This window comes from Acipenser ruthenus, chromosome 2 (assembly GCF_902713425.1).
Source record: "Acipenser ruthenus chromosome 2, fAciRut3.2 maternal haplotype, whole genome shotgun sequence".
NCBI classification, from domain to species: Eukaryota; Metazoa; Chordata; class Actinopteri; order Acipenseriformes; family Acipenseridae; genus Acipenser; species Acipenser ruthenus.
This window is the reverse complement of record NC_081190.1, coordinates 15,963,221-16,066,285: the sequence shown is the minus strand read 5'-3', so window position 1 is coordinate 16,066,285 and position 103,065 is coordinate 15,963,221. Positions and strand designations below refer to the sequence as shown.

The window sequence follows — 103,065 nt, the reverse complement described above, 5'->3', positions numbered from 1 at the left end:
TATTCCTATTCGTTCCTTGAGATCAGAGAATGCAGAACTCTTATTTATTTTAAAAAATCGTTTTAAGAGTTTTTTGCTGTTGTGCTCCTCGTTTGTTACGGTTGACTTTAGGCAGGTTGAAACATAGCTACAATAGTACTCCTAAAGGAGCAATAAATGAACATAGTGACAGAAATAAAATATTATTTATAACGACTTTGTAATGTGATAGATGTTAGCTTGTGTGGTTCAGGGGGCGTGGAGCTGGGGGCTTCTAATTTCCTGTTAATTAGTATCTATTTTCTATTTAAGCCCAGATCAATTGCACCTTTGCTGTCTAGTGTTTCGTTTTCCTCCTCCTCCCCTCCTCCACCTTTCATACATGCCATCGCATCGGTCGTCACTGGGGGGCAAGTGCGTCTCACTTCCCCGACCTCAGGGCTAGGCATCCGCCTCCCTTACCTTCAGGGGGGGTTCTCACCATGTGAGTCAGAGCGGACCTCCGGCCATACTCTGTCCTGTCGCAGTTCCTGCACTTATCTTACCTCACTCGAGGCTCTGTTCTATTCTGCCTTTCTTTCGGGACGTGGCCACTCGTGCTCGAGTCCCATACTAACCTCCATGCTTTGTCCTTATTTCAGGTCCCAGGCAGCCAATCAGGGGGTTTAACGAGCGCACCTTTACAGAAGTCTCAGATGCTGGGTACCTCTCTCTCTCTCAGCTCCTTTCGTGTCCCGGTCTTCCGGGACCGACTTCCTCTCGAGGGGCGGCTCCCCGAGTCATAACCCTCGTATGTGTTTTCGGTCGCTGGGTCCTTTGCCCCTGAGATGTGTCGGCATCGTCGCTCTCAGTCAGTGACCACATTCTATCCTACTAACTGCTTCTTCTGCCCTATCCTTACAGCCCCCAGCTCACGCCCCGTGAACCATCCATTAATAACTTATGGTGACCATATTACTCTGCATAACTGCAAATTATCAGATTATTAATATTTTATTTGAGTAGAATGGTGGATATAACAAAAACAATAGCTACAAACTAAAATAGAGTTAAAAAGTGCTTTTCATACCAAGGCATCAAAGTGTTGTACATCAGATATTACAGTATGTTCAGCCTACAGTAATACTTCATGGTGTTACAATGGGGTGTATTCTTCCCTACTGGTGGTGGTTCCATTGGGTTTACTAAAGGGCCTCTGTAATAACCTCCAAGGTGAAATACAGCTTCACAGTTGAGGGAGAAGTTGCACAGCTTCTTCAAAATGTAACATTGGCACAATGCTATTTTGAGATTATAAATGAAGGTGGCTTGACATCTTTAGCCAAAAATAGGAAAAGTTTAAATGATACAATGGGATAGGAACGCTTGGCTCCTTCGGGAAAGTGTAGGACAAAAAGAGAACCCAAACCAGAAATGACCTGGTAACGACTAATTACTTGGCTATTAAACAGGAAACGTGTCACATTTTAGTGAATCTGACAGAGGCAAATGAACTCTATTGGAGAGATCGTAACGAGAGAGATGTAGGAGTCCCTAGGAAGCTGTTCTGTAAAAAAAAAAAAAAAAAAAACTTGGCTTCTTCATGTAAACCTTGTCACTGGAAGATCTCTTGACAAATCCCCAATCATTTAGATCAGTTACATATGGCTGCTGTTTCATTCGTAACACCATTGTTATCCACCCATTTTACATGAAGGAAAACAGAAATCTCACAGTAAATTAAGCTGTTATTGTTAGTATAGGGCTGCTTTACTTTAAACATTATAGAATTCCAGAAACAGTATGGATTTTAAGCAATGTTCCCATTTCTCTCTCGGTTCATTCAAACTAGCATTCAGCCGTCTACAGTATTTATTTATTTTTCATTCATTATATTAGTTTTTTTTTGTTTGTTTTTTACAGAGTTGCTCATGCAAAACATATAGAATATACTTTAACTTAGATTCGGATCTCAGATGCTAGGCTGGGGTCAATAGGAGGCTATTGAAGGTGCTGTCTTTTGAATGCAACGTTAAACAGAGGTCTATTCTGTGGCTATAAAGAATCCGATGAATCTCCTTTGAAGATAAGAGGTGTTCGCCTTGATATCCTGGCTGAATTCCAAGTCAGGTCACAGTACCTGCCTGGCTAAACTCTCTACCCCCAGGCTAATTCTCAAACAAGACTTCAGGTCCCCAATCCCTGAAAGTAAGACAGTGGATCTATCTTTCTTCAAAAAATATATTTTTCCAATATGCACCCTTGAAATTGCATGCATGAATAAAAATTGATAAACATTTTTTATATTTAAAACATTTTTACTGTATGACACACTCATTTGATCTTTTAACAGATGCATTGTCTACTTCAACTGACAGCTGTGTATTTGTCAAATAAAAAAAAAACAGAGAATTGTGCATTCTTCAGAAATCTGAATTTGTCAATACAAACTCTGTTCTTTATGACGTGTGTTTGACTGTTTTATAAATTAATAACAGGATTTGGAACCCCATGAAAGCGAATGGCAGAGAGATTGCATGTATATTATTTATTTTCATTTTGTATATTTGTCTCTCAGACTTATGCATTATTTCCTTCTAATAAACACAGACCCTGGTTTCTCAGTCACAGCCCAGTGAACTGTTACCACTGCCTGCAGCAACTACAGACTACAGCGGGGAAGGTATCTGCAAGGAGTTTGGGGTGGGAGAACAAGTGCTCCACAGGGACCCAAAAGCAATAAATATAATGAAAACTAGTTGCCACAGAGTAATCAAGAATGTTCCTGGTGCACAGTGTTTCAACCTGCCTTTTCACCTTTGACTTTTCAGAGAGTAATTTTCAGAGCTAAGGGGAGGACATGACTGCAGCCTGGGGGTGTTCAGAGATACTCCTGCTGCAGGCTGTGCTGAATCTCCCTCCAACAAACCCTATGTGTCACAGGAATTCCTTTATTAACACTCTTTCACTTCAACAAACATTTTTTTAGTTTTCTTGTGCCCCCCCACATTCATGATGTGTCTTCTGAATGAGACTACAGTAATTACATAAAATTAGCTCATGCACTGCTTGTTTTTTTTTTTATATGTATGTGTGACAGTTACTCAGTCCAACAAATTGTCCTCAACCAACCAGTTGCACCGTGTATGTGAATCAACACGTGTCCACAACAGAATGGTGCTCAATTCATGGATGGGTCTGTTTGGAATAACTGCCTTTGGGAGTAAGACTATAAGATACTACGTCAAGTAATACCTTTGCTTTTTTCTTATCTAGACGTGGAAATTATTCTACCAGAGCAATAAGCAATTATACAAAGTAACAATACAAAACTTCACAAGCTACACAAAATAAAATACATATTAAAAAAAAGCACAGACACACACACGCACATACTATATGTCAAATTAAAGGTAATTGCCTGGTTTTTTTTTTTTAAAAAAAGGTTGTGTGCAATGAAATCCAGGTCAGGGATTTTTGCAGTGTTAATGCTGCAGCTTTGTCGGGTTGAATTACAGAGCTAAATGATGGGGTGAGCTGGAATGACAATAAGATAGATTATCTCGCTGCTGATTTTACACAAATGTTTAATACTTAGTTTTGGGATAAAATGAACATTGCATAATTAACAAGAATATAAACAACCCATTATCTGTCTCAGTACCAGGAATACATAGGTCTCCATGTGCTACACCCACAGCTCATAGAATAAGTCCATACAAATGATCATGTAAAGCTTCATCAAAACCAGACAAGTGGCTTCTATTATATACAGTAGCTTTCAATACCATAAAAAAATATGACGTACACTCACTGTATAGGCAACTACAGTTGTGCAGATATAACCTTCTTACGCTCAAACAATACCAGAACTCGAGAAAAAAGTTTGTCACTATGACCTAAATTATGGCACCCTAAAACCTTGTGGTCAAAGCAATGCACATACCAAGTTTCATTACTACTGAATGAGGTTCTCAGGATATAGCTAAGAATGCAAGACTGGTATTGGTTTGTACGTGTGCCTCATCGCCAAGGACACACAATATCATCATAGTGGAGAAGGGGCTATAACAGCTGTTCAATCGTTTTGTGTCTAACCTTTTGACCTTGTTTTTAAAGAGCCTCACAACTTACTATTAGTTTTAGGGATAATGTAATCAACGTTAGTGGTAAAACTGAGACAAAAGTAAAACCAGACACCCAGGTATTTTAAACTGGTTGCATTAGACAAAACAGAACCATTTGTATCTGTAATTTGAAGCTGAGCATTAGCAATCACTAGCCTTACTCCAGTGCCAAGTTGTGCAGATACTGTTTATTTAGAATTCATTGCTAAGGAGTTGGATATAAACCATTTCTGTAACCTATGAAAGTCTGCTTTTCAGGCAGTCTCCAGATCAGTTACACACTTGGAGCTGCTGTAAAGAACTGTGTCATCAGACTACTACGAGTGAACATTGTTGAGATTAGAGTTTAATAGTATTTTGTGTTTAGTAACTTTCAGCAACTAGCTTATAATTATTTTGTTAGTGGTTAGTTATTATACTGGAACCTATTAAAAAAAAGAAGAAGAATAGTATACTGTACAATCTGATATCACAAACAAAAGGACGGTAACATATTTAAAAAAAACAAAAAAACATGTTATTAGTTTTATAAAGAGGTAACTTTATACAAACTACCTATTAACAAAAATGAAAACCCGCGTTTGTAAACAGTTAACAAACAAAAGCAAGGGCTGTTAAAAAAAAAAAAAAAAACTCCCAACTAATAGCAATGCAGTGTTGTTGTCTAGCCCCATTGGAGGGCCATACCTAATGTCTTTACTGGAAGGATCCTTGATGTGATTCGCCTGTAGTAGTTTCAAACTGGTTGGCTGGACTACAATTCTCTTGTTAAAATTCTGTAATTTATACATTTTACAAAATCTGAAAGTAATCCAACTTTCTGTTAAGAGATCCAACGCTCTAAACAAAACGTGTGTGTATTCCAGGGTCGGAGTTTGTTATGAAGAGAAAGCTGAAATTCGCAGACGGCCGTATGTGTGTGAACTGGGGTTGGATACCGAAGAGTAAGCAAGTTGAAATCAGGTCAACTAAAACCTCTGTCTCGATCTCCTGGCTGTATCATGCAGTGAATACGCACACATGTCTCTACGCTGTTACAGCACCTGATACACAAGCATTCCCTTTACTTAGTCTTGGTTTGCCAGTACAGTTGCTGTATTTTTATCCAGATTTTATTTGAACTAAATATTATTTAAGATACATTAAAGGGATACTTTGTATCATTTCATTTGATTCTTTATTCATGTTTGTGCTTGGACCGTTATTTATCAGACTTTCTAACCTTAATTGTTAGTAACCCTGATTTTTTTTTTTTAAATCTAAACAATACAGAACGATAGAGAATACACACAGTAGTACATTAAACGGGTAGGAAATTAGAAATTAAGAAAATGTAAATTGTATAAATTATCCCTTTAATTTTACAGCAACCTGGTCTTTTATAAGAGTTTTTGCACCTCTCCGCTAACAGCTCAGCTTATAAGAAGACTCTTTCACCGTAAGAGATGCTCAGCCATAGATGTTAACACACTGTATATACAATGTATACAATTAGATGTGCGCTGACAGGGAGATAGATGCTTTATCTCTACTCTAGCAGATACCAGGTTTCCAAACTGAAGTATATAAGTGACCATGCCAAAGACCATTGGTAGGTTAAAAAACAACCGGGAAGATGGCCACGTATATTGACAAATCTACCCTGTAACCTTAAGAATGTGCAGACTGTTGACTGGGAAGATCAAAATCACTTCAGTGCTGTATATCATTCAATAACTGGCAGCTGGAAAATCACTTTAAAGGTCTAATATTAAGCAGGAGGAAGGGAAATGGGATGATCGATCAGTTAGTGTTGTCATCTCTGTTGTGTAGACTGCAGAGTAATAACATTGGCAAGGTGCCAGGGATGGGGAAGAAAGACTTGGCTAAGTGATAGAGTAGAAGTACATGAATTATTCTCTTGAAAGCTAATGATAGCTGCTGCGTGTTTTAACAGTTTGGTGGTTAACCTATTGGTACCACTTTCTTTAAGAAGAATGTGAAATGTGTTGATTTTCTATAACTAGGCAATCATAACCCAAATATTTTTTCATGCACTATAAGTATTTTTTTCTTATATTTGTATTACAATCAAATAAATGAACTGTAAAGACAGTTTCTCCCAGTACAGTTTTTAATACAGAAACCCAAAACAGAAAACATTTTCTTCATACCAAACTGTTTTACTCTGTTGACCAGGAAAAAATACTATCCCAACGTTAGAAACTTGAGTCAGGTTACAGCTAACCAACACTTTTGTTATAGCCTTACCGTAATGGATGAAAGCGGTACTGTATGTATCTCAATTAAGTCAGTTTGTCCACATTCATGTACTGGAAGAACACTGTTCAAACTAGTTTCTCAGTTATACTTCTATATGATTGATGTATGCTACATTCTTCCATAGGTAACCATTCTGTGCACCCAACAGAAACCAGACCTGGTTGGTTGGCTTTTCAGTTGTTGTTACATTCCCTGTAGATATACTCGAGACCCACAGCTCCCTTCTTCCCTCTTGAAAACCTCTCGGCTCACTGTGCAATCTATAGCCGTGCTCCTGATGCTATCTGCAGCAGCAAGATATTTTGTATTTCACCTTTATACAGGGAAAAAAAGGTTTTTGTTGTACTCTTTTACTGAGCAAAAAGTCCAGATACAGTTAACACCTTTCCAACAAGTCATCACTGAATGTGAATCGCTGTTATTGACATAGCAAGAACGATTTTGAGCCCTGACATTAAAAGTGTCTGTATCTCAGTATTGTTCCATATATGGAGTCATGAGCTAGATCATTCGTTTTAAAAGATCTCCAGGCTGAGCCACTTTACTGACATAAGATCAGATTGTGTCTCTGTGTTTATTTCCAAATCAAGTAGAAGTTTCTTTGCATTTAACATGTTTTCTTTAATTATCTTATATTAAGTGTACAGCTATGGCCCAAAGTTTTGTATTGCCTAGAATTTTAGGATTGAGACATCATTTAAAAAAAAAAAAAACTGTAAAATAACAAAAATCTTTTATTTAACATCATGTAATCAAAGAAGTAAGCCATAATAGTAGTACATTGTTTCATGTTAGATTTCGAAGTGTCACATTTTTCAATTTGTGTCAGTTTTTACATTAAGTATATGGAACTACAAAGCCGTATGTAATTCAATATGTTAACGTAACATTATTCAGCCAGTCTCAATTCGACTTTATGAAGCAAAATTAGTTAATCTGTAGGGTGATGCAGTTTTGGCCATATCTGTGGAGTTTCATTGCTTTTGTCTGTGACATATATATACAGTGTATATTATATATATATATATATATATATATATATATATATATATATATATATTTCTAACATGCTGTCAGTTGAAGGCAGCAGAGCTTTAGCCTTTTTTGTACTTACTGTATTACAATGCAGTGTGAATTCACATGAGCATCCTGCAAAAGGAATGATGGGGAGAGTTCTAGCAAAGGGCACTTATATGTGTGCCTTTGTACCACTGCATGTTCAATCTATGCCAGAAGTGAGTTTATCAATTGGATATTGTTATCAGCGATAGCAAGCTCCTCTGTGCTGTTATGAAGTCTACCACAATAATATAGATTGGTGTGGAGCCAATACTCCATACTAAGGATGGGATTCCATCAAGGTGTTATCAATGGAATTGATAGACAAAGCTGTGTCCTGTTTTATTTGTTATTATACATAGTACAGAATATTCAGACCCATTTTTTCACTTTAGTGTGGTAATGAAACAGTGTCAAATTGGTTTGTTAGATTAATATATTATTATTATTATTATTATTATTATTATTATTATTATTATTATTATTATTATTATTATTATTATTATTATTATTAAAATGTAGAAAAAGTGGAAATAATTTGTATGCTTTCTTGTAAATATTTTATTTTCTATTTCACTGATATTTTTCAAGTTTTTAAAATCTGAATTCACGAATGCAGTTGTGTAACCTTCAACATTTTACTAGAATTCTGTTTTTATGTATTACAGGACATAAAACTTACACCCTGGATATTCATTAAAAGACTGATAACATGGGAAATCTCTTTAGAAACGTACACCCCTGGATATTCATTAAAAGACTGATAACATGGGAAATCTCTTTAGAAACGTACACCCCTGGATATTCATTAAAAGACTGATAACATGGGAAATCTCTTTAGAAACGTACACCCCTGGATATTCATTAAAAGACTGATAACATGGGAAATCTCTTTAGAAACGTACACCCCTGGATATTCATTAAAAGACTGATAACATGGGAAATCTCTTTAGAAACGTACACCCCTGGATATTCATTAAAAGACTGATAACATGGGAAATCTCTTTAGAAACGTACACCCCTGGATATTCATTAAAAGACTGATAACATGGGAAATCTCTTTAGAAACATACACCCCTGGATATTCATTAAAAGACTGATAACATGGGAAATCTCTTTAGAAACGTACACCCCTGGATATTCATTAAAAGACTGATAACATGGGAAATCTCTTTAGAAACGTACACCCCTGGATATTCATTAAAAGACTGATAACATGGGAAATCTCTTTAGAAACATACACCCCTGGATATTCATTAAAAGACTGATAACATGGGAAATCTCTTTAGAAACGTACACCCCTGGATATTCATTAAAAGACTGATAACATGGGAAATCTCTTTAGAAACGTACACCCCTGGATATTCATTAAAAGACTGATAACATGGGAAATCTCTTTAGAAACGTACACCCCTGGATATTCATTAAAAGACTGATAACATGGGAAATCTCTTTAGAAACGTACACCCCTGGATATTCATTAAAAGACTGATAACATGGGAAATCTCTTTAGAAACGTACACCCCTGGATATTCATTAAAAGACTGATAACATGGGAAATCTCTTTAGAAACATACACCCCTGGATATTCATTAAAAGACTGATAACATGGGAAATCTCTTTAGAAACATACACCCCTGGATATTCATTAAAAGACTGATAACATGGGAAATCTCTTTAGAAGCTGTACTTTTATTGTTCTAATTTATCTATGTTAAAACAGGTTTGTGTCACGTGGGAGTTCACTGCATTAACTATTCTAAATTCCAATTGCAAGCAGTGAAATAAATGTACAAGTGTCAATGAAACATGGCAATAAATTAGCATATAATTTACAAATAAAAAAATTAGTAACAGTGTGTAACAACATTAATACTGCATATAAAATATAAGCAACTAATCACAATAATACAAGTAATTCTGTTCTGAAGTTAAAAGGATAGCTAAGTGACATTCACTTGATTAATTAAGTTTATAACTGGGAGTTCCACTTCTGGAAATCAGCACCCGAGGGGAAACCGTTTCGGACACAGGCCCCTTTTCTAGGCTCCGGGACAGAATGGTGATAACTCTGTAGTCCTTAGTCCATAGACTTCTCGTAGTATTAACCACACCGTATCCGTAGCATGTGGAGATGTGTGGCTCCTTAATAGCAGATGCACCAATTCATGTGCTTGATTATTATTTATGATACAATAATAGATTGTATAGGTGGCTACAATGTTGTAGCAGCAGCAACAAAGTACTGTAGAGATTACAAAATAAAAATAAAAGTTGTGGTCCATTGTCATTTTTCCTTAGTTTTAGGTCCCTTTTTTATTAATTAAACTTGTTTATGAATGTCTTCTTTTTTCATGTTCTGTGTGGTGTTCCCTTTAACAAAGTGATTCCAGGTTTCATTAAAGGGATCTTTGACAAGTTCCTGGTCTCCAAAAGCTGTTATGATGCAGCATTATAAAACATTTGACTTCTTAGTTATGTAGCACCACTTGAAAAGACAAAAGAAAAATGTATCTGTCGAAACAGTCTCTGCTACTCAATAGCCTATGTGAGGTAACTAAAGGTTGTTGCTTTTTTTTTCTTCTTTTTTTGAAAAAAAAAAGAAAAAAAAAGATTTTCCTTGATTATGAAACTTTAACATTTGCTGATAAAATACAACCAAGCCCTTTTGGAGTACTTGACCCCGATAGAAGGGCCCCGTTCTAGGTAAATATCATAGCAACACCATTCCCACATGGATAAACCCCCACCCCCCAATTCTCACCCTGCCTACAGGCCAGATAGCACCAAGGTATTTTAAGTTTTCTCTCTGGAGGAGCTTTACAAAGCTTTTCTATTCCAACCAGCCACCACATGAACCACCTTCAAGCTTTTTTAAAGATCTGCGTTTCCCATGGCTGTGTGGGTCCCCTGTGGGAGTAAGCAGTCAAACACACCGTCAAGAGGTAGAAGGTGACAGACAGGATTCACACGTTTTTGCACAACTCTTCCTGGAAAAATCTATCATTCTGCACTGAGGCCAACTGGCTCCAACACACAGGGGTTCAAATAACTGTCCCTTATGTCTCTGTGAAGTCCTGATGTACAGGTATGGTTAAAGGTGTTCTCACTAGTTAAGGTTTTAAATTACTGTCAAAAGCAAGCCAGGTGAAAAGGGAAGCTATAATAATCTAAACCTAGCAATCCTTTGTTTTTTGACATCTTACAGCACCATGTAAATGCAGTAATACTGTCAAAACCCATCATTATGAATTTCTTCAGGGGGTCAGGTTTAATCCAAAGACACACCAAAAAAAAAATAGGTGTCAAACCATTTGGTTAAAAAATGTTGTCGTGACAATTTGGAATTAGACAAAGTAAATACACCAAGCATTGTGAAGATCAATAGTTACAATAACAACTGGAGCTGAATAATTGATTTGGTACCACAAATTAATTCAATTCTTATTGTTTGCAAAGAATTGTAGCATTACATTATGAGAAACATATATGACTTCTCAAGACTATTTCTTTAAGTGGAATATTGCTCATTGAGACCCGGATGCCACTTTTTTTTTTTTTTTTTTTTTTTTAGCGAGGTTCTCATTCATTTCAGGCTGTTTCCACATTCATGCCTGGTACAGACATGAATTTAAATTTCTTCAATATTATAAACTTTTTCAACAAAAGCATGTGGGCAAATGTGCTTGGAGCAAATAAAAAAAACACACACAAAATAGAAAGGTCAATCCTTTTTTGTTCTCATTCTGACAAACTGAAAACAGTTTTTGCAAGCTTGGCAGTTTACCAGACATCAGTATTACAAAAATGTGTTTCACCTCTTTACCTCTTCAGTGTGTGGTAATTATTTCTATTCCTGTTACTTGTTTAGTTGTCCAAATTTGGTTTTAGACATAATCCCTCAGTCATTTCAACCCCTTTACATAAGACATAACTATTTGCGCAGAACAACGATATTCTCAGCCTTCTCTTAGTCCAGGATATATCACCCTCTCTTATTTACATTAGTTTTGTGTTGATAACACATTTGGTTTGTTATTACCACATTTTTTCCCCTCAGCAAATCACATGAAACATTCAATTCTGAAAACATCTGTCGTTTATCACACGTGCATACCACACAAGTACAATGGAACATATGTTTTAAAAGTGCCATTAAAATTATAATTTTGTACATATTGGTATTTATTTTTTTATACTATAGAATCATTGCACTAAAAACAAAAAGAGGCTCAGCTGGACAATGAATGCAAATTCATCAAGTACCTGCTGCAAACCAAAAAGATTTCAAGTACTACTACTTTATCTTAAAAGTATTTTTTTTGTTTAGTGTTTGTTTTTCAGGCTAGTAAGTTAGACTCTGCTTAGTGTCAAGTTCTGGAATTTGAATTGGTCTAAATTCTAAGAATACTAATGCTTGGTTTCTCAAATGTAAATGCACTTACAAGGTCATGCTTTCTGTAATTGAAGATCCACAATATGTGCACAGTTAACTTATCAGTGATACGTTTTTTTTTTAAGCTACCAATTTCCATCTCTATTTTTGGCACCTCTTTAGTGACACAGACAGAAACTCTGTGCACGCTTATTAAAACAGGTGTCTCCCCTGTCTAAGCACAGCAGCATCTGGAGCCCCTGTTTTATTTGTATTTTCCAAAGCTCACCTGAAAGGTGTGCCTCATAACAGCATGGAGAGTCTTTTCTAAAGCACCCTGTCTAGCACGGTGGTCTCTTACCAGAGAGCAGTACCTTTAAATGCCTGTGTGGTCGAGGTCACCCTGCGGCCTGTGACGTTAACACATGGGAGGCAGGGTGGTAGAACTGAAGCTTATGGAATCCTTTTATACTAGCACCACTAAAATGCCTCTGGAGGTGATCTCCACCCACTCTGCCTGGCTCCTGCATGAAGGTCAATCACTTTTTTTTTCACTCAGTGGAAAACCCTGTACCAACGACTGATGTTAAAGTCATTATATAGACATGATTTAGGTATTTGCGTCTAAGCACGTTGAATGGAATTGGCACTCTGATGAATATCCCAGTTTTTAAAACAGACTAGTTTCTTGCATTATGGCTCACAGTAGTGTAGCAACAAAACACATACATCCTATCTTGTCTTTTTATTTTTTTTAAACCCTAGTGGAATGTAATTTCAGAATCTCTTAACATTTGCATTAGATTTCCTTTATATACTCTCTGTCTCATATGTGTGTGTGTGTATATATATATATATATACACACACACACATACACAGCTATGGCCAAAAGTTTTGCATCACCCTATAGAATGAACTATTTTTGCTTCATAAAGTAAAATGAAACCTACTGAATAATGTTATGTTAACATTTTGAATTACATACCGCTTTGTAGTTTTCCATATTCCATGTTAAATAAAATATCTAAATTATGTTCATATAGTTTTTTTTCATTTTTTTTTTAATTCTAGGTTACGCAAAACTTCTGGCCATAGCCATAGCCATAGGCTATATTTTTTGACTGGAAGTAGTGGGATAGTAGAACAGGGAATGCTGATGTTAGTTATAGTTAGCTGACTGCTCGTAGGCTTATGGCTCGGACGTGGACACTCACCTGTTCTGTGCTGGAGAGAGCAACACGTTACTGCCTGCTGTAAGGTACTATGATTTTGCCATCCTGTCTGAGAATAAACATCAGTTCATCATTACAAGTACTATCTGTTTTCGTCTGGATGTATTTCACCCTCGCCTCAATTAAATAATAGCAAAAGCATATGCACAACAAATGGTGTTATCGCGGGATATTAAATGCACAGAAAACTAAAAAAACAAGTAAGTCAGAAGATGCTGTATTGACTCTTATTAAACCGCTGGAAAACTTTGTGACTATAATCTTGAAAACTGGACTTATTTTAAAAGTGTACGTGTTGCCTTTGTTACATGTGAGATCCACGTGGCTGTGTGGAGACCGTCTGTGAAAAATCCCTCGAGACTTGGCAGCCAGCCAACATCAATGTCATCAGTGCAGACTAAAAAATAAAAACATTTAAAGATTAAAAAAAAAGACGCTTCAGAGATTACTATTTGTTGTGTTACTAAAACGCTGCTGCTTCATAAAACAACTGCTCATCTACTAAAGAACAGCTGGCAAGTTAACAAATAAACAAATCTATCATGGATCAAGTGGAGCAAGGTGCATTTGGAGCCCCCCCCCCCGAGCCTGAGTAGCCCCCAGTCTGGTTGAAGACATTGAACCAGCAAACACAACCACTGCAACAGATTTTGGCTCCAGTTCTGCAGCGCTTAGATGCACAAAATATTTCTAGTGCTAGAGCACAAATCACAAACCCAGCACCACAGAAAGCTAGGTTCAGCCTTGGAAGTACCGAGCGCCCCGTCCGTCCTGCACAAGGTTTGGAGGCCAACCCCAGCACACCATCACCACCTCTGTCCTTTTATGGTAGTACACCCAGACAATTAAACACTTCAGCTGACGGTCAGTTGGCTGCAGAATTGGAAGTTATCTGTCGGAGGTCACGCAGCTCAGGTCCCCCTGGAGTTAACTGGAGTGATGATAGCCCTGCTCCTGATCCAGATGTGCGGCACCAAGGAACGGAGACAAGAACCAATCTCTACACTTCCACAGGGCCGACTGACCGCAACAGCACTGCCTCTCACAGCGGCACCGTGACCAGTTACCATTATGACTCAAATCGCTTGCATGCCTACGATAGTCCCAAAGTCAAGCTCGCAACTTATGATGGGAAAGAAGATTGGGAGTCCTTCCTACTTCCTTTTGAGTGCCAAGCACGCAAGTATGGATTGAATGGTGCCCAGAGTGTGGAGAAACTGCACTAGTGTCTCCAAGGGCCTGCCATTTGACATGTCTGCTCTCTTCCTGAACATATCAGAGAAGATTATTCACTTCTAAAACAGCAGCTGTTGCAGCGCTTCTGTCAAAAGGACCCCCCAACCACAGTCCGCAGGAAGCTAGGAGAACTGCGACAGACACCGGAGTCCTCAGCCAAGTTTGCTGAAGAGGTGTGTCGCCTTGTCACTCTCACCTATTCAGGAGATAAAACTACAAGACAAGCTTCCTACTGACGCATTCCTCAAGGGGCTAAAAAACCAGAAGACAGCAATCATGTAGCGGACCAGGGGAGGAGACAGCTGTGACAGTCACCATACCCCAGAACCATAGCCAGGCTGAAATCACCAAGCCCAAGCAGGACTGCTAAAGGTCTGTGTTATCGCTGTGGAGAGGAGGGACACTTCCGCCGTGAGTGTTCACAATCACCCAGACTGGCCCCTCTCTAGAAGCAGGGAACTTAACAGGGGTCAGGTCCCGTGCTCCAGACTCGACCTGCAGCACTAATGGCCATACCAGTGATAAATACAAGTCCCCCACCCTACTGGTTGGAAGAGCTGCCAGCAGAGGCCCCAGTTTGCAAATTGCCATAACTGTGAATGGCACGCCAGTCAATGCTGTCCAGCACCTCCAACTATTTCTGAATGGGCGTCCCCAGTAGTCTTAGTCCACAAGAAGGACGGCGGATTCTGCTGGTGTGTAGATTACCGGCTCCTCAACAGCCTGACAGTTAAGGTTGTGTTTAGGGATTTTAGTTTAAACGTTCCCTGACTTTCCACCTATTCAGTCCAAGAAGGGAGACAGAATGTGGAGCCTTGGCCAGAAGAGGAGCCTGGAGCCTCCAACTGCACCGGATTAGAAAAGTAAAGCTAGTACGTGCACTAGATCTTCCTGAACATCGTCAAGGCCTGTTTGCAGCTTCAAGTGAAACACTTAATGAAGACCAGCAAGAGCAGCTGATCACTTTACTCTTGCAATACTGACGTAAAGACATCTTTGAGCACCTTCATAGCTATGGCCCAAAGCTGAAACCATGGAAGTGTCAGTTGCTGAAGGAAGAGGTTCTTTTCCTAGGGCATGTTGTCAGCAGTGAAGGTATTAGAACTAACACGGCTCTAATAAAGAATGTGCAAGACTGGAGTTCCCCTCGCAAAGTCCAGGAATTACAAGCTTTCCTGGGCCTGTGCAATTATTATCTCAGGTTTTTTCTGGTATTGAGACCCGCGCTGAGACCCGCGATTTCAGCCAGAACCAGGCAGAGGAGAACCAAAAAACATGTCTACTGTTAACTGGATGCAGCCTCTCAATTAGCAACAATTAGCCAGGGAGCAACAGAAGGACCCTGATCTCTCAATCTTGCACCAGTGAAATAATATGGGGGCCCTACCTACCTCAGAGCAAGTGGCTCTGGAAAGCCGAGCATTGAGGAAGTTCTGGTTGTGTTGGCCTCAAATTTAACTGCACCTTGGGGTCCTTCACTACCAGTGGGAGGATGCCTCCAGCTCCGGCTCATCTTTATTACTGCTTGTTCCTTCATCACTACAGGAAGTCATGCAGGCTTACCATGACCCTTCTCAGTCCGGCCACCTAGGGGAAGGAAAGACTCTCCAACGTCTCCAACAACACTATCACTGGTACGGGATGGGAGGGGATTTTCACCTCTTTGTCAAGAGAAGATTGTGGAAATTGGGAGTTTTAAATCTGAAACAAATGCATGTATTAACTGGTGTCCCTCAGGGTTCTGTTTTGGGACCTCTCCTTTTCAGTATTTTACATTTTATCCCTTGGTCAGATAATTTGTTGTCATGGAATACATTTTCATTGTTATGCTGATGACACACAATTACATCTGCAGGCTAAACTTGGGGCAGGACTGGATGTTTCTGTTCTACATGACTGATTGTTGGAAATTAAAATATGGATGCAACAAAATTTCTTTCAGCTAAATTGTAATAAAACTGAGGGGATGTCAATTGGCTCCTCACAACAGCTTTGCAAAGCCAATAGCGTCAGTTTATTAATTGATGGTGTGGAAAAATAAATTCTACTGGTATCGCAAAAAATATTGGGTGTAATTTGACTCTGCATTGTCTTTTGAGTCTCATGTTAAAAACATCACGAAAATGTAATTCTTCCATTTGCATAATAGTGCACATTTAAGACCGTCTCTGTCCATCTCAGATGCAGAGAAGCTGGTTCACGCTTTTATTTCCATACGCATTGATTATTGTAATGGTCTGTTGGCTGGAGTGTCTGGCAGGGTTCTTCAGAGACTCCAGCTGGTACAGCAGCTTGGGTTTTAACTAGAACTACTGAATCTGAGCTTATAACCCCAGTCCTGGCATCACTCTATTGGCTGCCAGTGAGGTTCAGGGTTGATTTTAAGATTTTACTTCTTACCTACAGGGCACTTAATGATTTGGTTCCTAAATATCTAAAATACTTCTTGCATGTTTATGTCCCCTCTCGTGCCCTGCGATCAGCTGATCTGAATAATAGTGGTTTCTAAAGCTAGGCTGCAGTCGATGGGTGACCAGGCTTTTTCTTGTTTTGTCCCGCGCCTATGAAACTCTCTGCCACTTAATGTAAGGGAGACCCATTCTCTTGATGTTTTTAAATTTTGCCTGAATACTTTTATACTTTTATTTTTGTTTTGCTGGGTTTGTTGTATTGTTACTGTTGTACAGCACCTTAAGATCTCTTGAAAGGTGCTTTATAAATTCAATAAATTATTATTATAATTATTATTAGATGTCAACAGTGCAGTATAACATCCAGTCCTACAAACAAAGCTAAACAGCTAAATTACCAAGCACGCGCACCCATAGACCGCCTGCATACTGATGTTCTGGGCCCGTTCCCCACATCTGCTTCTGGAAATAAATATATTCTGGTTATAATTGATCAGGGTTGAAGCATTCCCTGTACTCGATCAAGCAGCCGAGACGAGAGCCAAGAAACTTGTGTATTACTTCATTATTGGTTTTGGGGCACTGCTGGAGCTACATACTGACCAAGGGTGTCATTTTGAGAGTCTCTTATTCAAATAAGTATGTCAGCTTTTACAAATAACAAAAACAAAAACAACGCTCTATCACCCGGCTTCTAATGAGCAAGCAGAGTGGTTCAACCTCACACTTCTGCAAATGATTCGCTGCTATGTTGACCAAAACAAAAGAACTGGGACGAACACCTGTCTCTGCTCTGCTCACAGCTGCATATCGCAGTAAACTTCATTCAAGTACTTCACACCAAACTGGCTGATGTTGGGGAGAGAAGTTCACCTACACCATGACCATGGTTGTGTGCTGCGGAGATGAATCGCGATGAAATGGACGACCCAGACTTCCTGCAAAATCTGAAGGAAGGTCTCAGGCAAGCTCATCATACAGTTCGACAGAACTTCCGTGCATGTCATGTACGGCAGAAGAAGACCTATGACTTGCGAGCCCGAGAAAAGGTCTACAATGTTGGTGATTTAGTCTACGTTAGAGACAGTAGTAAGAAGAAAGGTTTCAGCCTAAATCTTCAGGCACATGGAAGGGTCCATTTGTAATTTCTGTATGCTTTGGACCAGTACTCTATGAAGTCAGGGGTCAGCACATAGAGGGTTTGCAATCTCAGCACCATGACCGTCTACAAACATTTACCAGCAATGTGATCCCAGGATGCAGGAGGCGACTGATACCTCTTTTCCACTGTACAACCGAGCCGCGCCGGGGCCGTACCGAGCCCTCAAGGTGCAGTTAAGGAGAACCTGGGTTGTTTTTCCACTGTAGAGCTGAGCCGTGCTACTGACGTCACACGCAACGAAAGACAGTTGTTATTAATTATTTGTTATTAATTAACTCAGTTTGCTAAAAGATGTGCAAACAAATGGTGTTCAAAAATTAATAGACCAGCTGTATCTTGTATCACTATATTTTGTAAAGATATTCAGGAATGTCTTTATATTCCACAAATTTTACTGGCAATTATTTGCCAAAGATATCCCATTTAAGGAGCGCAACGAGAGCCATAGTTGTATGTATGGTACAGCTGTACAGTATTTTGTTTGAATATACTTTTGTAAATAAGTTTAGAATTATTTTCCACATTTTTTACATTCATATAATAAAGGTCAAGGATGAGAAATTTGGTAGAATTTTGTGGTTTTTAGTGTGTCAGGTAAGTGAACTGTACCCGCGGTTTATGCCCATTTGCTTCAAAGAAACATCCGCTGGCTGCTCATCGCCGTCGTAAGTCTTACATAATGAAGACCCTCCACGTCTGGCTCCTACAGCGACTCTGAGCCAATGAAGCAGGGCCCACTGCTGAAGAAAACCCACAGTGGATGGGTTGTTCATTTACCTGCCCGTTACAAAGACTTAAAATTGACTGATTTTCTTTGTTAGTATTCCTTTCAGTACTTAATTGCACTTCAGTATTAATTGCACATAAACGGTTAATGTTCATGTTAATACAGAGACCAATATTCTTATTCTTAGAGTCTTATTGGCAGAAGTGCCGAAGGGACTCTGCACTGCCAGAAGGGCTTGGCGTTACAAAGGGTTTGTTACTTGGGGGTTTGTTATTGTGTTGGAACCGGTACCGGTCCTTCCTGCCTGTTATGCAATCGCAGGGTTAGTTATTGACCGGAAACAGTGGGATAGTAGAACAGGGAATGCTGATGTTAGTTATAGTTAGCTGACTGCTCGTAGGCTTATGGCTCGGACGTGGACACTCACCCGTTCTGCGCTGGAGAGAGCAACACGTTACTGCCTGCTGTAAGGTACTATGATTTTGCCATCCTGTCTGAGAATAAACATCGGTTCATTATTGCAAGTACTATCTGTTTTCGTGTGGATGTATTTCACCCTCGCCTCAGCTAAATAGTGAAAGCATATGCATGTCTACATATATATATATATATATATATATATATATATATATATATATATATATATATATATATATATATATATATATCAAAAAGAAAAAGGTAATGTAGTTACATAATGTTAATAATTGATCAAAAAAATTATATCAGTTTCCAGCCGAAGTCCTTCTTCGGCTGGAAACGTCCTGATAATTTTTTTTCTCAACTATTAACATTTTTATGTACCTACATTATCTTATTCTTTTTGATTTTGCTTCTTTTGGTACACAGCAGTTTTCCTTTTTCAATTTTATATATATATATATATATATATGCCAAGTCATATTTGGGAGAAAGAAAACGCAAAAATATAAATACATTTGTACATTTTTTAACCTGAACTATTTTCTCAAGACTGTAACACAGGGTCTCCTCCAGTCACCAGGTGTTTGCATTTTGTTATGTTGATTTCTCCAGTTGGGTGTACCCTCTACGTGTGATGTGTCCAGCACTTTTGGATTTAACAAAAAAAAAAAAAAAAAAAAGAGCTCAAATTCCGACTTCACAGAAGTTAAAATCAAATAGAAATCCTGTCAGCATTGGCTGACCAGTGGTTATGTTTTCCACAGGGTAAAAGAGTGTGAGGAGATCCATTCCATTTCTCGGCGTGGCTCCTAGAATTGACAGACATTGTTTCCGTGGTAGAATAACAAAGCTTTCACTCTTCCTTTCTCTCTCTCTCTCTGTCTCACCCTCTATCTGTGGGTCAGTGTCCTTGGCAGGTCTTGCAACACATCTGCCTAAAGTACGCTCGGCTGCAAAACTTGAACTTCAACACCAGTGGGCAGTAAGCCACTTTGTTCACATCTTTGCATTCTGGAGGGGAAATAAAAAAAGAAAGTCAGAATGAGTACAGAGAAGAGGGAGAAAAATGAAAACACACCTCTATCCAAGTTCTACATGCCTCCACTGGAATTATCCACATTGCCCTACAGTCCTATAAAGATAAGCTTTGTTAACACTCTTGGCACTTCTTTCCCCGATGGGGCTCGTGTTTATTTGAAAGACTTCTATATTTTAACACTTTCAGAAGTGCATTCTTTTTGGGAGCTTAAAAATCAAGTGTGTCTGAAAATTAGGGAGAATTTTATGTCAATAGCCTGACAACCGTCCATCTCACCAATAGTAATATCCCTGTGCACCACCAGAAGAATACTTTAAAAAACAAAAAAACGTATTTTAAATACAATTTTTTTTAAAAAAAGCTAAATCTAAAGTGTAAATTTCCTTAGAGATACTAATGCTTTAATAACACATAGTACAGTCTTACTGTACTTGCTTAACAGGCAAATGAATGACATTCTCGCTACAGACAATAATGAGGGTTTTGATAACAGTCATGTAGTCCTCACTGCACACATCACCACGTATCTATACAGAACTGCTTTATGATTCAAATCATCAACTCAATACAGGCACAGCAACAGAGCTTTGCCAACTTTGGGCAAGAAAGGAGTGGGCTGGAATTATTTAACCATTGCAATGAAATTTTAGATAGTGAAACAGACCATTACAAACAATAATTTGTGCTGCTAATTGTAGTAGGTCTATACAGTATATGGTACATTTTGTCCAGGCCAATGAGATATCAACAATACAAAAATACAGAACATGCATCTCCTGCTGTTAAAACCATTTCACAATTAAAAAACAAACAGTACAGGATCAGCTGCAAGCAATTACTCTTACCACCTGTAGTGTACTGAAACTGAATTTCAGGATCTCACATTCGACTGCATTACCAGCTCCACCACATGAATACACCCCATTTTGGAATTAGTTAAGCCTGTTGCTTTTTTTAACATAGAAAATTAAAAGCAGGTTAGCATTTTATTAGGGAGACCCTGTTACTACGTGCCATGACTTGCATGGATTTACCTAAATTCCAACAACTAACAATATCCAGTTGTCTTCAGATACGTTTTCTTCACCAATAAACAGGATTTCCTAACAGTACATGATTAATTATTGGTAAAATAAGTTATTAAACATTCTGGAAAGTAATAAGCCATGCAGTGAGCTTGACTTCCCTTAAACATTTTTACCATTGCCCTCAGATAATAAATTAGAAAATGACAAAGTCCTTGCAGCTACTGTGAGCAGGAAATATGAGATGGCATGAAAGGCAGCCTATACTGCTTTTTGGGTTTCAGGTGACCCTTGGCAGTCTTGATCCAACAGCACCATACATTAGGAAAAGCTCTGACCTAATATTCCTTTTCTGTTAGAAAAGCTGTCTGGAATCTTGGATTCATGTTATATGCACTCTTTTCTTACAATGCAATACACTTTCATTGTAGACAAACTGCATAAGCTTTTCATTTAGGTTTTGCCCAAAGCTGGGTCTGAACTCATGACCTCTTAGCCCTGAGGCACATGAGCTGACTTCTGATCCACCAACACCCATACTTTGGACAACCACTTCTATATGTTACACATAGAACCACTGATAGGCTGTACCGAGGTTAGGTAACTTCATCATCTTTACTTGCACCTCTCATCTCACTAGGCTGATTGAATACGGGTAAGGGGGCTAACAAGGAGGAAAGAATAATGATATCACATTAAAAGCCACAACACATTTCAGTATTCAGCCCGACACAGCAGTTTACAATAGATCCACCAAACTGCCCTGCCATTGCAGCCAAAGTATCCTTATCAGCAAAAAATAAAATTAAAATAATTATAAATCTGGACAGTCATATTTCAGGGAACTGCCTTGGCGTTGTTCTTTTTCGTTGCTACTGCCTGTTTCTTGTCAATCCAGGACACAGTGTGCCCTGACCCGACTGGGGAGCATGAAGAAAAATCACTCTAAGGATCAGCTCAAAGTCAAACAAAACCCACTCTTGTTTTGGAACTGAAGAATGCCATCCGAATGAGGCAAACAGTGGGAAGTATTTGCTCAGCCCAACACAACGTCTGAAGAATGAATGGTGCTAAATCTTATTATTTAAACAGAAACTGGGCAATGTAGAGGGAACCCTCTGTCTTCTAATTCCATTGTAGCATTATTTACTGAAATCCTAAAGAAAAAAAAAAAAGCTTCCTCTTAACTTTAAACAAAAAAGAATGTGACCTGAAACACGTTGCTATTCATTGAGTCGCAGTAAAATCTGCGGGACAGTAAAGAAAATGGTTAAGTGATTCACTGTCTGAAGAATCAGCAGTATCCCCAAAGCTCTAAAGATTTAGGTCCGTATGTCATTACATTGAGCACAAGACTTGGCTGTTATCCTTTGCTAATCTATTTCAACAGCATCTAAAAGCCATTTAGGGAAGTACAAATCTTCTTTTATGCCTAGTTTTAGTTAACTAAATGCAACAATGAACAGCATTTATTTTAGCAAGGTGTTCTCCTAAAAGGTATACCAGGCTCCATGTGTGGGGAGCTGATCCTGTTCAAAGAAAAAAAACCTTTGTTGTTCTTCTCTTATATGGACCAGCACGGTTTATCCTCATTCTCCTGCCTGCTTCCCTTTGTTATTACTGTTAAGGGTTACAACATACCAATCAACCAGCTGCCGTGCACTGAAACAATGATCTCCGATACAGCAGGTCATCAAGCTGGTCTGTTTGGTGGTAAGGGGATTTATCAAAAATAGGAAGCATTAGCTGTCTATTTAAGCTACCATTATTATTTTCTTTGTCCACACATTAAAACTGCATTTTTTCATACTGTAAGCCGACTACTATAAACACAGTTGAAAAAAAAAAAAAAATCACATATTGAAAATGAGATAAAATACAGTATAAGTTTAACAGGCTAGACTGAGGAACACAGTTCCCAAAGTCTATAAGAATGTCCAAGGACACCCATTAGCGCTAGCGCAGCATTACAAAGTCAGTGTTATTTCCCCCAATGGGCTTCACTTGAATAATATACCCACCTTCTGTGTTGACGATGGGAGTGGCGTCACATTTGCTGTCGCACTGCTGCATGGTCGGCGGCCGAAGACTGTCTGGACAGTCATTGGATAGCTGGCCGGTATACGAGAGACACTGCACCGTCCGCATCTGTTGTCCCAAACCACACTGAGCAGAGCACTGTGGCAAAAACAAGCAAAGACATATTCTAAAGACAGCAAATTTGAGCTTTGTATTGTGATATTTTACACAGGACTGAGTAACTATAATGTTGTCCTCCATTCAGGATAATTTCTTATACTGGATTACAAAGTTCTATAACTGTCAGGCTGACTGAATATAAAGTTACACTGTGTAGAAATTAAACAGTGAAAATGACACTGTAGGCATAAATGGCCCTTGATAAGACCCTCTTTTTTAAACATACCTTGAAACATTAACCTGCTGTGCTTAACGTTTAAGCAACTTATTTGGATAAATCAAGATGACATGTACTTGATAGATAGACTCAAGAGCAACAATGCAATCCTTAGATAAAAAGGGCCACCAAAACTGTGCAACAATTTAGAGTTCAAGTCCCACCCAGAACAAAACAAGCATTGTGAGAATCCAAAGAGCGTTTATTTCATTACTCAAACAGAGTCGGTATATTCTCAGGGAGAAGTGCTGAGATTCCCACTGGGTGCACAGGGTTCTTAATCGTCCAGGAAGGAGACAGAATCTTAGCTTTACATGGCTTCCAAATAAAGTAACCATTAATAAATAGTACAGAGCTTCAGCACAGACAAATGGAGTATGTCCAGCGTTTGCCTTAAGCAGGATTTAAACTAGTGAACCTATGAACTAAAGGCGAGTATCCAACATGTGGAGCCACCGACAGTCTGCAACTGCCATCCTGCTTGAATTCTCAAATGTGAAATCTGAATTGGAAGTCATTCAACTGCAGTGCTTGAATTAGACTTCTGTTGGGTTTTTCTTTTTCTTTAGATTTACATCTACAATATTCAACTACTGCTGCCTGCCAATCAGTTATTTCAGAAAAAAAATGGAGGTAAACTTTGCCTAAACTTCAAAATCATGCTCATAAGCACCTCATTCAGTGCACTGATTCTGCCTCCCATTCAGTCTCTAATTAAAGGTCTGTACATGTTTCCAAAAAAAGTTTGACACTGAATGTAAATAATTTGCAGCAGGATATAATTATCCGAATGGCAAAATACCAAAACAAATTACTCTGATTAGTATTTTTTGTTGTTAAAATCCCTGGATATATTGTCCAAACTTAAAAGTAAAAAGCCACAGTTGAATCATTTATATCTTTAAATGCATTCCCTGTTTATCACTTTGAACGTCTCTTGGACTGTTGTTGGGTGGCCGATGTCTCTACTGCTGCACAGAAGTGGAAAAATAGGCCTTGAACATAAGAAAGAGCTACAAGCATCTCAGTAAGCATGACTCACCACCTCCCTGAATACAATGTCATACTCACAGAAAGTAACAACTCCTTACCGTGATAATATAAATTGAAACATTATTCTCCAGGTGAAGCTTAACCAAATGTTGTGAAAGTTTTAATACAGAGCATCATTGAGAAACCTTTCTTCTGAGAGGAGGTTCCAGCCTGATTGGAGCTGCGATGCTGGGGGACTTACCTGTCCCCATTCCCCGGTGATCCAGCGAGGAGGCGGGCAGCGGCCCAGACTGCAGCGGATTCTCACAGGCGGCTTGCTCACATCAGGACAGTGGGAGGGTGGGAAGGTCTTAGTCAGGTCGCTGCTCTTGCACAGGACGATGCGGTGTTTAAAGCCTGGACCACACTTCGGTGTGCACTTCAGGAAGAAAATAACAAATGCATACTGATGTACAGTATCTATGTGTCTCTCGCAAGCACTTACAGAGATGCTGGTTCCTGCTACCCCAATACTGAAAACTTCCATATTCAACACCCACAGCAATTGATCTCAGCCCTTATAAAAGTTTACCTCAGTATTTTAGGTTATATTTCTGCAGTTTTACCATGTTTTTCCTGTGGTTATACTATGTATTTACCATAATTTACCATTGTTTGCCATGTTGATTAATATGCTTTACCATACCTCGCTATTCTTTACAATGCTTACCTGTGCTTTAACTAAGCTTTATTACACTTTGCTATGCTTTTACTGTAGAAAACTTTTATAAGGGATCCCTGCGGCAACTTCAGAATTTGCCATGTTAATTTGGAATACAACTGTAATAACATTAAGAATTTGTGTTAATGCTCAAATCATGCCCATAACTGAGGGGAGGCAGGAGGTAATTCAAACATATGATAAGTAAAAGCCCTGTATGTATATAGGCCTTGGACATAGGAAATAGCTAGGGCTGATTGAATGATTTGTTGATTAGGATTGACAGGGCCACTGTCCCGATTAAAATTAATTGACAGGCCTATCTAGGGATCATATCGATTTCAAGATAGCTCAGTATACTTTATGATAGCAAGCATTTTGAACATGCACACAGGCCCCGTCCCTTTGCTACAACAGCTGTAGGCAATGTGTTTTACTTCTCCTTCAAAGGTAGGCACCTCTCTGAGTCTGCAGCATATTGGAGTACGTCCCGGTTTGCCTTGAGCAGGATTACACCGTGTGACCTTTTGATTAGCAGGCAAGCCTTCAAGCTACTGAGCCCGCGAAAAAGTATCCACAATTATAGAAGGAAATAAAGATGACCTTCTAATTAAGTTACACTGTAAGGTAGGTAGGTTGACATCAACAACACATTTTCTAATGTAAAAATGATATCAAGAAGTATTCCATTCATTTAAATCATGTGCCAAAAAAATGTGGTCATATAACAGTACTTGCTTATAGTTGTTGTTTTTAAATGATGGTACGAATTGAAAAACAAATATGATATTCGCGGAGTTATTGGTAAGACTCTGTGTAAATTTGAAAGTCAAATTAGGACACCAAGCACATTTTCCATTTGTTCTTTCATTCTGCAATGTCACTGACAGTTTTTTAAAATGGCTGATGATCTTTCCAAAAACATTTAGCCTCACCTTCCATGTTAAACAGATTCAACAACCTGTATAATAATTTCATTTACTGAAACAAAAACCAAAAAGCAGCAGCAATGTTGATGAAAACAGTTTAACCCAGCCCAGCTTTCAAGGTAACTCCAGGGTAGTATGTCAGATGCTCATAAAGCAAGGGTGTCTTTGAGTTAATATAAATCTGATCCCACTGCACTCCTAATGCAGGAAATGGGCCAATTAAAGTGGCCCTGGACATCACTAGAGTTACAGAATGGAACAGGATCAGCTAATCCCTTACAACAGCAAGAATTCAAGGCAGCTGCTCACCTCTGACCAATCCAGAGCCACCCACTGAGGCGGGCATGACTGGTTGTTGCAGGGCTCTTTCTCGATTGGTCGGTGTGTCAGGCAGTTGCTGTCGTCCAGGCTCTCCTCTTCCGAGGGCCCGATCTTTCTGATGCACAGCACAGTCCGAGTGCGCATTCCCCCGTCGCAGGTCTTACTGCACTCTGACCAGTCCCCGATAAACCACCTGTGCAATACAGCATTGACATGGTGTCAAAATCACTGCGTATTGATACTTCATCCATAACTGTAAACACTTAAAACAGAAGACACGTCTTAGTCTAGAAGACAGACGCTTCAGCAGCAGTGTCTTTTTCAATGTTCAGCTCAACACAAACACATGCAAGCCCATACATGTCCAGCTCTGACATACAAAATAAATGACCACTTATTGGTGTGTAAAAAATGAAACAGTTTATTTAACCCTTTCCATCGTATGAATTATGTTCTGAGACCAGGAATAGACAGCTTTCTGTGAATCTGTCCCGCATTACAGATTTGACCAGAACTATCCTGTTTCCTAATTACTGATAAATGGTAAACAGGTGTTATTTCTACAACTATTTACTGATGTATTTGGAACACCTGTCTGCAAACTATTTTTTTTATAGTAATAATGTTGGGTAGTCACGGTCTTGCTTCATTCATTCAAAACAATAGGAAAATAGGCAATTTCTTGACTGCTGCATGAGCAAATACTGCAGAACAGATGTATATCAAATTACAGTTTGTTTTGAATATTTTACTGTCTGCAGCACATTTCCATTTCAGACTTTATCAGCAATTCCTTCAATTCCTTTTTTTTACTCCATGTCCAAAGTTTTAAAAGTTCTATCTCCTAGTTTCTTTGTTTTGATAAATAGGGTGTCTCCAAGTTGTTATTACTTATTCGAGTGCATCAGCACAACCGCTTCTAACCAAAGGCCTCCTCTCCGATAACCCTGACCTTGGGAGTGAATGGAAAACTAATGATGCTCGGTAATTCACACAAACATGCTCTGGTTGTCAAACCCTGTGACTGATGTAACAGTGGAATAGCCACAATGGTTGATTCAGCACAAACACACACACACACACACACACACACACACACGCACATGCGCACACGCACACGTACACACACACACGCACACGCACACGCACACGCACACACCAGAAGACTTACTCAGGCGGACATGGCTCAGTGTTACAGGCACGTTGGTTTTCTGGTGGTTTGCTCTCTGGGTCACAGTAACTATTCTGCACAATGGAGTTATCGTCAAGCCTTTTACACACTACCTCTTGTTTCTGGGAACCTATATTAAGAGAACACACTGATTATGAAGCAATGGTACTTTCACTGCAAATTAACCAAAGTTATTTTTCATATCAGAAGAAATAAGCTGTATACCATGGTTATTGGTGCAAATGTACTGAAATGTAAGCTGGTTAGTGTATGGGCCCTTGTCTTCTATCCTAGACTTTACTGTATCGGCAGTCATTGACGTCACAAGACAAACCGAGAGATTAGTGTGTGAGCTCAGATGCTTTTAGAATGGGCAGCCGTGCGGTTACTCCCTGGTGAGGAAGATCAAGAGAATGAAGTCTGAGGCATGATGTCGGTTTGCCTGAAAGCCAGGGAAATCCTGCTTGGGTAAAAATAGTGAGTGCTTGCCACATGGTCCCATAGTATCTGTGGGTGGGCATCTCAAACAGCAAGACCCCTGAATCACTGCTCAAGAACCGCTATAGGCAGATACATTAGAAAAACTGACGGCTGGGATACAACCTTAAATCTCTGAATAACAATGAATACAGGTCTGTTTTTGTCAATGACGGCATCTGTATATCTTTAAAAAAAAAAAAAAAAAAAAACACACCAAAAAAAACATAACTTTAAGACTGTATCATAACAAACTGTCTGTACCACTGGACTAAGACGTTTTAGTTATAATCACATTTCAAAGAAAACACCCTGCACCATTCCTTATTAAAACACTTTGGAATCCATGGTTTACAGAGCAGATTGTGATCTCATCAGAAACTGCAGCAAAGGATATACAATGTTTACGTCTAAAACATTGAAATGTTATGTCAGAGTGAACAGAGATAAGTTAATCTTCACAAGCCGATTTCTTACGTTTAACCCTAGCAGTGCCCTGGGCTGATCTGATCAGTTTAATTTCCTGTCTGATGTTGCTTCGGTCAACTTAACTGGTCAGGTTCGTTATTTGAGTTTTTGGCTCAATAATCTTTCAGAGGAAGGCTTGGATTTCGAAAGGAAACAGCTATGGAACACTTCAGTACTGAAATTGTGTGAATTATTGTCTGAATAAAATGTTATGATTTAATGTGAATTATTGAAGCTCTAATAATGTTTGACTGCCTATGCAATTACGTTAACATCTAGAAAGATAATATAAAAGTTGTATCAATAGTTGTTTATATTACTTCAAGTATAAAATGTAATAAACCTAAATAAATACTAAATGAATAATACAATGGTATTGTACAGCAGTTCCATATTCATGAAGAAATTATGTTAACCAGCTTCATTTAAATGAGCCTTATAAAGGTGCTGATTATAAAAACACATAGCATTATAAAAACAGACGTGTCAGCATTGTCTTCAGTGCAGTTCTATTATATTTCTCAACCTTTTGAAGCTTGAAGTATTCAAATTCAAATTGCAATAGAGCACAGATGCTAGACTCATGAAAGTTATGACAAATTATTCTTAACAGGGGCTGAGCAATGCAGGGTTAAAGTAAGTTTCTCCCAGATGTATAGTTTTTAATTAAATACCTATAAAATGCCCACAAGATACATCCACACAACTTTTTTATGAAAAGCAATGTTTTTCATAAGGTTTAGTGACCATAATCCAAGTGCTGTTCTCCAAAAATTGAGTTTGCAAATACTTTACATGCTTTTAAATGACCAGCTATAAAAACTGCAAGGAACAGTCTTTGTTCTTTTATAAGATGCCTTAAGTTGCAGGCAAACAAAAATGGTTTAGTCATTTTTGTGACCGACCACATGAAACTGCTGTCTCGGAGTTAGAATATTTAATTACATAGGAACCAAACTGCAGGATATCTTCCATCTGTAAAACAGTTGTACTGGCTAACCGAAAAAAAAATACTTGTGAGCTCTCTCAGACAAATTACATGATAAACACGAAACAAATTTCAAATATGGAAAATATGCATTCTGATTTTCTAAGCAGTGCAGAGACCAACTAATCAAAAAAATAACAGTAATCTGTTATTTCACCCTTACGTGTCTTACAAAGAAAATCCTGCTACTGAATAATCTTCAGCACTGAGCAATTAGCTGTATTTTCTTTTTGAATCTGGAGGGAACTCTTCCAAATGAGGCTCAGACAGAAAGTACTGTGGTGAGATGAAAGGCCATTGGATGCAATCTCTTAGACATCAACGACATTTAATAAAATCTTGCCTTTGAAAAAATGTGAAATATAATACCTTACAACTCAACAGAACCTTACTTACACCTGTCTTAATATTCATTTTGTTCAGATGAAATTTGTTAATACCAGCATTGAACTACAAGGAACAATAAATAGTCCATACTGTATTCATAAAGCATTAAGATGGTATGTTAAATGTGACATATTACCTCCTGCACACGTGGCTGAACACTCTGACCAAGGCAGGTGATGCCATGCAAAACCAACTTCATTGTCCCCACTGCCAATGCGAGTAATTGGAACATTAAACTTGTACTTGATGCCCAGATTCTGTTCCTGAAGGAGAACCTAAAATGAAAACAACAATGACAAAAAAAAAGGATTCTTGAAACTTGATGCAAACCCACAGTGTGACCTACCCCTAAGCACAAGGCTGTGCGCCTGCCATTTTGCTGCCTTTAATTTGAGTTGGTGGTTAGCGGTCGTCCTTTGTGTGGGTAGTTCTTTTAAGAACTGTCTGCCTGGTCTATTCCTGTTCTGAGGTCTAATGTTTTGAGGTTTCGAGAATTAGGGCCCTATTCATAAAAGTACTTGCCGACTGACGTAATAAAACAAATTTTGTTTAAAACTAACGAAAGTCTTCCATATTGCTATTCATAAAATGATCTGAGCAAACAGGCGACTGTCGCAGAGCACTTTATCAATGGGTAAAAACTGCCTCTTTTTGATGACGTCATCAGCATTATTAATGTTCCCTGTGTGGCGTCGGTAGCTGTTGCAAAAAGAAAAAACGGAATCCACCGACAGTACTACCGAAACCTGAGTCTGCAGCTGCCAGTCACGACACTTTGCAAAAACTGTAATTATAATAACAATAATAATAATAATAATAATAATAATAATAATAATAATAATAATAATAATAATAATGATAATATTGAAAACTTAATGTTAATCTTACAAATGATCAATTATTATTATTATTAGTAGTAGTAGTAGTAGTCATAGTAGTAGCATTAATAATAATAAACCCCGCTTAAAGCAGGGAGTCAATCAGGGGCGATTTTATGTTTATGAATCGGTAAAAGTTTCACGCTGTACTGCACACTGTACACAAAATGGGTCATTTGTGGTGCGCGAAAAAAAAAGACTCCCCTTCGAACACTGATCTCGTAGTGTTTTTTGCAATACCAAGCAAGCCGCGGATCACGGCAAAGAAATAATAAAATAACTGGCTATTCTCAGTCTCTCACTTGCTCTCAATTCACAATGCTGTTTCAAAATGATTATGCCAGAGAATATGTTCTTGTGTGAGTATATATTTATATTAAACATTTTCCTTCATATATATTTTTTTTCCAAAATAGGCAATGTTAATCACGGGTATGTCAAACTGTATAACAGAGCAAGCGTAGTAATAAAATATGTCTTTAAAAAAATAGTCTGCCGAGGCTGTTGTTAGTTTAGACTCGTTCAATAAGGCCTAGTTATCGTTCACTCTTATGAATAGCAGGACCAATGAAAACTTTATGCTAATGAGGTAATCGTTAAGCTTTACTTCAATTCGTTTAAAACATGCCTTCATAGAAGAAAATCATTGGGGCTTAACAACGCATCTGAATTATCTCTTATGAATAGCAACTGCCATTAAACAGGTGGCTATGGACAAAATCAGGTACGATCATGTACTCCTGTTTTCTCATTTCGACAGGCGTTACCCCTTTATGAATAGAGCCCTTAGTGTCTAAATGTTTTCCCAAGGCCGTATTTCTAACAGATTCACCTAACCTCTGGCCAGACAGGCAGGTCACCCTAGATTAGTATTTCAACAGTAGCAGGCTTAACAACTGCATCGTTTGAGAGGTGAGAATTGATCAGTCACAAGTAATCCGGGGGCTGCTCTAGCTCTTTCACAGTCAGCCTGTAGAAGTCACTGTGTAGACATGCAAGGCTCACTCAGCACTGAAATAGGGCAGGGGTTGTTAACCAAGGGGTCGTGGTTGACGATATATAAAGTGGACGTAGTGATGTGATCTGTTCCTTGTGATGGTTACGCTAAGAACCGAAAGGACCTGTATTTGTGATTACAACCGTCTGCCTGTCTGTCTAAAATGCACTGTTTGTTTGTTTGTTTGTTAGACTAGACGGCTAACACGATCCTGAGCTGTCGCCCACGGCCAGCACTAAACCCGGAATAAACTGTACTTCACCTTGAGCACTACAGCACTCACTTTGGACTGGTGACCGTGTTTGTGTCTTGTGTGTATATGTACTGGACTGTTGTTTGTTATTATTCACGGGACTGTAACCCATCATTATCCACTGCGCAATACACATGCCCGTGTATTAACAGCCCTCCTATTGTTTACTGTTTGGTCATCAGACCGTCTGGATACAAATAAAAACAGAAACCATTTCACCCGTACTTTGTTGTCTGTCTTTTCTTATTGGATTACTGCAACTGCTCTTCACCTGCTCTACTAATTACCACTTTGCCACAACCCTTTACTTCACTTCAGCTGTATTTTGTAAAATGTATATTTAGAACCTTTGAAACTAAAACATGCACTGAAATGACCTGATTTTTCCAGTTCTGGTGAAGGGGACTTTCAAGTTAAAAAGGGGTACCGAGTGCTATGTAATTTCTTTATCTTATCTATACGCGGCTAAAGATTTTGGAAAATGTCGTTTGTATTGCTGATTGATTCCAATTCTACTGTTTAATTTTCCCCACTTGTATTTTTATTATTATTACTTACTTACTGAATTTTTTTTTTCCCTTTCACATACTACAAGGGATCCAGTCGGTCCTTTACAGGTTTGCAACATTTGTACCTGTACCTCATTCAGCACAAATGTATTCAATATTTGCCAAGCCACAGCTCACATTTGTGACAGCAGTTTGATTAACTAGTGACAGAGCACTGCAAGAACAATACATTTATGTCATTCAGAATAAAGCTGATGAACACAAGCCAAAGGCCACTGAGGTGTAATGTTACCATGACAACAAGGATTTCTGTGGTTCCACCCAGAGCTTCCAAAGACTCAGGCTCATCAGCAGGCCTCTTGTAATGAAAGGCTGTTCCAGCCACATCGAATTTACGAGGCCAGTCAATAGTCCAGGCACCATTGATGTAATAGTTATCGTCTTCAGATTTTAAGGCTGGAAAAAATAGATTACAAATACCATTACATTTTTGGCAAATGTAATGCAATGATAGAAACTAGGCAATATATGCTGAGGTGAGGTCATTTTACTAATTCATCATTATCATTTCTACATTGTCTTCATAGAGAAGACCAAAGAAACAGTTGATGATTTCACAAGACCTCTAAAAACGCTCTCCAGGTGAAAGTATTACATAATCAACTGATAGGAGATTAGAGAACATTCAATTCTAGTAGTCAAAACAAGTTTTGGTTACCAACCACAATATTTTTTTTAAATATGCTGTTTTCATAATGATTCATGCTCTGCACTCACTTCTCAGTAGAGGTTATCATGCAGGGTGGGATATCACCCGATACATAAACAAACACACATTTAAAATGAACAGTCTGGTAGTCATGAATCCTCCATTTTAATTTTCACAGTCATTTGTAACATTTTCTTTTTCATGGGAAACAGCTGGACTGGGATTCTTTACAAACATAATACAACTGTTTCATATCATTGCTGTCCAGTATTTAGTATGCTGCATTTTGAATCTTTGACCAGGCATACCTACACTATTAGGAATACCAGGGGGGAATGTATATTTCTCTCATACTTCAATTAGGGCTACTTATCACAGTGCAAATCACAAAAATTAATAAAACTAGATTTAGCACTAGTCTTGGACGACCATATCTACAGCAGAATCGGGTAGTCCAGGATTAGTGTTAGTGTTAATCTGGGTCTGTGAAATCAGCCATTCAAGTTTGGTTGTTGACACAGATATAGACATTTACTTTAGTACTTTATTAGCAGACTCTTATCAATAATGTATCTTGTGAGGAAAGCCACAACCGACTCTGGGCTCTTTTCTCTCAGTGGTAATGTCTTTCACTTGACGTTTATTTTTCATTAACCACTTACTGTAGTACCCTAATGTATCCTCTGTTTATGTTACTACTGTGTACAAAGGAACTGCTTACACACTATAAACTGATACGCAACTCTGTAAACATAAGGGGCAAGTCACTGCATTCATTCAGCTTGTACTTACAAAAAACATACCACTGCCATACAGCTCTTCATTGGGTGCGCTTTGAGGAAATGCTGTAGTGCCATGAACTATTGAAAACGTTTTGCAGTGCATTTTCGTACACCTGCTTAGGTTCAGTACCCTCTGATCAATATAAATGCTGTTCTCAGCTTTGAAACACCTCTGAAGGTATAGCAACACGGTACAGAAGCTGTCTCCTCCATTTGAGTCTCCTGTTATCTTTGTGCTGGATAGAATTTCTCAGGAAATATTTAACTCCTTCGCAGGGTGTTTCAGCATCGCAGGATGACACAAGTGTTATAACTGTCCATCAAAGAAATCATGGGAAACGCAAATGGGTGCAGACCAAAATATACACATAGGTCAGGGCTACTCTCCTGTGTACTTCCAAAGACTCTTCAAAGCGAGGATCTTTAGGGGAGAGCTGAAAACGGTACTAAAGCAATTCAATGATATGAAAATTGACTTTGATATATTTAGGTTTCAGATTTCTGTCTTTTCAGAATGCTAAATTCCAGATGGTTTCATACATTCTAGGTAGATTCAGAACTCAACCAAACATTCCAAAAACATTCTGAAGATGTTTATATAGAGAGGGTACAGCGAGGAGTGTTATGAACCACCACTTATGATTGAGGAACGACCAAACAAGGTCAGCTCTCGCTGAATAGTTCAATCCTCAAGAGCTGAATACATTTCCATGCTGCAGTAACATGTTTCAAACACAGGTTATTTTTCAAATATAATTATTTCAATTTTTATATAAAAAAACTCTTGCTCACGCACTTTGATTGAGAAATGGAATTTAACCCAGGAGAATATACCCACTGAAACAAACATATAAAGTAAACTATGAACTTGGACATGACATTAACTGGTGTATAACTGGTCAATTTAAAACAAGTGCTAAATCTATTTTTTTTTTTTTTTTTTATTGAAAATTCAACCATTATATTACCCATTATTCTGAACTTACCAATGTAGTTTTTTGACACGGCCAGTTCTTTAATTTCAATGTGCACTGAGCCTCTCGGAATCTGAATAACCTCCATGTAACCTAAAAGACAAAGATTTCAGTTGAAAATCTACATCAGGCTGAACTCCAGAATGTGGGTAGAGCTGTATGTAACACATAATTCAGGACAACAAGAAGCATGTCCTTTAAAGACCCCAGTTGGGTTTGACCCCTTCTCCACAATCAGACAAATTTGACCCACCCCCTTAGAAAAATATACTGAACTGGTGACCATTTCTCCTGGGATGTTATGGATCTGTCAAAGGAACATTCCCTTAAAAGGAACGTCCATATATTTGAAATGCAGCTTTACACAGACTTAAATTCAAATGTAACAGATTCTTACGGGTGGGAAAAACAGAGGTAACCACATAAGAGATTTAACACTTTTGTAAACAGTGTCACTAATTCACATTCACTGTCTTATACTGTTTCTTTTGTCTACAAGTCTCTTTATATAAATATATGCAATGCAACACTAAAACCAATGAAAAATGAAGCCCTGAAGTGCTTGGCAAGCACTGCAAACTGGCATATAATATGAACTGTTTAGCAAAAAAGTGTTGGAATTCTTTTGAGTTGCCTTTGGCAAGATAAGAGGATATCATCTGAAAAGCAATTAAAAACTTGTCCCAGTTGGCAACAAAAGCTACAGTGACGGCACTGCCTACCTCCCCTAGGAAGAGAGTCATTAAAGAGGCCTTCAATTGCTTCACAAGTGCTGCCGTCGCCCCCACAAATGCGACACCGGTCCTCCTTCGCATCCGAGCCCAGGATGTTATCACAGCCCACGTGCTGAGAAGAAGAGGAGAACAGTGAGTAAAGGTCATCATAAAGCAAAACATGGGTTAAAACAGAAGGGGGTTCTGCCCTGCCCTTGTTTTTTATCACCCTGCACCTTAAATGGTGTCCACCTATTGCTGTGGGAGATCTGTACTTATCCCTGGTCAGAATCTGTACTTATCCCTGGTCTATGACCAAACATTTAAATTGAATTAGACCTGTAGATTTAAAATACTTTTCTTCCAGGTTTACTTTTAACCTGCTGTGTTTTACAATGTAAAACAAATATTGAAGCTGACACCCTGGGATCCGTCAAGAAGCTGCTTGATGAGATTCTGGGATCAATAAGCTACTAACAACCAAATGAGCAAGATGGGACGAATGGCCTCCTCTCATTTGTAACCCTTCTTATGTTCTTATGTTCTTAAAAGAGAAGAAAAAAAAAACACCACTTACATCCTCAGATTTGGGCATTATCATAAGGTAAGGTATTGACTAGGCCTGTTTAAATGTGAAGAGAGGGTGGATTGTATGGAAACTGTTATAAAACCAATCAGTGTGGAAAGGTAGAAAAACAAAAGTTAATCTAATATTATTTTTTGTGAACATTTTTTTATTGTTTTTAGACAATGCACTACAATAGTATTCAATATAATAATAGTAATAGCAAACTATTTACAATGCTGGCTGGGACACAAAACCTATACAGAATTAAACCTATACAGAATTAAAGTAGGTCTCTCACAGCTGTGACAATTTCTGACCATGATGACACAGATTTGTGCTTAGCACCGTGCAGCTTGGCAAAAGTTAATCTAATATTATTGAACGCATTTCCTGCCCTTTTCTCCTTGGGTGGTTGTATTGAATGCAGTATTACCTTAAAATAGTCGCTGTTATCGCACCACTGATAACAGCACAGGATGTTCGGGCTACTATCTGTTTACGCTAGCAACACCTTGGTTAAATGTTTGCTGCATCTTGAGTCACCTCAAAAATAAAAGTCTGGCCATAATTCCTACATGGGCGCAGGGAGATTTCCAGATTACAAGCACAGCCTATGGCCTTGATTACATACTGTATCTGTTTTTGATACTGAGATCAAAGATATATCAGGAAACTGCCAATTACAATTACATTAACCACCCCTTAAGAAAGTCATGTAAAACAAAAGTATACCCTCTCTTTTAAGAAATACCAGCTGCGTGCTATTGCACAACAGCAAAGAGCAGTCGTAAGCCGCTTTTTCAGGGAGCTTGATAGGAGTCATCTGGAGATATGGAATTTCAGTATGATTCTTAGGTTGCTTGGCAACAGCTAAAAAAGTGTGGGAGGGGTGAGTACATACTGCGCAGTGAGCTGCAGCAATTTCATGGCCTTGCCTAAAACATCTCGGAACAACCCCTTTAAAGTGATTATGCAGTCTGTTTAAAAAATAAATAAACAAATAAATGAACAACTTATAACAGCACATGTGCCCACAAATCTTCAACATGATGACTGATGTCTTACATTGCGGACATCCTAGTAGTTAACGGATAGAATGTGTACATTTTAATCTGTGTGCCAAAGGACACTTAAACAATTAGTACCACTGGAACAATATCATTTAAGTTTTAAAGTGAAAAATCTTCGTTTCCAAAAAAAGGGCCTCAAACCTGAAATAAGCAATCTAAGTAAACACTTCAAGATAAACTGGAAAGACCCTAAATGTGTTCTGTATGTTAAAGTAACCCTACAACCCAAGATCAACCTATTAGGGAACAGCAAGCTAGCATGGAAGAGCCACCAAATCAGTAATGTCCACCATCAAACCAGGAGCGCCCCCAGAAATCTTTCACATGGTACGCACAACTGAACCACACCAACATCCCTTCTCATACCCATAACGACTTCAGCTTCAACCAATCAGAGTGCTGCATTTGTGTTCTTTCCTGAGTTTCACAGCACCTACACTGTCACATTAGAAAACTACAATCAAATTGCATCAAGACTTAAACTAGGGGAAAAACTAGCTCACACATCTTTTACGCTGGTTCCATTTCTAATCATTTTACTCTCACAATCACTAATCATTACTCATCCCCTAAGCATGGGGTATAAACATAAACTTTTTTATGTTACATGTGACAAAACAGGCAGTTAAAAAAATAAAACACCAATAACAATAATAATAATATTAGGAATAAACTCTCGTGGCAAGATAAATGATGACACCGAAGGCGGAGTATTCATGTCACCAGAAGCCTGAGATACAATTACAGCTTTTTATCTTTTTATTGCACACTTTGGAGTACTTTATTTGTTATAATTAGTTGTAGCCATTTACAATAGCTTGAAAAAGTAGCACACATGACCATTTCCCTTCCCTTGCTTTTTTAATGCTTTTGTTTTGCCTCTACACTTTGTATTGTTGTTGTGAAGTCTGTTTGGTTACTGTAGTACTGTCATATTTGTGTCTTGTTAAATACACGTCTTTGCTTCCCAGTATACTGTAATGTTGTCGAGTTGCTGTAAATTTGCTATACAATTTTCTTCCAGTTACGCTTTTAGTAAATTTATATCACTCAACTCATTCTTTCTTGTGGCAGCATTTTCCTGATTTTCAACGAACATGTCTCTGTTTTCATCAGTAACATTTTAAAATTTGTGTGTTGTGGTGAAGTCAGTTAAGATGCCCATGTGACCTGTACATAATAAACCATATAATCTTACAGCTGTACACAATAGATTGTAAACTTCTGGAGTTCTAATATAATCTATAGGGCTGTAAACAGCTACTACTGATTATAATAATAATAATAATAATAATAATAATAATAATAATAATAATAATAATAATAATAATAACACAACTTGTCAATTATGTGTAAATGAGTAGGAAAATGTATTATTCATTTTAATATAAGACACTGATAAAATTTAAATACAAATGCAACTTTAAAAGTGTACTTACTGTGCTCAATTCTGGAAGAGCAGCAGAATTCAGATCATGCACTTGTACTGTACTAACATTCAATGATGCCAGTGTATTTGGCAGAAACAGACGGTTCGGTGCTTCTACTGATTTTTTTCCCTCTGATATTCTGGATCATCAGAAGAGAGATTTTGCTCTTTTTGAAGCTTCAACCAAACGTATCTGCTTCCATTTGCTCATTACTACCACTAAATAAACACCATCATTCTATAAGCTTAAAATGTCTGTTTCGCTTCAACCGATCGCACAAGCAAGTCGAAATTTTGCAAACCAAAGGTACATACAGCGTGTAACGTGCATACAGCTGCGGGTGCTAATGCATCACACGGCAGAACGTACGGCTGCGGGTGCTAATGTATCACACTGCAGAGCGTACGGCTGCGAGTGCTAATGCATCACACTGCAGAACGTACGGCTGCGGGTGCTAATGCATCACACTGCAGAACGTACGGCTATGGGTGCTAATGCATCACACTGCAGAACGTACGGCTGCGAGTGCTAATGCATCACACTGCAGAGCGTACGGCTGCGAGTGCTAATGCATCACACTGCAGAGCGTACGGCTGCAGGTGCTGATGCATTACACTGCAGAACGTACTGCTGTGGGTGCTAATGCATTACACTGCAGAACGTACGGCTGCGGGTGCTAATGCATCACACTGCAGAACGTACTGCTGCGGGTGCTAATGCATCACACTGCAGAGCGTACGGCTGCGGGTGCTAATGCATCACACTGCAGAACGTACGGCTGCGGGTGCTAATGCATCACACTGCAGAACGTACTGCTGCGGGTGCTAATGCATCACACTGCAGAACGTACGGCTGCGGGTGCTAATGCATCACACTGCAGAACGTACTGCTGCGGGTGCTAATGCATCACACTGCAGAACGTACGGCTGCGGGTGCTAATGCATCACACTGCAGAACGTACGGCTGCGGGTGCTAATGCATCACACTGCAGAGCGTACGGCTGCAGGTGCTGATGCATCACACTGCAGAAACCCTGTCAGATTGATGCTTTCTAGGGAATGTGTTGAATTTCCTCAGAAAAGGCCAAAACTGGAGACATGGAAAAAGTCATTCCATGCAAACTCAGTGAAGTACGATTTACATCAATCATCCAAGCACCATTGTATGTAAATAATACATGCTGAAGTATAAACAAAGCGCTCTGAAAACTAAACAATCATCCTTTGAACATCACTTAAATGATCTGCTTTTAAACTTGACTCTGAAATTTGGAATTTCAAATTATGCAATGTCCTTAAGCTTGTTAAACCGTGTTACATTCTCCTAGCAGCTGTAACTATGGTGGTAATGCAAGGTGTCTTTTCCACACCACAAGAATTAGATTGTGTAGATTTTCATGTGGATGTGCAGCCAAACTTTACATTGATCACCCCAGAAGAATCAACGAAAGCGTGACATTTACTATGGAGATCGTTACATGAAGGGTTTAATAGAAATTCTTGTGGGGTGGACTACACCCAGCACGGTATGAGTTAACATGAATAAAATGTTATAAAAGTGTGAGACACAGATCAGCAGAACAACAGCAGCACAGCTCCGGTACCTTGCACTCTCCGTTAATGCAGATGTCCAGTGAGTCAGCATGGCAGCGTGTTCCATCAATGACAGCAGGGGCGCGTTCTGTGTAGAAATTATACCCTTCAGCTAAGCAGTTTAATGCGCAGGGTTTAACTCCACCTGTAGTTAGAACAGAAAAGAATGAGACAAAGAGACAGGATACGTGACACACCCCTTATCTCAGCTATGCATTGCATAGCATCAGTAACCAGAAAATAACTACTTTAAGCCAAATGGTTTATGTATTGAACAAAACAGACTACATTTGATTTCCAGCATGTGCAACTACGGAGCTGCCTTTCTATCATCGGAACATAAGAAAAGTTACGAATGAGAGGAGGTCCATCAATGCTCATTCGGTTCCTAGTAGCTGACTGATCCCAGAACTTGGATCCCAATGATTCAGCCACACGATACATGGAAAGTACATGAACAATTTGGCATGCTGTGTATAAGGTCTTAACCAGTTATTTGTCAGTTAATTGACTGTAAAACAAGTAAAGATTTGTCAGAGTTTTAAAGGGGCATCACAGTAAGTGCCTGACTTGCATCTGTATCCCAGACTGCAAATACGCGTAAAAGACAAGTGCTCATCAGTCTGCATGCAGTCGGAAGTGACTGATGTGACTGAACAGTTGCAGAGCTGTATTGCACAAGCAGTTACTAAGGATCTGGCCACTCCCTACTTAAAATAGAGTTTTTTCCTCATACATGAATCCATTCAATTAATTAAAATGAACTATAGACATTTTAATTGATTAATGTCCCTGACCACATTCCGGCGCCTCCTTAAGACTCACCTCTTCAAACAGCACCTGTAGAACTCCTCTGTTTGTATCCTGGGACACTATCACCCATCATTTAAATGTGCTTTATTTTGCTCTTATCTGCCCCCTATTTTACTGCATTTAATCCTGTACTTCAGAATACTGTAATCTGCCAAGTGTTTAACCTGTAGTATTTTGTATTTAATCATATCCTGATGTAACTATCACTATTATCTGCTGTATTATTGAATTGTGGTTTGTCACACTTGAACAAAAGTTATTGTATTTCTTGCTCTTATTGTATTACTTGTATTGTAACACTTGAAATGTATTTGCTTACGATTGTAAGTCGCCCTGGATAAGGGCGTCTGCTAAGAAATAAATAATAATAAAATAATAATAACTGATAGTTACTATCGATGGTTGAGGTGAGTACTGTTTAACTTCTGCTACAGAAACCTGCAAGCTGCAATGTAATAGTAACAGCTAAGCCATTTAAGCTAAGTAAGCATGTTATCAGAAGCCAGTGCAGCTGAATGTTAGCATCATATCTATCTTGCACTTCCAAGCTCCTCTACCATTCTATTTCACTGATTTCAGATTTGTGGCAGATTAACAATGACTCATTTGTTCGGCTGTATTTTTAAATGTGAATGTTAAAAGCTTAAATGGTTTAAATCAATAAACCCAAATGCTTCAGTAATATAATGTACATTATATCTTATTGTGGGTTTTGATCAGTGAACATGTGTGCATCTGTTGACGTGTAAATTGAAGGATTCAATTTTCCACAAAAAACATGTGTGCTTGTTTATTGCTATGTACTGCTTTCTTGGTCTTGAGGGTATATGCTGATTGCTTCATTTGAATGGCAAAGACACACTGAGAGATGTAGCATGCAAAATAAAGCTGTGGTTTAGTGAAAACAGCTGCACAGAAAACAGTTGTCAAATTCATAGACATTTTATATTATTACCCTGAAGAGACTGGAACGCTACATCACTGTCGTTATTCCACGAGTGAGGGTGGCTGAGTAACCCAGGAGTCCTTGTCAATGTGTGTCAATAATAATTCTATTAGCAGCCAAAGGCTATCATCCCAGGTAGACAGCCTCCTCAAGTTAGTACTCAGGGTGAACATTTAAAATGTATGCAGTAGTGCAGTTCTGATATGGTCTGACACAGAGATAAAACCTTACAGAACAATCATACAGCATGTATCTGTTTACTCTAGTCAGTATTTGCATCCTACTTTTTGAATGGGGGAATTGCTCTTTCTCCAAAGGATCACAGAATAACAAACCAAACTGTAATACATACACTGTGAATACATGCCCTAATATGCTGCTTTGTTTTGGAACTCTTGACAGGTACAATATATTCACAAAGGTTTTTTTTTTTTTTTTTTCAACTAAGCAATCTGCGTTCAATTTGCTTGAAATAAATAAATAAATAAATTGAATAAAGTTCATAAGGCTTATTTTATTTATGGGCACAGGTCCTTTGTCTTTTATTACTTATTATTTAGGCAGTTCAAATGAAAAATCACATTTTCCAAGGTGTCCAAAAACTATAGTCTTGGCACAATTTGTACTGGAACTCAATCAAAACATTCTCTGCTGATCTTGATGTTTTTTATTTTTGTTTTGCTACACATCACTGTGCCCTATTTTTTTTCAGCATTTTCCCAATTATGTACTCAATCAGCTCTGGGAGAGGTGGAAAAGTCCACCGTGCCACATAAGTACATAATGGATATCTTTTGTTATCAATTAATATCTCCTCAGTTGGCTTTCCCTGGGCAACTAATCAGTAAAGGCAAACTGCACGTGGAAGATATTAGAGATCAGAGGACATGATAATCCTGATACCTGCTGTAAAACCTGCATAACACATGCCCTGATGAAACATTCCACCCAGTTCCACCCAGTTCCTCCCTAGGGCCTTTTCACAGGACAGAGCTTTCCAAATAGCTTTACTCTATAAACTAAACATTTCATGAGTACAAAAAAGCAGAACAGTGGTGCAGAAGATGGTCAAACATTTTACTCCTAGGAATTTTAAGAATGTTCAATGCATCAAAGGGACTGGCTAGCTGTTTATACAGGCAGGGTATACAATATCCAGTGCAGCAGATAGACTGTCCTTTTTAAGAAGGGTATAGACTTACCAAAGGTTGGACAAAGTCAAAGTGAATCACACACAACAGTAGTAATGCATTCGCGCCGAGTGCGACAACTGTTCGCTATACGTGATATAGGCGCTGCAGTACATAAAACACCCCTTAAAAAGGCACACTGTTCTGCATCTTTACTCAAACTCACCTCCAGTGTATGGCTTCCAGTTGTAATACTTCCCCCGAAATGGCAGGATGTCAAAGTCTGCACACTGCTTTTCTCGAAAATCACGGGCGCCCACGGCACAGGCCTGCAATGAATAAAAGGAAAACATTTCGTGTCACATATTTACATCCCTGCACAAGGTTATACATTTAAGAAGGTAAGAAACTTCACAAGTCCAAACATTGCCTTACAAGCTTCTTTAGTTTACTCAGATATAAGCTGCTTGTTGAGGTTATGGTTGAAGGGAGGAGAAAATAGGCTTTCCTGCCCCCCTCAAGTATCTCCTGGCAATGCCAATATATCATACACGAAAGGGTGCATTTTTAGAAGCTTTATTCAAACTCACATGAAATAATATTTAAAGAAAAACACCTGTTTTAAAAAAAATCATGTTTTACATAGCTATCCGTAGCCATTTTAAAATAAAGATAGGAAATTGAAATATAGTGCATACAGCACACACTGGGCAGAAAAAAAAAAACTATGAAGAAAATAATTAAGAACATAAGAATATTTGAGGAGGCCATTCAACCCATCTAAGGTCATCCCGTTCCTAGTAGCTGATTGTCAAGTTAATGGATCCAAGTTATTCTCCCTCAACAACAAGACTAGGTAACCCATTCCATACCCTCATCACTCTGTGTGAAGAAGTGTCTCATTCCCTCTGTCCTAAATCTATCTCCATTTAGTTTCCAGCTGAGTCATCTGGTCCTGGTTTCTGTACTGTGCTTAAAGTAATGATTTGTGTTAACCATGTCAACTCCTTTTAAGATTCGAAAGACTTAAATCATGACCAACTCCTATATTGCCACGTTTCTGCCCAGTTCTGTATGCAGTCTAAATCGTTTTGGATTTCCTGGGTGGCTGAAAGCATGTCAGCCACTCCCCAAAGCTTTGCGTTGTCTACAAGTTTAACGTTTGCATATTATCCCTCTCTTGGGTATATGCCATCCAGACCAAGGGATTTGTTAGTCTTGCGAGGCCCCAGTCATCTTATTATTATTATTATTATTATTATTATTATTATTTATTTCTTAGCAGACGCCCTTATCCAGGGCGACTTACAGTCGTAAACAAAAACACATTTTTACTTTGGTTTGATTTATACTAAATGAGTAGGATTGTTTGAGGACTATCTGTGTCAGGGGGCACGTTGTTGACGTCTTCACTGATGAAAACTTGTACAAACGCTCAGTAGATCTCCCTCTTCTTCCTTATGCTTTGCCTGATGGATCGATTAAACCATTTTGGCAACTGTTTGTTTAGTTTGGACACAGACTCAGTTTTGAATGTAGCTTGTATTGTAAACAGCACACATTGCTTGCAGCCAGCTGTTTTATAAACTTTTTGATGATCTGGGTTCTTTCTGTTGTTAAATTGCTTTCAATTACAAAGTGGCATTTAGCACAACAAAGGCAATTCTAGTAAGAGGTAATAATACCAGTAGGAGTCATGGTGTAGGCAGTGAAAGAAAATTAAAGTGGTCAGAGTACAATTCAAGGGAGGGTTAGCTTATTGTTGAAAAAAAGAAAGCAAATGAGAATTGACCTTTCTTAAACAGCAGTTGTTGAAGAAACATGGGAGGGAGGGGAAGGGGGGGGGGGGTTAAAGTTCTTGAAGAAAAATAAATGCTGACATTTTACAGAAACGCTCAAAGTGTTTGTGAGCCACACACTGGCAGCTTCCTCATCATACAAGACTCATCAGTTGATAAACCTGAACAAGGATGTGATCATATTCCAAAAGACTAGGTCTGTAATAACAAAAACAAATTCTTCCAATAATATGGCAATATTTAAAGATAATCTTTCATTGCCCGGGTTCTTTTTAAGCAAATCTTTCTGTTTTTGGAACTATTAACACATGCATTAGGAGAGACTTCTTGTTCAGTCTTTGATCATTTGTGGTTAGACGACAAACATGTGGAGTTTGGAAGATGTTGTTATTTTGTATAAGGTTTCTCAAACAGTTTACTTTAATTTGGATGAACGACTCTCCTTTCTGAAGTCAATGTCCCGTTTACTCAGTCACAGGTCATGGATTCAGACCTGTGGGAGTACTGTTCTTATCACCAATTCATTTGTCACCATGATAATTACCAGGAAATGCATAGTGACCATATGGTTTTAACCCTAAACACCCAAAAGCTATAGCTACAGGCATTAAAGAACCAGGAATTTTGTACTGCTCAGTGGTCTGATGAAGACTATCATTGTTTTAGTTTGTGGTTCTCAGAAAGTTAAAGAGAGAGCCTGTGGGCCAGGAGGGGCCTGATTCAACCCAGAAATACAAAATGTTGATAACGATGGCATATTGTGGAAAGGTCCTGGCCAAATTATGTGATGTGCGGACAGAGCAATAAATGAGTGTGCTCTTTAAAGGGCTACTCTAAGTCAATGCTTTCAAATAAATGAATGGACATAAAGAAGCTGCTGTTTACGTGACCCAAAGACTAAAAGAGGTCTATTCAGTTGGTATAAACAGAGGCAGATCTGAATACCGCCATTGTTTAAATCATTAAACGGGACCCTCCTCTGGAATATCTGCAAACGATACACTGAACAGACATACGTACACTGGTAAATGTTTGTATATTTCACACATCTTCTGTACAATTGTACTATGGTTTTATAGTTTATAGTCAATAATCATACCAGTGCATACATGGTAATGTCAAAGCATGAACAATATGATTTATTTAAATAAAGATGGTCTTTTGACATCTCCTGCCCAAATTCAAAATATTTGTTCTCTTTATTCTTGGTATAACCTGGAAAACAAAACAAATAAAAATCATACCACCAATCGATGCCGATATACAGCAGAGTTGAGGCAAGTTTAAATAAGTGTTATCCTGCCTTGTGGTTTTTCTGCAGCAATGGCACATAGCGTTTTCAAATGCCTAATGGTTATGCATGCATTTTTCCTTCACATTACCTATCCTGCCCTAGAATCTGTTGGAGTGAAACATGTGAACCAGGCTGTGGAAAGCTGCAAGGCTGGAAGCTTTTGACTCACATCGGTATTACAGGAGCGGTAACGTTTCCTTTCCCCAAGACAGTACTTTCCTCCACCAGAAGGCCTGAAACAAATTATAATAAAAAAAAAAAGATTAATGAGGTACTTTCTCCTTTTGGTCAGCACCCCCTGTCTGACTTTTAAAAAAAAGTGAATCAAAGTAAAATCCACACACCCTTTTAATCAACACTGGCGGGCATCTGCACTGCATTTGGGGCAGTTACCTTGTAACCAAGTTCCCCGCAGGTAACCCGCATATGCTGGCTGTGTAAACAGCAGCTCATCGTGACAACATTTGTCTCTTCTGTTGCAGAACCCGTTCTCTTACAGAGAGAAGGGAGTTTGTAGCATGGCCAGGTTAGAGATGAATTATTGTGTTTACTGGGATTGGATGTTAAATAAATGGCTTCCACAGTTTACCATTCAGAAACCATTCTCAGCCATTTATTATTTTGCTTTTGTGAGAAGCATAATATGACCTGAAAACTCCATGGGTAGAATTCCTGTTGCTTATCTGGAAAACATCTCCCAATTAGTTGATGGCTGCCTGTTGTTTGAATCAGAGGAATGCGCCCCTTGTTAGCAATGCAGCTTGTGGTCCAGCCCAAGCTCCCCCAGTGACCGTCCAGCAGCCTTGCCAGCTTAGCTTTCAGGTCAACTGCTTTTCCAAAGTTTTCCCCAGTCAAATTCATTCAGCCAAGAAGGCTGCTGCATTTGATTAGATAATTAATGATATCTGGCAAAATGCAAATATAATTTCAGTGCTTTTTTTGTCTTTTCTTTCTTTTACAGTCATAGATTAAAAAAACAAGGAAAAATAGAGATTTAAATCTTGTTTCCTTAGAGGCAGGGAACAAGACAACAACACATATTCAGTTAAATTAAATATTTATTTTTTCTAAAACATGTCTTTGCGTTTTATCAGTGTCCAACATAATAGTCTGATTCATCTCTCCCACATTTTAATCTACACCCTTTCTTAAACTAAGAATCACCTTTATTCATCGTAGCATCATAGTAGCATTTCTACCTCGCAATGTAAACCACTGTACCAGTGTATGAATTTAACTTAGAGAGCATATTTCCACATTCTATGTTGCATTGTCAGCAATAATGATAAGAAATCTACTGAAGTATTAACTATGGAGACCAAACAAAGCTTTTGGAGCGGTTTACATGCTTAGACATGGAAACACAGTATAAATGCAAACACTGGGTTAAATTAGATGAAGAAGTGGAGAATCTGGGAAATTAAAGGGAGATTCAAAAATAAGATTTGTGTTAAGCATTTACCATCAAGATATAATAAATTAGTCAGGCTTTGTTGCCTGTTGTTGCAGTAATGATACGTAATGTGGGTATTTCTAAATGTGATGCTGGTGTGCCTGTTGCCTAGTTATCAGCCGCAGCACTGTATACACCTCATATTCAGGAGAACTGCGTGGAATAATAAATAAATAGCAAATGAATTATCCACTTTAGTGCAGCACTGCATCCTAATCAATAATGACAGTTTGAGAGAGGTGACAAGGACAAGAGCTATGATTCCGAACCAATTTCAATCAATTGTCAGTGATGTCAGTGAGAACTTATACAGCAAGTATGTTAATGTTTTAGAACTGCTTCTGCAACTACCCAAAAAATCAAACAGCCACGCTCTCACACTCAGCATCACCACTGGAATTGAGAAACTAAAACCATGGTGCTTATTCAGGTGCCAGGACTGAAATAAGTTCTTAATTGTACCTCTGTGGCCAGTGACTGCTGTGTGTGGTTCATATGCTGTAAAAATACTGAGATGTGTAGCACCAAAATTCTCATGTTTGTATGAGATACCCAATATCATGACCGATGATATCGGTCATGGTCCCTTTTTTATGTTTACATTGTGGGAGGAATTTCCACTGCACTGATTTGTACCTTCATGTTTTTAAAGCTATTATTTTACACAGGTGTTACACATTACCCTGTTTCCTCTACTGTCTGACAGCAGGAGTGTGAAGAGAGATATTTCTGATAATATCTTGACTGTGAAATCTAAACTTACACTTTGTTTAAGTGGCTCGAGCAAAAGGGTCCTGAAGTTAAGCAGAGAATCTCCAGTACTTTAGATTATAGAAAAGTGTATTTGGGCAACCCATTTTAAACCAGGTTCTAAACACTTGACCATGTCTTCTTGTATAAATGGTGCAACAAAATCCCATTCTGTATTTATATTGGTTTATAAAGAGTCGCTTTTTTCTAACAAAAAAGGTTCTTGGAAAGTACCAACTGACACAGTACAAATATATTTCCCTGAAAACATGAAAACAATATTGTTCCCAAATGTGTCATTTGTTGCTCTGGCTTACTTTAGCTACTTACGCTGGGCTGTCACAGTGTCTGACAGAGGAGGAGACGCCTCCCCCGCAAGTCCGGCTGCACTCGCCCCAGATTGACCACGGTCCCCAGCCACCGTCCAAACTCTGAGGCCAAGTGCCAAAAGGAACACAGTCTCCCTGATAGCACCACTGGGCGAGAGGGGGAGGAAAGGAACAAATACACAATTAGCTCTTCAGCTGATAGAGTAACCAGTCCACCAGCAATTACAGAGGATCTTCCTTTCACCGTTCCAGTGTAAGTGGCTTAAAAAAACGCAGTGTAAGTGGCTTAAAAAAAAAAAAAAAAAACTTTTGTCAAAGATTTTTGTTCTGAATGTAATAAAACCCTCAACATAGGAAACCATACTTTTGTATCTTGAAAGAGTATTTACTTATATCCCTCACGATCAAGGATTATTATAGCAGTGACGCTAAGGCTTGCTGTTTATTTGGGGTAAAATGGGGGAAGTGGCTAGGATACAAAAAAGGATTTGCCACTATTAAAATAGTAAGGACTTACATTGATGGGGGTAAGAGCTGGTGGGAGAACTATACATTTTTAGTCGCACAAGAACATTTACATTTTAACTGGAAATGGTGGGTTTGTGATCAAAAACAAAAACACACCATCTCTGAAGAAATGTACACATGTTATTGTCAGTGATTTAAACAATGTGGTTCATTTTAAATGGATAACACTACTAATGGAAACTGACTCAAAGAATCAAAGAAAAAAACTGTATCTATCAACAGTAAAGCCAGTATCTCAAAGTGTGTGGTCTGCATTGACATGACCTGGTTAAAAGAGGTTTAAACACTGGTAATGGAACTTAACTGTGAAATGTATAGAATAGTGTGTACCAAATATTAAGACAGTTCTCCAAAACCCATAAACTTATGTCACATGACCTCAGTATGACAGCTATGTTAGGTCAGGGGTCACCCACATATTTAGCACGCAGTGTTTATATAATCATGTAAATATGAAGTCACTACCTCAAATTAATAGGAGGCTTTGACACTAGCGGCAGCAGCATTGTAAAATTATTGGCACAAAAGGGTTTATTTTACTTGAACAATAGCCAGTATCGAATTGACCTAGTGAATCATAACATACAGTTGTTTTCCGAGTCTGAAGCCAATATTTCAAAGAGGTAGGTCTTTATCATCCAGAAACCAAAATATCACAAGCCCATAATAAGTCTGCCATCTTAGGTCACAGGTCAAAGTAAACGGTGCCATAAGATTTTCTCCCAAGGTTTTTTCATGTGTAATGAAACCTGTGTTTTGTAATGCATGCCTAAGGAAGATGAGTGTTTTCACCTCGCTTCACCACATAATTAACCCATTTAGGTTGTCCAGATGGTGAATTTTTCACCAGAAGTTTTGAACAGATGCAATACTATACATACATAGCTGTAGAAATGACAATGATCTTACAATGTTTCTATACATTTTGATAAGGGAACACGTTCCAGTTGCAGGAATCCAGAGGGCTAGTTGAAGACACCCCCCCTTGATCTTGGTATTTCAGTCCTCATTGGAAAACTAATTCTCATGATCAAGAGGCTTACATTTGTCCATGGTGTAATAAAGTGTAATTGAAACTCAAATAGTCTTTCATACCCAGATCTGGAAACAGGCAATTAAACAATCTTCACGAATCCTCCTAATTGATGTGTCTTTTGTTGGCTGTTTTTCACAGCAGTGTGCTATTGTGGACCTCAGAAACAATGCTACCTGTACAACAGAATCATATCCAATTTCACTATCGCCTGAAACATGAAGTACAGAATCTCAAATCCTTTCCCTTGCCTACAGACACTTTTTTCTTTTTACGGCTCTCTGTTCACTCTTTTTACATCGTATATAATGAAAATCAATGTAAGATAACCATCATTAAACAGTCATGTAATATTCAAAAGACAAAACATTTAATAGAAGAATGGAGCATAACAATGAAAAATGAAAGGAAGAGAGGAGACAGTAAGAGAGATAAGAGTCACGGATGAGGGGAAATACAAGTAGACTGCCAGACTGTGAATTCACACTGCATATACAATATTTATTTAATTTTCTAATTTGAGATAATCTGTAAGTGAATGTGTGAGGGTGACAATCAAGGATAATACTGTCATACCCCTAACAAATTTGGAAATTTCTTATATGGATTTTAATCAATATAAACATTTTCTATCACCTCATGTTTACAGTATTGACACCTACACCAACACCACTGACTGATCAATATGGGTCTTCAGTTGAACCTACTTTCTCCCACAAGGAAAACCTGAACTCTAACCACTGAGCTACTCAGAAACCCAAATCTCTACATTTCACAGCACTTGAAGCGTACAATACTTTCAAACATCACAAGAGTCAAATCCAGCCAACTTCGATTTGCACGTTATTTACTCTTAAAGGACTAAGAACCCCTTTACATGCAATGGCCATTGTTTCACACTGAGAAAAAATGCTGAAACGGTCAAATAAAGTTGATTTATTTAGTGCAGCTGTTGCCAACAATTACTGGTTTGAACTTGACCTGAACGGACTGAAATCCTGTGGATCTGGTGCCTCAGACCTGCAGGCAGCTTTAGAAAGCATATACTCCTGTAGCCTGTCTATACCTGACGTAAATCAAAATGGAATCTTCCTATAAACAGATCACAGCCATGAAGCCCGTGAATTGTTAGACTGCCTGCACATCTGACACTGCTGAAATGTCCTGTATTTTGACTATCTGAAGTATCTTCAAAAGGCTGTTCTGTAAAATGGCATTCTGGGAACAAGGGTGTCATATACAAAAGCTCCACAGGCTGGCATGAGGGTCACATTCTCTAAACAAGAGTACACATACAATACTACAAAGGCAGTACATGTCTTCAAAGTCCTACAGCTAGTGTCCACTGATCAGGAGCCAGTTCTTCATCAGTAGTAAAGGATATAGAGTATCTAGCATCACTTTTTAGCTGTTCAGTAAACACTACACCGAGCTGTTCAGTCATTCTGGCTAGGAGAGACATACCAATGAACAGGTAGTGTTAAAAAAAAACTACAGTACTTCTTAAAATGAAATACAGTAAAATTAGATCCAGCTAAAGAGCAAATCGTACCTCTATAATGATGAACTCACCAGATGTTATTCTTTGCTATGACAGGCCCAGCAGATATTATTTCTTGCTATGATGCGTCATAAGCACACATAACATGGTTTATCTAAGAAAATGCATTCTCACACGCTTTGTATAATATATATATATATATATATATATGAGACAGCAAGAGCAATAACTCAAACTCATAACCCTACCATTCCGGTTTTAAAATAACTGTTTATGTCTAATTAATCTCAGATTTAATGCTGACCCTTTAAAATGTGTTTTTCTTTTTGTTTGTTTTTTTTCTCTTTTCATATTTCAAAGGGATTTCTTTGTGGCAACCTGAAAACAGGGATTAGAAGGTTGCAAACAGCCGTTTGCTGTTACAGTAAAACAAGTGTGTCAGTAGGTTAAGTACTGTATTGGCAACGGAGGGGTGAAGCTACAGGAATCGGCAATGCAATCACACAGTCCTCCATCATTGCGGCCTGACAAAGTGTGTGTTACGAGCTACTCTATAAATAGGATTACTGATGGGAGGAGACTATGTTGAAGGACAAGGACGCCTATCCACCCAAAATAGTCACTCCAAGAACTTCTTATCTGTGGGCAGACAAAGCCCAGGCATGCGGTACCTGTCTTCTCTGTCTGTTATCTTGGCTGCATTTCATCACCTATTTCAAGGCCAGCTGTGACGGCAGGAGGAGGAGGGGGCAGTGAAATAGTTCAAAAGCTCATTGTCCCGAGACAGCATGTGGAAAAGGATTAGCCGATCAGCCACTGTGCTTCTGCCAAGGAATTTTGGTGACAGATGAGGGAGTGACATTGTTTTTGCTGGTGATTTGTAGTGGAGTATTATATAAACAAGTGATCGTTTTTGGAGCTCCAGCTTGCTAGTTGGTGTTTACTCACTCAGCACTCCCAGGCAGTTTCCTAGGGCTCACATGCAAGGTTATTAGCAATTATTTTGTATAAATAAACCACAGGTGTGATACCAAATACTCAGGGGCTGTATGCTGTGATTTAACATGACGCAGTGCAGCATTGCTGTACAACCAAGGGGTTTATGTTTCTTTAGAAAAATAAATAATCTTAAAATAATGTCAGCGCTTTTAAAAATGTCCACAAATACATTCACAAGAAACATATGTATTTGTACATTTTATAGCAAACTTTTAAAAAAATCACCATAAAAAACATGACAAAACAATGACCAAATATTCACCAAGAAAGCACAGTGAATTAGTAAAGGAGATGACTCCCCAATACTCTTATTGCTTTGATACAGTTTGCAATGCAGCCTGGCACATGAGTTTGCTGTAGACAGTAAAACTCTTTTTCTATTGGCATCAAACTGGGGTCTGAGTGCCGGCCGGAACACTGACCACGAACTCGTCCCCTGAATGTAGCCATCAGCCAGTCATTAATACAGTGTGGCAGCTGGTTAAAAGCTTTAATACTCTGCATTTAGACATCTAATTGTCATTTACAATGCACTGTAATCTTTGTTGAAACTGTCTCCCTAACCTGGCAGTGAACTGATGACCCAATCTCACTGTTTTCACAAATCCAGTCTGCATGAATGAATCCTGGGAATGGCTGCTTTGCTAGCTGTCTCATTCCCATATCAAACACAATGAAGTTATGCTAAATTATTACAGCTCTGTATACAGTACCGGCCCGGCTTGTGTTCTGTACAGAATCCTTTGTAGTAATTTTCCCACTACAGCAGCACAGGACCTGAAATTCCAAAAAATTGTTTTTTGTTCTTGCATGTTCTTGCATGATCCTTTGAAGGATACACTCCTGATTGTGAATTAGTCATTGGTTATATTGTAAATATTTTGACCCTAACTGCGGAGCGGGACAGACAGTGGAGTAGCCACTAGTTGTCCTGTACTCAATGGCCATTATCCAAGGTAAGAGCATGTGTCAATAACTACTCTGTTACTAGCACATGTCAGAATGTGCTGAAAATCTCTTCAGATTGCCCTCCCTTTCTGGTTGTCTCGCCACAAATCACAGAACCAAATGTCTGTGGCCATAGCTTTAAAGGGAATAGGGTCTTTCTTCTACATCCTCTTCCATTCAAGACTATTTATTGCTGTTCCAAATAACCACACTGCATCTCTTTTTTATACCATTATTAGGTTATGTTGAACCCCTACTCTGAACATAATGAGATAGGGTTTTGTTGAGCATTGTAGCCATGGATAAAATGATTGTTTTTTTTTTTCTTCTACTATGTTTTTATGGTCCATTTGGAAAATGACAGTAAAAATTGTGCTATTTTGTACTGTCAACAAAGATGCAAAATGTCTCATTTAGAGAGCTAGACAGACACATTTTATTATGTCAATTTGGTACGCTACAACACCAGTACTGTATCAGAAGTATGGCTTCTTTGTCATTACTTTGGCAGACCTTCGTGAAAGGGATTGTTGGTACACTGAATTGATAGAGTTATTATTTTCTTTAATTATACCTGCAGTAATAACTTTAAGCATCAATGTTAAGATAATAATAATAATAATAATAATAATAATAATAATAATAATAATAATAATATATTGAATTTCTAAATCGCCTTTCAAGCGATCTCAAGGCGTTGTACAACAGTAACAATACAACAAACCCAGCAAAACAAAAATAAAATCAACACCAATACAATTAAAAAAAAAAATTTTTTAAAAAGCTTTAGTATAAAAGTAGGTCTTCAGGCGAGATTTAAAAACATCAAGAGAAGGGGCCTCCCTTAAAATGAGTTGCAGTGAGTTCCATAGGCGTGGGGCATAACAAGAGAAGGCCCAAGAGAAGGCCCAGCGACCGCAGCCTAGGAACCACTAAAATAACCCCACCAAACCTTCACTGTTGAATTGCACTGTGCTGGACAGTTTACAATCAAGGGGGGGTGTTTGTCAATAAAAGTGTAGCAAGGTGTCAAATACATAATTATGTCTCAATAGCATCACATCCTATATATAAATAAGCTACTTTTTAATATATTAAACCAGCAAGTGCAGTGACGAGTCAGTCCAGTTAAAGGCTTGATACACAAAACGTCAGGGGATGTTTTGTCTACTATAAATCCTTACCCCTTTCTCTATGATTCCAGTTTGACACAAGGTTCCCTCGGCAGCCGGGATGCTGTTGGTGACACAGCGGTTACTTTTGCTAAGGCACCAGAGCTCTCTACACACTTCCTAGGAAAGAAGGCAGAAGCAAGTTGATCAGAAAAATGTATTTCAAAATATAATTCACAGGAATTCAAAACGAGTTATTGATCTCCGTTTGATATCATACACATTTTTTTATACAGATGTAAAACAAAATGACATTTAAAAAAAAAAAAAAAACAAGAATGTGAGCTGTAAAGCATCTGGAAAGTAAGTTTCCAAATCCAGAAACTAAAGGTCAATGTTATCCCTCAATTGGCTTGACAAAAAGGGCCAGGAGTGTGGCTTTAGTCTCTTATCATCTAATAAAATAACATACAACTGGCAGTCACGGTTTGGAACATTGCAAGTAGCATGCATCTGATTTATTAAAATCCCCCTTGTGCATTATAGGATAAGCAAAAAACAGCTGACTGCATAAAATGTTGTTGCTTAATAGACATGTTGAGGCTTAGAAATAACAAGGGGAAATTAGAAGAACCGTCTGCAATTCGTCCAGGTTTTTTAGCCATTCCTGAAATACACAAGCTTAAACTAACATCCTACAAATGATGATGTATCGCTACATAGAAAATGCTGCCCCACTGTAACTTTTTTTTTTATATATTCACTATGCAATGCCAGTAGTCCCTTTATCCAAAGTGAAAATATAGAGGGGTCTTGAAAAGAAACATGTGTTAGTTTACAGGTCAAAAGAAGCAGTTATACTCCATAAAAAGTGATATAACTGCGCTGTTAAAGCCCTGAAGATTTCAGTGATGTGACCTGATATTACAGACAGCAGACATAGGCATGGTATGAATTACTCCCTAATGCTTCCCATCATTAAAACAGATTTTTGTAAACATTTATTGGCTCGCAAACCATGGGGTTCCCATCGGGAGCCCAATCTGAGAAATATTGAAGTCTTTGAAATGAGTCATCCCAAAGTTTAACAGTATTAAACGGGTTCTTTACAATGAAAGGTAGTTGTATAATTAGCAATAGTCTTCATGGGTCTGTACTGAGTCCCATAATTGAGTAGAGATTATAGGCCCATGAAATAAAGATACTTGGTTTCTAAATGGTGGTGTTTCTAAATGTATGCCATATATAAAGGATACACTCTGAACGTTCAGTAAGTACTGTAGCTATTCCATGGCCGAGGATTGCTGAATAACAATATTGTCGACAGCTGAGAAGTGAAAGAACCACAGCACTCCATGGAGTAACATGCATGGAGTATTCTGTTCATAAAACAAGTACAATGTATGGAAATGAAGGTACGTTTAAACTGAAATGAAACAGCTGAATTCAGAGAATTACTTTGCTTAGATCAAGCTCTGCATCTGCACAGCGGAATTTGGCGATTTTGGTCATTTGAAACAGTGTGAATGATATGATTCCAAAAAAATATTCACTCAGCAGCATTGACTGTAAAAAAAAAAAAATTGATGCCAGATCTCTCAACGTAAGTAAAGATGTGTGAACCGTTGAGAGTGACTGCCACTTTATATAAATATTACAAGAGAAAAAGTGAGTTATTATTTTAAAAAAATGTAATATATGAACTGGTTGTTTTAAGGGCTAATTTTAAAAGGGGAATTAAGAGCAATAGAAAGCCCTGGGGGGGTTTGCAAAGGGGAAACAGGCTAAGACACTTTGTTGTTTTTAAATTAAACAAGTGACAGACAGGTACTTGATCATTAACCCCCGGTTTCCTGGTTAACAAAATAAAATAAAATAAAATAAATGTCACAGTTTAATGATACTTCCTTGTGCTGTCAGCAGAGGCTGGGACCTCTAAGCTCTATTTACTCTGTATATTGTTCTTCATCCGACTGTCCATAAAAGGGCACCCCTTTTGCCTTTGGGTGAGTGCATCTGCGACTTTCCTGCACAATTTGTACAAACAAAATCGACATTGCCAGATGACCAGCCTCTAGCATATAGCGCCAAGTAATACTTCAGTGTTTCAATGCATCACATTTGACGTTTCCATATTACACAATCAATTCATGAATTCTATTTTACTGGAAGGAAATGGTGGACATGGCTGGGTTTGCAATATCTAGCCCAGGGGTGATATTAGACTGCAAATTCACATTGACAGACTTTGCAGTTTCAAGTAGATCTGAGGCGTGGTCAAAGGTTCCATTTTCATTGCTACCTAGTGATGTCAAAACGTTGTTGCCCTTTATCCACAAATGTTACTGGATATTCCTGCTGTGCTTCAACACATGCTGATGCTTCTTAACCCCCTTGTTTTACTCTTGATAGACTACATTAGCAGTACCAGATTCTGCTTTGTTTGTACTTCTGACCTCAGTGTTATTTGATTTCCAATTTACTCGAACAGCTGATTTTATATCTGGGATACAACGGTACCCAGGACGTCTGGTTTGCATTTCATCTGAAGGAAGGAGTCTCTAATACACACACACACACACACACACACACACACAAACACACACACAAACACACACACACATCCACAGCCACACCCTACCACAGGCCCGCTGGTAGATGGGTTTGCCCAGGGTACCAACGTCCAGGTTTGATTCATAGCTAAACATTTTATGCAGGAAAGGCATATTCTGGTACAATAAATCCCTTTAAAATGTCACTTTCAAGCAACAAAAAAAAGCCTTGAGCTTCATGTGAACCTTAACCCATAATTCCTGTGAACCTCAACCTTAATTAAAAACAAAACAAGTAGCCAGCTACAACAAAGTTAACGTATTTTTTTTTCTTTCTTTATCTTAGCCCTAATTAGAACAATATGCAAAAGAAAAGGTACTACATAAAGCATAGCCTTTCAGAGTTGCATGTATAACAATCCACTGGGCACTCCTGTGGCAGGAACTTCAAAGGGTTTATAGGGCATGCAGAGCATGAAAAAGGTGCACTATGAAAGTTTTTATGCAGTACACAAGTTTTGACCTCTGGGGCAGCATTTAATGTCCTGCCACTTCAGGTATCCAGTGCCAGTTTGGTTAAACAAAAATAATAAAAAACCTAGATTGTCATGCAAGTTAAACCGCCCACAACAGCTGTTTCCAATAAGCAGCCTGCAAACCTTTTAAGAGACCAACATTTCAGACAGAATCACTCACAGATAGTGAAGTGATGGATTTACATTAAAAAAAAGAAAAAAAAGCATGCCTTCCATGCTGGGCCTCTGGTTTTGGCAGTTAGTAAAGACAGTGCTTTTCCAGTTACGGTTTGAGTTTCCTATCAGTTTGTTTTTATGATTTTTATTTCTGTGTGCTACAGATAAGCAGGAAATCCTAATATTGTGGCTGAAATCACCTGCCCTTTGAATTTTGCTTTTATTTGAATAATAATGTGGTATTTTAATTGCACACTGAGAGACCTGGTGGCAACATTTTGTAACTGAAGTTTTTTTAAGTGGTATTTTTGCACTGCGTGCAGTGCCACCTTGTGATTAAATGATGTAATTGTGGCAAGGATCTTAGTCAGTTTTAAAAAAAATCTCTTGGCACTAGCTGACAAATTGGTGAATAGGAACACACAGATAGTATTTGTTATGTGCAGGCAGGGCTTCATTTGTAGGCTTGCCTAGTTTTGATTTAAATCGTTTACTCTGCACACGACAGCTGCGCTATGATGAGTTCCACAGGTAAAGTCATTCCACGGGTTCGCTCTTGAAACTGCATTCGAAAAGTACAGGATACTCATCGAACAGCCCAGGTCCTTTAGGAACACCAAACCTCTGTTAATAAAGTCAGGAGGTATAGCCATAGCCGGAAATCTGAAGACGCAGGTACTAGCGTTGCTTGAGTTACAGTACGTCGAGGCAGGTAAACAGACTGACATCTGCTCATGTTACACATTGCACAAATGTTTTTTTATTTATTTTTTTGTTATGTGACTTTTAAGCTAAGGAAAAGGTCAAAAGCCAGCTGTACCAATTTTTTTAAAACAATAAATTCATGAATTCATGTTAAGTGCTACAGTTGCGTTCCATACAGCACATTAAAAATGCTTTCTCGGCTTGTTTTCACCCCTCAGTTTTTTTTTTTCTTGCTATCTTTAGTCGTCAATTCCAACAAAAAAGAAACGTCGAAAGTTGGCAGGCTTATACCTGTGCATGTTCCTCGGCATCTTGAAATTTCAGTTTATGAAAACTGGTCACCATTTGTGAAGCCAAAGCTACTTATTCCCTTCTCTTACCTGGTTTTCTTTCTTCACTAAATAGATACACTGTCAAGCAACTGGATTGTTCAATTCCCCCTATGCATCAATAAACCATTAGAGAGTATTTAAGTAATCTTTGGTTTTCTTTTGGTAAGAGACTTTTTTTTCCCCTTTCAGGTTTGCAAAATGAAAGAATGTTTAAAATCTGCTAGTGCTTTAATATGATGTGCCTTAAGGCGCTAATAAAGCAATTATGTATTATAATAATATGTTTACTTATCCAACAACGTTGGATACCACTGTAAGAAAGCCAATTTACCAAAAGTTTAACAACCCTAACCTCGCTGTTGGTCTCTAGGGTGTCTGCGGTGGAGTTAATAATCTCCAATAATAATATGAGGCCTCAGTCCAGGCCCCCTAATTCGTTCAAAGGTAATAATTCTTTGGATGCAATTAAGGGAAAAAAAACAACAAAAACACAGTATGCTTTCTAAACGAGCTCATGAACAGAGAAGCACATGCACACGCATACACACACACAGCACAGCCTATTAAAATGTGATATACACCTGGACCTCTATGCTCTGTTTCAATTGCAGACGAAGTTCTGATTACATCGTGGTGGGTTTCAATTACAAACAACACAATTGTTTAGCAGTTACTTGATGAAGTTGAAAGAGATGGGGTGGCATGCTTCTCTAAGGAAATATATTTCTCTTTACTCTCTAATTCAGTAGTTTATTTAGTTACTTCTAATTACAATACCCTAAATACTTTCGTATGTGCTAAATGTTTATGGGAGCTGTAGTTTGTGTACAGGAATGCCAAATAAAACTGCAACTGGATTACAAAGCAAGTCACAAAGCGTTAGGATTTAGACTTCTTACCCCATATTTACATTGGCGGGATGTTGTACCGTACTGAAAGCGACACTGCTCATCAGCATCGTACACCTGACCTGGAGCCACGGTGGGGTACAGGAAATCTCTTTTTGGGGGTTCATTGTCCAGGCATGTCCCACGACCTGAGCTGTCAAAAAAACAAACACACAATAGGATAATTTCTTTTCGAGAGGAGCACACAGTAGACTTACTGAATCCTCAACACAACTGATTTGTCTAGAGGTGTAAAAAGACGTGAGCATCACAGAGAAAGCAGGATGCCTGCAATCTATTGGGTGACATACTGTAAGCTTAAAACATGGTCTCAAGAAGAAAGTCCTGTTCTCTGATTGTTTTTAGCTCTAATTCTTAAAATCCCAATAATGTATTATTATTATTATTATTATTATTATTATTATTATTATTGTTATTGTTATTGTTGTTGTTGTTGTTGTTGTTGTTGTTGTTGTTGTTGTTGTTGTTTAGTATGTAAATACAGCAGACTGTATTTCATTACAGAAGGGAAACACGGTGCTGCGGGCAGCAGTGTGGAGCAGTGGTTAGGGCTCTGGACTCTTGACCGGAGGGTCGTAGGTTCAATCCCCGGTGGGGACACTGCTGCTGTACCCTTGAGCAAGGTACTTTACCTAGATTGCTCCAGTAAAAACCCAACTCTATAAATGGGTAATTGTATGTAAAAATAACGTGATATCTTGTAACAATTGTAAGTTGCTCTGGATTAGGGTGTCAGCTAAGAAATAAATAATAATAATAATAATAATAATAATAATAATAATAATAATAATAATGATAATAATGTAAGAAACACTAAGATAGGGAGCTGGTTGGAACAGCAGGTTAATTCACAAGCTTCCCATGCCAGTTCACACCTAGCACAGGTCACAAGTAAACCAAGCCCCAGGTGGCTGTTTGAGAAAGACAAGGGCCTGAATGGATGGGATGTTCAGGTGAGTGACACGCAGTGCTTTGAGAGAAAGCTTGCATGGCACCTGCCATCACCGGTTCTGACTGTAGCAAGCACCATTGTGCCATTACCCATCACCTTTCATGAGCACGAAAAAATATTAAAACAAATGATAAATTCCTTTAGAACTTAACAAAACGAAAACTCAATACGAAATCATTAGGCAAAGGTTCTCAGTTCTCTTCCACAAAACTCTTTTTTTGTTTTCAATCCAAATACATCTAGTTGGAAGATGAAAATGTTAATAAAAAAACCCATCCAATAATGCACAGTAGTGCCCTGGAATGTGGACAGAAGGAATGCAGTAGACCTGTGCAATAGCTGCCCTCCACAATGAAACAGATACTACTATGGTAACGGAAAACTGCCTGCAGGGCCTTTCAGTGCAGCAGTAAAGAGTTCTCTAAAAAGGAGACATGTGTAATGGGGCAAAGGTCCTCTCTCGCGTGCATGGGGTGTGTTTAGTCTATTTTGTCATAAAGAAATATGTAATGCTCACTGCTACACTGATCACTGCCGTTTCAACTATTTTTATATTCAGCTTAACATTTTAATGCAGCAGAGAAAAACAACACAAAGAAAGCCAAGGGCCAGACAGAGTCTCTTTTGTTGAGAATGCTTACACTAGACTTTAAAATTGTTCTTTTTTCATCCCTCGTGTTGTCATACGGATGCTTTTCTTAACTCACATTTAACCCGGCAGGCAAGTTTTTTTTTTTTTCCTTTTTTTCCTGAGTGAATGTTTTAAATCTGTTGTGGTACTCTTCTGCTCTTGATTCTTTGAACACAGCCAGAGCTAATTGTTTTCATATCTTTTCCACAAAATGTTCATTTGAAGAATATATTTGAAATATATGACCCCTTACAAGTACAGATGGTTTTCAATATAGCACACATGTTTACATTTTACCAGCAAAACGTTGCAGTGGTTCGAACTGTCTTCTGAATTTGTCAAGGTTGGATACTTGGCAGGATAAAATGATCCAGGTTCAGCTGCCTACTTGATGGAGGGTTGGAGAAAATTCACCAGGAAGGACCTGTGTTAGATGCTTAGTCCCATAGCTCCTGCTGGTGAATCAACTACTAATGAAGCCCATTATACATAACAGCCATTCAACCGGTGAGGCGCGTGTTCTAATATTACAGCATTTATAGTAATAATAACAACATTTAAAATAAACTCTAAGTGTGAATTTTAAAAAAGACAAAAAGTTCAAAAATATCAAAGATGGTTGGAAATTGGATTTACCTTGGGTGGCACTGCAGACGAACCTCGTCCTCAGTGTGTCATCTGTGGCGATATACTGGCTAATGACAGACTATTTAAGTGTTTTTAAAGTTTGTAGCAATTTCTGTAATATTTTCTACTGCGAAACTAGTGTCACATTTATCAAACTTTAAAGACGTTAATAGGATGATCCATTTTACAAAAAGTACCAGGTATGTTTTTTTTTATTGGAATTAGATTTGGTGTTCTATGCTATCTGTACACAGGATAAGGAATTTTGGCAAATACTTTAATACTTTAATACAAAAAACACACATTAAGCCACTTGTCAATCAACTGGTTTATAAAAGCAAAGCTCATCTTTATTGTAACTAGAATAATTAAGCTGTACATTTTACTGTAGACAACTATTTGCCTTTACAGTCGAGTTTACAGTGAACTGTGTTACAGAGGCCTTGAACAATCACAACCAGTTTAAGGACCAGCAATAACAAATCTTAAACTAGCAGCATCAGCTGAAAACACACACAGCCTATCTCCTTGACCACCTCAAAACCAGGCATAATGGACAGAAAATCGCATGTTGTTCCATTACAACACTGTAGACATGGCTTCTATTGCTGCTTTAGACAGTATCAGATTTATTTACCTTTACAATCAATGTTCTGTTTTTTTTTTCATTGACAGATAATCATCAGGAAACCTAAGAACACCGCTATTAGAAGTCTAACCGGTTGAATTACTAGGCAAATTCAGGGGGGAAAAAAACTGAAAGGGATGGGTGAAATGAGTGTAATGCCCCAAGGAGAAGTGAAATGCAATTACAGTATTTGACTTTTGCTCTGTTTGTTTTCGTTGCTGATGTTTGCTCGTCTAATCCCTTTTCCTGGCTCTTAATATCCCCACAACAGAAACGAATATCCCTGTTGCTATCCTAGTCTCAGGCATCTCCTGGCTTCCCATTCCAGCACAAAAAAAAACACTTGTGTATTGGGGCTAGGGGAAGGCAAAATTTCCTGGACATTAAAACAAGCTAAATTAAATGCAGATTGCCGTAACCTTCTCACATACATGAATGAGTACTCATGCTTCTCTGCTTATTAATCGACAAGTACTGGTTAGTGGTATATTAATTAAAAGATAGTACTTCAAAGATACACTACTTCCGCAATAATAAAATATACAAATAGAGAAATAAGACAATGGCGAAAAAGTCATGGCTTGCTGAGGTCAGTTTGGCAGTTGAGAAAAACATAAAATACAGAAGCACAATCTGGACTAGCTGTATGGCTTTGTGACAGCATGTGTTTCATACTCAACCCATTCTTTGTTTCGCCCCTTTAACAACCATAACAACCACCGATTCCCTGTAGGACTGCAGAGGTTCTTCAAAAAAACAAGCAATGCTCAAGAATAAACAAGGTCTGCTACCATCCTGCATTTGCTAAAGCAATCTCTGCGGCTGAGAGTGCTCTCAACACTGTATTGCCTGGATTCCTTTTAAAAATAAATAACACAAACTGGATACAGCCCACCAGTCTCCACTAAAGAAAAGAAACTTTAGCCCAGCAGACAAACATTTCAACAAGGCGTCACTTTCAACGTCAACGATGCCTTGCATTGCTAGCCACCTAGCTTTGGTTTACAGCAATCTCACACTGCTAAAGTCCACTTTTAACAGATGCAGTGCGCTTGCTTCTTTATTATATAGCACAGAACCATTTCATTGAATTCTGCCCCTTAATAATTTGTGCACTTTTTTCTAACCAGGTACACACCTTCTGCTTTCTTTTTGTGTAAACTTAAAACTTACAGCCCCTAATGAGTACTGGCTCTCTCTGCTTGCTGAGTAAGAGCCACTTGCTCCTCTATCCCAGAAACCGCCTGGAACATGATGTAAAGCAATCAAGAGATATGTGCACAATACAGTCACCACCAGCTCAATCCAAGAGAGACATGTTAAAGTAGACCAAATGAGTCATTTCCAAGCCCCTGCAGCTGTGATCAGTTGTGATATGTAAAAATTGCAGGTCAGCCCATAGGGTATAAAGGTGCATTGAAAAGCACTAGATCCACATAATTTCAGCAAAAACATAAATATATATATATATATATATACAGTACTGTGCAAAAGTTTTAGGCAGGTATGAAAAAATGCTGTAAAGTAAGAATGATTTCAAAAATAGACATGTTAATAGTTTATATTTATCAATTAACAAAATGCAAAGTGAGTGAACAGAAGAAAAATCTACATCAAATCAATATTTGGTGTGACCACCCTTTGCCTTCAAAACAGCATCAATTCTTCTAGGTACACTTGCACACAGTTTTTGAAGGAACTCGGCAGGTAGGTTGGCCCAAACATCTTGGAGAACTAACCACAGTTCTTCTGTGGATTTAGGCAGCCTTAGTTGCTTCTCTCTCTTCATGTAATCCCAGACAGACTCGATGATGTTGAGATCAGGGCTCTGTGGGGGCCATACCATCACTTCCAGGACTCCTTGTTCTTCTTTCATCAGTCCAGAGCACCTGCTGCCATTTTTCTGTACCCCAGTTCCTGTGTTTTCATGCATAGTTGAGTCGCTTGGCCTTGTTTCCACGTCGGAGGTATGGCTTTTTGGCCGCAAGTCTTCCATGATGGCCACTTCTGACCAGACTTCTCCGGACAGTAGATGGGTGTACCAGGGTCCCACTGTTTTCTGCCAATTCTGAGCTGATGGCACTGCTAGACATCTTCCGATTGCGAAGGGAAGTAAGCATGATGTGTCTTTCATCTGCTGCAGTAAGTTTCCTTGGCCGACCACTGCGTCTACGGTCCTCAACGTTGCCCGTTTCTTTGTGCTTCTTCAAAAGAGCTTGGACAGCACATCTGGAAACCCCTGTCAGCCTTGAAATTTCTGCCTGGGAGAGACCTTGCTGATGCAGTATAACTACCTTGTGTCTTGTTGCTGTGCTCAGTCTTGCCATGGTGTATGACTTTTGACAGTAAACTGTCTTCAGCAACCTCACCTTGTTAGCTGAGTTTGGCTATTCCTCACCCAGTTTTATTCCTCCTATATAGCTGTTTCTGTTTCAGTTAATGATTGTGTTTCAACCTACATATTGAATTGATGATCATTAGCACCTGTTTGGTATAATTGTTTAATCATACACCTGACTATATGCCTACAAAATCCCTGACTTTGTGCAAGTGTACCTAGATGAATTGATGCTGTTTTGAATGCAAAGGGTGGTCACACCAAATATGGATTTGATTTAGATTTTTCTTCTGTTGACTCACTTTGCATTTAGTTAATTGATAAATATAATCTATTAACATGTCTATTTTTGAAAGCATTCTTACTTTACAGCATTTTTTCACACCTGCCTAAAACTTTTGCACAGTACTGTATATAATTCGGGTCTTGACATCATCTGAATTCATGAAAAGAGAACTAAATTAAATTAAGTTGGCACAGTTCAAGTTTCCACACTGGTTTTGCTGTTGGCCTTTATATGCAGTCTTCTGAGTTTCTGTTTTAATGCAACATAATTTTGAGTGCAGGTCCCTGAGTCTTTATTTTAGGTTTAACACTTAGCTTAAAGCTGATGACAGAACTGTTTGTTTGACAGGGAAGCATTGAATCATATGTTAATATTCTTATCAGTGATCCAACATGGAACCTAACATGACAATGTTTACCTAAAGAGTGCCTTTCATACATCACTAAGTACTGTACAGCAAAGGTAAAGGTGCCATAATCTGCAGCATATGTTTGACATTCACATATTAGAAAACAAATGGATTTTCAAACTCATTTTGTCCCGCCCTAGCAGATAAGGCTTAATAAAGTGTGAAATGTGCCGTATTTATTACTAGATCATTCAGGAATAACTTTACCCTTGCTTCAAAGTATGCTCTGAATCTAGCATCTTTTTAAAAGTGTTAGCACAGATACTTCACTTCACCTCAAACCCTCACCTTAATACTCCCTGTTTAGGTTGGCAATCTGGTAGAGGGGAATGCTGATACTAAAACTGAAGCACAAAAGACAAACAAGCACCTTGCTCACCCCCTTATTAAAGGGGGCAGTGTTTCAGCCCGCTGCTCCCAGCCCTCTCCCACTGAGGCACTTACTCGAGGAAACTGGTGATGTAGTCCTTGCTGCATGCTGACCAGGAGAAGGGGTTGGTGTTGGCTGTAATGTGAGCCGCCATGAGCTTTGCTGCTTCATGACCTTTGGTCCCGCATGAGTTTCCAATTCCATCGTGGTTCATGCCGAAACTGTCAGGGAAAGCAAAGGACTACATTACCCCCACTGTGCAACCTGGCACAACAATGCATCAGTCCAATGTGGACGAAAAATGTTACTCACTATATCCTACTCTACATGTCATGCCCATTGACCCCCTCCCACCCCCCCCACCCCCCCACCTACCCCCACCCCCCCCCCACACACACACACAAACCCCCAACACACACACATGCACATTTTTCTGGTCCAAACGAAAGAAAAATGACTTTTGCAACAGCTGTTCATAGCTGGATAAGGACAAAGGTCATAGGTTGTCTATGCCGATTGCTTCTCTAGAGGCACTGGAAGGTCATAATTACTGCTTGATGACTGGTTGTCAAAAAGCATGATTATGGGTTGCTTCCCGGCCGTGTCAAAAGCTGGGAGAATGGGGTTACCCATGATATAAATCAGAACGTGAAAAGGCAAGGCTTCTAAATTAACCCCCAGTTCTTCTATTAAGGGGACATTCTTCTTATACAATATGACCCAATTCTCCCTGCAGCTACATAGCAGTATAAAAGGAGTTACAGTGCAGCCACAATGGTCTATGCTGGTACTTGCTTTTGCTGCCGATTATCTGTAGCTCACAGTGATGTAGGCAGAGCTAGTATTTCAATTCTGATACTAGAACACACTGTATACCCAATTTTCTAATCCTCTAAATACACTTTCATATTTATTGTAGTAAAATATGTACTGAATTTGAAAAAAAAAGACGATCTTGTAACGCTAAGTATTGAAAAGAGGCTTCCATGCTGCACAAAAACACAAATCCGTTTTAATGCATCAAACATACCTAACCACATCACACTTCAACTTGTTTCTGACGTTTTACTAGTTTAGCAATATATCAGTACAGCTGAAATCTCTTGTTTTTTACATTTCTTACAGCAGTGTGTGTTTTTACACAAGTTCCTTAGAACAGAGGCAGACACGAGACATAATAAAGGAAATTGACATTTTCTTGAACTCTTTGGAAAGCGGATATAGGGACAAATACCTCCTAATTATTTTTCTTCACACTCAGCATGACAAATGCACGAGGCAGTTATGCACTTTCACTCTTTCTGGCAAAATAAAACCCTGCAATTTGATGACACTGGCAAGAGGCAGCAAACAATGCCTAATGCAATCCCAGTTTCATCCAAATTAGGAAACCACTTATAAAGACTGTCCTGTACACATAGATAGAGAGACTGACAAGTAGACAGACAGGCGCACTGTATAAGCATGGCCGAAATAATCAGTAGCCAAATTAGGTACACTATTAGGTATTAGAAGATTGAAGTTCAAATGTATTAAAAAGTTATCCATATGTTTATTATACCGAGATAAAATAAATTAATTAATTTACTACAATGAAGAAAGGTTTTTAGACAAACTTTAAAGAAAATGTTGTAGTAAGTTCTACTGTTTGGCTTTCATTTCTTTTAACTGTAGTGATATTAAACAAAAGCCTTTCTTTTTATTATTATTATCTGAAGTGTTATGGTTTGACACTCTCTATTACTTCCCATTTTATTTCACAAACTAGCATTCATAAATGTTTTGATACTGGGGTGGGAAAATCAAGGTGCTTGGTCCATAGCCCAGACTATGTAAATCACTTAAACAAATGTATTTTCATTTGTCTTTTCCTTTGAAAGTTAATCAAGTATTACATTGACCAGTAAACTCCTATTCAGACAGCTAAAAGGGTTTTCAAAACCACAGGTTGTAAATACTTATGGGCAGCACTGTATACTCGGTTTAATCTGCTTGCATTGCATACACAATTTAAAAATCTGAGAAATAATATGTGAGTGTGTGTGTGTGCGTGTGTGTGTGTGTGTGTGTATGTGCGTGCGTGTGTGTGTGTGTGTGTGTGTGTGTTCTTTCTCCAGTGCCAATACAATAGCGGCTATATCACTGGCCAGATAACTGGAAATGGGACCAGTTGATATATATACTGTATATATATATATATATATATATATATATTTGTTTTACTCTTGGTACTGCTACTACAGTGTATTATTGTATTATTGTAGTATATGAGTACATGACTTGGTCACGGTAGACCCACACTTGCTAAAGCTGTCATGCAGAAGGCTAGGAACAGTGGCAGTTGAGAAAACTAGGAACAGTGACCTGAAATTTTTGGTATTCCTCCTGAAGAACAACAATGTACAAAAGTGAATGCTGGTAGTTATATGTCTCTCCACGCACCCTCCCACCACATCCCCTTTAGTGAACCAAAGAATTCCCAAACGGACACTGCGTCCATCCTGTTTTAAATAAATACTGTATATTTTGTAGGAGCCTTTGGTTTGAGCTCACTCACTTGTGGCCGATCTCGTGTGCAATGGTGAAAGCTGAACCCAGCCCAATGTCTTCATTAATGCTGCAGCTTCTTTCAGGCTCACACATTCCTGCTACAGAGGCCAAGCCTGGATAAACAGAAGGAGACACAAAGGGTCAAGCCAAGGTGTTTCAGTATTAAAAGCCCCAGTTATAAATCTCTGAATTCTTTTTATACCCTCCCTGCACAGAAGGAAGAGTTGGCAAAAGGTTAACTTTCGAAGTCATTTGCAAAATCACTGGGGGGAATTTCACTTTGCCGGCTAGACATTAATATTTTTTGAACTACAGTCGTTGCTGGAAAATGTCTAGACTAGGGGTTAGATTTATAAATTTTACTTCTGGTAACTTGGGACCACCTAGTAACTTGAGCCAGAGCTGGGATTTAAAGAAAACGTTTTCTTTTTTCTTTCTTTCTTTTTTTTTTTTTTTACCGTTCATGAGTCTGCAAAGCGCAATATGATTTAGCGTTAGAAAAAAAAAAGTTTCATTTTTTTTTTTTTTTTAAATCAGCAACAATTAACAGTGCTTGGGTGAAGATCGTAATTTTAAAACAGATAGCCCCATCATCTTTTTTTCTTGTTTACTGAGGTGATTTGTTACTGATAGCCATTTTATATTGTTTTTTGTTTGTTTTTTTTTGTAACCTGTTTGATTATTACCAGTGTAAAACAGCATTGCTACGGAATTATTAGTTGTTAGCATTTCACTTCCACTGGTGACTTAGCCTAAACAATATGGTTCAATGAATAAGTTGTCAGTTACTTTAGTGATTGAATCAGTCACTTTACTGCTAAGCAGGGAAGTCTGTTGTAAAACCAGCAGTCTTGACTATTGAAGTAGTTGTTTGGAGATACTGCAAGCTGCTGGACTTCTACAAACAGGGACTACTTTCAATAAGATGTTTTTTTTGTTTGTTTGTTTAATGAGAGGTTTGGAAGAAGTTGATGTCCTTGGATAACCCTCAGACATGGGGCTTTTCACTCCAGCCACAGATTGGGCAAGGAACACAAACTTGTGGAAAATCTAGGATGCTAAACAGATGCCTGTGTGAGTAAACCCACCAGCAGGATTTGACAAATGTACCCTGCCTGTCAAACCACCCCTGGAGTAACAATATTACTTTTAAGATATACTGTTCTACCTGGAGGGCCTCTATCAGATAATTCCTGTATTGTTGATTTCACAGCCAGATATGCACATAAACCACTTTTTTATTTGCCAACCAGGCTGCTTTTGTTTTTTTGGGGAGGGACTCAAGTACAATGGAGACGGGTTGTACAGAAATGAGCCCTGAGCTCCCTCCTGTAATTACTGACTGCTATGTCTGAACCGTCCAGCAGACAGGGTTTTTTTTGTTGTTGTTATTTTCCTGCAAAGACCCAGGAGTGTTTCACATCATTTAAACTGTTAATGACCCTCAAAAACGCAAAGGTTGCATTTAACCTTTTATCTTTCCTTTAGGAAAACCAATCAGATCAATACTCTGGGATTCAGGGAAAGATGTGGACTGGGAGATCACAGTTTTGAAATCCAGTTGTGATACATCTTGAATGAACCATTATGAATATGCCAAGGCATATACAGCAGCAATGGCCTTGGGTCAGCACTACTGTTGCTGTCACCGCACTGCGGTTACTGGTAAAGTGAGGCAGTATAGCCTTATTGCAACAGTGGGGGGGGGGGGGGGGGGGGGGGGGAGTGTCCCTGAATCCCAGATTAGAGTGGGGGAAACTTTGCAGAAATGAAGCAAGAACCCACTGGAAAGTCGCAAGAAATGTCTTAATTACAGTAAGTCTTAATTACAGAAATGCTTTCTATTCCCCTCTATCCATGTTTAAAAGAATTCATTATTTCACTGTTGTTTTACACAGTTTTAAAGAGAATAATACATGTACTGCCTGCATTGCTAAATATGATGCTTTCATAGCTTTGGGACACAAATTAAAATAATTTAAATTGCTGTGTGATTTTGGTCTGCCAGTCTTTTGATAATTAATATATCTCTTTGAGCGATCTTTCACACTTACCCAGAGTCCCACATGGTTTGTTTTTGTAAGTGCAGATGTCATATCTGTAAAGGACAGAAAAACACATTAAAAACAAACCTCACCCCTGCTTGTTTTAAAGGGGAGCTGTGATCTATTTCCTGAGACAGCCCTTACTGTCAGGCCCTGATCGGAATCATTATGTGCAGCCAGCTGGCGTGGCGGCATTTCTTACATTTCCAGCCCTCTGTAAACGGCAGGTAGAAGTGTCCTGGCAGAGCCGTGGCCTCAGGCTAGTGGGACACCTGCCAGTTTTGAAAATAATCAATAAGGTTAAAGTGGATCTTTGTAATTACTGCCTCACTAAAGCACTTTCCTGGGGCACTGAAGAGGTTACAGCAGTGGTGTGTGTGTGCCACTAAAAACTGCCTCCCTTCACTGGCTCTTTGGCATTTGTAATCGTAGTTGAAAGTTAGGTGACTGCAGCTAGGTTACTAAAATACCAGTATACATAACTGTTGCATTGTTTAAGTCAACATTCTTTTTTTGTGGATACATACAAAGCAGTTTTGTTTTATAAGTAGGAATAAGTGTGTGATATCTAATTTGCAATTACTGTAATGCTAAATTAGAAGTAACAATTGTGAAAAAAATGGGACCACACATACACAACACCAGTTAGGTACTGGCCATACTTAATAAAGTCTTTCTCATGTTGTTCCTACAGAAGAAAAAAAGCAACGCAATGCCCAACAGGTGTTGGACTTACTGTTATTATGGTTAGGGATGAGGACTATGAGCTATGAGATCCTGTAGTTGGAAACAAGCTAACTGTGTTCACATATAAATAGATGTGTCCCTGATAAGACATTTATTGGACAATAAGATGCAAATACTTTCTAAGGTTGATATTGTGCATGCAATTCCTATAAGTGCTATTTTTGCTATCAAAATAGAACAAATCTTTCCTAAAGTGGACCTGAATATATGACAATAACAGAGACTCAATCTTATAAGTGCTTCTTTTTCTCACTGTAATTTGAGTACGCCTCTCTTCACACTGACATGCCAGAAAGATGCAATAATAAGCAGCTAATACAAAATTGCTGTTTGCATTTCCAATCTGTGAGTGTTCCATCCCCTGAAGCCTGAATCTCTTGGCCCTATTACTGTCTGATAATTTCCCTGGAAAAACAGATAAAACGTTCTTACTTGGATTTTGATACAAATTAAATTTCACACGTCCTTGTAATTAAAAGAAGGAAACCTGATTCATGTTTTCTTTGATCCCAAATTAGCCTCTACAAAAGAGTGTACCCATACCCTTAGCTTCCTCTACATTTGCTGCTCTGGAACTTGAAAAGAAATTAGAACGTAGAAGACCAAAAAACAATGACAACTTAGTGCTATTTGATTGCACTTTTTAAATTTGGAATCCTTAACAGCAAGAACACAAAACACTGCAAGGGGTTTATAGTAACCTTAGAAGAAAACACACACTTGCACAAGACATTTAAATGTCTAACTCCTCAGCTATAAGTGGAAACTCATTAAAAATTGACATTAAATGATGCCTGTTCGGGAGAACTTTAGGATAGCTGGAGTTACAAATGATAGATCTAATCGATATGACAGTAACACACAGTATGTTCAAGGTTACAGACATGTGCAAAGTCATTTAAACAATATGCTGAAAAATGTGCTGGCAAAAGATATAAGACAGTGTTTTATTCCTTGGGTCACTACAACAGAAGTTGATGTCTTTCAGATGTCAGAACCCTCTCCTGACATCATTTTCCCATTAGTCAGCAGGCACTTCTTATCCCAAAATACAAACAAACAGCCTGATATATATAAAAAGTAAATAACCATGCAGGCTCTGGTCCAGTTGTACCTGGGCTCAAAATATTAGCAATTTGTAAGACCAGTTGTTTCCATTTTGGAAACTGGTGAAACCATCAGTGCCAAATGGAGAGCGCTGAAAGATTCATTTTCCATGGGGGGATACACCTACATTAAGCAGAAGTGTGGTACAGGAACTGTGAACAGACATGGGAGGGGTTGAGGAAGACATGATCACAAAACGTCTGGAAAATGTTTGCAGAAGATGTCACTGCAACCTTGTAAAATTAAAAAAAATAAAAAAATCACAAAGTATTTGTATTTGGGAGTAAGCCTACTGATTTTTTTCTTCTTCTCAACTGGTGATGAGGTCAGTACTTTTAAACACGGATGGAGATTTAAAAACAAAAAACAAAAACCTGGAGACTGAGCAAGTAACAGCAAGGTAACGTACATTGTGAGCATCCAGATACCAGTTCTTGTGCCCGTGTTCAGCTGCTGTTTCAATCGAATCACTGCCCCCGTCCTGGGAAAATGCTTCCAATGCTGCTCATCATTAGTGGCAACCCCAACAGTGTGGGTTGAGGACGACACAACTCATTTCACACAGACCGAGCAGACTTCAAACTGAAATTATTTTCAGTCATTACTGAACTGATTCACCCTCCCCACACCCTGTAAGTGAATCCTAATATTGTGTTCTAGATAGTGTAGTCCAGAGGAAAAAGAGGAAATATGGTAGGGTGATCTGTACATTTTGTTAATGCATTATTTATTTTGTATATGTTATCTGTTTTGCCTTTTTGTAAGTAGCATCCTGCAAATACAAAGCAAATACAAAGTATCATGAAAAAGTAGTTCACCATGACCCAAATTCAGGTAGAAATATGACTTACAGTCATACATATGATAAGACTCTGTCTCCACACAGTATAGCCACAGATTCAGATAGTCGCAATATCTTGTGAATATTGCTGTTATCTATTGGTTCTGTTTTGTATGTAAAAATGTACACATAAATCCAGACTAACTGATGGACAGTTAAAATATCACATGAAAACAGTCAAATGTCTTCTTTTTTTCTTGAACAGTTGTTTTATAACAAAAAATTGGAAGTGTTTTTGAGTTTTGAAACTTGTCTCTATGTGTTCAGTTCAAGGTTAAAGCAAGTAATGGAAGAAAAATCAGTACAGCCATCCAGAGAGACATAATGCTAAGCATGACCAGACTCTGATGCAACCTTTGAACCCTTAGCAAATAAACCTTGTATTTTGAAATGAACCAAATTCTGAACCCTCTTGCTTCAATATAGTGTAACTCATCATAGATTGTATTAGATAAGATGATGAAAGCCAGATAGTTTAAATATGTGTCTACTGGACAGAAAAAAGTGAATTTGTATTTTGTGACAGAGGGCCCTATTTTGAAACAAGTGCAAAGGCACATTTTCAGAAAAATAAAGTAACAATAATAATTTGACTGCTCCTTCCAGCAGCTGTTGTTTCTTGGTCTACTGTTACAGTTGCCTTTGTACCTGATTTAAAACAGGGCCCTAGGTGTATATGGTACTAGACCTAACTTAGAGTGCATATTAAAAATCCTAGGTTTTTCAACTCCCTCTTTCACAAGAGAACCCAACTTATATACATTGTTTTTAAGAGTAGACAAGTGAGGTCAAATCTATTTGAATGATGTTAGGTTATTTAGTAAGTTGGTTTCATGACACATTATGATATCTGGCTCAATGATCCATCTACAGTAACTGCTGGAAGAGATTTGTATGTAGCTGTTTGGTGATGCTGATTTTTCACTGACCTTTTAGGCCAACTACCAGCTGTGCTTACAGGCGCCACAGCAATCCATCATGCCCAAGGTAAAATGCAACATGACATCAGCTCATCGAACTGCTGGACTAACCTGTGGACTTCAGAATAATCATATATCCTCAATTGGGCCTGTTCCAAATCAAAAGCGTGGAATTGTGTGATGGGCCAAATTAATGCCAAAAATTGAGCTTGGACAGCGCACCAATGGCATATTTGACATAAATTAAGACAAAGAGTAAGTTTTAGTAAGTCACTATTTCCATCACAGCAAGAAGATTTTAGAGCCTATTAACATTTTTACATCTAAAAGAATCACAGAAAATAGCCTCAGACGATAAGTAGTGTAATAAGAATAAACAATAATGCAGTGTTTTATTTTAATGTTTTCCAGATGCCATTTGTGTAATGATGGATCCAGCGCCAATGGAATGGCAGACTAGGATAAGGTCAGGCCAGGAGTTCCTACACGTGGGGAAGAATGCTGGTAAACAATACCTTTTTTCCATTGCACCCCAACCTCAAAAGAATATCATAAATAATAAACCTATATATGTAAATACAAAGGTAAAAGACTATCAAAGGATTTGGAAGAAGTGTTTAGTGAACACAGAACATGTTTATCATGCATGTCCTGATTCAAACTATATTCAACCAAGATCAACTTTAATGGGGCGCTCTTTTCCAACAAAGGAATTTCCCTAAATGCGTACAGAGATTGAAAATGCACAATCATGACTTTTTTTTGTATTCACAAGGAGATTTATAAACCAATAAACCAATTGTGAAATAACCCCCCCCCCCACCAGAAAGCCTAATATAAAAGGTTGTTGTGCTTTTAAGGCACATCATCCTTACAAATGGATGAGTAATCCATTAGCTGGAAGGCTTTTAATCTATTAAAACTTGAAGGGCATACCAAATTAACTTTTAGTTGTGTGGCTGACATCCAAAAAACTTCTCGAAATGGCCTAATGTCTAATTCCTTATATAATTCTATTTATTTTGATTTGCTTTTCAATTTCCCCAACATTCATCATCTGATTATTGTGTTACAAACAAAACAATAATATTGTTTACAGAAGAACAACAATGCACTTTTCATAAGCCAGTGATCCTGCACTCAGTGAATGCTGTTGGATTTTCAACAATGCCACACACAGGGTGTCCATGTAGAAAAATATGAATGTACAGGGATGCAAATTAACTGTAGGTTAAACAAATAAAATATATGCCAGTAAAAAAGGAACAGCGAAGGAATACTGCAGTGCGATGGGAATGAGTTATCAGTCGGTACCTAAATCCTTTTTTTTTAAGTACCAAATACAGAGTTATCATAAAGTATATTCCTGATAGCCCACAGATAAAGGACATCAGCTTTCTTCCCTTCCAATGATCTGAACCAAGCACCTCACTCAACACATTCTAATACTATCTTCTAAAAACTGCACTCTAAAACTTGAATCTCCGAAAGGAATCTAAACTTGCAGGACAGCAACATGCGAGTGGATTTTATTTTAACTATCCTTGTTCCTAATACATGCAGATGGAGGTTGCCCCTGGGTAGGGAGAACTTGAATCTATGATATTCATAACAGCTGGGTCAGCAGCATCTGCTGAACTATGAACACCACTGACTAAATCATTTTGCTTCATAATTATAAACAGAAGAGGGCTGGCAATCTACATGCTGAATTTCACTATTTTAACTGATGGGCCTATTTCCACTTTTCTCATTTAATTTTTTTGTTTAATGGACCATCAGTTGTGCTTCTCCAAGCTCCTATAACACTGGCTTGGTGAACACAAGTCAAGAGGTACATGTTTGTCTTCAGCATTCTAAGTTCATTGTTTATAAATTCTACAACGTATGATCTCTGGAGCCGGAGGTCACTTGAGGGAGTACATTGTGATGATGTTGTCTGATAGACTGGTTTGTTTGAGCTCTATTATCTTGTCCCTGGAAGTTGACCATTATCTTATCAGAAATCATGTTTGAGTTACCACAAGCTTCCCTGAGACCAGTGCTTTACAAGGCTCCTCGGCAGAAGCTGACACCTGACAGAGGGCTCCACATTCCTGAAGCACAGCTGTTCTCCTCTATGACAATACAGCGCCGCATCATCACATCCTCACAAATATAAAGGTCTGAACATAAACCCAGAACATTACTGCAGTGTGTAAATTCACTTACATATGTTTCCTGGTTACTATGCCTTTTTATACATCACATAACTTCCTAATGTAGTTTGGTTTTAATTCAAGTGACTACTTCCTGACTAGCTTCCGAGCACCTGAATTGTGCTCAGGACAGTAAGAATGAGGAGGTACGTAACAAAAGCGGAGGACCCACAAATAGTATTGTCCTCCATGCAATTAAGTACTTTATTGTCAGAATAAGGGTAACATTTGTCATTGCAACAGGTTTATCTGTCACAGCACCTACCTGCCCCAACCTTAGAAGAGTTTCCGACCTTGTCTGCCAAATCTAAATGTACCCATGCTTACTGTAAACCTGTTTGGTTGGTCAATTTAGTTTGATCAGTTACAATAAAACATTTGCAGACAATACAGTAAGGTTACTCCTTCAGCTTAGAAGACTTAACAATTATAGCAGTCTATCTGATAGGTAATGACCACTGTGTCAGACAATGGTTAATGGTTAACTTGACCACAATATACATTTTTATATGGTGCTGTCTCTGTTTTTCAAAAGCTTGCCATGGCTTAATTAAGGACATGGCTTTAACATCAGTGTTATTTATGAGCTAGTTAGCAATTAAAAGCGTTATTGATATTCAGGTCCACACAGCCTGAAAAAGGTCTGCAATGTGAGCTAAAGATCAGAACCCTGGCACAAAATGTTAGTGCTTGTAGACAGTAATAATATATATAACTGCTCAAATTACTGGTCTCCCAAGCCCTGTAATTTTCTAATTGTGAAACTTAGCTCGGTGCAGTTTCAAAGTCCTTTTTTTAATGTTATATTTAATGAATGTCGAGGGCTGAGAAATGTGCTGGAAATTCCTTCTTATGAAGAACAAAAAAAAAAAAAAATGACAACACCACAGGACATGTAATGAAATGGAAATTCAGCTTGTGAGTCTTGGAAAGTTCCTCACGTTGAAAGGCGCTGCTTATCAAAGGGTGAAGGCTTTTCAGGGCAGCCGATATATTTTTTATTATCAGTTTAAAGGGAAAAATGAAACCGTCCCAGATTCATATGTTCCTTTCCATCTATGGAACAGTCCTATCTAACTTTAACAGCCGACCATTAAATCTCATGAACCATATCCTGCAGTTAATGGCCTGTTAAGATTTTAAAGCTTCTGTACTTCAACTATAAATCCCTTCCCTCTTGTGCAGCTGGAAAGACACACTTACCTAGGCAGACCCGCCGCTTTAAATTAAATGAGAATTGTTCCAGTCAGCTGAGGGAGCTTAGCGACCTCATTTTCCATGGCTGAAGATCTGTGTTAGTAGCAACGCATCACTGCCCACAGTGCATTACAGTAAAGCAACAGGATTAAATAGTTAAACTGTGGTTTTAAATTTAGAATAGCTAATTTGACAGCTGCATTATGCTCGCCTGACAACTGAATGGTAAACATGTGAAAGGCTGCAGGATGTGAGAATGGATCTAATTGGGTACCCTTCAGAAAACTAAATATTACACTGGAAAAAAAAAACATACATACATACATACATACATACATACATACATACATACATACATACATATATATACATGCGTTTATATATGCGTTTATGCTTCTGTTATATTACAGTAAATACAAATTCAATAGCTATAACGTCAGTCCTTTGGTAGTCATGTTGTTAGCTGAAACCATAAACAATTTTAGGACCCGTCACTCAGAAACAACTACATATTATATTCAATTAACCTTCATTCCTGGCCAATTGTCTCTGTTATGTGCTATGAACAGTAAATCTGATTCCTTGAAGTAAAACATCTTGTCAGTCAAACTCTTGAAAAAAGACCATTCACTACCCTTCAGTCAGCAGCACTCAGGATTTATGTGGTCTGTTTTTCTACTCAAGGGATTAGGTTGGTATCCCATTACCACCTCTAATACCTTTTCATTATGTGTATATACACACACATACATATACATAATATGGCGAGATATTCTGCAAATCAGTGCAGCAGTTTGGCTACAATATAAAGCTACTGGTTGTTCCTGTCTGTTATCAATTAGTCAAACTACAAATACATTTAGATGGTACTGAAAACTGCATACTCAGTTCCCTGTTATGCTTCTGTTACCCAGGATTTAACTACAAAGGGCAGGCTTTTAAATCGAGAAAGGAAATTCAATACATACAACACATAGAGAGACAGCTAGACAGGCATATATAGACTATACAAACAGACTGATAGACGTGTTTAAAGCGATACGCTCAAGTGGTCTTCTAGTTCGTATCAATGAAGGCATTCCCTGGCTGGGCTGCACCAGTACACCTGTGTCTTCTCGCTTCCCCTACTGGTGGGCAACCTGTTCCCTCATTACTAAATATGTATCCAAAAGACACTTTCCAACAAGCTTTTAGACCCCAAATCACTCCTAATGGAGCACGTATGTTTGTAACCACCCTTACACGACAGTATGGTGTACTTAAGCACTACTATCATATAAAAAATGTCCTTAGAAGTAAAGTGTCCAAGAGGTAATCATCTATAAAACACATTCTTTATTTTACCAGTTAGGACAACCTGAGAACAGAAAGTAATTTACAGCGGTGATCTGGGGAATAAGGAAGGGTATGATAGCAGGGTTTCATCTGCATCCAAATACTCTTCTACCGCCCTTTAAATCTTTTAGGGCTTTCAGTCCTTCGTGACAAAAAAAAAAGAGAGATGCAATTCGCTGCATAGCCTGAACATTACTCTGCCTTTATAGTAGCAGCTCTTCAGCTTAGCATTAAGTACAAAGGATGAACAGCAGGGTCTTGTTTTGAAAGAATTTGCATTGCACGCCTAAACCAATTTGAAAACATACAATTTGGGAAGTTTACAATGCCTTCTTTTCAATAGAATTACAGTGTGTTTAGAGGAGGGATCTGGACCTTTAAGAAACTCTGAATCACTTGCATTGCATCTGTTGATTAGCTCATCAAGTAGATCCTGAATAATAATAATGATGATTTTAAAAAAAAAACAACTTCCCCATTCCTTTTGTAATTTCTTTCCAGGGTATTATTAGTCATAAATGAAAGACATACACAGTATAAACTTTCACACAGTTAAGAATCGCTTACATAAACTGTCTGAAATTTCCACTCTTTAGAAGTATGTTATTCCTCCAGAATTTCAAAGCACTTATCCTAGGCACATTAGCTTCTTGGGCGATGAGTCTTTTAACAAAAGCTTTCTAGTACTGTCACCAACTTTTAGGCTCTGCATGTTTTCATGGAATTGTTAAAAAGCATTTGGCAACTTCTGTAAAATACATTTTTTTAAAATCCACTAAGCTTCCAGTGAAAGACTTATTTGGACTTGTTTTATAACATCATACCAACTAAATGTTAGCATCCTGCAATTAAGCAAAACAACACACCTTTGGTAAGTTCCCAGAGTTTCTCTTTTTTAATTTAACAAAACAAGTCATTGCTTTTGGCCCAGTTTTCTCCAAGCTAGTTAAAAACTACTCTCAGCCCAATCCTTGTCATGTCCAATTGCATCTTATTCTTGAGTTCTTTGAGACTGTGTGTATAATTACTCATTCAATCCACCGTCTAAGCATACCAGGATGGCTCAGAAGCAAAGGTAGCTTTAAATTGCTTCCCCACCTCTGTGCTAACCTGTTATGTATGGTTCCACCCTTGGAACACTTGTATTGCTTTTGTATCTCATGTCTGCACCCACACGCATTCATGGCAGTCACAAGCTGTTCTACATCTACGTATTGATATTCAGTAAAGATCTACATTGTGTTTGCTGACCAAACATGGTCAAGGTTCTCTCTGTATTAACTGTCAGAAGGTGCCGCTCCTGTTTCAATGTCTCTTTAGTAACCCTGAACTGAATCCCAGGTCAGAGGTCACAGCTAGGGAGCAATTCTTTTGTACAAGAGATCCTGTTTCTCGGGATATGATTAAAAGACAAATGAAAAGTGTAGGGTCACTCAGGGTCATCATTCTTCAAGCGGCAAAACAATAAATGTCAGGTTGTCTCATAAACTACGCTGTCAAGGTTAGTAAAATCTGACTGAAGACCTACTTGGTCCACTGACCTCTTCATGGCTACATTCCTCTGGGCGGAAAGGTCTTTCAACTTTACAATCATTAACTTTTTAACTTAACCCAACTAATAGTTGCTAGCGGTGTCAATGACAGGATGCAGCTAAGAGCTGTCTGAAAAGACCCATAATGCTCACACTGTAGTTTCTGGACATATTTTACAATGAGACTTCCATTTCCAGTTGATGGCAGCACATGGAAAGAGTAAATAGTTCTTAGACCACAGTAATAGAGCAAATGATATATTGTGCAAGAGAAAACTGCAAAAAAAAGGGGAGCTCAAATGTTTGACTAAAAAAAGGGGCCGGTTTGAAGAAATAAATGTTCACGAAGAATCTCCTGTTGATAATTTACAAGGAATGTATTAGGAACATCAGTGCATATAACAGTTATTATCAATATAAGCTATGTATTACTCAGTAAAGGCTCATGAAGAACCCTCAGTGAAAAGATATGATAATAGAAGTCTACCAATAAGAACATGTCTTAAAAATATTGCACAACAGTGAATACAGCCTCTTTTTCCACATAGGCAGATGTGTAATCTTAACACAAACTGCCCACTACCCACACCCATAGCTGTCTACCATAAACCTCAAAGCACAGGGGGAGGGATATGGAATTGAACCCAAAATCATCACATCTAAAAGACAGAACTCTGCCAAGAGGGTTAATGGTCCCTTCACCACTGTTCAGTTTAACAGACATCGATCAGAAAAATAGACTCTGTTCACATTCAATGGGATGCTAGCCTCGCAATTTAGCACAATATTTTGTACCAGATTTCAACATATTCAATACAGAGCTTCTGGGAACAGTTCCCCCATTCTGTATAGATTGCAGAAGTGCTACCTGACAGCAATAGCTCACCAGAAGCATCTAAACTGACTTGAACTGGCTTAAGCAACACTTGCTGCACAAAGAATGAGGAGTAATGTGCCTGATTGACTGGAAGTAAACAAAGGAGAACTGCAGATTTATTCTCATGACCCAGCAATCAGTAAGACCCAAGTGTAAATGTACTCTAAGTACATAACATTATAGTGAAACTGGGGGGGTTAAAAGTGCTCTCTGCTGGTTGACTCTTTTAGGTCAATCAGTGCAGTTGCTGACATCAGTCCCCTAAATCTGCTGTTTGAATCCTGCCTGTGGCATTGCTCAAATAATATGCTACCATACTATTAGATGCTTAAACCTTATCTTAAACATATTTACTTCTTTTTTTTTGTTTGTAAAACTGACTATTGAGATCATAGATTAATTGAGACAAATGTGCCCCTTCTGAGGTGGTTTTCATCTTTGTAGAAGCCAGACTCTAGGCATGTCACAGGCCAGCTGTTGGAAGATAAAACTAGCCTGTGTATTATTGCTGCTGTCACCTCATCTCTGTGTTAGTTCACTGTAAATGCTGTTACTACTCATGTCAGGGCCTGTGTTTTTGTGTTTAGCAGTTTTGCAGTGGGAAGAATTAAAGGGACCCTTGAATATGGTTGCCATATAGTCATGTTATCTTATCAGCTCACATCAGAAATAACTGGTGTCTTCCAGACTCACAAACTCTATGCAGAGAATATGGATGAGCACCTAGCTATATAAATTATTTTTAACATTGCAGTCAGCAATGCACCCAGACACCTAGCCCTAAGCCATGAAAAGTCCAACCTGTTTAATTGACTGCTTGCGCACAAAATGGGGCGCCCCTTCCTGTAACACATGCTATTTTGTCTGCCTGCAGAATAACTCCATTCCTTTCCCCTTCTTGGTGCTGCTTCATAAAACACAGGAAAGAAGAACAAATGCTAAATGGAACTAATTACAAAAATGTAAACATAACTCAGAATCTATCCGTTTTCTTTGTACTAGGAGGCGCATTACAGGAACTTAACAAAACCATTCTGATCTGTCAACGCCAATCTGTAAAGTCTGTTCAAAAACACAAGAGTTTAGCAAGCTCCAGTTCACCTCAATCGCCATTTACAACAACAACAACAACAACAACATCATGAAGTCCTCTTTTGGTGCTGGTTCAAAGGCAGACAGAACAAGAACTGTAAGGCACTCCTCCTGTTTTTAAGTATACTGTGTTACACCAATACTTTTCAATGGCAACCATGCGGCAAGTGCCGTGGGTGCCCTTGTTAATTGCCGCAATGCCCCTCAAAATGTTTGTCTATTCACAGCGATTATGCCCGAAGTGTCCTTTGAGCTTCAGCAATGAGAGAGACGCCTGTATTAGGAAGTGTTTGGTTACAAAGAATAACACGATTACCGGTACGGGATTTGCATGGTCAAGTCGCACCAATTCCATACACAACACTTGTGACAATATTTCTGAATGCGTTATGACGTTATGTGTTAAACTGAAGCGCGAGAGGGCCGATAACAATCCGGTCTAATACAAATGCCTGGAAGTCCAGTGGTGCTGTAGTAACACCAGCAGAATACGCTAACCCTGGGTTCCTGCAGCAGCTGTGATGATGACCAGGCGTGTGTGAGTACTGTTTTGTAGAAACGTTGCTTAAAATAAAATGATGCATTCAAGAAATTTAGAACAATAACAACGAAAAACATAAATTGAAATACACTTAAGTTCTCTGTGTTGCACACGTGCCATTAACAAAATGCAGCGAAAACTATAAATAAAAACGCAGCAAAAGGTCAATAATTACATTTTTTTTTTAATGAAGTGAAAAGGTTACCATATCAAGCTAAAAAAAAATATTTGTGAACTCCAATAAACCAATGTTGTCTTTCGCCAATTAAATCGTAGTGTATCTAATAACGTTTGGAGTGAACACGACAGGTTTTTGTCGTTTGTTGCATCTTCTTTAACAGCTGCATCTATTCCATATGTATTCGGGCCTGAGGATGATTTCATTGCAACTTGCCTACTTACACCATGTCTCTTGACCAGCCAATGAAGCAGGCACGGTAATTTTAGATGTTAGCATAATGGGTTTTGTATTAAAGCAAGGTCAGCTGCTGCAGGGAAAACTGAGTTTATTTCTCACTTACCATTTTAAGAACATATATAAATACATATATAAATACTTGGGACTGTAATTAGGAAGTGTACTCCTGAGAAAAAAAAAAAAAGAAAAATTAAATGTACTGCAGCTTACTTGACTGCAGTAGAAAAACTGCCACTCGTTAAACTCAGCTTTCAGGTTGTGGTAATGAAGAAGAATGGTTTAGAAAAATCTAAAATGTATGTTATTGTGTTTTCTGTGGTGTATTTATTAGCGTAAATAACAGAACGAACTCACTGAAACTTGTTTTTTACTGAAACAATAAATGGTTCCATGTACAGTAAAAAAAACTGTCAGTGTTACATGCTCTCAGACTAGGATTCCACTGAGCATGCAAGCTGAGGCCTGCTATTCCCCACATCACAACTGTACACAATTAGAGGTGCCCTCACCAATTCCAGACACAACGCTTGCAAAATATCTAAAATCTAAAATGCTGAGTTGATTGCAGTCATCAGCTGCATAGTTTACATATTCAACAGAATGAGACAACAAACAACTGAGTACAGACATTAAGTTAAGTTAGTTTTAGTATCACTGTAGTGTCTTAACAAGCTGTTGTATTTTAAGCAGTTGAATATGGTAGCAACCAACTTGCTCCTAAAGTGGCACCCAACAATTGGATTTGGCATCCTTTTTTTGGGGGGGGGGGGGCCTAAGCTATTGGCTCCTAGGTCAAAAAGTTAGTCTAGAGACCTATCTAGGCTGCTGGTTGACAAAAAAAAAAAAAACAGCATTTTTGAATACATAGTTATTATTAAGTTAAACTGTGTTTTTCTTTCTGTGGCCAATAATTAGCTTTGTACATGAATCCTAAGTAAAATTAAACAACATCCTACACTTTGGTCTTATTTTAGTGACCTCGGTGCCCTCTACAAACTTATTAAACTGAAGGCCATTTTGGCCTTGCTCTTTTTGTTGCCAATTTTTGAGCTCCGTATTGATCTGAGTAGGTAAGCAGGCTGTAAAAGCCTGGAATAAAATCCTTCTTCATAAGGCCTTGCCTAGATTACAGATTTAATATTTAAGCTATACATTATAAACATGTTCCAAATTAATTATTTTATCATTTTAAAAAGCACCAGTATAAAGTAAAAGTATAAGGCTATGATTTGAAATACTCTTTGATAGGTGGCCATGTAAGATCACAGCCGCCATCTGTCATCCTGTAGCAGCCTAAATGAAAAGAAATTCAAGCCTTTTTTAACAAGTGCAATTTGTGAATGAACAATTGAATAAAAACCCCATTGTGGTTAGTCCAAACTGATTTACATTAATGATCTGTTTTATAGCTTGCTGAACTAGGTCTAAAAATAATGGTGATAAATTGACTCTTTTGCTCCTCTTTTGCTCTGAGATAATGAGATTCATAGGAGTGGCCAGTGATTGCTCCAAGTTTAAAAAAAAAAAAAAAAGTTTTAGAAAATAGTATTTTGGAGCAAAACTAAAAAAAAAATTAAAACAAAAAGTGGAGACGTGAAAAATTAGCACACAAGCAAAACAATTGAAAATCGGCCTGTCAATCATTATTTGGTAACTTTAAATAAGCAGCTTCGTAACTGTTTTGATCCTGTCAAATAATAAATAGAGCTTTCTAAGTGCCCCATTAATACTTGTACTTCAACTGAATGTTAAGGTATTACAAGCACTTAAAAACGCACTGAATGAAAAGCTCAAGACAACCTGTGAAGGACGGATGTGGTCCGTTCTGTTGAATACAGTATCCCCTAAATTATTACAAAGTGTTCTAATTAATTAACGCTTCAGAAAAATGGTCCTGCCAAGAAAATGTCCCTTATAAGAGTGATGACTGATGATAGTTTTGTTATAATATTGAAAGTAAGATTAGGGATGTTTTACTAATAATAAAGGACTTTGGGGTTTATTCAATTGATCTAAAATAGCAGCAAATCTAAAAGCTGCCATTAATCATTAAATAAAATATAACCTTCCTGAGTTTTTTTTTTATATACTTTTGCAGACATCAATATAAGAGTAAGTTGCACTCAGTGAAGGATGTTTGATTTTAAAACACCTGGGTCATTTAATAACTATTTAGAAAGTGACAGTATAGTCTGTGAGGTTTTTCGACATGCATGTTTAAATACCATGGTTTTTATTTTGTCATTATTTTTTATTTGTATTATTTTTTTATTTCTTAGCAGACGCCCTTATCCAGAGTGACTTACAATTGTTACAAGATATCACATTATTTTTTACATACAATTAGCCATTTATACAGTTGGGTTTTTTACTGGAGCAATCTAGGTAAAGTACCTTGCTCAAGGGTACAGCAGCATTGTCCCCCACCTAGGATTGAACCCACGAACCTCTGGTCAAGAGTCCAGAGCCCTAACCACTACTCCACACTGCTGCCCCATTATTTAGAATGACCTGTTCTTCGCAAAACTGGCAGAGCAATTCTCTAAATCTCTGTATTGCTGGCTGCTACTGTCAAGTATGAAGAGCATCCTGTAAAACACTACAAGTGAATTTGACGTGCAGTTTGTTCTTCATTGTACCATAAAGGCATTTATAAAATGGAAAAGAGAAGGAGCCCTGAGGTTCCCCAACGAATTTTGAAGCCATTAAGTACTACCGTCTGGGGTACATGTAATTCAGTATGCAGAGCGCCATCTCTCTGTGGTTACACTTTCAAGTTTCAACTACAACAATACATGCCTTACCAAGTGAAAAAGCCAGCGCCAGTATTGTGGTCAGCATTCATAACTCTGGTGGAGCCTGAAGCTATTATTTGTAGACTGTGCTGCGGACTGTCACAATCAGGTAGTCACTGAATTATTGCATAGGACCACATGCAAGCAACTCTGGTTCTGATTCTGTCCCACTTGCCACAACCTCAAAAAGGTATAGAAAAAAAAAGAAAAGAAAAATGTTCTGTTTTGTAGGTTACATAAATGGTAAGTGACTCATTTATAAAAATCCTCACCTGCAGATTCTATAGTGGGAATTACCTCCAGACAGGGGGGCAGGACAGCCTAAACTTATGTGTGTCTGTGGGGGGAGGGATTCCATTGTGACCTTAAGAAGTGCCCCTTACCTTCAACTGCACTACAACCCAGCTAGTCTCTTCCTTGCCCTCAATATCAGCCTCCCAATCACAATGGAATTTTGACATCACCAGAGGAAGAATGGCTGGTATGTATATTCTCTGAGATAAGAGAGGCAGATCAAAAGAGACTGTAACCTGCTCCGTTTTATATCAGTTTAATGAGTGCTGACGGTACATGTAATTAGCTTTGAGTGCTTTCCATTTCAACATCTTGTCTCTTGAAGAAACGGTGAGGCAGAATGAAACCCTTTAGAAGTTAAAAAAAACAAAACACCTTGCTCACTTTAAAAAGCGATGGCAGGCGTGTTCGGTTTCTTATCATAATTCCTTTTGTCTAAGCGTGTTTTGACATGAGTTTGAGGCTGCACATCTAATCTAAACTCAGTGTTTAAGTATTGTCTGTGCTTCAGACGTTAATGCTGAATGACAATAACGTATAGTGAACTTTCCAGACACATAACTGCAAAACACTCCATGAAAAATAGAAGGAAAAACTTATCTTATCACATTGGTAAACATGGCTAGTGTCATTAGGTCAAATCCATAAACATGCCAAAAATAGCAAACAAAGGAGCATCATGAATGCCAGCACCATATTCACAAAATACAATTTTTGAAGTTTTAAATGAAGTTATTTATTTGAGAGAAAAATAATAGCACTGCAGTAAAATGCTACAAGTAAAAATGCCAGTATATTGTAGTATTTGCTGGCATACTGCAATGTTTTTTTCTTTGTTTTGCAAAAATATACTTAATCCTAAGAGACTTTTTTCTTTTTTTTTTTACATTTTCAGCAATATATGTTGGCTCGATCTCAGTTCAATTGTACGCAGAACAAAACAATCACATGCCAATCCAAACCGCTGAAACACACAAATACATTTGCAATTGAAAATTTGGTTTCCTTTATTATTTGCTTAATTGTTTGCTGAAATAAAGCTGGAATGTGATCTCTCAGCCAAGTACACTAGAGAGCAGAATACCTACAAAAGAATCAGAACCGGCAGGCTAAAAAAAAAAACTATATTGTAATCACTTACTTACATTTTAAGACTTTGTAGAAGGCAAAAGCAATAAATACCATGTTAAATCTGTATTCATTACCAGTTCAGTAAATAAGCATATGTACGTGACTAGTCTTCTATATGTCAGGCCTTAAGACTAAGTCCTCTTTAGGTTCTGGTTAGAACAGGTTCTTGTACTGAACATTAGTTTGAATCAGTGGCACATCTAGGTCAATATGATAAGGATATGTCACCCATAACTTCAAAAAAAACTCAATCACAGATTCTAAAGTAAAACTTAGAAGAAAATAAGATGAGTAGACAACCATTTCGATGAGTGTCATTGTCTTGTAATTAGGGTATGTCAGACGTGAAAAAAATAGAATTTGGGAATGCATTCCCGCACAACGTGCTTGCTGCAAAAGATGAAATCTGACGACACCTGCTAACTCCTGTGTAGAAGCACTGCACCACATTGCCTACTCTATTAGAAAAAGATTGCTCATGCTATTTCTTGGCAAGCTGTAAACATTCAAAGGATTCATTATCCTCAATGATTAGCTACAAATTGCTTACAAACTACCATTTACCATACAGAAGCTTTCCCAGCTTTACTGTATCCACTAACCATCTAACCCTGACCCGAACTATGTGGTTTCACAGGAAGGGAGTTAACCATTACAGTCCCAGTTCAACTGTATTTATTGAAACGTAATGGAGGTAGGTTATAAATTCATTTCGACTTAGGTGTGAACGAATTTAATATTAAATGTTTTTGAAATCTGGAATAATATATATTATTCCAGATATTTGTATGAGCTTGACTGGTAAACAACCACAATGTTCAATACTTTGCCACTTAGAGGTATCAGTTAAATATCACGGTCTATGAGTATCGTATATACACGATTTGTCTGCAGTTTACAAGTGTTCCCAGGACTCACGATAACCTGGTAAGGCAAGGGAGGATACATAGCTTATTACAGGACATACACAATATCCATTCATCATTAAAACATTGTTTCTGTAATCAGTTTGTTTACTTTTGCATCCAAAAATCTTTCCACAACAGCAGTGACCCAAACCACACGTACAACTGACCCAAGTACATGCAACATCTCTAGCTTGCCATCATATACACTATTTGATTCTTTTTTCTTGTTCAAAGTTTTTGACAAAGGTGTTTACACTGTAAAAAGCAGTCGTCTAATTGCACTGCATGAAAATACACCAGACAGCAAGCATGCCACCAAGTATGTGTCAAGAGCAGAGGTGTGCACAAGGGGGGGGCAAGCAGGGGTGCTGGCCCCTCCAATAATCATCTCCAAAATATTGATTTCTGCTTATCAATGTATTGTGTTTGCAATTTCTGTCACTGACACTCACAAACTGAACAGATTTCCTCATTAACGTGCAGTTATGGACGCGAGTGTACTCGGTTTGCACACGTTCCCCATAAGTGCAGTTAAGGACACGCGTATATTTGTGTCCACTTAATGTTTGAGTCCAGCTGCAGTAGTACAATTAGTGGATTTTTAAAATGATGCTATTTTTTGCTTGTACTTTTTTTGTAGAGGGAGAACATTGATTTAGCCAGAGAGCGTTTAAAAGAGAAAAAGTTAGTTCTATGAGTACTTTTTAAAAGCTGAAAATCGTGCTAATGAACTGAATCTGCAAATGCTAACATTCAGGAAAAGACACCCCGACAAAAACACTGGAACATGTTGATGGGACTCGCACAGCCAGAATGCTATGTTTTTTAACCTTTGTAAGAGAAATATAAAGTCGATGTTTTTTTTTTTTCCTGAGCTTGATGCTGTAATAAGTGAGATCGACAGTTTAATCAGAAAAGAAGAGAATACTCCCAGCCGCCTCCAAGCCAAACTGAAAACCTGAAAACTGTTAATATACTAAAGGGGAAGCACTTGTGAAGCTGAATCATGAATTTTAGTGCAGAGTTCCTGAAATGCAGTGCGATTTATTTGTATATTGAGCTTATTTTAACGCTCAGGAATCGGACAATGCAATGTCTTTGCCAGCACTCTGAAGGTCTGTAAAGAACACGACCTGAGACTCCTGTATCCTGATGTATTCGACCTATATGTGTGTGTTTGTGTGTGCGCATGTGTTGATATGGTTATATAAATAAATAGCATTACACTCATTGTTTAATGTGCCCCCCACAATAGCGGTCACATTTGTATTCCTGCGCAGGCCCCTGGTCAAGGGTATTCAAACACAAAGACTGCTCTTCACCATTACTGCTGGGCACAAATGTAAACAAAGAGAAAGTCGATACATTTGCTAGGTTTCAAACACCCAAGCAATTATAAACCAGGCTTCTGCTAACAGCAATGTTCCAAAAGAGACTGGCCACCACCCATAATTTGCTGTGGCTCATACAAGAATGGCTGGTACAGTATGTGTGAACCAATAATTTGAGGAGCTCTGTATTTGTTTTCTTTCTAGAGGAAACTAAAACTATTAGAGTGAGGTAAAGTGGAAATCATTTTCACAGTGCCTGGAGTGTAAACCTATTACACCAGGTGAATCAGGATTACTAGTTTGGAGGTTTTGCAGAGATTGTAAAAGAGTATTATTTCATGTGAAGTTATGCTTGTCAAAAGTATACAAATAACCAGCCTCCTACCTAGTGATTAGAACGGCATTGTCATGATGTGCAATCCCATTTTCCGGAATGGTGTTACCATCGCTCTGGTGGGACAGGATGGATTTCTGCCACTTGCAGAAACTGTCCAGGGATTTGTCCGCATGGTGGTTTATCTCCAGGTTTGGCTGCAACACAACAGGCATACCGGGAAAGTTCAAAACAGGCTGCTAAGTTCAGTTGTTAAGCCTCTCAAGTCTAAAAGAGGATTATAATTAGCCACCGTGGTTTCAAGGAATAATGTCTCCCTGTAATTCATCTTTACATACTACAACTTTGATTACTTTAAAGGATATTATCAGCTATCACTACTTACACCAAATCAAACATACACTTTTTGTTTTTTAAATGCACGGAACATTAAGTTCTTTTTTTTTTTTTTTTACCAAGCAGAGATAACACAAGCAGGGACAATGTGAACCTCTTCACGTTGCCCTGTGAGCATGCTTCATTTTAAAAGGGACCATCCAGTTCAGTCTTGATGCCCATCCACTCCTTGGCCTCTTTCCCTGTCAGTTGAACCTTAGCCCACTAAACTCACTTTACCTGAGACGTAGAAAACACACATTTAAAGCCTGGTTTACAAAGGTTATAGGGTTATACCTTTTATGAGCTCATCAGGCATTATTGTTGAATGAAGAAGTATTGTGATTCTTTCATATCCATGAACAAATTAGAAAAAAAAACTTCAGTGGTACTACACAGGCTACTGCTATTCTGACAACAGAAAGAAGATAAAAAAACAAGATGGCTAGATACCCTTTAATCTCATGTGCCAAAGCACAAACGACATAAAGTAAGATCCCAGCCGACTCGCTGCTCAGTTTCTGCTGCGGCTACGAGAGAAGGTACAGTGAGTTCATCTGCACTGCAAACGCTTCATTCGCATTGCCACTCAGCATGACACGTCACTGCTTTCTATACAGCTCAGATTGGAAAACAAAGTTGCTGTATGTTAGTAATACAGAATATATACAACGTGTAATACAAGTTCTTAGTGTTTTGTATCTGAGTTTGAATGAAAAGAGAAATGTCTGCTGCCGCAAGGATGTAGGACAGTGCTGAGGTGCTGGAACTCATCACACAGCAGGAGTTCAGACTCCAGATTAGCAGGGGTTTGAAACACACCTAAAAAAAGACTGAAACAGCTAATATACTATACAGCTGTGTGTATATAGTTAATATATAATTTCTATAGTTTGGAATCTCTTCAAGTAGATACCATATGCACTGCTAAATTAAAAACCAGACCCCAGTCCAAAGCAGGTCATCATGAACTAGATCCTGATACCCTAAAGGATATGCATACCAATTTTCTTCATAATTGTATTGTCGATATGTAGGTATGCACTCTGTTCACACTGTATCCCCATCGTTGTGGATAATCAACTATCAACAAACCTGAAATTTAATTAATAGAGATCTCACCTGGTCTTCTGTTAGAACAATCAAGCGGGTCACTATAATGTTCACAACGTTTCCTAGACTGGAATCACGATAAAGTTTGGCAACCTGACCTCCAGAAAATAAGAAAAGACACAAAGTCAGACAAATTAAACCAGGCACTTTTAATAAGTAGAATATTTCTAGCTATGCAAATTCTAAGAGGCTAGTTTAATACAGCACTTATTGAACAGAACTGGGCCTGTAAGTTATGCCGTGATTTAACCAAACTCTTACAAAACCAATGCAATTCTTATTAGTTGAAAATATGAACAACGCTCTCGAATTTGAAACATTTTCTATCACATAGGACTACAATACATTTACTTGCATTCCAAACGCTTTACGAATACAGCTCATAATTAAATAATTACTGCAAATGTTTTTATTTGTTTTATATATATTACTGTTGAGGGGTATGAAGGATTTGCAATTCTGTGAACAGGTAGGTCAACAGTGTGTTGGGAAATAAAGAGGGATCAAACTTACAATGTTCATTACTGATAAAATATAATGCTCAATGTCCTTGCGGCCGTGGTATCCCACCATCATTTTGTCAGCTACCACCAAGGTTTCCACAAAGCGTTCTGAGCTGACTGATCTCTTCTGTCGATGGACGCTGCTTGATGCATTATTAACTGGAATGGAAGCTGAAGAAGCAGACGGATCGCTCTGCCACCAAGGTTTATCGCTTCTTGTGACATCTGTAGGGAATCAATATAATTATCCACTTTAGTTAGGTCATACATTAAGCAGTTGATGTGTGGTGCTCCGTACCGCACCACTGCATACAGCATGCATGGATTTTCAATATCCTGCCATTAAATGGTTACAGAACATTGTGTAGTGTTTAGAAATAAACTCATTACTCATTGCGCTGGTCGTATGCCTGTAATATCTTTTTCCACATTATCACAATTGTTTATGCATATCTTTTGGGTTGACCAAATGAGGCATTACCCACTCCATATAGAGACATTTAGATATAAATGTAGGAGTTCAATATAATTGCAACAGCCTTTTAGGCTAAAGTCATATTTGTGGCACATGTATCCAAATAAAGCTCTTCCTACAACCACACTGCAGCTTGTTTTCTGTTTATTGTCTAGACATTCGATAACCTGCTATTGTGAGATCTAAAAAATATCAGTAACATGGCACGTACTGGGTTTATTATTATTATTATTATTATTTATTTCTTAGCAGACGCCCTTATCCAGGGCGACTTACAATCGTAAGCAAAAACATTTCAAGCGTTACAATACAAGTAATACAATAAGTGAATCTGAGCCCCTTCAAATATATATATATATATATATATATATATATATATATATATATATATATATATGTATATATACTGTATATTAGAGATGTTCAATCACATTTTCCAGTTGATTTATGATGCAAAACACACAAGTTAAAATAGCAAAACAATCTTGATTATGGCATTATTATTATTATTTATTTATTAGCAGACGCCCTTATCCAGGGCGACTTACAATGGTTACAAGATATCAAATTATTTTTACATACAATTACCCATTTATACAGTTGGGTTGTTTTTACTGGAGCAATCTAGGTAAAGTACCTTGCTCAAGGGTACAGCAGCAGTGTCCCCACCGGGGATTTAACCCACAACCCTCCGGTCAAGAGTTCAGAGCCCTAACCACTACTCCAAACTGCTGCATGACATTGTACAACAGATAGCATGCATCACATTCAGAATAACATAAGAAACGCTTTCTCATGCAATAAATTTTATGTGCAATTCATCTATCTATATCAAACTGCATCTACAGTTTATTTACCTGTCTATTAATAAACAATCAAGTAATCTGTATGTCATGCTAGTTACCTGAAACGCCACAGTTTGATTCCCCATTGTGTTGCTGTTGCCGAAGAGAAGTTTTTTTATAAATAACATGGGGTTGTCCTTCTTCAAAGTTTAAATCACTGGAATTTCCGGAAGATATATTCTTTAATGGCTCAATAAAATACTGTTCTTCTTCTGTTGTAATAACACCGTGCTTGTTGAAAAACAGAGCATCGAAAAAGAGGTTATAAAGTATGAAACAAAGCACAAGATTATTCAAACATAACACCCGCTTGTGAATGGGCTTGAGGTTTCATCTTGCACTTTAGACATATAGATACAGGCCTGCATGCATACCATCAATATACTATGTGTGTCTAACAGGAGTTACAGTTTACATACCAAATTATTGTAATTGTCATTGGAAAGCTTTCAGGTTGGTTCAAATGCTGAAACCGATAAGCAATCAATTAACCACAGTCACATTTGTGTAGGTGTTTATCTGTACCTGATGCCTTTGGTCTGGAGGGAAGAGCTTAATGGCAGTTTGCAACACATTTATAAATTCCATAACATGCTGGCTTTGAATTCTGCACAGCACTCACCAACACAGTCACTTTATTTGCAGCTTAGACGGGTGAAATTTAAAAACGGCAACTGGGAACTCTACACAGTCTCCCAATAAACTGATTAAATCAGTAGAGTTGGCAGGTATGTTGTCTAAATCATCTGAGAAACATAGTTCTTTTGCAGGAAACACTCAATGCTTTTATAATAAGCTATTAAGACGACAGAATGTCGGTTTCTCCTCTCTGCAGATTTAACTGATATTGGTGGAAACTGGCAATGAAGCACCTCATTTCCTTAAAGTGTTTATAAAAGTTTGGCAAATTTGCAAGTTAATTTTGCAGTTTACACTTTTACACTGTTTTTTTAACAAGCTTTACCACATTTTTTATGCTTTAAATACTTTGCTACTGTGGTATACCACTTAAAAAAACAAATGTATAGCAATTATTAGCAAACTAAAGTGATGAAGAACCTTTCAAAAGCTTCAGCTACTAATTTTTGTTTTGTAAAAAATAAAAAATAAAATGCTGTAAACTTCTATGGCAACTTGAGATGATACCACACTATTAAGCTGCCAAGATCTATATGCAAATTAGCCATGTGCATCTGTTTGGGAGTAAATGTTTTATTTCTGTTTGTTGTCCAGATTTAATCAAAGGCACAATAAATAACCCTTAAAAAAAGTTTAGTCACAAACATATTTTCTATCTATACTGGGTCAAAGAGGATAAATAGTACAAACAGAAATGTTACAATACACAGATATTCATATGACTAAAAAAATCTACTCACCAAACCATTACAGTTGCTCAGTGCCACTGCTGTTGTGCTCCGTTGATCTTGTAGGTATCCAATGTAATGACAATTATCTATAAAATCGTGTCTCCACTCTGGTCCATCTCTAGCCCAATATTCTACAATAAAATGTTTGGACACTAAATGAGTGTTCAGTGTCAGGTTTAAATGAAAGTGCCTTCCGTAGGCAGAGAGTTTATAAAACAGCCTGGATTCTGCAAGGTCTTGGTCGATGGGGTCCACACTCCTCCTTCGTCGCAAGTGTCTGTTGTGTTTCACAGTATAACTCATCAAGTCCCCGTTCTGATCCACTCTCACCGGGACTGTCAGCTGGTAGTGCTCAAGGTATGAAAGGAACTCCTCTTTGTGATCACAAGGTGAGCCCGTCAAAGAAGTAGGCGTGAAAGAAAAAACAGGACGTGACAAGTACTAGTAACATTAGTCAAATCCACTTCATCCACAAGCTTTCACTCATGAAAATCACACACAGACGACTTCACCTAATTACTCTAATAGAAACAGGTTTCTACTAAATAAAAAAATAGACAATGATGAGTTTCAACAATCATTTCAGAACTTATTGATTGTACCTTTTCTGATAACAGAAATTACAAACATTACTTCAGCTTGTTTTACCTACTATTTCAAACCCAGTGCATAAAGAGTATTTCTTTAACAATTAAAGACATTTTACTCGTGGCAACCAAACATTCCTTCACTTTCCTTAAATGTCCTTCTGATAAGGAACTGTAATTATTTATATCAATTTGAATTACTTCGGGAGTACAGGCTTGTATCCTAGGTGGAGCTCATAAGGCTTTTGTATTGAACAGGTTTCTGGGGAATTATCTAGGTGAAGGTGCAATCTGTTGAAAGCACATTGTCACATTGGCCATGCACACAATGAAAAAACAGACATGCTGGCAATACAAGCCTACCTTGGGAACTGTGTGAATGTCTGTTGTCGCTATGAAATTCAGAAGCAGCCATGACTAGGCTCAACATCCAAGTCAACATCTTCCACAAAATTTCCATAATGTAGAGAAGTTCTGACTTGGGCGAGGGAGGCTACCGGTGGGCTAAACACATTCCTTTACTCCAGTATAGCACCATAACAAGTCCAGCTATTATTTTCTTTTTTTGTTACTCCTGAACTTGGTCCACGTGCCCAGTTTCTTTTTTAGATTGGACTTTTGCTAAAGGGTTCTGTTTCCTTCTGTGTCTGGATTCATTTCCTTGCTATGAGCACAGAAATGGTTCAGCAAAACAATTTAACGTAATTCCACTGCAGCTGAGCTACATTGGAGGTTTGTCCTGGATTATCCATGTGTGTACCTGAAAGAATGACAAGACAGTATTATCTGAATATGCACGTCTCAACATTTATATATTGCTACACATAATTCATTATACGGTTTTGGAACAGGTCAGCAAACAAGAACATTATATACCTAATAATCCATTTACACAATTAAATGTATAATGAATGTAATAACACATTTTTAACATGTATTTTTGCTCAACATAAAACATGACAAAAACAAAGTGGAAAACATAAGGCTTCTGTTTTCAGCAGCTGCAAAACTAGTTGCACTTTTCAACAAACAGCCCACTAGCACATTTTCCAATAACAAGTTGACTCTTGTTATAGGGGTTTGGAGTTTTAATGAGCTAGTGGCTTGCCAGACACAATGCAACCTCCTGGTAGCGTTTTTGGTAATATATGCAGTCTTGCATTGTTGCTTCATATGATCAGAACTCTACTGCCGGGCAGATATTACATACAGGAAAGGTGCACAGTAGTTTTTGTGCATTGGTAAAGCACATTTTAGACAGTAGAAGAAAGTGTGTTAATCAAAACAACTCCCCTGGGTCAAAGTCCCGAGTTACCACTTCTAGTCCTAACAACAAATTGACAAAGTTAAAAAGAGGTTGTGCAGAAATTTCTGCCTGCGCCTCCAGTAACTGCAACATCTGGCGTTGACAACCGGTCATTTCACTAGGAGTGTGTAGATGACGCCTAGTGTGCGACTAATAAAGATATTTAAATTAGGGTTTTGAATAAATTACATTTAAAAGTTAAGCATTGGATTGTCATTCCATAAAAATACGAGTCACTGTTGAGTTGGTTAATTAATACATATTGTTAGGGTCCATAAAAAAAAGTTGTTTATGTAATTTACCTAGGAGTAAAATAAGTCATGGATTCATATATTTAAGATATTTTGGACCACTTCTAGTTTGGTTATCACGAAGCAAATCATAATAATACAATAAAAAAAAGAACCTCACAAATGTTACCCTATGATAAGCAGAGTCGCCTTATATCGGTTTCACTGCTGTGTTGTTGGAGGACTGCCAGGTTTTTCAAGCTATCCCTTTTATTACCAAAATGCAATTAAGTTGGTTTCTTAAAATTCCAACATGAAAACTGAAACTATTATAATAGAGTTATGCATTATACATTTCACCACTTTCCGCATATCTGTGCTTTTGCAAATATAGACTTTTGCTGGGACAGAATGCAAAGTTGTATAACTAGAGTGCCTATCAAAAATGGGTTTCCACGCCAAACTTACGTGCTGTCAGTGGTGGACTGCTTTCGTCGGGTGGAAGTGTTCAGAACCGAGGTGTTTTTTTTGTGTTTTTTTTTAGCTCGTCAAACACCTTCTGATAAATCTTAACAGCCGGTGTCAGAAAGTGCATTTGGATGCTAAAGTGATAAAGGGGAGAGGTAAAATGAAAAAGGGAAGAGGTTGGCAAAAATCAATACAAATTTCATTTGACTGCTTGTTACAAAGTCTATGCTGATCATCTAGCAGTCATAACGGCGGTAACGCGATCACTTGGGGTGTTAATCGATTACAGTTTAAACGTTAGCAAAGTGTCAAACGTTTCTGGTTTTGCTTAATCGTTTAAACTTTGTCAAAAATGTGCAGGTCAAATATTAAGAACAAGGGAGTGTCTGAAAATAACGGCAACTGAGAGTGTTTTTTTTTTTGTCTACTTCCTATCTTTGTCATGTGGCATCAAACACTGGATATTCACCTCCCAATTTCCAGCATGTTTTTACTCACGTGACTAGCAATGTCATATTTGGGAGCTCGAAAGCGAAGCCTATGGGCATATTTCGATAAAAAGGGAGCCCAAAAACCGAAATGTATAGGCTGTGCTCTTACAGTGGCAATACAGGAACAATGTTAAAGCACATGAAAATAAAGTATCATGTACATACAATGTCTGCTTCTACTACTGGTGCTGGATCTAGTGTGGAGGAGGTGGGGCCCAGACAAACAACAACCCGAGCGTATGTGCTAGGAAATGCGACAGTACTCGGGCTGAAAACATAACCGGATAGATTAGCGATTTTGATTTTAGCACTGTTTCAATAATTAGATGGCATAACATTTCTGTAATAATGCAATTATAATGCTCGCCCTCTAATCAATACCGACCATTATCGTACCGCCGATGCGATTATTCTTTTCAGATTACTTAACTGTTAATATACATTTATTTATTTACTGTACATGGCTTATGATTTTTGGTGTTTTTACACAACTTTTAGACTCTCCTTTAAGAATTCAACTGATACCTGTTAAGACATTCGTGTCTCAATCATAACTGACAAACGTGTTAAAATCGATTTAATGTTATTATTATTTATTTATTTATTTATTTATTTATTTATTTATTTATTTCATCAGAAGAGACAAGCCTCCGTTATAATTAAACTCCTATCTCTATAATCACAGTACTATCAATGACAGGTGACGTAGTCTGAGCACTGGTTTTAATTGGAGGAGCAACTCATACACTCCCGCCCCCGGCTGAAGCACTACTGTGTGCTCGATTATGAATGAAGTGTTTCATAATGGAAATTGCATAATTCGGTTTCGTATTCAATTTTCTGAACAAGATTTTAAAAAGTGACCATGAAAAAAAAAAAGCAATCCATCATAACGGTAGGACAAATTACATATGCCTATTGCATTGTGACACCGTAAGGGTCAGTAAAGTGAGATAGACAATCCGTCCTGTATCTGCCCTAACCGTTTATCCGCCATGATCAACCTCTTTAGCAACATTAGTTTATTACTGAACAGAGAATATTAGTTCAGATACTCAAAGTTTTCGTACACTGTATTGTATTATATGTGCTCCATGCGCTGCCATTGAGTAGTGTCACGTGATAGTAATTGTTATAGCTGTGTATAATAGTATTTAAAACAGGTTTCATTCATCCGACTTTTTACATATCCGGCCTTACTCTGGTCCCACCGCAGTCCCGATATGCGAGGGATGACTGTATTATGATACCACTTCCTTTAACTGGGAACACCTCTAGTAAGTGTTGTTTTTTCTGCTAGTGTTTGTTGGAAGTTGTATTTATATTATTTTTGCCCTTCCCCACCAGTGTTTGCTTATTTTCCCCAGCCCCGGTAAAGTCACTTTATTTTCGCCTGTACTATAATTATTTTGTTGGTATTTTGTTTAGCAAATTAAGTCTGTATTTATAGGGTGTGGTCGATTTTTGTCTCCCTTTCTCCTACAGTAACAACTTCGTTGAGAAAATATTTTATGCAAAGTATGTTAGTGAGGTGGTCTTGAAATCGAAATGCGATATCAATGTTGTATACAGTGCATTTTTAAACATACGCAGGCAGTGTGTAACAGTTAAGTATATTAGAATTAACTATGATGGGCTACTGTTTTCTTTTCTCAGTTGGCTAGTGGAGAAAATGCGTTTAACAACCGAATTGGGGTAAAGCTGTTTAGACTGCACTTGTAGAGATCTCTTGATTTACCCCCTACTATGCACTGGATTTCCCTGATCTACGCACGACGTTACTGGATCCTCAGCTAACGCACTATCCTTGCACTACTGCACTACTATTATGTCATTGTAGATATAATCTCATGTAATCCTTGTTGCATCCTATTTCATATTGTGTTTTAGAAGTATTATTTGCACTTACTATAAACTATACTGTATTTAAATATGAATCTTGCACTGTAACCCTGTACTGCCCTGTTGCACCTGCAAGTCGCCCTGAATAATAATAATCATAATAACAATAATAATATGAAAAGTGTTGTCAGTGCAGATACAGTAATAAGATTCTACTGCTGTTGATGTATCTATCCGCTCTAAGTCTGTCTATTATAATTACAAAAAAGTACAAAAAAATCCAACTGTGATGTTATATAACCTATACTATTTTTTTAAACCTATTGGACTGTGATTTTAAATTAATATCAAGACATACAAAAAAGATCATCCATTCCGCTAAAACAGTATACTAAATACTACTAGACTGTAGATGGTACATCTTGCTGTGATCTTCAGAAATTGTCTGGGTTTAGTTTAGTTAACATCCAGCAGTCTAAATCCAGACAGCAGCGCTAACTCTATTTGGATAAAACGCGTGTGACCCAGACAGTTGGCAACTAGCCCAAATGCATTACACCGGCAGCTCAATAAAAACAAGAGCCTCTTCAGTACAATATAAGAAATTGGGTTTTGATTTTAACACAGCTCAGCAGCAGACCCCGCGTTTAAATTAATTAAAGTTGGATAAGGGAGAAAAAAGAATTAACTTCTTTATTCATTCTCACTTCTAATTACGGTCTGCAACGTTTTTTTTAGCAGCAATCAAATCCCAAGTGACCACAAGTAAATGAAAAACACACGCGCACATCTAGATGATTAGCCCATTAAAAGTTTAACATATCCTAAACTGCACTGTAATCGCACTGTATCAATAAAACAGCTTTAGCAGATCTGATGTGGAAACTGCGTGTCATCAGTCTGATTTAGCGATACAACTTTCAAGTCGCAAAGTTGTTTTATTATTTAAATACAACTCATCTTTTAAACGTATCCAGTTCACCCTGCATGACTTTTAACGTTAACAGTCATAATAGCATGCACTAAAACGACTACACTGTTAAAATATATGGTGCATTATAAAAACGTACAAGGAGGCAATCACAAAAGCACACAGAACTAGAAGACAAGCTTACAGCCAGATCGGTATTGTTAAACCAAGTAAAGCGATAGTTACCGTTTTCATCCTCATTGTCAGGAGCTGCGCTGTATAGACCGCAGACAATAGAGTTGCCTGCACAGAAGTCCCGTACACATTCACTGCATTCGCTTTTCTTTTCCCTTTCTTCTTAAATCTATAAGAACTATCTTCTTGCCGACAAAAGGAATTTTGCAGTTTCCCCGCTACTGTATTTGTAAAAAGGGCTCTTTACTGCAGCATCGGACCTGGCAGTAAGTGTAATTCCATCAATTCACTCATGAAACAAGTCTGCTAATTTGATTTATTTCCCCACTATGAGTTAACTTTTTAAATTAAATATATAAGTATATATATATATTTTAAAAATCGTAGGGTTGTGTTATTTATTTATTTATTGTTGTTGTTATTTTTTGTTTTGCGAAAAGAAACACAACTTGCATATTAAAGTACACTGTAAGAAAGCATGCAAGGAAGCAAAGTTGTGTCCCCTTGATCACAGCACCCGGCCTATAGCCAAGTTTTAGAGCTGGCAGCCTACTCTGGGAGGTTCGGGCTGACGTCAGTGTGTGCAGATGTGCCTCCGCTTAAAAGTAAACTGTGCGCATGTTCCAGTGGAGAATCACGTGAAGGGGGAGGGAGTCGGGGTACAATCGGGGTAAAAAAAATCATTCAGCAAGGATTAGGCTAGTAGTGTTCTTGGCTTTAAAGTTGCATGAAAGTCACAGAGATTCGTTCATCCCTCGCCTCCTAGTTCAGATGCATTTATAAAAAATAACCTCACTAAAAGCAGAACAATGTCATTGACTCGACTTATTACTACTTATTACCGTTTGTCTGAAATACGTTTACAAAGTAAAATTTAATTTATAATACTGGTTTTCATTGCGAAAGATTTACTTGTTGTGTGATATTCCTTTCAATTATACGCGGGCTATGTTAATTACTATATATATATTTTATGAATGATCAACTACATAAGTGGCTGGTAATGTGGTAAATGGGAGTGGGACACCCGTAGAAACTGGAAATTAAGTGACACACACATGCGATGAAAACTGAAAACTGACTCAAATCAGTGCTATACCATTGAGTCACCCACTGTATACTTTCATTTGTTACAGTAAACTTCATGTAAAGTGCCAGTCGTTAATATTGATGCGTATGTTGCGAATTAAATAAAATATTCACTTTTACGTGATAAAATGTATTGACTGTAACCGTGTGTACAGCGAACAATCACTGAACATAATACAATTATACATTGTATCATTTATTGGTCACGATGGACACGACCCCTGTTTCCTGATCACAGCATATTGCTTCATCTTCAAATACAACATTTCCAGCTGCTGTGTCTTTCAAAGATGATTTTATTTTCCGTGTCATTTTTCCATCCCACGCCGGACGTTGTAGGTGTAATTCCTGTGATTGATCTACAAAGCACTTGGCCGAAGAACAATGATTTAGAATGCCATGGTTATGTTCCATTAGTTTTGGGGGATTAGACGGGCAATACAACAGTCGACAGAGTCATAAATCAGGACTGCCTTCTGGGTGTCTGGCTTTCTGACACCTAAATACACCACGTTGTTGTTGGTACTTTATCAACTTTTTAAAAATAAACGAATAAACAAATATACCTTATAATTGGGTTTACTATTGCCTCAGCAGGTGGAAAAAACATTTAAAACGATCTGAATTATTCTTATATATATATATA

At 38.1% G+C, this 103,065-nt stretch overlaps 1 protein-coding gene across 2 annotated transcripts; it reads right to left on the bottom strand.

Annotated features, from left to right (window-relative positions):
• Positions 1 to 19,627: 19,627 nt before the first annotated feature.
• Positions 19,628 to 101,857, bottom strand: LOC117403783 (A disintegrin and metalloproteinase with thrombospondin motifs 6). 2 transcript variants are annotated; one of them, XM_059006613.1, is made up of 26 exons: positions 101,382 to 101,857; positions 97,893 to 98,026; positions 96,252 to 96,648; positions 95,311 to 95,675; positions 93,991 to 94,162; positions 92,622 to 92,836; positions 92,118 to 92,201; positions 90,672 to 90,817; positions 71,032 to 71,075; positions 68,985 to 69,090; positions 66,502 to 66,648; positions 60,178 to 60,319; positions 55,070 to 55,177; positions 48,878 to 49,023; positions 46,514 to 46,577; positions 43,478 to 43,580; positions 40,374 to 40,507; positions 35,712 to 35,835; positions 35,002 to 35,082; positions 32,817 to 32,980; positions 30,024 to 30,162; positions 27,568 to 27,697; positions 26,385 to 26,589; positions 24,688 to 24,864; positions 23,059 to 23,215; positions 19,628 to 19,984 (listed from the first exon to the last, which is right to left on the bottom strand). In XM_059006613.1, the coding sequence occupies exons 3-26, from the start codon at positions 96,346 to 96,348 to the stop codon at positions 19,875 to 19,877; spliced, it is 3,360 nt and encodes a 1,119-aa protein (XP_058862596.1). In that variant the 5' UTR covers positions 96,349 to 96,648; positions 97,893 to 98,026; positions 101,382 to 101,857; the 3' UTR covers positions 19,628 to 19,874. The 2 variants fall into 2 exon arrangements, with proteins under 2 accessions (XP_058862596.1, XP_058862601.1); XM_059006618.1 differs by lacking the exon at positions 97,893 to 98,026.
• Positions 101,858 to 103,065: the final 1,208 nt, after the last annotated feature.

Coding starts and splice junctions, on each gene's coding strand:
- LOC117403783 (XM_059006613.1), bottom strand. CDS start 96,348: ATGGAAATTTTGTGGAAGATGTTGACTTGGATGTTGAGCCTAGTCATG. Junction 69,091..71,031: donor CAAACCATGTGGGACTCTGG/GTAAGTGTGAAA, acceptor CTGTTTATCCAG/GCTTGGCCTCTGTAGCAGGA. Junction 49,024..55,069: donor CTGGAATCATAGAGAAAGGG/GTAAGGATTTAT, acceptor CCTCTCGCCCAG/TGGTGCTATCAGGGAGACTG.